The following is a 108,237-nucleotide window of genomic DNA, read 5'->3' on the forward strand; positions in this document are numbered from 1 at the left end:
CAAATTTCAAATCATTGGCGCGACCTCTAAACCTTCATCAATCTTTACCAATTTTTGCACAGGTTCATATTTTGGGGCTATGAATCGAACTGGAGGGTGGCCCATCAGAAATTCATCACTTTTTTCAGAATGAAGCACCCTAATGCACATCAGTCTGATCGTGAAAACATTTTTTTTCTTCTATTCGAATGTTATATTGGAAGGATTTTACGCAGGCTTGATGAAAATTATGATTTAATGCTAATTTTCACGAATTTTATATGCAGTCTGTCAACATTATCATCATCATGCAGTGGCGACATCTGCGTCGAGCTTTTACGGCAATCTCCCAATACTCTTGCATTGAATTGTAATCAGCTCTTGGAAGTTAAAGATGTTTTGAAGATGCAGAGCTACATTTCCAATTTCTTGCTGCATTTGATGCCAAACTATTTCTTGATAGAAATGTTTATAAGTATCAATAACTTTTCAAAAAACCTAGATTATGGTAAAAACTTACTGTTCGCTTTCCGGCTTGCTTGAAGCTGCAACCTGAGTGACTCCGATGATGAGGAAACATTATTCTGCATCTCGATGTTTGATTCGGTATTTAAGGCAGTTAACAACAGTGCAATATAAATATTCAAGTATAAGTATATAAGTATATTTAAGTATTCAAGGCAGTTAACAACAGTGCAATGTAAGTCTTCTGCTGCTATTTATCACTTTCAAAACAAATGATGATAAATATCTAGTTGAAGATTTCAAAAAGTCTTAAACGAACCTTAAACTCGAATTATTGTCAAGAAATAAATAAGACCTTTTGCAAAAATCCACTAGAAATGAAAGAAAGAGAGCAAGAGAATTTCTCAGAGTAACTATTTTTTAAATACCTTGGGAATCTCCTCCCAGACACCTGAGAAGATAACTCAGGGTGTGGGGATGGGAGAAGTAGCGCTCCCGACCTTCTAAACCTTACCCTGTGCTCTTGGCCCTTGACCTACGCGCATATGAGTATTAAGCGCAAACCCAGAACTTGATAACTTAAAAAAATATAACTCAGATACGAAAAAGTTAATAAATACATCGCTGATAAATACAGCTGATTTTTAAATAGCGTGAACGAAATATCGAACCTTCCTCTTGATGGAGCCCATCAGCGCCCGCACAGGGGAAATGGACACGGAATCAGCACATTTCTTCCATTTTGCCCGCATTTGCTGGATGTCCTTGACTGCCCCGCCGCTTCGTCGAAGTCGCTGCTTTGAAATTGCCCAGTATGTTTCGATTGGTCGAAATTCCGGGCAATTCGAAGGATTCATTAGTTTGGAGACAAAATCGATCTTGTTGACATACCACTCCAGAACCACCTTGAAGTAGTGGCAGTTGGCCAAATCGGGCCCAAAGATGACTTTGTCCCCATGCTTGTGGATCAACGGCAATACACGCTTTTTCAGGCATTCTTCTATGTAAACTTGGGATGTCGTCGTCTAGGATGTGACGAATGGTTCCGTTTTCAGGTCACAACTGCAAATCGCTTGCCAAATCATGGCCTTCTTCGCGAACTTGTCATCCGTCAAAGTGCAGCCCTTGTGTTTCGTCAAAACAAGAGCCTTGCACGCTTTTTGGCCACGGAATTCTGCTTCATGTGCCGGTTCGGAAGTTTACTGGCTTTGTACGACTTGTATACTTTTAGAGATGAACTAGCCTAAGGCTAAAAATCTCTTTAATAAAGCTTAAAAAAAACTTGTATCCTTCCCTGGCAATGATATTCCGCTTCGTTTGAAAGTTTTTTTTCCTTGATTTGTTTTCCATCGATCTTGTTTACCGTGATGGGCACCAATGCTACCGACGCCAGGGAGGCAGCTCCCACACCTGGACCCTACCTATCGACCCATCAACTCATGAACCGGTGACAAACGGCTTTACTCCCCTTCCGAAGGAAGGCGTGATCATAGATGTTATGCCTCAGAACATCTCGGCGGCGCCGACTGGGATTGAACCCAGGCCTGCTGGAGAGAGAGGCAATTACGCTTACCACTAAATCACCTGTGCCACTACCGTTTGAAAGTTGGCGTTAAACCTTCTGGCCACTTTTCGGATCGACAGACCGGGGTTGGTTTAACGCACCTCAACACCTTGCTGCGCAGCTGACGATCCCTAGTTCTAGTTTTTTCGTAGGTCCACTGATTCCTTTCCACACTCAGGGTTTCCTTGTAGGTTTTGAGCACTCGACAAACTGTTGTTTCGGCATCTTCAGCACTTTAGCCAGGTTTGAACCGAACCACTCCGGATTTTCAAGGTGTTTGTGCACAATACTTTTTCTTCTTTCGAGTTCCATATGACGTTATTTCTAAACGCGATCGACTACTTTGATCAAACTAGCACTCTATAGAAGTGTAAACAAACCACTGACAAAGATTTTTGACTGTGACTCATTGCAGCCCCGACGAATTCGATGATCCTTATTTTCTCTGTTTTACCACGCTAATGTTTTTCGAATGTAACCAACAGCTGCTCCAGCTGATCCAGATAGCTGTTTTTACATCAAATATTTTCTTAGTTGCGAATGCAAAACAAATATCAATTTCCACAAAAAAATACACTCGGTTTGATCTCCTACCTACTGTAACGCACAGATTCCGTGAATTTTCCTACTATAAGTTACATGATCTGCAAATTAAATACTGCAGGTACGGGAGCAAACCTACTATTCAATATTATCTCATGGGTGAACATTGGTTAACTGAGGGCATTCAATGTTTTACGATCAGATTCAGAAACAAAAATCGACATAGGAAATCAGAATGCTCTATGGTTTGGCTATAGCATTTTTCAGGTTTGTCAATTTTCATTAAGATGATGCGCGAAATCGATACATAATGATTAGTTCTTCGATCCACAACAAATGTGATGGCGTCTTTTGGGGCTTTTCCTAAAGTAGCGTCCACCGTCGCGCGAGGTCACTCTGAGCTTGTAGTGCATTGCAAGAGCTGCAGCATTGCCAATATATGAACGCTACCGACTTGAACACACAAAGGAACTGAAGAGTAACGATGAGTTGGATGTTTTTTCAAACCATCAAAAAGTGGTCTATTCATTGGTGTAGTATAAATGTTTTGAAATGTTGCCTACCTCCATCAGTTTGGATGTGGAATCTGTGTGGTGCTGTAATAGATATTAGAAGCCAATCGCGGGTACAATGAAGGTAAGATGCTCGTTTTCTCTGGTTGTAACCATTTCTTATGTAGTATCCCTGTGCTTCCCTTTAGTTGATACCGCTCGTTGTGTTGTTGATCGTTGAAGTCTCCTGTAGGCCATACATGTCGTCAAACGATCATCACTATTTAAAATCTCTAGAGAAAAACGTTGAAGATCACGACTACGATTGGGGAGTGCCGGAAACGCCGCCACAGCTAGACCAAATAGACGTGCGACTGAGTCTGGCCTCAACTAATGAACCACCAAAGACGAATGAGCACGCATCGAACAGCCAAAAATCCGTGCGATTTCATGGTGCTGGAAGGTGATCTACTATAATTGAGTGTACATTTTAATTGTTAGTTTGTTTAAGCGACCTAAATAGGAAATCGATAGTATTATTGACAACTAATGAGTAGATCATTCTTGGCCGATGACTCACGTGCCTTCGACCGCCTTCGTACTTGACGTCGTCACGTGTTTGTGTGTGAGTTTGCGTGTGTCCTGACCTTAAACTCGGTCGGTTCCGCCTTAAAAGTAGGTCCGGTCGTCGTTGGTTTGGTTGTTGATCTGCCTATATAGTTTGCCTTGCTGGATTGATTTGTCTAGACATGGGACTTGTAACAACATTCGTTTGGAACGGATTTAACGATCCTGCAGAAAAAAGTGACACATAAAATAGCTAAAACAACAAGTGGCTCCGTATGCAAATTTCCTCTTGCAGACAAATGGTGCTGTTCGAATGCATGTCGGCGCCCGTTTCTTAGCTGTTTTCGCCACTGGAAGCTGGTAAAAGGTAGGAAGGAAGGAAAGTGAAGTAAAAAATATAGATATACCACCGACTGAAGACCGGTTGATAAACGACTGAAACTGATCGTTTGCAACGTGATTCGCCATTCCGGTTGGTAATGATGATGTTTGCGATTTTCGGTGCTGACCTTAAACTATTATAGGGTCGATGGTCCAGTTATTACTATACGTTCCTATTATTGTGTGTATTGAATTTATATCTGTAATTTTAACCAGCTTGATTTCGTTTGCAAACCTGGTTAAAATGTTTATATGTAATTATCTTGAAGATAACTCGTCCAGCTCAAACCTTTGCAGCCGTAAGAGGTGAAAATCCCTTATGCCATAGTTAAAACGATTCTATAAAATTCACCCGAATTCCATTCGCTCGAATAAACCATTTACCCGAATAGACCAATGAACCATTTCACAATAATCTAATGCGGATCTACCCCATTTGGCATAATGCTGATTGGCTTAATTACTATTTGGCTTAACTGCCGTTAGGCATAATCGGGAAAATGTCGAAACTTTTTGCCGTTATGGATTGTAACTGGATTAAATTTTGAAATTTTTGGGCAATCTGATACTTTTGAGCAAACTGACAGCGGTAAATCTGATGGAGGTATGATAGATCAAAACAGCTTACTTTTTCACAGTGACATCGCAGTGCTGAATGCTAGAAAGAGTAGTCTGTTAATATCATCCTCTTTTCATCGCATTGATGTGTGTTATGGCGAAATTCTTGATTGTTGTTCCCGTGGAAAATACCCTTTAAATCATTATTTTTCATTCTTTTGATCATCAGCTGGTTTTTCCGTATTTATGCAAAACGGCCATTCCCATGTAACATCGACATTATGCTGAATGGGGGAGTCGAAATAGCGTCATTTCAGAAAAAATGTATAAAATTTGGTTCTTTAGGGGTATTTTGGGGTATTCGCATATTTGTAATCTGCTTTTTTTTATATTATAGTCACTTTATCCACAAACGAAGTGACAGATGGAACGGCTCAAAAACTTTGGTGACGAAACTGCTATTGCAATTTTTCAGTGTACCACATGGCAACACTACTACTGGATTGTACTAGCATTTTCACCAAATGTACTAAAATGTTTTGGTTCTATCCAAGGGCGTAGCCAGGTTTCGAGCTAGGGAGGGGCGAAAAAAAATTCTTTGGAAAATTTGGCCGAATGCCATATCACCGAACGCCATTTCACCGAAAGCCTTTGTGTTGCTGAGTTTAAGGGGAGGCAGTTGCCCCCACCCCCTCTGGCTACGCCTATGGTTTTATCTCTTTCACTTTACACTGAAAAACATTTTCACTTAGTTCCTATTAGGAACGCACATAGTATTTTTCCAAAAACAAAAACAATGATTTTTACCTGAATATCACATGGCATTAGAAATTCTATATGAGAAATCACATAGATTTCATTGGACACATAACGTTCATGTGATTTAGTGGTGCAATTTCCAATTATGGGATCACATGAAAGTTATGTAAAATTCACATGGATATTTTCCACTGGTTATGTGATTTATTTTATGAGTGTACTCAAAACTGAAATGCATAAAAAATGACAAAATGATACACTATTTGCACACTGTCAAAGATCATTGCACACAAAATCAACTTTGTTCAAATCAAAACAAAAATACTAGCCCATCTGGTGGCTGATGGTATAAGCTTGCCCCTAGTGTCCCTCGGTGGTTCTTGTTATATGGGGGGAGCTGTCAATTTGTGAGTTATGTGTCAATAAATGAAGTGATTATTTTGCTTTAATACTCGATTTAAAATTCGAGATGAAAGCTTATGGGATCGAACAAATATTATTGTGCTCAGCAAACAAAACTCTTTCAGACGATGTGTGATAACCACAGTGCTGGAAAGTTTATTTTGAAAAAATGTTCTTCATAGAATCATTTTGGGAAAGAAAATAAAAGCTCTCGAACGAGATTAGGTGTTATGCTTTATGTATGAAGATATTTAGGTTGAATGTAGGAGTAACCCATTCGTTATTATTGGTGGAAGTATGCATTTAGGATGCATTTAATACACATTTTTATGGTTTTTACTTTCTGTAACTCTTGTTTCACGTTACTCAAAACAGAAATTCAAATTTCAACGGCTGCTTAGGTGTTACCAATACAAAAGTTCACGAGTCATAGTTCACGATCTTTTGCATCACAGATTGCGCATTGACCAATGCACGGAATGAAGTGCCGTGTTTACTAAAAATAATCACATGACGTAATGCTCACGTAACTTTAGAAAAGAACCTATACACTATTATAAACAACTTGTTCAGCCCTTCTCACGCGAACCGAAGAACGCCCCCGCAAACCAAGAGCACTATCGGGAAAGATAGAGTTTACCCTACCCGATGGTGTTGTTGGTTTGCGTGGGCGTACTTTGGTTCGTGCGAAAAAAGCTTAACAAGATGTTTATAAATGTTGATAGGTCATTTTCTAAAGTTACGCAAGCATTACGTCATGTGTTCATTTTTAGTAAGCACGGCACCGCTCAAACATCAATTTTTATACGTGAGTTCATTCTGTGTAATTGGCAATAGACAAGTGCACGGGTGAACTTTTGTTTATCTACTGTAAAAAAAATTGACACAACAGCGGGACCCTGTTTACTAAAAATGAACACATGAATAATACTCGCGTAGAATTTGAAACGGGTCTATCAACTTTTGTACACAAAACCTGTTAAACCCTTTTCGCGCAAAACAAATACGCCCACGCAAACTAACAAATTCTCCCCTTCCCGATAGTACTCTTGGTTTGTGTGGGCGTATTTCGGTTATCGTGAAAAGGACCTAGCAAGTTGTTTACGAAAGTTGATAGGGCCTGTACAAATGTTATGCGAGCATTATTCATGTGTTCATTTTTAGTGGGCCCAGTTGTTGTGTTATTTTTTTTTCAGTTGATGAACTAAAGTTTACCCGTGCACTAGTATATACGATGCTGCACGTTGCCGTCACGAATGAACACGATGAACCCGCATTCTTCAGTTTAACATCCAGCGGTGATTTGTTTATCTTTGCCTGTTAGTCTATTCAAATGGTTTGGAGTTTTTAAATGAAATGGATCAAAGATATGTTTTCCAACTGTTTTCTTTTTAAAAATATTCTTCTCTAAAAAAAACATTTAATAAGAAATTTCATCCAAACCACAAACCACTGACAGATGTCAAAAAAGTGAGGTTAACCCGACGGTTTAGCTCTCTATAGACGAATGAACGGATGGCTTTGAATTCACTTACTCGAGAAAAAGTGACACAAGTAGCAGGCAATGGACGAGTGCACCGATGAATTTGAGTTCATGAACTGAAAAAAATTGAGTGGAGAGTGGGGCTATGTTTACTAAAAATGAACTCCAGTCGAATTTCAATCCTTTCATGAACTCAAATCCATCTGTGCAGTCATCTATAGGGAGCTGCATCGTCAGGTTAACCTCACTTTTTTTACATCTGGCAGAGGTTTATTTACAGGGACTTAGAATTTAAATTTAATAATGAGCTGTGCAAAATTAGCTGGAATCGGAAAAAAGGAGTACTGAACAGTTTTCTTAGAATATATTCGAAAACTAATGAGCAGGATTGTTATTGGTAAGCTCTCCGCTTATGCGAAAGCGCTACGTCTAAATTTGCGGTGATTATTACTGATTGCATCTGAAACTGGACTGCTCCAAAAATGCAAAAGGTGTGATTAATGTGCACGTTTCTATCAAATCTGTATGGTTTCTTCCGAGCACTTATTGCTTGCATCATAAGGAATAAGTGCACCGAATACACTAACGCGATTAGACGGAAACTTGTACTTTAATAACCTTTTTTAAAAAGTTAAAACGTACTTTTAAGTTCAGTTTGGTGTGAAATGCGCAATAACTGTTTCTGAATAACTACCTATAACTTGCACGCCAATTTCAGTTTGAAATACGGATGTATTCAGTGTCGATTATTCATCATTTGATACATGGTCGGATTTTAGCTTCCTCCGATAACGAAATATCATTTCTGTTTTCTTCTGATACGTGGGGTTCGCTGTTCGTAATCGTATGTGTATCCTGATCAGTGCTGATAAAAATCATTTCTTCTACACTCAAATAAGCTGAAAATGAAGGCAAACCAACTACCTGCATGAATTTGAATTTCGGCATGAAAACATGCTCTTGATCAAGGCAACCGCTGAGTTTCGAAGTCAACATTTGTTTTTGTTCATTCAAAGATGCGTATTCATTATCGCCTGTGCTGTTGTCATATCAATATTCATAATCATCTTGAAGGGGATGATTTTGAGTTTCAAATGCGAAATGATTATTTTCAGAGTTGGTTGGAAATGCTAACATGAAGCTTTAGTGTGATGATTTATTAGCTAGAGAATGATCTTTAGAAGAGGGTGGATAGTTCCGTTAGAGTACGGCAGTATGAAAATTGAATAGAAGTTGAAAATGATCGAAGGGCCATTAATGCGACAGTTTTTCAAGATAGACGCACATTTCTGAAAATCGTTAACTTCGCTTATGAAGTAACATAAAAACACTTTGAATGATTATTTTCGTTTTACACAAATATACCGTTGTGGAACGTGTTATGTTGCTTTTTCAGTCAGATCGAAGGAAGAATATTGCCTTTTGCAGAATTGATGTTTAAGGTTTTAACCTCTGCGATCGATAATATTCAAAATAATCGTTTATGGCAAAATTAATTTGATTTTTTTGCTTTTGAGGATCATTTTCGATTTTGACAATTTTGAGTTCGAAACTCAAGCGTTGATGAATATTAACAAACGTGTATTCGTCGATAGATAATGAACTAGAAGCGATAGTCAGTGCGTGTGAGGGTAAATGAGAAAAACAGACACTGATCCTGATACTCACCGTCGTTTTGCGTCGACATGGATTCATCGATGGTCTTGAACGATCCAGCCTGCTCCGATCTGCAAGATCTCGGTTTTGTATGATGTGATAAACGGGAATGGATCAATGAAAATGCTGAGGTTTAGACAGAACTGTGCTGTGGCTACCACAGTATTTTACATTTGATCGTCCATATACAGTAGCGCCAAAAGCATGCTGTAGTGGGTGCAAAACGTGACCATCTAAAAAGATCAATTGTCACTATCGTTGGACTGTAACGATGATAAATCATCGCTATAGCTAGACACAAACCGTTTCGAAGCTGAGGAACTCGACCCAAACTAAGCGAATCACAGTCGCAGTTGCTGCACGATACAGGTAGTTCTAATGAAGTTACCGACTCCATACACTCAAAAAATTCCACACGTTTGATCGCTTGTTTTTTGAAATGCACAATCCTATTTACCTTAAGTGTATTTCACCATAGTTCAATGTGTTGTACACGTTCATTTATAGTGTTTTAAACTTTGAAATGTTGAAAATCTTTCACTATCTATTCAAGTGTATTGCACATTGAATCACACTACTGTCCAAAACAGATGGATTTAAAGTGTTTTGCATTTCAATGCGATGTGAATTGCTTGCTCAGAATGGTAAACATCGAAAACAAGACTTGTTACTTTATCCTATCAACCCGCCTTATATATGAGAACAACCGTGGAACAGTGAGATCGAATGAAGACTCCGGCAGCAGCACACCCCAACAGTCTATGATCGAATCCCAAATCAGACCCATTAAAAAGATATGTGAAAGCTCTGGCCTCTGGCAGTTTTGTTTATAAATTTGTCGATTCATTTTTAAAGTCGGTAAAGTAGAAGTCGATAAAGTAGAATATTGTAGAATATTGAACTATGATGTGCAAAGCTATTGATGTCACCAAATGAGGCACATAGAATCCAAGTGTGTCACAATTCAAATCCATATTGTTCAGCCATGATTCATAGCATAAGATTCACAAATCCCTAGTAGCACGCTTGTCACAAATCAATCGTAGAAACTTATATACGACTTATTTCAGTCATAAACAAGTTGCTGTAACTTATTGTGATGAAAGTGTGCTAGTCGGGATGAAATGGATGTGTTTCATAATAAGCGCAAAATTAAGTGTGAGACACATGATGATGACGTGTGGAATTTTTTGAGTGTATTCTGGATATCTGTCGGTCTTGCAGGCTTTCCTTAAAGTAAATGGGGATCAAGATATCTTACCAGAATGGAAGCAGATTTTTTGAACCAACATTTTTTTTTCTTCTGTTCGGGACCAAACACTACTGCGACCAGTAAATTGATCTATTGTAGTATATCCCGTGTCCTTAGTTTAGTGCATGTCGTATTACTCCATCACTATTGAGAAATGATGAAGTATTTGATTTTTTTACAGTTGCCACTCTTGCATTTATCGCAAGGATCCGACTCTAATTGAAAGGTCCCGCTATTTATACCCTTCAGAGTGTTGAAACACCCTCCAAAGGCGCGTCCCTTTGTCAGTCAAAATTGGATTCCTTAGCAACAAAATTAAGGTATGACACCGATAATGACCATGCATCAGAACCCTAGTCTTAACCACTTCAAACTAGGGAACAACAAATAGAAGATTAGGAATCACATAGATGAAGACAACTAACTCATTTTTTCCCTTGTTTCAAGATCATCCTCGGTAGACAAGGCCGAGTCTTGTCACTATCAACAAGGCATAAAAAGTAATAAGGACTAAGATGTGTTCCTTGGATTACTGAAAAATCCTGTTCCCCTAGTTTGGAGTAGTCAGGACTAGGAATCGGTGGTAGATCTTACATCCCGTAACGTACCACGAAAAGGTGATCTACCCACGTTACGGGGAGAACCAACATAGTCGGATAACACATTTTTTAGTCATTTTCGTTTAAAAACTTGAATCTACTTGAATCGCGATTAATCGACTTACAGGCAAAGGTAAACAAACCACCACTAGATGTGAAACTGATGAACACGGATTCATCGCGTTCTTTCGTGACGTTAGCGTAAAGCATCCTGTGTGTGTGTGTTTAGTGGTCATGATTAGTAAACATTGGCCTCAGCTTGTGTCACTTTGGTAGTCAATTCCCTTGTGTTTGACGTATACACACTATCGCCATCTGTTTAGCGTATTGCCCATCTTGCTGTCCATGACAGTGTACACAACAGATGGCGGTAGTGATTTTGTGACGATTTCAATGTGTTGAAAAATGGTCAATGTGTTATGTCTGCTTGTCTGCTTACTTTCTAAAACAAAAATCTCAGACACTGTTGCGACATCGATCATGAAACTAGAACTCCCTTTTTTTCTGCGCTGCAGTAAACATGGAGTTCCTGTTACATTGTTGCATGTTGTGTTAGAGCTGATATTTGTGCTCTTGAAATTTCGAGATGTAAATATGATTAATCGTAAATAAGGTTTCCGCGCTCTCTCTCTCGTTGGTGAGTAAAAGCGGGAGTAATGTCATTTTCTCTCAATCTGAAAAAAGAAAGTTCGTTCGAGAAATAACGCTTTGCGTAATTCACATAGCAAAGTTCCCTAGCGAAAACATCTCGCTTGTGATGATATTTCCAACACTGGATAACCGATACATAATTAATTATAAAGAACCCATTTGAACGCTCTGTAATCTATTTGGTTCAAGATAGTAAGCCGTACAATAAATCTAGCTAAAGCCTAAGTAACATTGACATTAAAGACTAAAAAGAAATCTTTTTTAGATAGGGGAAGACGGGATAATACGGTCAAGATAAGCTTAATGTTAATTTTAACCAAAACTGTTTAAAATTTCCTCGATAAATTTAGTGAATACTGATCTTTGAAGTACTTTCCTTAATTTAATTGATTTTCAGGAAATTCCCTTTTAATTTGATCATGTTTTATCACAAACAAAAAAAAAAGACTAAATAATGGAAGTTAAAAATCCTGGGGGGTAAGGTTGGCCACCCCAAGGGGTAAGACGGCAACATCGAATATCACATGATCCTGGCCATATAAAAGGTTACTGTCCTCGGCAAAAAAAAAATGCACGGTAGGTCGAGGCGGATTGGTTAGAAAACAGTAGTACAGAATCTATCATTATGTTAAATTACTATGCGGCGCTAGTATACAAGTCAATTCCCTGTATAAATTATATCTTGAGATTTACTATTTAGAAAGTTCTTCAGTAGATGATAAGGATTTCAAGCAATAGGGAAAATGGCTCTAATGTTGGCCTTTGGATCTAAGATTGGGCCCATTGCTAAAAATTTGCTATTTATCAATTTTATCTAAATAAACACGTCATTGGGACAGTACTAATGGATATGTTTGGTCACCATTGAAATTTAGTCGATTGCTGAATTTATGTATTGGCCAAAATTAGGGGCATTTAGGCCGACGTTACATCCATTTCTCCTAGCTTATAAATACAGGAAGTTCACATGTACTATAGCGTCGCAGAGATATTTAATTTCAAATTAACCTGTGCACCATCACCATTTGGAATGCCTTGACCATATTACTTATAATGCCGGTGACAGAAGGTTCTTAGAAATCCAGAACCTAGTTTTATGCATTTACTGCTATTACGGATGTTCCGTATTTACATATTACGAATTCATACTGATGACATATCTACAAATGTTTTCTAAATAAGCGTTATGTAGGGAAAATGGATGTACTGTCGGCCTAAATGCCCCTAATTTGAGCCTATACATAAATTCAGCAATCGACTACATTTTCAATAGCGACCAAAAATATCCATTAGTACCGTTCCAATGACACGTTCATCTATATAAAGGGCGAACACGAAATTATTGCGACACCGAAAATGTCATGCCAATTTTCTTATAATGTTTAGAATCAAACCAAAATTTTAGGGTAGTTTTATACATATATTTACTTCAAAAATCAAAAGAAAAGTTAATCGATGGAGCCTTGAGTGTAAAATTGAACGCCAATTTTCGCTTGATGCCCTCCATCAAAGTCTTTACAGTGTCATCCGGTACCAGTTTCTCAGTTTTTTTTTTCATTTTCTTAACATGTCCTTCTCGTCTTTGACTGTCTTGTTGCTCTTCCGAAGTTCCCGCTTCATTATTGCCCAGTACTACTCCACCGGGCGCAGCTCCGGACAGTTTGGCGGATTCATGTCCTTTGGAACAAAATGGACAGAATTGGCCTCATACCACTCCAGGACACTTTTAGAATAGTGGCATGATGCCAAATCTGGCCAAAATAGCGGAGCTTCGTCGTGCTGCTGCAAGAACGGCAAAAGGTGCTTCTCGAGGCACTCAGATTTGTAGATCTCGCCATTTACTGTGCCCTTTGTCACGAAAGGCTCACTCCTCAGTCCGCAAGAGCAGATGGCCTGCCAAATGAGATATTTGGAGGCGAACTTCGACATTTTCTTCTTCTTAAATTTGTCGTCCACATCGAACTTGCTCTTGCCGGTGAAAAACTCCAACCCCGGAATTTGCTTAAAATCGGCTTTTATAGTCGTTTCGTCGTCCATCACACAGCAGCCATATTTTGTCAGCATCTTCTCGTAGAGCTTCCGTGCCCGAGTTTTAGCCGTCGATTGTTGCCACTCATCGCGGTTTGGGAAGTTCTGTACCTTGTATGTATGTAGTCCAGCTCTCTTCTTTGCATTCTGGACGTAGCTCTGCGACATGCCGATCTTTTTAGCCAAATCACGGCTTGAGACGTTGGGATTTGCTTTAATCATCCGCTTCACCTTTCCCTCCGTCTTTTTGTTCTCCGGTCCCGGTTTTCTTCCAGCTCCTTTGCCGTGGTCCAACGTCAACCGCTCCTGGAACCGCTTCAACACTCTGGAGACGGTTGAATGGTGAATGTTCAACATTTTTCCCAACTGCCGGTGCGACAGGTCAGGAAATTCCAGGTGTTTGGAAAGAATTTGTTCTCTCAACTTGCGTTGGTTCACCTCGATTTTCGTTGAATCGAAAAACACGACTTCGAGTTTGACAGCATGTACACAATACACATCAATGAGAAAGTGTGCAAAATTTGGTTGATTTTTACCTAATGGTAAAAAAGTTATGCCCTGTTGAATGTGTCGCAATAATTTCGTGTTCGCCCTTTAAAATTGATAAATAGCAGATTTTTAGCGATGAGCCCAATCTTAGATCCATATGCCAACATTAGAGCCATTTCCCCTACTTCAGAAACAAAATATTGCTATTTACTGCACTCAGTTTCAATACGTCAAAGTTAAGTACGTTTGATTGAGTTGAATTTCACCTCTTTCATGATTTGATTAATATGAAAAGTGACGCTCGTAACTGTCAGTCTCAGAGTAACGAAATATACATGGATTTTGTGTTACCAGTCCAGCATACAGATTTACGAGTTGATATGATTCAGAGTCCATATTTAATTCTGTCCAACAGGCAAAAGCGGGGACTCTGATCTAAAAATGCAACATTGTAAGGCATGTTGCGTTAGTTGAACAAACTAAGTCGCGGATAGTGCAAGATTTATCCTTCTTCGACACCAAACGACAAGATTTGAACGCACCGTCACTCGATCTAATAAATCGTATAAGGAATAATTACACGCGCCGTTGCCAGAATGCGCCGCAGGATTAGTCAGATAAATTTTCCATCGCGAGATCACGTGAAGGGGGGGGGGGGAGGGGGTTGAACTCGTCTGATGATACAGGACAATCTCCTCCAATCAGTGCGTCGTCGTTAAGTAGAACCTACAGAACCGACATTTGTGCGCTGCATTAAACTATTCGTTACAGATCAACCACGCATCTGCGTAAGTAGGGAATGACCGTCGAGCGCGTAGTTAGTTAGATGCCATGATGCGATCGACTTGGACTTGACGTGTTTGTGTCATGGAAATTACTGCCTTTGGGTGCATTAGATCGCAAGAAAACTGAAAAACTGATCCGATCGTCTATCCGGGCAGTATCACCAATGCGTGGGTATTGGGACACACTATACGATTGTCGGTTAAGTTCAAAGAGAATACGGTGGAACTGCCTAGAGTCATGCTTGGCAAGGTGTATCACATATTGGTAAGAATTAGATTAAATTTTAAACTATGAGATATAACGCTATCTTGGTTGATATTCCGTTTATTTTCCGAACATTATTTCTACGGTACGAAATTAATGCCACTATGATTCAAGACACCTTGTAACATAACTAATGCTTCAACTGTGCAGTCACTCAGTAATGCTATTTACCCGCAGTGGCCACTCCTAATGATCGACAACAGTCTGATCATTTTGTTCTGAATAAAAAAAAAAGCATGAGCATTAATGCCTCTTAAATGGCAATAACAGGTTGCACTCGATCTACTTGATTAAGCGCCGGCCGTTCCTCCATTCCCAAACAAACCGCTTGGAGGTCACGGATCGTGAGATATGTTTTTTTTTTGTCTCTGCATCCCAAGCAGAAATTCGGTGCCTGTCTGGTGCGACATGTGCGACACTACGGTTACGCCGTGCCACTAAGCGACGGAGACAGATCTTGACCGTGATCTGTGACATGTCTGGCGAAAATTTTTGTACTACATGAGCCCAACAACCAGCCAGCGCCCTCCTTTGGGCCCCATTCAAGGGCGTCACACATTTCAGTCCCCGGAATCGTGATGAGGGAATTCGAAGTTTATGATTTATTTACACAGGCTGCCTGTCGATTAATGAACATCATTGAAAACATTAGCTTTGATTCCAAGCGTGACGTGACGTGGATGGTTTCGGAACTTGCAGAAACTGTTGAGGCCCGCGGGGTGACTCGCAATCGCGCTCAGATCGGGAGGCGGTTGGGAGCAATGTTTTTGATTGATGGCTCTATGGTGATCGACGGTGATCGTGATTTCGCGGGTGGTATATGCTTTATTGAGCGACACACGCGTCGATTAAATTCGACACTAATCAGTGCGGGTGGAATTCCGAGGCCGTTGGTGGCTGTGGGACTCGCGTGTGCACCGCGAGTTTGGTCGCATTTACTGTCAGTATCAATAAAAGACTGGACATTTCGGAACGGCAATGAGTCACGATCTTTGGCTTCGAGGGTATTGTGCGCCTGTTGGGACAGGTGGTTCCTGCGTTCCTAGTATTCATTACCGTCAATGGAGAATAGAGGCGGACAGTTGCTTTGTTGCGTTACATTCTAGAATGGGGCCTTAAGATTTTTAGTTCAATGTGTTTTGTGAAGCTCTGTGGTTAAGAGTGGTCACATTATATGTTAGGCTCCACCCGTTGACATTATTATTAAATTTGAAGTTTGGTGAGAAATAAAGCTAGTATTTACTGCGTCCTTTCCGTCACCCAGTTCTGTTTCAGTTTTTTTTTTTTTTTAAATTAGTTATCAGAGATGCGCGAAAAAGCTCACACTAGCTAATCAATCTACGAAAAATCTTCTTTCATTTCTCGCATCTACTTGCATCGTGCATCATCTTTTTTCAGGAAGTCTTCAAAATCGTCATCAATCTTCTTTCTATCGACTCAGCGTGCGCGCAGCTAACCAAAGCTAAAAAAAATCTTTCCTGCATCGTAGATAGAGTCATCCCCCTCGCTTCAAACTGGTATTGAATCTAGCAACAACAATTGCAAATAGGAACTTTTCATTTAACCGTTGTCATTTTCAATGTTTGTGATAGAAGCAATGAGCTTATGGCGATCTTACATGAAAATTATCTGTCTTGAGTAATTCAAACTAGTTTTATTCAATCCCAGCTGTTCTTATTGAAAAACACAACAAGTTCAAATGAAATTATCACGCTCCTCTGTAAATCTTTGATATGTGCAATAAAAGTAAATGGTGGTGGATTGAAAATAATGGCAATTTATTACTTTTGACTCCCTCGGAATGGTAGCCATGTACACATAAACGACAATAATAATCTTTTGATTCAAGGAGCCCTAACTGCTTCTCACCGTTCTGAATGAGAGTATGGATTTGACAAATCTGTACAAATTTGATAAAAATCATCAAAAAATCTACTTGTTTCTTTTTCAAAATTTTATATTGCATAACAGCGATAAAATAAACGTGGTATGGACATCTCTGAATTACAAGCTAGAAAACGATTGCTTTATAAATATTTAGATTGGCAATTTTTATTCACATCCATTTTGGAAAGGAATATCATGATAAGGTTGGAATGGTCGAACATTGGTCAACTAAAATTTGGTGCGTTTTCTTAATCGTGCACTTAAAAAACTTGAATTGCCATTTACTATTCAGTTGTCAAAATGGCGTCGAAGCAAGAGGAACAGCTAATCAAATTTTTGCTTGCACTTAATCAAAATCCTACGCAATTTTTCCTATGCAGACCGAAACCAGTAGAAGAGCCGCCAGCGTTTTCTAGCGTAATCCTAACCTTTCCATCTGATATGTCGGAAAGAAGCTGGGAATATCGCACACAACAGCGATTTACATTCATTTGTCTCTAACTTTTTTCATCGACAAAATTTCGTAAAGTAATGTATGAAACTTTTGAAACTTGAACCCACTATTGTTTTTGAGTGAATTTAAATTACATACACCGAAAAACAATAACATGTTCTGCTCTCTCTAGTTCATCATGCATAAGAGATACAGATTTGAGTTACTGACAAAATTTGTAGTTGATTATACGACCTACAAAAGCTTCATACATAATTTTACGGAATTCTGTTGATAAAAAAAGTTAGAGGCAAATGAATGTCAATGAATGTACGAAATGAATGCAAATGATTTTACAGGCCTGCAACAGCGCAAAGAGCCAAGAAACGAACCGGACTGTAAACATACAAGGTTACAGTGACACCCAATCGAGATGATAAGCAAAACACCACGGCCAAAGCAAGAGCACTTTAGTTGTACACGACATTGTTAACCAAGTTTGATTGCATCATAATGAACGATGAAATATACGTGTAGGTAGATTTCAAGCAGCTCCAAGGTCAAGAATTTTACACTGCTTCCGGAAAAGGACAGATTCAAGATAAGTTTAACCAGAGAAAGTTGTCAAAGTTCCCGAAAAAAATACTTGGTTTGGTAGACGATTAGCACATGTGGGCTGACAAGTGAAATTTTCGTGACTGTTAACTCAGACAATAATGTAAAGAAATGTTCGAGTGGTAGTAAACGTAAGTAAATTCAAGTAGTTAATTCTCAAGAAAACTCAGAAAAATTGAGAAACAGTTCAAAGGAAATTGGCATTCAGCATCAAATAAGGTTGATACAACAGTGATACAAAATCTGATGGATGATATGAAACGTATAGCAATTGGAAAGTCGGAAGCCTAATACAATAATATTCCTGTGTTTTGTGGCAGTTGAACTTAAAACAGAAATACAGTTTGATCATTTATATTATAACATAATCAGTGTGCACTTAATCAAGATTGACCAATTTTTGACCGTTCCACCCTTTATTTCAAAAATCTGAGACTTTTAAGAATATATAAAATTTAGGACTTCATAAAATTATCTTAATTGTGGGACATAATAATTTGACAATTTGTAGCGATTTTGAATCCTAATATGTATAGGGAAAATGGCTCTAATGTTGGCCTATGGATCTAAGACTGGGCCCGTCGCTAAAAATCTTCTATTTATCAATTTATCTTTTTGATCCGTTTTCTCTAACATGAGATTCCTACACAGAAAAAAATTTTGAATTTTAACTATCGCGTAAAATCCCCCTTCTTTTAATTTTGAGCTATAATTAGCATAAACAACGAAATCGTTTACAAGCTTGCATACAATATTGCTAGTTTATGCGATATTGCGCTTAAATTTACACGAAATATCGCGTAAATTTATGCCAAATCTAGCGTTAATTTTATGTGCGCTATATCTCGCAGAAATTTACATGAATTTTTCGAACGGTGTAGAAGACGTTTGTGGAACCAAAGAGCTTTAAATGTGAACAGTCCCCTACAATTAAAGAACATTTGATTACTGTACAGTCAGTCTAGCGTGTTCATCATATGGAAGTGTTCCATATTTGTCGAAGAATTTATGTTGTTGTTGACTGTATATATTATGAAATAAAAGCTGAACACAATGAAACTGTTTATTCTCAAGACTACTAAACATTTAACAGACTAATCATAGTTTACCGAACCACCGAATCTATATATAACAATAATTTTAAAATAATGAGAGAGAGAAGGATTAGTATTTTCCATTTAATTCCACTACTTTATTTGCTTATCCTTGACAGATACGCGTATTTCGTCTACAATGTGCAGACTTCTTCAGTGTCTTGTACTAATACTCGACTAGTCGTACTTGTACTAATCCTTCTCTCTCTCATTATAGACGCATTTCGCGCCAAATCGAATCGAAGCTGGCAGCACCCTCTCAGATTTCAATAAAATTTTTTGGATGTGTAGACTTTGACTAAATAAGCACTTTTGCATACTCAGTTTTTCCAAAATTTATCTAGACTAACATTTGAGAAGGGCCAAACTTTTTCTGCCGATTTTTTTCAAAAAAATATTATGGCAAAATGACAACTCCAACAAAAATATGTTGTATGGATGACTTTTAGGAAATGACCAAATTATCGAAAAAAAATACAGAAAAAAAATTTCATTTGAGACCTACACTAAAAAAAATCGATTTAAAAAATTTAAAGTCGATTTAAAAAAGGCCATGTTTGAATTGGATGAAACTTTGCCTCAAGATAGGTAATTATGTTTACTACCATCCGTCCATACATCGCGAGATGGGCATTTTTAAGGAAAAAAAGTTTTCTTACGAAAACTTTTTCATGTCTGAACTGATTTTTTTTGTTTGCCATTTTCACACAAAACTAAACCATTGAAGCTCAAAATCATCTCAGAATCCAATGAAGCTCAATTTGCGATTCAATTTTGTCTAATAAGCACTTAAGTTCACTTTGATTAATCGAGAATTCCATATGAAAAGGGCTCATCATGCATTCTCGCCAAATCGTATTTGGAATTGGCAGCACCCTCTCAGAGTTCAATAAAACTATTTGGACATGTAGACCTTGTCAAAAAATATCATTCCCTTATTCTGTTGTCTACTACTGATGCAAAATTTGATAATATGTGAGAGAAAAAAGACAAGATTTCTCATGTATCATTTATTTATATATTTTCAATGTTTTAAACCTATTTTCATACATGCTATTTTTCCCTTTTTCCAATCAAGTTAAATATTTTTGGTTCATGTTCTGAATTATATATGAATTGATAATGATCAACAGTTTAAGAATTATGTCACAAGATGCAATGATAGAAAAAATGCTTTGTAATATTTCTACTTGAACAACTGATTGCTTTTTCCGTGCTTGCGAAAAGTGTGCTTCCAATGAACATATTGAAGAGGAACTTACTTTGCTATTAGAATCAAATGACAAACAAGATGTTGTGTTTCAACAGTGGCTGAATACTGATCGTTGTAATTTGGAAACGATTATCAAGCCTGTTGATGAATTTGTTCCGTATCTCATTGATATAATTAACAAACTTATATCTCATGACTTTATTTACAAACAACAGTCATATTTTCTGAGAAATAAAAAAGAATCATTAAAAGAAGGCGAAATTCTAGCAATTTGTGATTTTTCTGCAAATTATTCATTTATTATCAAAACGCTGCTCAAGGATATCACTGGAATAATTCTCAAGCAACAATACATCCATTTGAAGTTTATTATAAGAAAGACAATAAACTTGAAAATGTTAGCTTCATTATCATATCAGAAGTAATGACTCTCGATACAGTTGTAGTTCAGTTGTTCATCTCAAAAACGATAGATTTTATTAAACAATCGATAGATTTTTCTACAATTACTTTTATGTCAGATGGGGCAGCATCACAATACAAAAATAAAAAAAAACTTTGCTAGTCTGTGTAGATTTCAGTCAAAGCATGGATTAGAAGCAGAATGGCATTTTTTTTGCAACGTCTCATGGAAAAGGTCCCTGTGATGCCATTGGTGGCACTCTCAAGCGAATGGCAAAGAGAGCTAGTCTTGCTCGAGATTATGGAAACACCATAACAACTCCACGAGAATGATATAACTGGGCAGTTGAACAAACAGATAAAAATATCACAAAACTACGTTTCGAGTACATATCCACTGAACAGTACATCGAAATGTCAGAAGAACTCGAAGAACTGTATAAGAGCACAAAGACAATATCTGGCACACAGAAATTCCACAGTTTTGTGCCTATAACTGGTGACAAAGTAGCGGCAAAAAGGTATTCTAATTCAGAAGATGAACCAAAAATATTTAACTTGATTGGAAAAAGGGAAAATAGCATGTATGAAAATAGGTTTAAAACATTGAAAATATATAAATAAATGATATATGAAAAACCTTGTCTTTTTTCTCTCACATATTATCAAATTTTGCATCAGTAGTAGACAACAGAATAAGGGAATGATATTTTTTTTGACAAGGTCTACATGTCCAAATAGTTTTATTGAACTCTGAGAGGGTGCTGCCAATTCCAAATACGATTTGGCGAGAAATGCATCATGTGCTCTTTTCATATGAAATTCTCGATTAATCAAAGTGAACTTAAGTGCTGATTAGACAAAATTGAATCGCAAATTGAGCTTCATTGGATTCTGAGATGATTTTGAGCTTCACTGGTTTAGTTTTGTGTGAAAATGGCAAATAAAAAAAAAAAAAGTTCAGACATGAAAAAGTTCGCGTATCTGTCAAGGATAAGCAAATAAAGTAGTGGAATTAAATGGAAAATACTAATCCTTCTCTCTCTCATTATATGAAAAAGTTTTTGTAAGAAAACCTTCTTTTCCTTAAAAGTGACCATCTCGTGATGTATGGACGGTTGATAGTTAACATAATTACCTATCTTGAGGCAAAGATTCATCAAAATCAAACATGGCCATTTCTTTAAATCGACTTTAAATTTTTAAAATCGTTTTTTTTTCAGTGTAGGTCTCAAATGAAATTTTTTCTGTATTTTTTTTCGATAACTTGGACAATTTCCTAAAAGTCATCCATACAACATATTTTTGTAGGAGTTGTCATTTTTCCATAATATTTTTTTGAAAAAAATCGGCAGAAAAAGTTTGGCCCTTCTCAAATGTTAGTCCAGATAAATTTTGGAAAAACTAAGTATGCAAAGTGGCATATTTAGTCAAGGTTCACACATCCAAAAAGTTTCATTGAAATCTGAGTGGGTGCTGCCAGCTCCGAATACGATTTGGCGCGAAATGCGTCTATACAGGCATTCCACTAAGATGCCCACATTCATCAGAATTTTAAAATAACAATATGGTTTTTTAAACGATAAAATGAAACCTGGAAAATGGAGAATTTTTGTAAGGTTATCGTTCAGCTCTTTATCCCATTTAGTGAGCATGTCCCCAATATCGCCACATATTTTATAATCTGTGACGTAAAATCATTGTAACTTTCCACTAGAAGCTAGTTCAAGCCTCTAAGTGAACATCCATTAAGTAAGTCACGCTCTGGGGGGGTTACAAATGTGTAACAAGCAATGCATTAGGTAGTGGAATAAAGTGACGAATGGGAAGGGGGAGTACATTTTCTCTAATTTTTGCGAGGAGTACTTAATGCATGCTTTCCAACTCAATGGTTCCAACACTATTGGTTAATAGATTTTCTATAAACGAAACCTGTAGGACCATATTGTCCACATGGGAATGTTCAAAGTAAGCGTCTGTAAGAAAAATATCTGGTGAATTGAATGTTATGATAGTCAATTTTAATAACCTTTCTAAAGTTTGTTCTGAACCGATTTTCGATTTGAACTTGTCTAACTTGGCGACCTTTATGAGCTTCAAGTAGAAGGGCATCGTATGGGGGGAAATCCATGGGAATGTTGTTCATTTCTGCGGTCCATAATGCTACGGAAGCTATGAGATTTGGCTCTCCGGATGCCACAAGTTCCGATGCCAGCTCCCACCAGCTTAAATGTCCGTAGTCATTATCACAGAGTGAAAACCTCGGTGAAAACCTGAAGGGGACGTGTCTACATCCCTGACTGCTAGTCTAAGCCAGTCGGCAGTTGTTGGGGTGGGCACCAAAGGCCTGTTTTGCTCCTGGGTCTCCGGCCGTTGGCGAGGTAGGGAGAGTTTTCGGAATTATGAGAAGCATTACAAAAAGGGTTAATTTATGCTTTAATTGAATGGTGAGTGAATTTGATATCCTTATGAATTCTGTTGATCTCATCTAAAATTTGTGGAAGGGCTTCCCGTTTAACTACGCTGAAGATATCGTCAACAAACCTCCACCAACGGTTTGGTAATAGTCCTTCTCCTTCAGGATTGTCTCCAAGTTGGCCATGAAAAGTTCACACAAGAAGGAGGATAGGGGGTTTCTCATTGGGGCTCCTTTCGTCTGCTTGTAGAAGTTACCTCGGAAAGAGAAGTAGTTCTCTTCCATACAAAGGCGGGTCAGTTTAAGGTACGTCCGAACCTTGTTTCTCCATGCTGCATCCTCTCGTTGTGTTAATAACCAGTCCTCCAAATGGTTGATCGCTTCCTTGACCGGTACGCTGGGAAAAAGAGCTGTGACGTCGAAAGATACCATAATCTCGTCCTCGTTGATGTCTCCTGAAGATTGTAGTTGCTGGGTGAACTCCTGGGTGTTACTAACTGCTTTACTCTGGAACTGATTCGGCATACTCTGGAACTCTTGGACTAGCCACTTCGCTAGTTTGTGGGTGGGGGAACCAACTGCAGACACGATCTCTCGCATTTCATTTCCTGGTTTGTGGAGTTTGGGAAGACCTTTGATCCTGGGTAGAATGGGATTGGGTTCCCGTATACGACCTGCTCCATCTCCTAATATCGATTTGCACTCCTTCAGTGCTTTCTCCACGCGTTTCACTATGTTCTGTAAGGGGTCTACTCGAAGCTGTCTATACGGTCCGTTGTTAATCTTCGTTGTCATTTGATTATCGTAATCGTCCTTGTCCATGATAACGACCGCGTTTCCCTTGTCTGCCTTTACGTAGTATACTGCTTTACTTTTTAGCTCCTTTACAATCCGAATTTCTTTTTCGTTGGCGCGTCCGTCCTGTCCGTCCTTGATTATGTTCGATGTGATAGTCCTAACCGTATTCTGTGATGTTGTTGGAAGCGTCTTGGTAATCGCTGTTTCTACGTCAATGATGATCTGCTCCACGTCTGGCTTGGTTGTAACCGCGTATCCTAGCCCCTTGTTGAGGTGTGTCAATTGTTCTTCCGTGAATGCGGTCGTCGATCGGTTGACAACCAACCCATCAATGGAGTGAACCCTCGGCGTCGTGATGATGGTTGATGAATTGATGTCAGATCTTCTGTCACGTCCAATTTTGCCGCAACACACTGCTCTGCATCCACAATCTTTCAAAATGGGCCTCCGGTCAGATAACCTTTTTTCCCGGCGCTCTATTTTTTCCGAGGTTCGCTTTGTTGGTGGCCTTGGCCTCGGTGCGGCTGCTACGGCTGGCTGTGGTTGTATATCGTCTGTAATCGCAGTCGGTAGATCCGGATCAATCTTATCTTCCGAGTCGGAACTACCATAGGTCAGCAGTAAATCCAGGGCACCTCTTCCGGACATTTTAATTCTTCCAAATTGAATTCCTTTTCAATATCACTGAATCTAACGAGCTTTGGAGAAAATCTGTCAACGTGACCGTGAATGTTGATACTACTTCAAACACAGTAACCTGGTTTTTACGCCAAGCTATGCGAATAAACCTTCAGCAGAACGTATGTTTGTTCGCATAACCTGGCGTATGCGTTTTTGAGATGAAAAAATTAAGCAATAAATCATAAAAGCCCAGCGGCCCACTTCTGACCGTTAATCTTTACCAAATGGACAGATTATTTGAATGAAATTGTTACAAAATATTGCTTTTCGGCTGCATACAACAAAAACGCGTTTTCCCAACAGTGATGCTGTTGGTGGTAACGTCGACTATAAGATTAGGGGCAGTTGGGGTGAGCACCAAAGGCCTGTTGTGCTCCTGGGTCTCAGGGTGTTGGCGAGGTAGGGAGAGTTTTCGGAATTATGAGAAGCATTACAAAAAGGGTTAATTTAGGCTTTAATTGAATGGTTTTATTGATCCAATGGCGGGCGGAAGGTGAAACACTTGCGCTGCTGCAATAGATAAACCAGCTATGTCAAGCTGCCAATCCTCGTGGCTATCGGCGGCTGTAGTGCTAACTGATCCCAGATCCTGAGAGACCACGGACGTTAGCTGTCCCAGAGGTTACAATATCGGTCTCCGAAAGGCACAGTATCACTGCCTTATAGCGAAGACTACAAATCAAGAAGACTGGCAAGTCTGCCAAAAATCAGGAGACAGTAACGGCAACGCCTCTTCTGAGCAAAAGTGGAACCTGTGTATGATGGTGTGTGTTAATTCACGAGTGCATTCACACACAGGTAGAAATAAATAGCTGTCAATTGTTGGTTTTGTTATGATTGTCGTAAAAAGTGAAACGTTTCTTTCTTTGCTATATGCTGACAACGAATAAAATTCCAGCTGACATTGAACAGATGCGTAAGTAAATTTGTGTTGAAAATCCACTTTTCCCAAGCTATTTAGTTATGCATTTATGGGCATACGTATGGTGCATTAGTAAAATGCATGCCCGGCTTTGGCACAGTACTAGCTGACCATTTCTATGTCACGGACCAATCCGACACTGTTGTTATCATTCTCTGGAAGGAGTCGGTCGATTTCAAGAATTGTTAAAGCATACAGCATATCCGGTGGTTTCATGTGAGAACAACATCTGAAATGGAAATATATTCTTTATAAATACGTACCGTTTGAGATTGTGGTCCTTCAACCTTTCATTTTAATTTTCTCCAATATTAGATCCTGCTACATCTTCCGTTGGATCGCGGTATAGGTTCCGGATCTTTCTTCTTTTTGAATCCTTGAATTTTAAGCAGCTTCCCAATGACGGTAGTTCACTCAATGGTGGTGGAAGCTGCCAATTCCTTATAATTGATTGCTTACAACAGGCAAAATAAACAATATTTCGGTTCCTCATTCACAAGTAAAAATTACTTTCACTAGATATCGATCCGAGTTTCAATCCTCTACTTGATCCACCATGACAAGTTTGTCGGTTTGGAGTTGGAAAACCACTGACTTGCTGGGATTAGGATTCAAATTGCCGTGAAATTATGTAGAGCAAGTTTGCAAATGCTCATTACAGCTAAAATTATATAAATATTTATATAATTTTTTTCGGATTTATGAACTTATGAGATATTTTAATGACAATTGTTAATTACAAGATGCAAGAAGAAAAGGTAAAGTGTGTGTATGACACATAAAACCTGTCAATTTAGCTTTCAGAGGGTCACAATAGCGATTAGCTGTAACGATGAGCAACGCGATGAGCGAGCAATCAGCGATCATAAAATCGCTAGTTGTGACCTTCTGAAACCAAAATTGACAGATTATATGTCTACCACAAATTTTTCCACCTCTTCTTGATTCTTACAACTTAAAAATATTATTTTAGTATCTCATAGCTTCATAATTACGAAAGATAGCATTTTAGCTGTAATGAGCAATTACAAGCCTGATGTAGAGCAAAACAAACAACAACAACGAGTACCGTGTTATGATTATTCGTTTTGGTGACATAAGGTCACACACACAGTCACTGTTTATGAGCAGACTAACTAACACTTGTGCTTCAAAGTTCCACATTTGATTGACAGAGGCGCTGTTATCAGTGACGTTTGACATTTGTATGGGAGAAAGAAACAGTTGCCAGTCTTCTTGATTTGTAGTCTTCGCTTATAGGCTCTTCACACACTACCTTCCAAAAATGCACTCTAACAACGTGCCTCACGTCTCTGAATCCCATCCAAATTTCACCAGATCCACTCTGTTCCACAGCTCCAGATTCACTGACCTTCTCTCCCCTTCATCATAGCTCATCCACCACCCTTTCGTTATGCGTTTTGCTATCTACTACAAATTAATCGTTAATTTTCTGAGCATACCGAACACTGTTTCTTTTCCTATCGTCCTATATGCAACAAAAAACTGTTACCGTTCCGTAATAATATAATAAATGTTAAATGTACGCAAACAAAAGAAATTTGTTTATAGGCTATAGCAACCGAGCAAACAAACCATCGCTAGATATTTCTTAAGTATTTATATATATTCCCGGAGGTATATCGATAGAAATTCCATTTTTCACACTACAGAAACATATTTTTAGACTAAAATTAAATGGATAGTTCAAGATGGCAAATTTTTTGTAAAATTTGTCCAATAAGTAGATTTTCAAGCAGGTGGCAAAATTGCCCCATTTTCCCCTATATGAAACTGGGAAAAATATGTTGGACATCCGCGAAAACCGGAAATTTGATTTCTTGAATTCAGTCGATACCCTGAAATTGGTACCAAGCCTGCGTTAACGGATGGTTAGCCAATTTAATTTATCGGAGTCCTCAAACATTTGCTCTAAAATTACATCATCTCTCTCTCATAAATGCATAAATAAATGCAGCTTCTTAACCAAGGAATCAAAAATATCTTCAAATGACAAAATGACAAGCGATCAATGAATCGAATGATAACGCTATGTCAGAAGTGGAAAGCAATAATGATATAATCTTCTTCCTTTTGACGTAGAACTACGTCTTTGATTTCTATGTGGCGGTACACTTTGTGAAAAGCAAAAATGGAACATGTAACAAATTAAGAAAGATTTTGAACGTTCATAACTCAGCTGCCCCTGGTCCAATTTCAATAATTTTATCACCAATCGATCAGAAATATGGCTACGCATTGATATCAATAAATTTTCAACAAGAAACTATTGAAAAACTGGTAAATGTCCAGCATTGTCCAAAAGCGTCGAATTAACTAACAAATCCACCAATTACCTACATGCATATGCTGTTTCCCCAGCACAGTCGTCAGAGAGTAGTAAGTAGACGAAACAAGTCGAAGTGGCATTCGCCTCCGATCCTCGGGCGCGTGCGAATAGGTGGGATGGAATTGCGTAATGTTTTGCACACTCATCGCCATATTCAGAACCAAACGCAAATTCTTCAAGATAACCACCATCCGTCGTCTGGCTCGCCGTGGCGGTGTCTGACGTATCTTCTGTCTGATTTACGAGGTGTGCTGAAGGTGTTCCTGGAAAATGAGGTCCGTGATGCTGTCACCTACACTAAACACGCCAAGCGTAAGTGGCCATGGATGTCCTCTTCAATAAAACGGCCCTTTTCAGGGCCATCAAGCTTACATCAGTAAAGTGTTGGAATAGTAGCCCCCAACGACCACACAAAATGCTCTCCAGAGTTGTAATCATGTACCTAACGAAACTTGGAAGCAGGGGTGCAATTGATTTTGATTGATTCTCTTAATCAACTTTCTCTTTGAAAAAAAAAAATACTACAAATTTGGTAAGCCCACAATTCAAAAACGGAAAGAGTTGAGATAATAGATAATTGATCAATTAAAAGAACTAAATGCTCTTCACATTTATTCCGTCCACTAGCGGTCCTACGTCAAGCTTCCGTTCGTGCCCCTAGGCACAGACCCTTCTACTTTTTTATCATGACAAGCAGCCCGTGCGACACAGCTCACTCGGGGCGACAAAAGGAAACGAGCAAATTGTTGGCAAGCTGCTGCACGAAATAAAACCAAAGATGATACACGTGTGTTCATAGGAATTTTTTTATTATGTCCGATCAAGCTATGTCCTCAACCTTGTATATTGCAACAAAGCAGGCAAGCAATATAATATTATCCTTCTACCACTCCGATCGAGCTATGTTATAGAGCGAGTTTGTCATGGTAGTCGTAGCAACCGTTTTGTCTGTTTCGTTGGTTGCTTTATGTGTTTGGGTTCGCTGTTCTTAAGGTTCAATTTACTTTGATGCATTTTTTAAAAAATGCTCACCCCTCACCATCCCTCTCCAAAGGGGGAGTTTGGTAAAGAGAGATGAAAAAACCGATTTGTACCTTCCTTAAAAGTTGTCCTAGCTCGCTATTCTAATATCTATATGCAATCTTCACACTGCCGTACTCTAACGGAACTATCAACTCTATGCTTTCATCTACTCCATCTATCGTATAAAAATTACCACTACAGTCTGTTATTTGAAATTAGCATCTTCAACTATGTAAATCGTTGACTTCACGTAGAAGTAATACTAAAACATATAGTCAAAATATATGAGCATTTTGTGTATGGAAATTCCAACCAAATCTCCTATAGGGTAGAGAACGACTTCGGCATAAGTGCCCATTTTGGGCCTATCTAGCAGAAAACATCAAATAAATCCATGATTTCGTCTTTAACTGGTAAATTATGCGTTTGGTACGATACTTTAGTTCGAATGCTACCGAACGAAGTCAATAAAAACGCGTGTTATGAAAGTTTGCCCCCAATATTCTCAAACACAAATGAAGTGCTCTGACCGAATCAATCTTTATCTTCATCCGATAGGCCGAAGTAAATTCATTGGCGTTTCAATGCGTTAGGCCGAGTTTAGAATCCGTAGGCTGAGTTTGGCGTCAAGAAGCAGTGTTAGACTTTTAACATTATCTCAAAAATTTATTTTTCTTTATAATAATATAATGGAAAGGTTAATACACTGAAGTCTTTTTTACGCGGTTTTTTTTACACGGTTTTTTTTACACGGTTTTTTTTTACACGGTTAGTGCCGCTGAGTCGCAATTTACGCGGTACGTTTTTAACGATTTCTCGACAACGGTACAACCTATCGACTTGATTCCAATCACATTATCCGTTTCAAGCTATAGGTAATCGAATGGCATACTGAAAAAAAAATCACAATTTTTGGTGTCAATACAGAAATTTTTAAAATATGTCTATATGAACCATAGCATGCTATAATTACGAATGGCATCGACATCCGATTTATAAAAAATATTTAAGCATGTGAAAAATCAAAATTTCGGTAGTTTTTTTTACGCGGCACGTTTCCCCCGCGTAAAAAGCAACTCCAGTGTACATCTGAAAGCCATCAGTAATAAGAACATTCCGTTTGGCGCTAAACTACGCTAGATTCGCATTTTCAAGCTTATTGCTTAGCGCATATTAGCTTATTGCGTGCTCTCAACTTAGTGTTCTAAATGCACTTCCACAGTTATTAATTGAGAGCTTTCGATACCAATACCAATGCATGAATTTGTATATTGTGTGGCAAGCACAATGATATCCTATGCCCAGGGAAGTCGAGAAAATTTCCAACCCGAAAGATTCCCTCGACCGGATCGGGAATCGAACCCGCCTTTACTGACTAGGCTATGAGGCCCCTGCGTTGCATGAGCTGTCTGTATTTTATTGCAATATACGAGCAGAATGCACATAATTAATTAATATCTCCTTAATACTAAATTGAATCACGATGATGTTCTTTCATAAAGTTTAAGCTTCCTTTTTCAGAAATTCTGAGCTTAATCGAGTTTGCTGAACCAGTTCTATGCACGAAAGAGTGAAGGAATTTTATTTCTCCATACATTTCAACCAATATCCCTTTATAAATTTTAAATCAAAAGCGCCAGCTCGTGTTACATCCGAATGAACTGATGTTTTCAGAGAGTGGTTTTCTCACCTAATGTTACAAATCTAGGGGTTGGCCCGTTGAAAAAAAAGATAAATAATTTCCCCCATATAAATGTGGGTCAATCTATTGAGGACACTGTGATAACCACCATGAAGTAACATGCATGCCATGAAATAGTCAGGGATTATTTGTTTCAAAATGCGAATTGACTACATTTCATCTAAATACGCAGATAATACTCGTCTACTTAATTTATCACATTAACACATAGTAACAGGTTAATAAATAAATCGGCAGCCTATAAGATTTAGCCACCTAATTACAGCGTAAAGGTAAGTTAAAAATCAGATCCGGTAGGGCCGTTTCCGATTATCGTCAACCCTTTCCGTATTGCACTAGGAAGAAGCAAAGCAATCACTCGCTTACGAGTAATTCTTGGCATAGATGGGTACCCTTCGCTGCTGGTGATTCATCATCGTTTGTATCATTTTCTCCGATGCAGTCATCTGGGCATCAGGGGAACTGGGAAACAGTACCGGACCGGTTCGTGACTGTCGTTTGCCGAGAGTAGTCGGTGGTTGGAAATAACTGGAATAGTCCGGTCGTGGAGGACCTCCACGGGCCTTGAATTGGTAAACTTTTGGAGTGGTGAAATGTTTCAATCCTGGTGTGGTGAACGGCTTCAACAGGTTTTTCTTGGGACTGTTCGATTGGCGAATGCCACTCTGCTTGACCTTCTGTAGAGTTACAGGATGGGCAACTTGATTATTGTATTGAGCGAATGGTTGGTAGAGAACCTCCTTATTATAATATGGACCCAGTTCTTTCTCTCCAAGATGGGAAAAGTCAACCGAGGAGGAGATGGGTTTCAGTTTCGAAAGGTCGGGTGCTTGGACTTCTTCGATCCGGATCGTTGGTTTGAAGCTATCTTTGGTAAAGTCAAACTCCTTGGAGAAGAATTCCTCCTTCTCACCGCCGAAGGACGGGCGGTAACCTTTGTGTTCGTGAGCAAAGTTAACGTGTGGTTTCAGTTCCAGTAGCGTTGGTGTAGGCCGTTTCTTTTCACTAAGCTCGGCAATATCCTGCTCGTGGTGAGGAACGTCCGAGCTCAGAATGATGTGATCCTGATTTTTGCTGAAGTGATTGATCTTCGATTGCGAATGATGCTCATCGTACCGAAAATGATCATGTTCGTCATGGATGGGATGGGCATTGGGGCCATGGGTTTTGACTACCTGTAACGAGTGGATTTGATTATATGAACGGATAATGAATAATATTAGAGCTGTTTTGCAAACCGCATTGAATCCTGATTTCGAGTCGGCCGTATAGTCCACCTCGCGGATTGATCCGTCGGGCTCTACCACGCTGTAGTGACCTTTCACGATGCCATCGTCACGGGTTTCCCACTGGGATTTCACGTCACCGCTGTGCAGATCCTTCACACCGTAGCTGAATGAGTACGATGGATGTGCCTGAGGAAAGAAATAGTATCAAAGTGAGTTCAATGTGACTCGATGTAATTTTTAACTAATCTATCCCATTTTAGAATATTTTCATTTAAGCTTTTCGTCAAGAACAAACTTCGCACGATGTGGCTGTCCAAACATAATTTATAGCACCTCCAGAGCGCCGACATCACTCGAATGATTGACAATCGACACACATTCATTACACGCTGCTGCCGCCGCCATGCCGCCGGTGCATTTCACAGAGCTGTCTCGCATTCTGAAGTGCGCCACGCGGACTCGGCCAGCTGTAGATGGAGCTACAAGGGTCAATAATTAAATCTGATGAAAAACAAAACTTTTCATCCGGTTACCTGCCAGCATCAGGCAACTTTGTTGTGCCAATTAAATTGCTGTTTGTTCCTACATACCTACTATCAACTCTCTGTCACACACTTCATTTACCATCCTATGCTCTGCTGCTCCCGCTTTGATCAATATTGCCCGAAAGCGGTATGTGCTTAATAAGAAATTTATGATAATTTTTATAATGGCTGAAATATGCTAAAATCAATGTTAATAAAAATTTTATACCTTATTAGCATGCACAGCCCGGGCACTGGGTCAGTCGATCAGGTGCAAGAGCATTCCGCCTCCTCCCTTTAATGCGTGCAGGGCTGACGGGGACGGTTCAATGCTCAGGCTGACCACCCGGGTTCAACGTAATCTGTGGTGGGGTGCAGCCGCGCAGTGGGTACTTATACGCACCGACATTGATTGGTTGGAGGCTTATATTTCTCCATCGTGGTTGCGCATAATTTGAATTGACGTTGAGTGAAGCCGGCCATAATTAAGTGCAAAACGAATCTGGCGCAGAACGCTGCTGGAGGTTGGCTTAGATTTTAGAATTTAGTTCGCATTGGATAGAACCCTCCTTAGAATGTAACCATTTACTCACCACCGTGCAGTCCACTGAGGGCAGAATGTAAATAGTACACCGAATGTCAATCCTTAGGTCGTTCCCGCAGGAAGATTACAGTTCTGGTTATACAAGTTTTTATCACAAAAATTGGTATTTCCATGAGTGTTTTGGTATGGAACGATTTAATATTATTACCATCAATGCTTACAATGGCACAGTGATACAAGAGTCGTATTCAGGAGGATATAATTGACAGCGAAAAAACATTAGATTTAGGTAAATACTTAGTGTCTTCGGAAAAGTTATAGGATTTATTTTAGCCAATCTGTGGATGTAGTTTTTTTTTGTTATCCTGTTACATTTGAAAGATCGTATTTTCAATCATCTTCGGCGAGAAATGTGCAAATTACTTTTTTGTTTAACTCATTCAATTATCTTTTGGAATATTTTGTCTAACTTAAATCATCTATAACTATTCAACACAAGTTATAAAGGTGCATACACAGCAAAAAATAAATTTTAATATTACATCCAAGAGGATGCACTTTAATCATGTCGAAAATCTAATATAATTTTTATGGCCACAAAAATAAACAAATGCAGTAAAAGCAGCATAATGACAGTACATGCACTGTTATTATGATAATTCTGTCCTTTTTGGCAAGTAACGTTACACCATATTTTCGATACGATTGAAGTGCATCCGCTTTGATGTGATATCAAAATTAATTTTTTACTGTGTAGAACAATCCAATAATGGAAAATCAATGCATAAATCGATAATTAAAAAAAAGTTTTCAGGGCACATCCTATGTTATTTATTAAAAAATAACATAGAAGATGAACCATGCGAGATAAAAAGCTAATATCTTCAGCAAAAGTGCTTCAACTAACTGCAACAACTCTTCTTTAAAATAGGATTGATTTGGTTTGATTGATTGGTTCATTGATTTCTATTGGTTCATGTTCTATTTTTTATAAGTTACAAAGGATGAGTTCTGATTTTTTTTATTGATTAGCATTTGATACATTGATTTCTTGCAAATTGTTTATTCAAGGCCTTATTAGAACCTCTGATGGCACCCAGATTTGCTGAACCAATCAAGTTGCTTCCTCTTATTGTTGGAAAGTAAAAAAAATAAGAAAAGTGTAAATAATTCAAATATCTCAAAAAGTAGATCTTCACATTATATATTTTTTGAAAGAAGCTCATGAAAAATGTAAACTTTTTGAAATATTGGAAACCATGGACACTTGCAAATTGACTAAAATCGATGAACAAGAATTTTTGGTAAAATGTTTGAACTGTTTGCTAGTACGCTTTTTAAGTAATTTTTACAGACGAAACAATATTTTAAACGTTATAAATCTTTATCAGTGTAAACAATTACAACAAAAAAGGTTGTTAACAAGAAGTTTAAAATTATACCCATAAGTTGATATTCTACAATTTCTTTCAAATTTCAAGCGTTCCTATAAAATACTCCAAAAGTTTTCATTAATCATAAGATTTATTTTAAAAATAAATTGTAAATATTGAAGAGACACATTTAGAGATTTAAGTTTTTAAATATTACCGGGTACATTTTTTTCCAGAAAGACAATACTTTTCTAAACAATTTTATCTCGGACGTCATTTTGATCAGAAGTGACATTTTCGTGCTACAATTTACTAAAAATGACAAAGACGTCATTTTGAAAAAAAAAAAAAAATGCAAGATTCAAAATGGCTGATTTTTTTTAGCAAAATTGATAACGATTGCCCATAACACACAATTATGCAAAGTTTGATGTGATTCGAAGAAGGTTGAGTCAATATTTTAATTTTTTTTATCGTCTTTGGCCTAGAACTCTAAAACACTTATCGAAAAAATATCAAGCATAAGAAATTTTTGAAGATGAATATTTTTTTAAAACTAATTTGACATATTGATGATGAATGTATCATACATTTAAGCGTGGGCATGCAATAATCATTTTAATTATTAAAAAAAATTCGTATAAATTGTAGTAAAATCTGAAACATCGGTATTCTGAGGAACCTTATGTGTACATCGGTATCAAGTTCAAAAATCGGTACAAATACCGATAAATCGGTATATCTGGCAACGCTGCTTGGTTATTTCGTATTTTTCATGTTTCAAATCGTAGTATGAAAATATTGCGTCTAATCTAAATGATATCTCAGGCTTTTATACTTGAATAAATATATCTTAAAATATCCTTGTTCAATATTCATGATTGCAAAAAAGAGCTTCCCAAACAACTATTTTTGTTTTATTGAAGCTTTATAGCAGTTGATATAACCAAATTATAAAACCTTCACTGATGACCACATTGTTGTAACAACCTTCTGTTAACCGCTATAAAATTGGCCCAGTTTTAATGCTATAATTAAAACTTGATACGCGAACTACCTTAGGAGCATAGGTTTTCAGTCAGTTTTATCACACTCTACACGTGGTTGTTCAAAATTAAAGCATAAATCCTCCTCCTGTTCAGAAAGTTTGAACAGCCTTTCCATGACTACCAAAACACTATTTTACAACCGCATAAATCGCTTCTGAAGAAGTTGATAGAACATGATACGCATTTTGACAACCTTGAAGGTTTTAAGTTGGGTTTATGAATACTAAAATATAGGGATATTTCTATTTTGTCTACATTAGCACTATACATCAAATAATCATTAAAAGATTACCTATTCAGTAGATAACTGTTACTACTGTTGAAAAATAACCAGTCACATGTTATTTAATTATGCACAGAAAAAATGTTGAATAATGAAAGTGCATTATCGCCTATCAATTTAAGTGAAAAGACTGTACTCGAAAAAATGCTATAGACAAAAATGATCAATCTAAAATTAATTTTAGGTAGGATATTTTTTAAACCCTCAGGGAATAAATATACACATATTAGCTATGTTTTTACAAAGTTGGTTTATTCAACCTTCTCTCCTAGGCTAAATGCTCGCACCTTGAACTTAACGCTACCCATCAAATCCTGTGCAACACTTGCGCCATCACAACCAAAACAAAGTGTCACCTTCCTGGGACCGGAGAAAGGACAGCAGACGCTTCTGGAGGCATTTTTCTTGGCCGTTGATGGTGGCGGTCGTTATATACGGCTCTTGAATTTGTTGTACCCACAGATCGGCTGCCACACTAAGTACTTTTTGGCAAATTTGTCGACCTTCTCGCGGTACAGCTTCCTGTCGCGGGATTTGGCCATAGTATTCTGCTTATGGTTTCGGTTAGGCGCCTTCCTTACCTTGAAGACAAGAAGTTTGGCTCGCTTCATTGTCTGCTGGAAGATCCAGACGGAAGAATTGACCTTCTTCGCCACGTTCCGAATCGAAAGGTTCGGATTGCGCTTGAAGTAATCCCTCACCTTCCTTGCGTTCACGGGATCAGTCGTCTTCGCTTTTCTTCCGCTGGGTTGTCTGGGTCTCCTTGAACGATTTTATCACACGGGACACGGTCGAATTGTCGTTTCCAAACTGTTTCGTGATCCACCTGCGGGACTGGGCTGAATTTTCCACGACCATCTCGATAACCACTTGACAGATTGTGACGATATTTTTCACATGTAAACATTCCACTCTAAACTAGTTTTACTCAAAATTTCACAATTTTTTTCCCCATGCAATGAAAGTTATACACAAAAGAAAGTGTTGCCTTTTTTTCGAGTACAATCTTTATTTGTTCATATTGTGTGCAAGTTTCGTTATTTTTTCGTTATTACTTGCCGCTCCTTAAAAATGCGTCAGTGTACTCTCCTAAATTGGAATTCTAAAGCATAGCATAAAATTAATAGTTAAATCTTAGCATTTCCTAGTCCAACATGAAAGCGTTAAGTTATATCTTAGCTTATAGCTAGCTTGCTGGTTTTATTTGATACAACGAAACAAAACAATACAAAAAGCATGGCAACCTATCAAAAATTCAACATTTCAACCGATCCTGTAATCAAGATGTAACGGTAAAGAATGTATGAAGGGTTCGTGGATCTTTCGGAAGTGTATTGTAAAGTATAGTAGTGCATTTATTATCTGTGAATCTACGGCCTCTGACGGCCTCTGATAAGAATGATGGTTGTAATGAGGCTTTAATGAATGTTTAAGAGTGCTTCAAGTTATATATCGGTCATGAAATAGTATACCGTAAAACATAATTGTATGTTCAAAGTGTTTTTATGTTTTTTTTGCCTTTGGTTTATTTTCCGTCGATCTTGTTTTCCGTGCTGAGCACCAATGCTACCGACGCCAGGAAGACAGCTCCCACAACTGGACCCTACCTTTCGACCCATCAACTCATGAACCGGGGACCAACGGCTTTACTTCCCTTCCGAAGGAAGGCGTGATCAGAGATGTTATGCCTCAGAACATCCCGGCGGCGCCGACTGGGATTGAACCCAGACCTGTTGGGGTGAGAGGTAATCACGCTTACCACTACACCACCGGCGCCGCTGAGTGTTTTTATGTTACTTCATACGCAAAGTTTGCAATTTTCAGAGTTGGTTGGAAAAGCTATCTAATATGAAGCCCACGTTGCCGAAAGCATTTCCATTCGATGGTGTGTTATAATGCAATTCTTCTTTATTCAACTATTGTGTTGCTCCTCTCGTCATGACCAACGTAGTCATCTCAGATAGAAAGCAGTAGGGTGGTTGCTGCGTGCTGTACCATCATCAACATTGTTGACGGCTACTTCCGCCTTGAGTTGTTACATTCAAAGTATTTTTTATGTTACTTCATACGCGAAGTTTGCGGTTTTCAGAGTTGGTTGGAAATGCTATCTAACGGTATGCCATAAAACATAATTGTATGTTTTGTTTTTGGTTTTATACTTCACATCAGAGTTGCGACCTATCACAATCACCGTCATCAAACAGCTGATGGTAGTAACGCTTTGTACATTCCTATCAATGTGCTCGTCGAAGCTCTTTCCATGACCATCCATCAAGTTGACGAAAGAAGTAAAAGCAACTGGTGAATGTCGTCTTCTGTTCTGATCCAGCACCGATCTGGTCATTCCTGACAATCACGATACTCATCTGTGCTCGTTTTGAAGCAGTTGCTGCTTTGCTTGTTTATGTGAGTGTGTTGGTGAGTGAGCCCAACAGCTTCCGTTTAATGTTGCCTGCTGTGTTTGTAACTCACACACTCGAGCCTGCCGAGACGAACTTGGAATGCGAAGGCATTGTTTTCATTTTCTTCTTTCGTTTAGCTTTTTTTCATGATCGTACTACAGAAGTCTTCACTGTTTTCGTTGTGCTTTTCATCATCGGCAGCGAGTGTAACGTTTTGCTTGTGAGCAGCGACCATTACTGGTGATTGTCGTTTGCCATGGCTCTAACTCTCACTGCGTGACAAAACGATCTGTCAGCGATAGTCGGTTGATGCGAAGACGAGTGTCACGTGAGTGTCATGATATTTTGCATCACTGCTTCACATATAAGTAGTAATACAGAACCACCTCACAGCTACCGTTAAAACTATGAAGTCTTAGTTTTTATTTAGCAGTCATTAAATAGTTTTATAGAGGACTTGACAGCCTGATTTTATGACAACCACAATAAACCATAATAAAACACATGTTGCAAGGAATGCTATGATAAAACAATGATAAAGCATTTAGATTGTTATTGGGTTATAATTTGAAATATTTAAATCCTTGGCCACTTAAACATTAACAAGAATCGTAAGTCAAAATTTTGAACTTTATTTCTATGCAATATTTATGCACATTGTACATTATACACATTAATGCGACACATACTACTATTTGCACATTTATACGATTTCTACGATTTTTAAAAAAATTAGTGTCCAAGGTTTTCGATACTTCAAAATTTTACATTTTTCACAAGCTGTATTAGAAAAAAAAAATTAAATGTTGAACATGGATATTTTGCGTTTTTAAAGTTTTTAACACTTTTTTGGATGAAGAGCTTTGAGTGTGTTGGATTATTTCCTTTAAATTCCGCTATAATTGCTTATTTTTTGACAGATACGCGTATTTCGTCAACTACTTGCAGGATTCATCAGTGCCAAGTACTCAACACCACTTGGCACTGATGAAGTCTACAAGTAGTAGACGAAATACGAGTATCTGTCAAAAGATAAGCAATTATAACGGAATTTAAAGGAAATAAACTAACACACTTGTTGGTAAAATTTGAAGGTAAGTACTAAATAAACTGCAAGGTAGATATGACTAGAATTTCAAGAGATTTATTAGGTGAATTCCAATTCCAATCAATTGTATGTTCGAAAGAGGATGCCAAGGTACTTTTTAGTAGAATGCCTGTAGAGTTCTGAAGAGAACTCAATAAAAATATTATGAATGATTCCAAATCAATTCCAATGAGTATTATTCTAAATAAATGCAGAGAAGAATTTGAAAGTAATAAAATGGACTACTGCAAAAGAATTCGGTGGAGTATTTTGAAATTTGTATGGAATCAATAGGAAGGGTCCAAAAGAATCCTGTGAAAATGTAATGGAATTCGTGACTAGAAATCAAAAGTAATCCAAGGAATAATTTTATTGAAGTTTTTGGAGAGTAGTATGATTTTCAAACGAATTTTAAGGAGAATTATGAGGGAATTTCATGGTAATTCTGCGAGAGTTATTAGAAATTCTAAGCTAATTGTAGAGTGAATTTCAAGAGTTATTTGAAGCGTATTTCTAAATGTAATGTATACCAGAAGAAGTTCCAAAAAGTACTGTCAGGAAATACCAATATGATTCTAGTGAAATTCTTGAAATAAAATCTGTGTTAAGATTTTTAGCATGAGCATGAGCATTAGACTGATGCAAAATTTGAAATTTTCGCTCCACAGTGCTCAAACGGTTCCAAATTGGGCCCTGATTAGCCTCCCAAAACTTGAACTCATTTAGTGAGAAACTGACTTGGCACAAACCATTTGAAGTTTATATGGGAATTACTATGGAGAAACCATAATTTCGGTACATATATATCTCAAAATTCACCAGTTCACTCAAATAAATAGCTGAGCTGGTTGAAAATTTTCTCAGCTATAACTTTGTTGAAGATCACTTTTCGATCAAATATAAGGAACAAATATTATCAAGGATTCAAATCACTGATGTCTTATGATTATGCTCAATCAACTGTTCAGCAGGCAACATTGGTGTTTATGGGGCGTGGAGCGAAAATTTCAAATTTTGCATCAGTCTAATGAGCATGGATGATCGCCCTCGGTTGCTGCTCTGTTATTGCCAGATTAACTGTAATTACACAGATAACCAATAGACGATGCTTGGGACTAGCATTCATCCTCAATTTATAAAAACTGGTGATCTCAAACTTAGTAATTCCTGCACCGGCCGCGCCCGAACACAGGTCAATAAAGAAATGGGTAGGAATGTGTTGTCGTGACACTCGCTTTGATGAAAGCCAAGAACACCTCTGCTCTTCCACGAGGAATCAGTGGGATATTGGGTAATAGGTTTGGGTTTGCAGCAGGGTTCCTTTTGGTAAACGATATGCTGAATTGATATCCTAACGATCCTATAACGCGAAGGAGCTTGGGATTAAATCCATGGTCTTCTTATCAGTAACCACAAGCTCCTTTTATTCCAAAGTATTCACACTATAAAATAAAGTGATTAACAAATGTGGAGGAGCTTGAGATTAATATCATGCTGTTTTACTCAGTAAGCAAAAATGGTCACACTAAGACCACCAAGCCCCTCATATCACATCATACAAGCTACGATCGCGATGCTATTGCAACCATTCAATCTCGGCCCCGAAGGTTACGTTTATGACGATGTTTAGTTGCACAAAACACACGATAATCAAGCGATGTTACTATAATTCTCCTTAATATGATAGACCTTGGGATTTATTCAAACTTAAACTCGACGCCGGTGCCCTTTAGACAAGAATAAACCTCTACAACCGATGATCTATTGAACCTGGAGATGAAACAAGCTACGAAAAAGCGCTTATGCCTTCATATAATTATACTTTGACGTGACGCTCGTTGTTTCCATTTGGTTCTTACAATTCACATTTTTGGGTTACCATGCCCCTTACTTCACAAAGTAAACTACGACTCTCTGTGTTAAGAATTTTAGATGTACACAGCAAAAAAATAATTTTAATATCACATCAATTTGGATGCACTTCAATCGTGTCGAATATATGGTATAATATTACTTGTCAAAAAGGACAAAATTATCATTAATACAGTGCATGAGCTGACATTCCGCTGCTTTTACTGCATTTGTTTATTTTTTTGGCACACCATATTTTCGACACGATTGAAGTGCATCAACTTTGATGTGATATTAAAATTAATTTTTTGCTGTGAAGGCAAATTTCAAGATCCTCAGGCAACTTTAAAATATGCATAAGACACAGAAAAAAAAACCAATAATTTTAAGATCCCTAGACTTTAAACTATATTTTGCCATGATGATATATTCATTTTTTCTCTGGAACTAAAATATTCGATATATTGGACTTTACAATATTTCTAAATAAATCAAATATATGAAACAAAGGATTAATGCATTTCAAAATCTTTGACTTTTATAAATTTTTGAAACTTTAGGACATTGATTTTTTTTTAGGTCCGAGTTATAAAACAATTTTCTTTATTTTGAACTGAGCATCTATTTAAAAATGCAGACTATTTTTTTTTTCCTAAAATTCGAGGACAATGAAATTATCATTCAAAGGAATGTTTTTTTATTTTTTTATTTTGACTACACTACGCGTTCAAAATTTCCATTTGAAAAAGCTGACTCAGCTCCTACCCAACTATTCAACATCGTAGCACCTATGGGGGCCTTGATGAGTCACTGGCCTCCCGTTTATTTAGTGGATGTTACATTAACAATATCCTTTCTTTCCCCGTCACGGAGAATATGGGCGTGGCTGGCAATACTAATTGTTATGCTTGTCCTGCTCTGAACTTTGATTGGAGAGCTATTCACTCCCAAATAGTTTTCCTTAAGCAATCAGAGTAAGGACTTTAATGGGGGACACCTGTTGAGATCTCTAAAAAACGATATTTTTTTGTGATTTTTTAAAGTTATGTTATTAAGCAACTGAAAGGCTTATTTTTTAAATTTCGTAGCACAAAATAATGGAGTTGGTCGGAAATGCTACCTAATATCAACATGAAGCTTTATAGTGAGATACTTTATTAGGTAGAGAAAGTTCTGAAGAGGGTAGGTTGATAGTTCTGCTAGAGTACGGCAGTGTGAAAATTGAATAGAAGTTGAAAATTAGCGAAAGCCATTAATACGACAGCACTAGTCAAACGCATACTCCTTTACCTAACTCATACATGAATGGATTAGTAGGCTTGAAGTATTTCTTCAAGTCTACAGGCAAAAGAGTGCACATTTGACTTGCTCATATACTTTCTGTGGCTATGGTATAGTTCTAGCGACGTTTCATCTCTACCTAAATAATATTTTTTCCGCTGTTGGCAAAACCACATTTTTTTACCTTGCGAGACTGATCAATTTTGCTGATTCTTCTGTCCACGATGTAAGCATGAATTATCTAAAATCTTATATAAGATTTTTCGTATATTCCAACTTTTCGAGTTTTTACGCGCATGTAGGTAGCGTTAGCACTTTTTTTTTCGAACACCACCATTTTGGTAAAGTTGCGAATGTCGTAAAAATCTTATGTAAAATTTTAGATTTTTTAATGATGAGCTCAAAATATTAATTATTTCGTATTACCGATGTTTCAGTGCTGACAATGCTTTCCCGCAAGCGTCAAAAACATCGCCTTCATCTGTGTGGTTGCAGGGCTACCAGCAGCGGAATAATTAATATTCTGGGTTGGAAAATAAAACCTAAAGTGATTGTTGTACGAAATGGACGATTATGACGTAGTAGCTCTCTACCCTATACCATAAATTTCTTTCAGTGAATTAGGGTAGTATTTAAAAAGATATCCGGGAATACCAGATTGAATCTAAAGATTGTTCTTAAAGAAGTCTGCCAAGAGCTTTAAGAACGATTTGAAGCTAAATCCTTGTGAAAATTTAAAATAAATCTGGAAAACTTACTTTTTGATAGTTTCCTAATTTAGAACATTTAGAACAACTAATTTGATGAAAAATAATTAAGTCTTTTAAAATATGTTACGAATAGAATAATAAAGCGCGTGGATTCCAAAATCCACGGTAAAACTAAATCTTAAAAATACTTTAGTCAAGGCCCACGTTGCATCCGTTAGTGATGCGTTGCAGAGAATCTGACCGTTAGACAATAGATTTGGATATCCTTTTGTAGCTTTGTATCTACTAACGTATGAAATGTTCGTGGTGGTCCTTAGTTCAAACTTAATATCTAAAAATGGCAAACCATTCGTATAATTACCGATATTCGGACATTCCCATTAGGCGCATAAATACCACTTTGAAAGCAGCACAGTGCGACAGCCCCTTTCAAGAGTCCTTCATCCTTTCGCTTTTTGAAAGGTCCATTGCTGTTGCATATTGGCGTTCCAATGGCCCCAGCTTTCGGTGACAGACCAAATCGCGACCAAACAATCCTACGTTGTCCTCATAATTCGCTCCAATTAGCAAATGCAAACGTGCGTGTGTGTGCCCCTGCGCCTGGTGAAACCAAATAATGAACTCAAGTGTCAACGTCTAATTAAATACCTTGTAATGTCATTATTAATTTATTGCGATCGCTATCGAATCATGTCGCGATCGCGCTGTCGCAGCCGCTGCTGTTGGTGCTGCTGCTGCTGCTGCTTTGTGCTTCTGTTTTCTTCTTCTTCGTCTTCTTTCTTCCAGCTTCATTCATGCTAGCCCACAGTCGGATAGCAGGGAAATCAGGGGGAGCCATCGATCGGTTCGCATATGCGTAGCTTGTATAACCCATTCATACTTTTACTATCGTTCGGTTGGTTTTGTTTGCCCACTACCACCGGTTCGAAACTTGATCGGCCGGAGCGAAAATCCACTGTAGGTGATAGAAAATCCCACATTGTAATAAAACGTTTTTTCCTCGCTCAATGCTATCACAAAGTGCACTTTTCTGTTGATCTTGACTTTGTCTACTATGCTCACTTTGAGGTGAGTTGCATTCGGATTGAGCAGCTTTTTTTTCAATTTGAATCTTTTACTGCCTGATTATTATAAATCTTTGGACGTACGGTCGCATGCATCAATTAAAATTAGCACCTTTCGTACAAATGCGTACATGCAGATCACATATATATCGCCCGGAGGAGGTATTTCGATGGCTGGCGCCAGTCTCGTTGTACAAATCGAATGAAATCAAGATCTAAGATTACTTTCTATAGGAGTTATTTTTTTGCGTTAGCCGGTCGGTTTAAGTTTTACACAGTTGTTTATTTTGGCATTGATCGGTGTGATTGATAAATGGAGTCGTAAACTGTTCAAGATCATTTGATTCTATTTTTCAAGAAATAGTGCTATCCATGACTGAATAGGAGTATAAGCAAACAAACCATCTCACCTTGGGATTTATCCTAATTTGTTCCTTCGAATACGCATTGTTCAAGGAAATACACGTACCTACTGGTAATGGAACAACTCACTTCTGAGCTTGATCATCGAGTGACTTCATTTCAACCTTTTTCCCCAGGTTCAATTGGGGATTAATTTCATGGTCAAAAACCGGGTCGCTATAAAAATGAAATCGTTTAATCCTGCTCAAAGGAAAACAACCGAATGTCTGTCGACTCGGTTGCACTTGAAGTTGGTGACATTTAGCACCCGTTCGTCCGCCACCTTCATCGCAACACGAAACGATGAGGAGTGTTTGATGCAAAAACAACACCGACAGATTGCATTCTCCGGTTGTACGGGTATTTAGATGGAAAAGTAGGTATTCGAAATGAGTAGCATGATCGAAGATCATCGTCCAGCCTGCGTGAACTTGCCGGAACGCAAAATCTAATAAAATAAACACTTTATAAACGTCAGCCGGTGATGGCCATAGGTGCCATAAATTGCAAAAATCAAGTGAATGGAGCGAAAAAAAAAATCAATTTATCGACCATTACATACACGCCCACTTTTTTGTCGCTTATACCTTTATTGTGAGACGCTTAAAGTATGAGAAACGAAACGGTAGAATGTTGATCAGAATCCGGCTAGCTAAGCCGTAGATCATGCATGACTGTGGCGGCCTGTAGAGTTTTCCGTGAAAAGTAGATGCTTTTTTGCAAGCATTAAATGTTGGGTGGGTGTTGGGTTGTGCAGTGAATTAGCATTGGACCAACGCTGACGAGGCTATCGAAACAAAGAACTATTGAATTCTGAAAAAAGGGCAGCCCTAAGTACAGAGAGGTACCGTTGTTTGCGGATGAAGTTTTAACCAGAATTACTTTTTTCTGGATTCTTTGATACAGTACTGGACAAAAGTATAGAACTTCGTCATTTTTTTTCTCTCAGAAAAAGTTTAATGAGCTGTAACTTTTCAAGATGTGCATAGCATTTTGGCTGCAGTGCAAGGTGCTCCACTATTCTAAGTTTATCGGTATTATTATTGGCTTGATAGGATGAGTCGAATCTGCTGAATTTTTTGCACATTTGTAGTAAATATTGTGGTGTTTAAAATGCCTTAAATTTGACTTAAATCTGTTCTGAAAAAAAAAACAAGTTATAGCCGTTGAATTTTTTTTTATAGTCAAGAAAAAAAGGCATTTTTTTTTTTTATTTTGGCCCCTTTTTTCCATTTTTCTGCCATCAGTTTTGTTGTCACTGTTTAAGAAATATCTATATTTTGGTTTATCCAAGTTCATCCAATGCGCCCCTTCATCTAACAAAGGAAACGCAAGTTCTGTTCCCTTGATAGCACATGTTCCCCTTCCGATTGAAGAAATGCAGCGACTTGGAAATCTCATTGTTATACGTCCATGTACATTCCCCGTACACCTATCAGCATATCGAGGCCCAAGGCAGCTGGAAATTTCTCCAGTACTACACGCTTTACATCACCGTATATCCCTAGCACCAATGCTAGATCGCTATCCGGGGCTTTTGGTGCTAGGTTGTACACTCTCATGTATTGAACGGAGCCCCTCGCAGGCGACATACGTACCTCGACATAATGGAAAATTAATAGTTCGTGGTTGTGCAATAAGCAATGAAGCATCGATTCCTCTGATTTGAACTTATCTATGTTCAATGTTGTCCCGCTATACGCTATGTAGCGATCATCTGAGTAGGATCCACGGTCAGCGCTTTCACACAGGTTTTTAACAGGTTTATTTACAACGACATCTCGAGTTGTTTGATTCCAACGAGGCAACGACAGAAGGAAACGAACTTCACACAATGAGCAAGCACTCCAACAATACTGCCCATAAAAGCATAATTGTTTCATCTTTGCTTGATTTCCTATTCATATGGGACAGTTATGCTTTATGGGCAGAATAGCCGATAACGAATAACAGGCTATCGAGTGATCCGAACCGAAAAAACACACAGCTACCTGTGTCTACAGCTAAGATAGCACTGATGGATTGCTCTTTGGAGCATAGTTCATTACTTTTTAATGTAGAAAGCTGACTTAAGTTCAATCGAATTTTCAGTAAATCCATCTTAAACTAGATTTATTCATATTTTCGCACCGAAGAGCCACACTCCGTATTTTCACTGAAGGTGCACCAATGTGCGCTCTCAGGTGAAAACACGGAGTATGGCTAGTAGTACTAGTATTATTCGATCTGTTTTTAAAATAGATTCACTGAAAATTCGATTGGACTTAATGTTTACTTTCTAATTAAAAAGTAATGGAATAAGCTCCAAAAAGCGATCCATAACTGCAATTTACCGTAGTTCATTATATTATTCGTATCAATTTTTTTCACTTTTTTGCTTATTACAGCGCCACTAGTGGACGATTTCGGAAACTTTTGACGTCTATTTGTTGACAACAACAATAACAATAACAGTATATTTTTTCAGTTCATGAAACGCTCTTGTTTTGAAGACAGTCCCCATGCAAGAAGAGCGTAGAAAAAAAATCGTGCACAGTCACCTGGAAAATCCATCGTGGTCCGCGTCCAAGCTGGCTAAAGTGTTGAATTTTCCTAGAAACACCGTATGAAGCGTGCCCAAAACGTACAGGGAAACCATGACGACGAATCGGAAGCCTCAAAGTAAACGCCGGAGTGGAACTGTCAACCGTCAGCTCCATGGAAAGCTCGTGAGGTCCATCAGAAGCAACCCAGGTATGTTCGAACGCAATTTGAGTAAAAAGTATGATGCCGCCCATAGCACAGTGCAGTGATTTTCTACCGCGAAGGCTTACAGGCATACCACGCCAGTAGGCAACCAAATTGGTTACTCAAGCAGAATACCGTAGCTAGAACCCGTGTTCAAAAGCTGTATGACAACCTGCATACCAAGTCTGGTTGCTGCATACATATGGATGATGAAACCCATGAAAAGGCCGTCTTCGGACAGCTTCCAGGACCAAAATTTGACAAGGTGAAGGCTGGAGGAGGCTGGAGGTCCATGGCAGATTTAAATTTGTTATTGCGGATAAATTCACACGCAAATTCTTGGTCTGGCAGGGAATTTGCAGCTACGGCCAGAAGACAAAGGTTTTCGTGACTGAGAAAATGATGAACTCGGAGGTTTACAAAACCAAATGTCTCCAGATTTGATTCATTCAGTCACATGATGGTTCGGTGAAATTTTTGCCGGATCTTGCTAGTTGTCACTATAGCTGGTAAGTATAACAATAGTACAATGGAAACGGAGTTCAGTTTGTTCCTAAAACCCTCAATTTTTACAATTGTCCCCAGTTCAGGCATATTAAAACCTACTGGAAAATTATGAAGAGGAAACTGAAGGTAAGAAGTACAATCATCATAAAGGCAGCTCAGATGAAAAAATAGGTGGGATACAATCGCCAAAAGAGTGGACGAGACCGTTGTGCGCCGCTTGATGGGTCGTATTAAGAATTCCTTCGAAACCATGACGAATAATTCATTTCACTTGAGTGAAAACCGTTTTCAAATCCGTTAATTCAAATCCAAAATAGACCCAAATGAAGTTGTTCCATTACTAGTGGGCCATGCTTTAAGTCATGAATTCGAAAGAACTAGTGGTCCAGATTATCGTGAGTTTTTGATCACGAATATCGAAACGGGTTTTTTGCGTGTTCACCTTGAAAAAATTATCGCCGTTCCCGTGTCCGTGATCGAACAGTATTAGATTATTTGTTTCCATTAAATACATTTCCATAAATTTGCCATAGATACTTCCCCTATATGGGAAAACCATCCACGGTGCGTTTGTGAAAATAATATTCAAACCGAAAAATCGATATCCATTAAGACCTACGATTAGGAATGGGAAAGCAATAAAAACCTGTGTTAGGCCATTTTACTCAAATGGGTACATTTTAAACTGTTTTTCCCTATATTGCACATTTTGAAATCACCTTCTTGAAATTTGTATTCCTATATTTCGATTCTAAAAAATCAAGAAATTGTCATCCAGACCCTGCCCGACAAGAAAATTATTTTGCAATTGAATTTCGTCCGGATATTTAACGGAATTCCGGATATCTGGCCAATAACCATTGGTAGCAGCAAACACATGAGTAATGTTTCGTTTAAATCGGAAACACTCATGTCCAACCGGTTTGCGTTTTAGGCTGGAAATGCTCATAAGTCTTCGATTAGTGGCTTAATTATACGGATTTGTTATTTTTTTCCCTTAATTTGTTTTCCGTCGATCTTGTTTTCCGATCTGAGTACCAAAACTACTAATGCCAGGGAGGCAGCTCCCACACCTAGACCCTACCTATCGACCCCCCATGAACCGGGGACCAACGGCGTCACTTAGCTTCCGAAGGAATGCGTGATCAGAGATTTCATGCCTCAGAAAATCCCGACGGCGCTGACTGGGATTGAACCCAAGCCTTTTGGAGTGAGAGGTAACCAATTACCGCTAAACCACCGGAGCCACTTTTTTTTTCTTTTGCAGTGGATCAAAAAAAAAAAGACGGTTATCACTTCAAGGCTTTAATTGAGTGTTTTTTTTTTATTATGAAATTTGGGTTCAGTGCCACAGAATTCACTCATTATGCGTTGTTCGAAATTCCCATAAATTATATTTATGGCTGCCTTACCTTGAGATAGGAACCGATGTGCGGTGGTGCCACAACTGATAAATTATTATCTAAATGGTCCCTGATCAAGGCGAGCTTAAACAATCGCCCAGAATGCAGTACCTTGCCGTAAACTGAGTAAGTGACTGCGTATGCATTGCTTGTTACAGATCTCAAAAGAGCATCACGTACATGGATGGCCCATAATCATCAAACTGTTGACCTCATCACATGGATGCTGAGTTTACAACAAAATAATGTCTGCTCCAACCAAGCATGGAAAATCCATTCACTCGCGCGAGCAGAGCAGAAACAAAATAGCCATCCTCAAACAGATTGCCGAGCGAGTAGGGGTTATTCCGAGAGTCGAAGTGACTTTTGTCACTAGTGAAGAGAGAAAAGTCACGTCTCTGTGCAAATCAAATGGAGAGTCACGTCACAACGACGTGACTTTTCTCACTTTACTAGTGACAAAACTCACTTCGACTCTCGGAATAACCCCCAGTGTAAATTATTCCAACCAAGTGACTCTGCGTGTAGACTCGGAACTGATAGCAGTAGAAGGATTGAAGGGCTGAAAGGCAGCCGAACAATTTCTCTACCGAGGGAGAACCCGATTGAATGTGTAAGAACCGAAAGCTAACGATTTAAATCTAGACCAACAATTGAAATAGGTGGAACAACCAAACGTAAACAATAGCTTTATTCACAAATTTCTGGAGAATCAAAATACACCCATGCAAATTAACAAGAACATTCGATAAAGGAAGTTTGCTCTATCAGATGGTGGTGTTAGATTGCGTGGATGTGTTTTGATTCTCGAGAAATTTGCGATTAAAGCCATTGTTTACGTTTGGTTGTTCCGCCTATTTCAATTGTTGGTCTAGAAATAGCCGAGAAAGATATTTTGACTCAGTTGAATTGGCCTCCGCAATTTTACAATATTTGCGTGACCATAAGTGAGGAATATTCACACTACAAAATCATCCATGTTACGCTCAGCTGTCCGTTTTACCGAATTCTACGTTCATCGAAGAAAATATAAGCAAAGGGATGCATCGATTAGGTTGGGACCGAAGAGAGTACCAGAGCTGAGCCAACAAGTTGAGTACGTTTTTTCGGGACCTTCTGATCTTAGAGTTTCCTAATAACAAATATGTTAAACGAACTGTATCCCGGATGGATAAACTATCCCACAAATGGTTTGGATGATACCCCGAACACGTCATTAAGCTCTCTTTTATGGTTATTTTTATTAGGGTTACCTCTATGCTAGTACTATACACACTTAGAAATACCTAATCTTACACGTGACGGAATCCATCTTTGACATAAAGGATGAGACGTAAACAAACATGTCATGTAAAATTAAGTGCTCCGAGACTGAAAAGTTCGAAAGTACGTTTGATTGAGCAGAATTTCGCGTCTATTATGACTCAATTTTATGTCAAAATTGACGCTCGTATATGTCACTCTCAGAGCACCTAAACTTACATCAGTTTTGCTAAGAGTGTAGAGATAGCTCTAAGACCAGAAGATCCCGAAGAAACGTGCTCAACTTTTTGGCTCAGCTCTGGTACTCTCTTCGGTCCCAAGCTAATCGATGCACCCCTCGAAAAATAGGAAAATCCACGAACCCATCATTTTATCTGTCAAACTTTCATAGCTAATCAAAACAAACATAGTGTAGTACTAAAATTTCGACTAGAATGGGGTACGTTAATCGTTTGCTTGGGACCAATAGGCTAGTTAAGTAGTGAGCTAACGGTGGTTTGAACCGGTTACTAGTATTGCATTATTTATGGAGTTTTTGAAGCCCCTTCTCATTCGCGTAGCGGAGGTGCACCAGTTACTTAAAATTTGCTCCAGTTGTGGTATAAACCAGTCATGGCCTATATGATTCGAAGATGAACTAGCCCGTGGCTAAAAATCTCCTTAATAAAGTATTAAAAAAAAAATGTGATTAATATGGGTAGGGTCAAAAACTGGTACCATTGCGTATATTTGATTGTAAAATAACTGGTGCATATGCTCACTTATCCTAAGGCATTTTGCTATTGGTGTCTAACTCTTTGGGACGATCCATAAATGACATAGCGTGGAGGATGCGGGTTTTCAGAAGTTGTGACCGGCCATGTATTAACTATTGAAAAATACGCTACGAAGGGGGAGGGGGGATCCAAAATTGGTCAAACATATGCTACGTCATTTATGAATGGTAACAAATTTAACTATTTTTTGTAATATCATCGGTAATTTTCAACCTGATGTTTTTATCTTTTTGAAAAGGAACACAGGTTGAACCCGAAAAATAAGGTTGAACACAATTAAAATGCTGCCATTAAGGCATTTTTTGAGTAATTTTTTTTCAATATTTCACTAAATCAAGCTAAGAGTGTATAGAATCACAGTAGGTATTGGTTGTTGGGATAAATTCAGTTTTTTACATCATGGCTTCACCGGAGCAAGCACATCGCAACCAGAAACGTTGAATACAGACACGCATAGACTGAAGCAAGAAGAACCAAATGAACCGTCAAACGCTGAACCAAACGAGCAAAGTAAATAAACATTACTGTTCGCTCAATTCACCAGTATTTTTCTCAATGATGAGAAAAGTGTTGAATTATTTTCACGAAATATTTGATATCTGTTATTTATTTATTTATTTATTTATTGTTGATTCAATTAAATACACTATTTGTCAGTGAGAAAAAACAATATTGAATTGTGATGTTTTATTAAGTTTTATGGTAATACAAATGATTGCGCTGTAACCAAAACAGTAAAATATTACAAAATTTATACTGTCATGGAGCGACTGTAATCTCTCGTCTTTGCTTTATTTTTGCAAAATGTTGCACGCACTTCATTTTTATTCAGTTCCGGTCGAACGTTCAAATTTTCTCAACAGCATTGCAGCACTTTATAAAATTCATTTGAAGCCCCTCAAAGAAACATGGTTGCCAGTGACATTGCCATAAATTTTCTTTGCGCGTGTCTTTTAACGTCTCTGACCGCGATACGATCATGTTAGTTTGAAAAGAAAATCCCGGTCTATCCGCTTCTTGCAGTTTTTGATCAAATTCCTGGGCAGGAATTTTATACCTCGGTTAACTGGAAGAGTGCCCCGGAAATTCTTCCGGGCTTTCAATTGGCATGGCATGTACAATCAAAAAGAAGTCAAAATTCCCCAAAAGTATCTTGTCTGGCATGTAATCTGCAGTTGTGGGCTGAAAAGCGAAACTTTCGTTATTTCTGGGACCATATGAACCAACAAATTTACCTGGAGGAGTGCATACGGTAAAGACTACTGCCGTTTATGGAGCAGCATGAGGTGTATTGCCTATTCTGGCCGGAGTTGGCAAGCTGTCACTACTCAAATTCCACCAAACAGTGATACAGCAAAAATGGCTGTAACTCCCAAGGAGATGAATCCAGTCAATACTCCGGAACTAAGGTCAATTGAGGAATAATGGTCAATTATAAAGCACATAGTGAAGAAAAAGGGTGGAACTGCAATCCACTATAGTCAAGTGGGCTCGTGCAAAAGACGATGGGCCGTGTACGAAGAAAAGTTCGAGCAATGGTCTATGATAAGAAGGAAGACTGAAAAAATGGTCTTACAACAAGCATAATACCTAGTATGAAAAATTAAATGCATTTTTCAACCTCAACAAGATTTTCGTTTCCGGATTTTTTCGTGATCACCACTTTTTTATTGTTCATTTGGTCTTGTTCACATGGTGGTTGGTACGATTAATAATTTATTGTTTAGATTTTCAATTTTTGTCGAGTCGCTTATAGCAAAGTAAAACTTTGATTGAAATTTCTTTGCATATTTTTTTTTCTAAAAGATAATAATAATATCTAGTAGAATGCTATATAGTCAGATTTTAAGTTGCACTACCGAAAGTGTACTGGCTCTTGGAAAATTATATTAAAATATAAAAAGCTGGATCATCTCACTGCGTCCTAGCAAGAAGTACGGTCGACTTGTTTCGCGCTCCGTTGTTTTGGAAGTTTTCTCGGTATTCGCTTGATATAAATTATCAGTTTTTTTTCTCACTAAGTGACTCCTGGCATAGTTCCCGGTAAATTGATAAAAAAGTGAGTTTTTTTTAGTAGAATGTGTCATTTTCGGAAAGATTAATCCGTGCTATTGGAAATTCGCAAACAAATTTGGGCATCATCATTGCGTGGTCACGCATACGCGCTCACGCATACCCACTCACGTTTCATCATCAGCGAGTGTGAGCACCCCTTTCTACATCTACATCGTTCATCAATCATCGTGCGCCTGTGTACGCTGAGTACCGAGCCTCGACCAAGTGCACCACAACGAAGGTCATCCACGCAGCGCGTCCCTTCCAGCCATCTGTGTAAACGCCTCAGAAGACGACATGGATGACCATTCATCTCAGAAAAATGATGATGTCGTCCCTGGTTCGTCGTCTCAGTCTGTCAATGGGCAGGCTGAGAAAAGCTCCAGATTTCGGCCCTACCCGAATGACTCGACTGGCCCATGGGTTGTCTATTTTCAGCCCAAAAACAAACCCTTGAATGTTGTTCAAATATCTGATGATCTGACAAAGCGATTCTCTGCCGTGACCGAAATAACGAAGGTTAGGCACAACAAACTTCGTGTGACCGTCAGTAACCTGAAACAGGCCAATGAAATTGCTGTTTCCCAGTTTTTCACACTGGAATATAGGGTGTACATTCCAGCTTCTGATGTGGAGATCGAAGGCGTGGTCACTGAGGCGAGCCTGAACCCCGAGATACTGGAGAAGCAAGCGGTTGGCCGATTCAAGAACCCCTTGCTTCCTCCGGTAAAGATACTGGCCGTTCATAGAATGAAGTCAGTATCGCTCAGCGAGGGTAAAAAGAGTTTTACCCCCACAGACTCGTTTCGGGTGACCTTTTCTGGATCTGCCCTTCCTCAATACATCGAGCTGGGAAAACTTCGTCTTCCTGTGCAGTTGTTTGTACCTCGGGTCATGAACTGCCAGAATTGTAAGCGGTTGGGACATACGGCCTCCCACTGCGGCAACAAGGCACGCTGCTCCACATGCGGGGAGAAGCATGAGGATGGCGCCTGCGCAGCTACTGCACCAAAATGCGTGTACTGCGACGGAACTCCTCCTCATGCTCTCTCGTCGTGCCCGCCGTACAAACAGCTCGGGGACAAAATGAAACGCTCCCTTAAGGAACGTTCCAGGCGGTCTTTTGCAGAAATGCTTAAGACAGCCACGCCATCGAACAATGACAAAAATCCCTTTTCTCTTTTGTCAGATGACGAGACTGACTCTGACTTGGCTGAGGAGGGAACTTCTTTCAGTTTTCCGGAAGGTTCTGCACGGAAACGAAAGCGCATCCGTTCGCGGATTGTTGCAAATAAAGGACCCCAAATCAGCTTGCCCAAATCAAGGAGTGGTGGAAAAAAGGAGACTTCTACTCCTCCTGGATTCCGCAGAACTAACTATACCCAAGATTTTCCACCTCTTCCGGGGACATCCAAAACCCCTGATGCCCTAATTTTAAGAACAGAAACCCCTTCTTCATCTGGGTTGTTCTCATTTGATGACATTGTGGACGGTATTCTCAAATACCTCAACATTTCTGATCCTCTGAAAAGCATTGTCCTCACATTGCTTCCCACTGTGAAATCCTTCTTGAAGCAACTGACTTCAAAATGACCCCTTCTTGCAGCTATCATCTCCTTCGATGGATAATTTTCAAAACGAGGTCGGGGATTTGATCACTGTTCTACAGTGGAATTGTCGAAGTCTTATTCCGAAATTAGATTCGTTCAAGTATTTAGTCCATAACAATAATTGCGATGCATTTGCCCTCTGTGAAACATGGCTCTCTTCAGAAATTGATCTCCCTTTTTTTGATTTTAACATTATTCGATTGGATCGTGAGGATTCACGTGGAGGAGGGGTACTTTTGGGGATCAAAAAGTGCCATTCCTTCTATAGAGTGAATCTTCCCGAATTCCCCGGTATTGAAGTTGTCGCATGTCAGGCTACCATTAAAGGTAAGAGCCTTTGTATTGCTTCTGTATATATTGCTCCTAGAGTCTCTGTTAATCTCAAACAACTTTTCGACATATGTGCGGTACTTCCCGCTCCATGGTTGATCATGGGAGATTTTAACTCCCACGGTACAGGCTGGGGGGAGCTGTACGATGATAACCGTTCTACTTTGATTTATGATCTCTGCGACAACTTCAACATGACAATACTTAACAATGGAGAAGTAACACGTTTGGCTGGTCCATCCTCGAATGGTAGCAGATTAGACCTCACCTTTTGCACTAATTCACTATCGTTAGATTGCACTTGGCATGTTATCCAGGATCCGCACGGTAGTGATCATCTGCCGATCAAAATTTCGATTGCCAGTGGGTTCAACTCGTCAGAATCCGTTAACGTCGCGTATGATCTAACCCGTAACATTGATTGGACTAAGTTCCAATCCGCGATAGACGATACAGTATCGTCAGTGGAAGAGCTTCCGCCGTTGGAGGAATATAATTTCCTCTCTAATCTCATCGTCGACAGCGCACTTCAAGCTCAAAAACGACCGGTGCCGCGATCGTCTATTCGTAAGAAAACACCATCTGGCTCTGGTGGGATCAACAATGCACGGAGGTTTACCGTAAAAAGTCCGACGCGTTTAAACTTTTTTCGACGCATACACATCTCTTGAACGCGAACTTAAGAGCTTCATTAAGGTGAAAAAACGGTTACTGGCGGCAGTTTGTAGACGGATTGTCGCGCGAAACGTCTATGAATACGCTTTGGAGTACGGCGCGTATGCGTAACCGGTCTACTAACAACGAAAGCGAGGAATGCTCGGATCGATGGATTCTTAAATTCGCGCGAAAAGTGTTTCCGGATTCCGTGCCGTCGCAGTTGATTCCTCGCGAAACCGAGAATTCGGTAGCCGAAATCAGCCAGCCTTTTTCAATGCTGGAGCTCTCACTCGCGCTCCTTTCGTGTGGCAATTCTGCCTCGGGATCTGATAGAATCAAGTTCAACTTGCTGAAAAACCTCCCAGACGTCGCTAAGAGGCGCATGTTGAACTTGCAGAACAATCAGTTCTTGGAGCTCAATATTGTTCCCGACGATTGGAGACGAGTGAGGGTGATAGCTATTAAAAAGCCTGATAAACCCGCGTCGGATCACAATTCGTATCGGCCCATCGCGATGCTGTCGTGCATTCGGAAATTGATGGAGAAAATGATCCTTTTTCGCCTCTACAAATGGGTTGAGACGAACCACCTTCTTTCAGATACTCAATTTGGTTTCCGTTGGGGCAAGGGAACGAACGACTGTCTCACGTTGCTTTCCTCGGAAATTCAGTTGGCTTTTGCTAAGAAAGAGCAAATGGCTTCTGTGTTCTTGGATATCAAGGGGGCTTTTGATTCAGTATCCGTTGAAGTTCTTTCAGAGAAACTTTACGCTTGTGGATTGTCTCCATTAATGAATAATTTTTTGTACAATTTGCTGTCAGAAAAACATATGAGCTTTTCTCATGGAAACTCTACAGCTTTTCAATTTAGCTGCATGGGTACCCCCAAGGCTCATGTTTAAGCCCCCTTTTGTACAATTTCTACGTTAGAGAAATTGACAATTGTCTTAGTGATAATTGCACGTTGAGACAACTTGCAGATGACGGCGTAGTGTCTATCGCAGGGCCAAAAGAGGTTGACCTGCAAGGACCCTTACAGGATAAATTGGACAATTTGTCTACTTGGGCTATTCAGCTAGGTATCGAATTCTCCACGGAGAAAACTGAGTTGGTCGTTTTTTCTAGGAAGCATAACCCAGCACAACCGAAGCTTAAACTTTTTGGTAAACCGATCACTCATTCCATGTCTTTTAAATATCTCGGGGTCTGCTTCGATTCCAAATGCACCTGGAGATCCCACATTGAGTATCTGAGACGAAAATGCCAACTAAGGATCAATTTCCTTCGATCAATTACCGGAAAGTGGTGGGGAGCCCATCCGCAAGATCTTCTAACGTTGTACCGGACAACGATTTTATCGGTTTTAGAGTACGGTAGTTTTTGCTTCCAGTCGGCAGCTAAAACGCATATCATCAAACTGGAACGGATCCAGTATCGTTGTCATCGTATCGCGTTAATATGCATGCGCTCGTCTCATACTATGAGTCTCGAAGTGCTGGCGGGCATGTTGCCACTATCCGTCCGTTTTTCAGAGTTATCTCTGAGGCTTCTCACCCGTTGCGAAGTAATGAACCCACTGGTGATCGAAAACTTTGAGAAGCTTCTGGAGCTAAATCCTCAAACATGTTTTATGACTTCGTACTACCTATATTTAACACAGGATGTCAGCCCTTCAAGAAATATTCCCAATCATGTAGTCTTCTCCGATTTCGGCAATTCATTGAATTTTGAGTTATCTATGACGTAGGAAATCCACGGAATTCCAGAGCATCATCGTCCTATGATTGCTCATTATACTCTGTAAAGTTTGGCCATTTTGATTCTGTAAGAACATTTTACACAGATGGATCTCTAATAGAGGAGTCCGCTGGTTTTGGTGTATTTAATGAATTTCATAGCGCCTCTCGAAAACTTGAAGCTCCTTGTTCTGTGTATGTGGCTGAACTGGCAGCAATTCACTACACTTTGGAAACTATTGCTTCACTTCTTCCACACCACTACTTTATTTTTACGGATAGTCTCAGTTCTGTCGAGGCTATCCGTTCTATTAGGCCGGTAAAGGACTTCTCGTATTTTCTCTTGAAAATACGAAAGCTGCTTAGTGCTTTACCCGTGCACTCTTTCATCATCACCTTCGCGTGGGTCCTTTCGCATTGCTCAATTTTGGGCAATGAGAAGGCGGATTCACTTGCGAAGGTGGGCGCTATGGAAGGCGACATTTATGATCGACAAATCGCCTATAGTGAATTTTTCTCTATTTATCGTCAGCAGTCGCTCGTTAGCTGGCAACATCAATGGAGTGAAGGGAGCTTGGGACGATGGCTACATTCAATTATCTCTAAGGTGTCGAAGTTTGCATGGTTCAAAGGGTTGGACTTGGGTCGAGACTTCATACGCGTGATGTCTCGTCTTATGTCCAATCACTATTGTCTAAACGCTCACTTGTTCCGTGTGCTGTTGGGAGACAGCAATCTCTGTGAATGTGGACAAGGTTACCAGGACGCTGATCACATCCTTTGGTCTTGTGCGGAGTATCGTGGAGTCAGATCACATTTTCATGATTCCCTTCGGGCTCGAGGTAGACAACCTAATGTTCCAGTTCGGGATATTTTGGCTAGACGCGATCTGGAGTTTATGAAACTCATATATGTTTACTTTAAGGATATTAACCTTAGATTGTAAGTTTGATTAACCTTGTGTTTAGTTTGTATTTTGTACGTGTGGGGTTTTTTTCAATGTTTGTTTTCAAGATGAATGGAAATAATTTCATGCTTTAGGATTAATTAAATAGTTGTATCGTAAACCACATTTCAAACCTCCTTCTTCCCTTTCCCATCCAAAAAATTGTAAATCTCCACTAACCTCGAGACAACCGCGAGCGCTCGGTCCAGTTTCTTTAACTTTAAATTGTGTTGGAGTGTTCGACTGTGAGGTTTTACAATAAACAGTTTCGGCTTGGCAGTCTGGCAATCACTCAATCAGAACAAATTAATTTTGTAATTTGTCCCTACGTTTCGGCTCTGATTAGGGTCTTCTTCAGGGGAAAAATTGTTGGATTTGTTACAAAATTAATTTGTTCTGATTGAGTGATTGCCAGACTGCCAAGCCGAAACTGTTTATTTTTTAACTTTAAATATAAGACAGTAATAATGTTTAACGGAAAGGATAACTCGCTCTGTAAAGTTTATTCGATTGAGCCTAGACAAGTAAAGTAATAACAAAAAAAAAAAAAATAAAAAGCTGGATTTTATGGTGCAATTTTCAGGTATTTGTCAGGTGACGTGACCAACATATTAATGAAAAGTTGTGGAAATAAACTTTTCAAGGGCATAAACACACTAGAAAACGGATAAATAGAATCCGAGATACTTCATTTTGAAATAGTGTCGAGCTCATTGTCAGTTTTGTGCTAGAAGAGTTGATTGTATCTCTATGGCGAACCGCAAAATGTAAGATTATATTACATAATTGCATGAGAAGTATGCTGAATTTACAATATTCCGCGAAAAACTGCCATTATATTTGTTGTATAAAAAATATGCAGTGGATGTAATAATTCCAACCTTACATTGGATGTAAGAGAAATTTGTTATACGTGTAGGAGTGATTATATCTCGCTACGGATAGATCACTTGTACCTTAAACTGTAATGCTACTATCTTGTTTCTTCTACTATTTTCCGCATGAACCCCCCAAGTTACACCACACCGGTTATGTGAATCCCATGCGGCAGTTGATCTACGAGTGTTGATAACGAAATGACCCTCTCCACACAGTTGAATTGCGTAACGTGTGGTGGCCCTACTTACGTATTCCGGTGCATATGCATACAGTGCATCCTTGACGGCTTTCACCACCGGGGGTCCCAGTATCGATAGGTATGCGAGAAATAGTGCCTGTAAGCAAAAAAAAAAAAAACGATTGAAAACATGACGTTGATTTGTCCGGTACCTACAATCAAAATAGCAATAAAAGCGTGTGGCTACCATCGCGAGCCGGATGCGCGTCTATCGCTTGATTCGATGTGTTTCTGTTTCTGCTCTACAAAAGTGACAATCAGTCGCTATTTTCCTAATGAAAAAGTGTAATTATCCTACAGACTTGGTAATGAATGTGATTTCTCATAACGACTTGCTAATAACCGATTCGATCTCTGATTATGCCATTAGAACTGTCGCAATTGGCATGTTTGTTGTATGTACCAGGTAGCTAAGACTTGTAATTACCGCCATTGGTTCGCCAAAATGGCTTTGAGTTGTGCCGCTCTAAAGTGCTGATGGCCGCCCAGACGAGTTGATTCTTGATTTAGAAGGGCCGAAAAAAGGCATTTAGATTAAACTAATTAAGTTAGACGCTACTGCAGTCTGCAAGTGTGTGCCTGGAGCGTGATTTATGTGGACATGTCCGTGAGAAATGGCCCTGAATGGGAAATGACAAGCTGCGGGCCCGGATTCTAAAGTTGGGAGTGGGACCGCATGCTTCAAAATTAGCCCTGCAGGAATTTTATTGATGATTTATTGGCACTCGAGACGCCACGATCCAATTAAATTAAATCCAAACTTACGCACGCATGCCGATGACGACTATGACGACTATAGCTACGGTGGTGTCTCAGAGTCCGTGCGAACGATCATGTTCATATATTTATTAATTTACTTCTAAAAATGCCACGCTCGGCACTTTTTCTTCTAATCGACAGCCAAAGTACGGGTACCCAATAGGCACCCATTGCATTGTATCGTAGAATGCACATTTGTGGCCTTCTCGTGTGCAGCTAGGGGGCAATCAAAATTTATTGACAGTTTGATAAACGCAATAAAAGCGCAACCGTAGGAGCCCCATGAGCGATTGGGGCCAGTCCAAAAATGGTCGTCCGTTGGAGGTGGGAATGTCCACTGATTGGCTGCACGATTTGGACAGAACGGGGAGTTCACACATAGTATTACACCAGTATGAGAACATGCGAACAGTAGATGGAGGGAACATGGCCGTGCGTAGGGAGATTTGAAAAATCCACGAGGAGAGTTGTGAGCGTTTTCCCAGCGGAATCATATCTTGAGGATTTTTAAAGAATTACATTAGTTTTCTGTGGGTTATTACAAAAGAGAGTAGTTCCAGGACAAATAGCAAAACAAAAAATTAAATTTTAACTTGACCTTCTCCGATTTGCACGAAATTTTGCATTTTTATTTGTTATGGGCAATTATTCACATTTGTGCTAAAATTCAGCCATTTTAAATCATGCATTTTTCCAAAACTTTCCAGAAAAAAATATACACGGTATTTTTTTTAATTTCAAGATAAAAAATAAAACAATAAATAGCGATTAAATTTCCTTGTCAATAGCTTATGAAAAATGCATTTATTTTCTTTATTAGAGAGACTTTCAGCCGTGGGCTGGTTCGTTGTTGGAAAAAATGCTATCTTTTGAAGTATAAAAAGACAATTGACACCGTCTTCAACCAAATGTTGCACAGACTGAACTCTTGACACTAGACAACGGACAACACACAACACCCAGTAGACCAGTAGGGAAAATTACGGTGCACGAAAAGTTCCACCGGCTGGAGCGGGAAGCGAACCCTCACTTCATGGCACTCACAATACGCCTGAACGACGGGTTACGGTAAACCTAGATACCCTTGTTATATAAGATTTTAGCACATTTTTTGAATTTTTCTGAGCATTACAAAAAAAATCCGTGTTTATTTTTACTAGATAGGGGAAATGGCTCTAATGTTGGCCTATGGACCTAAGATTGGGCCCATCGCTTAAAATCTGCTATCTATCAATTTTATCTAGATGAACGCGTTATTGGTACGGTAGTAATGGATATTTTTGGAGGCTATTGAAATTTTTAGTCGATTGCTGAAATTATGTATGGGCCTAAATTAGGGGCACTTAGGCCGATATTAGATCCCTTAGCCCTATAATTAATTTTTCGATTTAAAGAATTTTTGAAAAAAAAAAATAAGATTCAAAATGGTAAAATTTTAGCACAAATGTGAATAATTGTGCCTGTAATAAAAAAAAAATATGCACAGTTTCATGCAAACCGGAAAAGGACGAGTCCAACCGAATTGTGATTTGGCGTGGAACTGCGCAGGAATTACAACGACAGTTATTAATTGAAATAAACACGGTTTTTTGGAGAGAACTTTTTAAGTTGAATGGAGAAATTTTCAAAGAAATACTATAAAGAATCCAAATTTCTCAAAACAACCCTGTATAAATTGTGGGTTTGAATTCACAATGTATGAATTCGCACCATTGCACACATTGAACCATTGCACAATGGGGAAAAATGGACGGAAAAATACATTTAATTGTATATCACTGAAATTCGCTGGATCAAAAATATAGTTCTTATCATTTCTGTAGGTAAACAACTAGCGGGATCGAATGGAAATGGTTTCATCCTGGGGAGAATACAGGAAGTTTGTGTTTTTTGCTTTTTCATCCTAAAAAAAAAATTCCCTTGAGAATAAAAAAGCAAAAAACTCACACTTCCTGTATTCTCCCCAGGATGAAACCATTTCCATTCGATCCCGCAAGTTGTTTACCAACAGAAATGATATGAATCATATTTTTTTTTCAGCGAGTTTCGGAAATACTACAAAATAAAATGTAGTTTTTCGTTCATTTTTCCCCATTGTGCATTGGTTGGATTTGGTGAGTTTGTTCCAGTTGAAGAACGTGTTTTTACAGTTGTTATCATTGTTCTTGATTTCTTGATTTTATGGAGTGTGATTGGGATTGATGATAAAGGTCCTGACTAGGAAATAGTGAAAATTATATTCATATTATCGTGCAGCTTTAGATTTGACAGCACAATGTTTGTAACACGGATGTTACAGAACTGCCATTAGACCTTTTGGTTTAAGTTATTTCAAAAAATGATGCTTTGGAAGTTGAGTTTTGGAAGCGTTGGGAGAAATCTTCCATTTGTGTAAATAAGAAGAGAAAATATATAAACTTTTCTGCAGTCTGCTGTAAAAAACACGAAGACTTCTTCCTTTGGCAGAAATGCCTGTGTCATTAGCAAACAAAGATTTGTGGCAACCCTGAGGCAAAACAGTTCGAAGTAAAAATTTTATGCAAAATAGGCTCAAGAACACTACCCTGAGGAACTCCTGCTCTAACTGGTAGTAGTTCAGATTTGGAATTTTGATAAATCACCTGCAGAGTTCTGTCAGTTAAATAATTATGTACTTATTTCAGAATTTAGAGTCAAAAATTAAACTATTTCAATTAAGCAATCAAACCTTCACGCCAAACACTGTCGAATGCTTTTTTAAGTATAGAAGGGCAACTTCAATTGAGCAGCCCTCATATTTGTTTGAACGATTTAAATTGTGCAACTCTTAAGGGTCGATGAGTAGTTGAATGCCTATGGCGAAATCCAAACTGCTCATCTGCAAAAATTGAGTTCGTATTGATGTGAAGCATCATTCTATTTAAAATCATCTTTTCAAAAAGTTTACTTATTGAAGGAAGCAAACTTATTGGACGGAAGCTAGAAGCTTCAGCTGGATTTTTATCCGGCTTCGAAATCGGAACAACTTTTGAATTTTTCTATTTATCAGGAAAGTATGCCAAATGGAAACATCTGTTAAATAATTTTACCAAGAAAGACAAGGTACTCTCTGGGAGATTTTTGATGAGGGTTTCAAAAATTTCATCATCACCTGGAGCTTTCATATTTTGAAACTTTTTAGTTATAGACCTTACTTCGTCCAAATCAGTCCCCCAGGAATCATCAAAAATATTTTCCCGAGAGAAAATATTCAGATAATCCCGTGCAACCTGATTCTCAATAGGACTAGTTAGACCCAAACTGAAATTATGGGAACTCTCGAATTGCTTGGCAAGTTTCTGAGCTTTTTCCAAATTTTTGATCAAAATTTTACCACCTTCTTTAAGCGCTGGAATAGGCTTTTAATGTTTCTTTTTTCAAATTTTTTGTGAGTTTCCAAAAGGGTTTAGAACTCGGGTCTAATTCGAAACATCATTTTCAAAAGTTTTGTTCCTCAGGGCAGAGAATCGCTTTTAATTTGTTTTTTAAAATCCCGCCAAATAACTTTCATGGCAGGATTACGTGTTTTTTGATATTATCTCCTACGGACATTTTTAAGACGGATCAAGAGCTGAAGGGCCCTTCATTAGCTCAGTTGGTAAAGGCGCAGCTACAAAGCAAGATCATGCTGGAGGTGGCTGGGTTCAATTCCCGGTCCGGTCTAGGAATTTTTCGGGTTGGAAAATTTATCGACTTCCCTGGGTATAGAGTAAGATTGTACTTGCCACACAATTATACTGTTGCAAAAATGGTACAGGCATCGGAAGCGCTCAATTAATAACTGTAGAAGTGCACCTAGAACACTTAGTTGAGAGCACGCAATAAGCTAATATGCGATGTGCAATAAGCTTGAAATGCGAAGAAGAAGAAGAAGAAGAGTCGAAGATCGTCGCCTATTATAATTGAATCGAATTTAACCTCGCATTTTGGTACTGAGGCAGCTCTTGCTTCAACTATAGAAGTAGTCAGAGATTCAAGAACATAATTAGCATCATGTTTGGTTTGCAAAGGAACATTTGGATCGAAGTTATGTTCCATAATATGTTCGATATTGCTCCCATCCAGCTGTTGGGATTGGACATTATTTCTTGGAATATTTCAAAAGTTACTACAAGGTGATCAGAATCGAAGTCAGTATGGGTAACTAGTTGGCTTCAAAGTTGAAATGAAGTTAAAACCAAATCAATAGTTGAGGGATTTCTTGCTGAAGAGAAGGATTTTGGGCTGCTTGTTCATTGAAAACAATCATCAAACATAATATTACTATTGGGATTGCTTTCAGCATTATTCCATGAGCGGTGTTTTGCATTAAAATCACCAATAATGAAGAATTTAGACCTATGCTTAGTTTCTGAAGGTCACCTTTGAGATAATTCTTTTGCTGGCCTACGCATTGAAATGGCAAATAGGGTGCTATAAACGTAAGTTATTGATTCTAACAATTCACTTTTTTCAAGCTTCGTTCAGGCTAGATTAATTAAATTTAATTATTTAAGTTTATTTTCTGCTCTTCGTTGATTATAATCACTTTTTTCAGCCTTCGTTCAGGTTAACTTTATTGATTAAAATTTATTTTCAGCCCTTCGATGATGGAAAATCTTTGGATTTATGTTCTTATTTTCGTTCGAGCCGTGTTTTCTATACAAAAAAGAAAAATAGAAAGTTTAATCGCGTTTATCTCCTTATATACGGCAAATGATGGGGGATTGAAATCTTTAATCCCGTTTTTCTCCCTAATTAAACTCTAAATTGCGATTTAGTCGAGTCGGTGAAGGGTAGAAGTTTTGCGCCTGAGTTTTCGAAATCTTAGTCCAGTATTTTTTATAGTGAAATAAGGATGCGATAATGTTTTTTTATGATGATTGATTTTAAATTTATGAAACATTAAGAGGCTGGCTAATTACGGATCATTTTGATGAGATCTTTCAAGTTATTGGTTTGAATTTAAATCAATCTTTACCAAATAACGCAAAAAAAAAACAATAATTGAGGAGCTCAGCTAGCTTGATGGCGTCTGTGTGGTCTCTGCCAGGACCGAAATCTAGTTACATTAAGTTGAACGGGAACTTGGTCGTAGTTTTTTTTTGTGATAAAAGGAGCTTGGTGGCCTAGTGGCGACCAATTTTGCTAATTGAGCAGAAAATTATGGGTAAATCATGGAACGTTAGATGGTGTTGTAGAGTAGACCAAAGAACATGATAGATAGGGTTTTGTTGGAGCACAACGTCCATATTGCCCTGTTCAAGAGGAGAATACCGAATGCACTTCTATTGTGACCAAAAATTGCAGGTGGTATGTTATGAAAGCAACGGAAAATAAGAAGGGAGGATTAGCAGCTCTTTTAAGGATGGCAGCCGGGGTAATAATTGGTAGCATCGAAAGGAATTTTTTTTCCTTTATTTAATTTTTTGTTGATCTTGTTTTCCGTACTGAGTACCAAAGCTACCGACGCCAGGGAGGCAGCTCCCACACCTGGACCCTACCTATCGACCCATCAACGCATAGACCAGGTACTAACGGCTTTACTTCCCAGCAGTAGGGAGTGTGACCGCTCGTAGACAATGTACTATTTTCATTGTGCATGTTCCTAACAAGGGTTTATCTAAAATCTTTACTGAACTACAGGGAAGAGTCCTTTTGAAATGTTAACATCTGATTAAGGTTCTTGTCTGCGGGGACTTCAATTTTCAGTTGGGTAAAGTAAAGTGTGCGCATCCTCCAATTTATTTACCTGTGAAATTTGTGGGTCATGGCAAAGCAAACGAAACTGGAATTCAGCTTAAACTATTCATGCGTACTCACAAGTTGGTTGCAAGAAACACCATGGCGCATCCATCATTGCTTTAAGCATGGATTTATTATTATTATTATTATTATTATAGTCCATCTGACTTGATAGTCTCAATGAAACACATAAATATAAATTTAGTCACTCATTAAAAATTAAAAATTGGCCGACAGCAAACGATGACGAAACCTGAAGGCATTGATGTCAAAGTCAAATAGGTCATTTAGGTGTTTAATTGATGAATCATGGCGACAAAGGAACTGTTTGCAGCATAGTTGGTTGCATGTACTACTTCATGTAGCAAGGTTCTCGGACGGAGTGTTCGGGCAGGAGCATACAGATTAATTTTGGCCAGTAACTCAGGAACATCATATTCTGCGAGCAAAACGTTAGCAACGAAGACGACCTGCGATATGTTTCGTCGCTTAGCAAGAGTATCTAAACCCAGTAAACGACAGCGGTCAGCATACGGTGGTAAATTCAGCGGGTCACTCCATGGAAGATAGCGCAATGCGTATCTGACGAATTTGCGTTGAACAGCTTCGAATCGTCCACTCCATACTGCTTGGTAGGGATTCCAGACAACACACGCGAATTCTAGTAGTGAGCGTACCAATGAACAATAAAGGACTTTAAAACACAGAGGATCACGAAATTCCTTAGATATCTTGAACATGAATCCAAGCTGACGATTAGCTTTGTCGATCGTGGTTGAGAAGTGGCGAGTGTATGTGAACTTTTCATCCAACATGACACCGAGGTCTTTAACGTGATCGACACGTAGAACTGCAGTTTTAGCAACGTTATAATCAAACAAAACGGCAGTCCTAGTTCGAATCTAATTACGCAGCACTTTGACACGCACCGGACCATAAAATTACGTTCACACCAATCATTAAAGATTTCAAGAAGGCTTTGTAGTTCTAAACAGTCGGCATAGCCTCGAACGACTAGATAAATCTTCAAGTCATCGGCAAATAACAATTTACCTCCACGTAGTAGAATAAACGTTACATCGTTCACAAATAAAGAGAAGAGCAGTGGTCCTAAAGTGCTACCCTGTGGAACTCCTGATCTGTTCGAGAAACAGTACGATGAGTAGTTTCCAATGCATACAGTAACTTCACGTTGCACGAGGTACGATATAAGCCAGCTGCAGAAGGAAACAGAACATCCAATTTTTTCAAGCTTTACTAGCAGAACGTCGTGCACAACTCTATCAAACGCAGCTTTAAGATCAGTGTAGATGGCATCCACTTGAAGTTTCTTGCATACATTTTCCATACAGAACGACGTAAAGCTGACGAGATTAGTTTCCACGGAGCGGCCAGGAAAGAAACCATGTTGACATGTACTTATGTAATGCTTGCAGGAAGCAAACAATCTCTCATTTATCAGCGACTCAAACAACTTAGATTCAACCCCAAGCGAGGTAATCCCACGGTAGTTTTCCAAATTGCGTTTGTCTCCTTTCTTGAAAACAGGGAACATAGTAGAGCGTTTCCATTGTGCGGGAAATTTCTGTTGACGAAGTGACAGGTTGAAGAGCAAGGACAACGGAGCAGCTAAGATATCGGAGCATTTTTTTTTAGGACAGCAGAAATAACACTCGGACCTGGTGAAAATGATGATTTGGTTTTAGGTACTCATCACAGAGAGAACCATTTGTACATCTACGGCAAAAACATCCATGTTTACGACGTCGGTTGGCACATCACGGATGGTTCGCTTAATTTCTGCTTGCGAAGGGGAGTCATTCGAGAAGACTCTTAAGAAGTGCCTAGCAAATAGGCTGCATTTGTCCTCAGTTGTCAATGTTACGTCATTGCCGAGAAACACTTTTGACGGCAGCCCAGTTTCCTTCCTCTTCGTATTCACCAACGACCGGAATCCCTTGGGGTGGCACTGCAGATTATGTTGAGTACGAATTACATACCTCTTGTAAAGAAGGTGTTGTAGTGGCGATAATCATTGCTGGCAATTGAAAAAATTCGCTTGGTAAGGGTACATCGTCAATGAGTGAGAGCACGGAGAGCTCTAGATCGCACTCGTTTCAGGTTGCGGAGAGTAGCGTTAGACCAAGGTGGTTTTCTTGGAGGTACGCACTTCGGTACTGAAGCACAAACACAGTCGTGCAAAAGGCTATTATAGCGAGCGGCTGCTGTTGATCCGTTGATCCAGTTTGTAGAAGGAAAATCGTCACAAATTGACCACGTTCTGAACACTACATCCTCAAAGATTTTCGTAAAGAAATTGAGAGGACATTTATTAAAGGAATTTCAGAGCGATCTCAAATTGATTACTTGACAAAGTCAAGGTTGCAAAGACTCATTTCAGCTAAAACAATGTTTTTCTAAATTATGAAATAATTAGATGCCATGATCAAATTTTGAATTGGTAGGATACAAGAAGAGGTTGCAAAGAATGTGTTTGACATATTAAACCTGTTTATTTCACTTCATGAGAGTCACAATCAGCGATTTTTCACAAACTCACTCACTCACTCACTCACTCACTCACTCACTCACTCACTCACTCAGCGATCAGCAAATCGCTGATTGTGACTCATAGAAAGCAAAATTTACAGGTTTTATGTTTCCAACGCATACTTTGTAACCTCTTCTTGTAAGTTACAAGTAAAACATGCCATCATACCATCTTTTGGTTTTATTATTCCGAAAAACATTATTCTAGCTGTAATGAGTCTTTGCAACCTTGGACAAAGTATCTACGTTACAAAGAGATGCTCTTACGAAATTTTCGAACGGATGGGATGTGAAGCTCTGCAATATTATCTCTTTAAGTTAAAGTACCAAGAGTAACTGGCCAAGGTGTATATAAACATGGACATGGGAGCATGGGAGTATTTCGTGGAGAAATTGAAAACAGCAGCAAACTTGTCAATTCACACTCTGGCGAAAACTCTAAACCCTCCTTAGTGCAGGCTAGCGATAGCCCAATTGAACAAAGTATATTTTGAAAAAAAAGCGAACATGAACTAAATATTTTTTTCGAAACACAGCGTTTCTATAAAAATATATATGATGAACAGGAGCGGAAGTAGGAATTCATTTTTTAGCATGTCATGTATAGAAACAGTCATAAAAGGTTGTAAGAACGGGAAATCAGTAGGTGCGGATGGTATACAAAGTGAAGTATGCGGATGACGGCACCTTGGAAGGGTTTAAGAACTTCCTGAAAAGAGTGTGGGTAGAAAATAGCATACCAGAAGGTTGAAGGAAGGCTACTGTGATCCCTATTCCTAAAAGCAAAAAATCGATACAAGCGAAAGATTTCCGAAAGATCGTTTTGGCTAGTGTAGGATATAAAATTTACGCAAGCTTGATTTTAGGAACTCTTATTCAAAACACGTCTCCTATAGGAACCCACCAAGCAGGTTTCCTGAACCAACGTTCAACTATGAATCACATATTTACTGCACGACGTATTCTAGAGGAAAAATGTTATGCGGGTCATGACCTGATAGTGATGGATTTGGATATTGAGAAGACCTTTGACAACATTAGCCTTTCTGCACTTCCAGATATTCTGTTGGTTAAAGGTGCATGCGAAGGAATTGCAAATAGAGTGATGAACACCCACTTACGAAGGATTTTGTACTGTTTATTACATGATTAAACTTTTCCTTTGGAACCAGCATTTTAGTGGGATGGGGAGTCTGCAAAAGTTATAGCCAGCAGTGTTTTAGGTATAAACATGTAACTACTAAAGAAAATGGGTCTAATGTGGGTCTATGGATATTAGAATAGTACGTCATCTGAACAATATACATGGATATGTATGGTTACTAGTGAAAAATTGTCAAAAATTGCTTTCCTTCGAAAAGTATGTACGGGCTCACTATTAGGAACACTTAAGCCAAGATTGGGGACATCATCTCTATATAGGAATTGCAGATGATCTAGCCTACGGCTTAAAATCTCATAAAGAATTAAAAAAAAAAAAACGATACGAGGTTACTATCGAGGTAGAGTCTAAAATTGGCCAAACATTTGTTCAGCGATGCAAGTATGTTATTCCTTTTCAGAACGGGAATCAAACCAGCATCCACTGATTTACAAGCGCTGATCATTCTTGAATTATGTTTAACTTAAGGGCTGAACAGAGATTTTTAGAGAGTGTTATAACCATATAAAACTAGCCTATTCCTTTAAGATACGACATGCCGGTACAGGTATACTTCGATGTAACGTAATGGTCACTTGTGGGCTCCATTGCTGATTTCTTGCTAATAATCATTAATAATCATCAAGCAAATTAAGGGGAAGCTCACCGCTCCGAAAAAAATAATTACGTGTTGATTTTTCTAAAAATATTGGAAAAAGATATCAAAATTCTAAGAAAATCACATATTTTTTAATTTTTCAAAGAAAATTCACGTGCAAAAACATTTTTTATAAGTCATTATGGCATAAAGTTGGACTCAAAAAACCACAAAACATCAACTTTTCGGTTTTTCTGAGAGTCCAATTTTTTTTCATGATGGGATAGAAAATAAATTTTTGTATGTAATTTTTGACAAAAATCTAAGGAAGAAACTGATTTTCTTGGATTTTTGATAATTTTTCCCAATATTTTTAGAAAAATAAAAACGTACCGAAAATATTTTTTTATTTTTGGGCCGGTGAGCTTCCTCTTAATAACACCATCGGTGATATAAGCAAATCCTCCATCTATTGGTCATGCCGATTTGTATGATAGAATTTTTGTGAGACATCAACGATGGAATTAAAAAGTGACAGTTACGTTATATCGAGATATACCTGTATTACCAGGTTCAGGGAAACTTTCGGGTTGGAAATTTTCTCGAATTATTGCTTGCCACACAACATAGCATAGCTGTGGCAGTGCTTCTAGAACACTAAGTTGAGCGTAGAAAAAAGCTCGCGTAAAGAGTGTCAAATGCCAGGTAGAAGATGAACTCAATTTAACCTGAATTCAAAGTCACATAAAAGTTAAAGTTTAACACTCCACTAAGACGTAGTCCTACGTCAAAAATCACTCCTTTCAAAACTTTTGCGAAATTCCACATCATCTACTGTAACGGACCATTGATGTTTCCGATACGTCAGCCATCTCCTGTCAATAAAGTTATCAACATCGACCAACACACCTCCAAAGCAAAGCAAGACATCTACCAACCCATGGAAGCAACGTGCGTGAAATGATCATTCATTGAGCAAACGCATTGTAAGAGATCTGCTACATTGCATTTTAATAGCTATATCCCGACATGAAAACCAGTCGGTGGCTGACGCATCCACCTCCCAAGGCATTGTATAACAAGTGCGAAGAACAGGTTAGGAAAACGAACGGGACTCCCAAGCACTGACTGGCAGCCTGCACTGCGAATAATGCCAATTTGTGCGATTAACATTTCAATAACAGCACGTTTGCATCACAGCCGGTTGTCGATTTGCCGAGTGATGCACATTTTTAATGCAATGTACTGCAACGCCGTACCTACTACATGCAGCCTGGTGCCGTATGATGATGATTGATCGTATCGGATTGTAGGTAGTAGGTACCCACGAGAATGGTTGTTGTAGGAAGTGATGCGGCTTTCACTTTCGTATGGTAGGTACCTGTTTGGCAAATTAGCATTCCGGGTGAGGTAGGTCTTCCGAGATTGCGTGATTATTGATGAAATTTAAATGCAGCAGATGTTGGTAAACTGATGCTCATTCTTGGGATGGTAATGAATTTCATCACGTTTATTTTTTTACGAAGCAAAATAAAAATATAACCAGAGACAACATTTATGACAGCTATAAATATATGTTGTTATTCGTTTTGCATCCGGTATGTAATAAATGTGCGACGTAATTCAGCTCACCGGGACGGGATCGTTTAAATAGCCTACAGCCAAGCACTGTAAACTACTTGTATTTACTGGTTAAGTGGGAGTGCAGATTAAAGATTATTGGTCTAAAAATCTTATCACTTCCAAACAAGGAAAGGTGCACCGATGATAACACTGCTTAAGTTATTCACCAAGGATTTAAATGACAAAGTGGTACCATTAAGTTAATGGAAATCCGTGCACTAACCACAGCTACTCTAAGTAGTCATATTGCCGAGCATAGTTGAAGTTTAGTTTTTGAAAGGCTGTGGTTGAAATGTCATAATCAGGGTTCCCACAACTTGAGTTATTTAGGGAAAGTGATTATTTAAAAATTTTTCCATTTCAATTTCTCAGATATTCAAAGCGTGGCGTGCCGTTGGACATAGTTTGATCCACACAACTTCATAACTTAGATGTTATTTGTTTCAGATCAGATTGATCGGTTTTCTTAAAAATTGTATCACTGCACGCACAATGGTCCAGAATGCAGATTTAGGTGGAATGATATGTTTTGAGCCTGAAATTGAAACTTTAGATTAAAAGTCTCTTCTACAAAATTGTTCCTTATAGTTAGGCCCTCATTTTTATGACAATGAATTCTAGGTTGGTTCCTATTATCATTAAAATCAAAAATCTAACTTTTTTGTTTGAATAAATTAAGGTATTCATTCTTCAGCAAAGTTATAGCTGAGCTAATATCAAGCAACTTTGTGGATAATTTTTTTTAAATCTCTTAAATTGGCCGATTTAGAGCTATTTTCTTGAATTGAGTTAGGGTGGCTCTTAAAAAAACATTTGTTTTGCTCTAGTTTTCTTATTTCGAATTTCTCAGCAAAGGTGTCTTCAAATAACTTTTAGATCTTAAAAAGGCACAAATTTTTGCTGCACAAAGCTTGTCAATATCTTTCGCCGATCAAGAGTTATTGACGTTTTTATACTGAGTTGGTTGGAAATACTAACATGAAGCTTTAGTGTGATAATTTATTAGCTAGAGAATGATCTTTTATAAGAGAGTAGGTGGATATTTCCGTTAGAGTACGGCAGTATGAAAATTGAATAGAAGTTGAAAATGAGCAAAGGGCCATTAATGCGACAGTTTTTAAAGATAGACGCACATCTTTTGCCTAACCCGTACGATGTACTCGGAGACTTGAAGACTTGGAGACATACTTTAAGTCTCCGCGTACATCGTACGGGTTAGGCAAAATTTAATTTTTTTCCAGGAACACCCTAAATTACTCTAAAATGAGAACGTTAAGAGATAGAAAAAAAATTTCTTTGACAAAGTTGCTTGCAATTAACTTAGCTACAACTTTTTCAAACAACACATGTTTTTATTTTGTAAAACAAAAAAGTTAGTTTTCAAAATTCCCTAATTTGAGGACCACCCTGATGTTTGCAAACACCAAAAGAAGGGAATTTTTAAGAACAAAAACTTCTTTGAAGACACTAGATGTACAAATATTGAAACAAATGTACTAGCACATTTTATTTAAATTTGTCATTCAGTGGTCCTACGAAATCAATATTTTGCAATAACTTTTTTAGTTTAAACTTATAATGAAAGTCATCTTCTAAAGACTTTTAAAACTCTTTAAGACAAATGTTTTATGGCTGCATTTGTTGCCTGTATCTCTTTTAATAAAAAAGATATACCCAAATATAGCAAAAAATATGATTATTTTCAAATTGATTTTATACGAGTTTAAAAAATAACGTGTCTTCATTTTTTATATTATTGAGAATAACATGCGCCGTTTCAAATGCCGTAAAAAAACTTTTTTTTGTTTGCCCCAACCAGAGATATTAACATTTGAACAGTGCATATTTTTAGTATAAAAACGTCAACAAGTCTTGATCGGCGAAAGATATTGACAAGCTTTGTGCAGCAAAAATTTGCGTCTTTTTAAGATCTAAAAGTTATTTCAAGACACCTTTGCTGACAAATTCGAAATAAGAAAACTAGAGCATAACAACTGTTTTTTTTTAAGAGCCACCCTAACTCAATTCAAGAAAATAGCTCTAAATCGACCAATTTAAGAGATACAATAAAAAATATCTGCAACAAAGATGCTTGAAATTAGCTCAGCTATAACTTTGCTGAAGGATGTATACCTTAATTTATACAAACAAAAAAGTTAGATTTTTTATTTTAATGATAATAGGAACCACCCTAGAATTCATTGTCATAAAAATGAGAGCCAAACTATAAAGAACAACTTTGTAGAAGAGACATTTAGTCTAAAGTTTCAATTTCAGGCTCAAAACATATCATTCCACCTAAATCTGCATTCTGGACCACTGTGCACTGAAGATGCAAGAAATAATAATCATTAGAACAGAGCTTCTACCGAGGAACTCAGTATTTACGAGAAGTAAACAAAATACGTGAACATACATACGGACAAGCAATAATTTTTGAATTATCAAACGATTTATTTAATGTACTCTTAAAGCTTGCTTAAAGAGAATTGATATAGTACACGGCCGTTCAATCTCATTCAGAGTGTATGAGTGTATGTGTCGAAGTGTAAGCAGCCGAATGAAGCTCACGTGCCAATGAATGGTCAGTAGGGTGTTTCATTTTGAAAAAAGTGATGAATTTTTGATAGGCCACCCTCCAGTTCGATTCATAGCCCCAAAATATGAACCTGTGCAAAAAATGGTAAAGATTGATGAAGGTTTAGAGGTCGCGCCAATGATTTGGATTTTGTATGGAGATTTTGGTGAATTAGTATGGGAAATTATTGATTTTCGTTTACATTTCTCTAACTTTGGTTGTAGTTGTCCAAACGTTGAAAAAAAAAATATGTGGTTGTCATGACAATGATCAACAAGCCTGTTGTTGTTGCGATGAAATTGGCGTTGTTGCCTTGTACATATTCATCTGTCAATTTACCCTATTTTGCCATTTTTTCACATTTTTATAATTCTTGATACGCTGCAAAACTGAGCGTAGCAACTGTAGGCTTTTTGTTTATTGCCATAGCAATAACATACTAAATTTTTTCGACATTTGGACAAGTAGAAGCAAAGTTATAGCGATATAAGCGATTTTTTAAATTCTTCCATAGTAATTCCCATACAAATTTCAAATCATTGGCGCGACCTCTAAACCTTCATCAATCTTTACCAATTTTTGCACAGGTTCATATTTTGGGGCTATGAATCGAACTGGAGGGTGGCCCATCAGAAATTCATCACTTTTTTCAGAATGAAGCACCCTAATGGTCAGTTTCCCGCGAGATGAAAGAACGTTGATCATGTACCGCATAGTTACAAGATGGACAGTGATCGTTTGGTGCTTGGCTGTCACTCTCATGGACTATTTATGGTTCGATGAGTCTGTTGGCTTTCAATGGCTCACGAACGTAATTGTTTGTTGTTCAGTTATTTCGAAGGTGCAATCATTTTCGGCACCCCTAATAATCGGTCTAATGACGATAATTGATGGTTTCTTATAACAGTTCATTTCAGGCGCTCAGCAAAGAGGCATTCTTGTTCTCGCCTTCAAATTTGCGAGGACTCGTTCAAATGACATATGTTCAATAATTACATGTTTATTAAAAACGCATGATGTTTTCAATTGCCTCCATCACAGAGTCAAACTTGCGGCTTGCATAAGGAATCGGTAGGTAACTGCAAATTTTTCATACGTGACTGAAACACCTAATCAGTTGCTGAGAAACCTAAACGGCAGCCCAACCGATGGAAAAGAGGAAAAACAGTTGGAAAATATTAGATAATCGATTGCATTTGCATGAAATTATAGACTTACACCGGGGCGATGGAATGCAAAAGTAAGTGTGCGTGGAATGATTTTTTTTTCTGGGAATTTTTTAATCGCTCAGCATGCAGATTTTTTTTATCTTTTGAACCCAAGCAGACTAAGAGGTGGACTATGTGTGGATCGGTTTCTAAGCGCTGATAATTACTATGATTGAAAGTGTTACTGCTTGAGGGATAAGTGAATAATTTTTATGACTTGACGAATTGCTGCCTGGTGCGCGACTGGTTTGAAAATATCGCACATACATGCCAAATCGTTTGAGAGGATGCCTTCGGGGGTGTTTTTAAATTGAGAAATATTATCTGAAATGGTTACCGAATTGGTATTGCTGGATAATTAATTTATCGTTAGTTTTTAGTATCTTTCAATTTTTTATGCTTCAGGATGTTTTCGTCACCAAAATATACGTAAGCATGACATTGTAATTTTTTTTGTTTATCTTCAAAGTTTAAACGGTACCGGTAATCATATGTATGCTATTTTTCTGCATTTGGCTTCGCATCACTCCAGGACAACATTTGAATAGTGGCACGAAGCTAGATCCAGCCAGAAGATCGTAGGGCTCTCGTGTTGCTTCAACAGAGGAAGCAGACACTTCTGTAGACACTCCTTGAAGTAGATCTCCCCGTTTACAGTCCCGGTAGTCACGAACAGCGCATTCCGTTTTTCACATGAGCAGATCGCTTGCCAAATCCCGGGACGGGACTTGACAATCCAGCTTCTGACTCTTCTTAATATTTTTGCTGAATGCCCATCGAAAATTAGTGCATGGTGTTTGACAGGGTTGACCAATGATGCCAGCATTGTTGAATGATTTTTCTATTTTAATTTTAATTTGGTTCAGAGTTTCTACCGCAGTTTAGCACCTTGCTTAACATAACACAATAAAAACAACAATAAACAAACAAGAATATCTATCGCTTAAACCACGCCGTGGACCTTATTTTCCAACTTCCTCTCGCAAATATAAACAATTAACAACGCCATTGACGTCACCATTGATTCCGGAATCACTGCCAGTCAGATTGATGTGATCCCTCTGTCCTTTTTATTCTACGATTGCTACTTTCAAATCGACCAATCAGCAACTGGCTCAGATTTGACAGCAAATTGGCTCGAAATCGCTACCCGTTTGTCAAGTCCCGTCCCAGGGCAAATCATGTATTTTTTGGCAAACTTTGAATGTTCCTCCGGAACATCAAACTTGTGCTGGGCGGTGAAGAACAGTAGCCCCGGAAGCTGCCGGAAGTCCGCCTTGATGTAAGTCTCATCATGCATGATGAGACAATGAGGTTTCGTCAGCATCTGGGTGTACAGTTTCTGGGCCCGTGACTTTCCCACCGTATTTTGCCGTTCGTCACGATTTGAAGCCGTCTGCACTTTGTACGTATGCAGTCCCTCCCGGTCCTTGGCTCTCTGAACGAAAGACTTGGACAGATACAACTTTTTGGCCACATCCCTGACCGAAGCATTGGGATTCCGCTTAAACGCTTTCACGACACGCTTGTGATCCTGATCACTAATAGAACATCCATTCTGACCGCATTTCTCCTTCCGTTTGATGCTCAGAGTTCTGTAGTAACGTTTAATTACACGTTGACTGCAGATTCCGAGTTGTTTTCCGATGTTCCGATGAGAGAGTTGAGGATTTTTTGGTGGTTGCGCAAAATCAATTCGCGACGTTGCTTATCGGGAGTCGCCATTTTTTTTTCAAATTTCGAAAAACTGACAGTTATAAAAATTCAGTGTAAACAATACACTCTAAACTACTTCTACTAAAATTTTCAAGAGAAAATACCCAATGGGTAATTTTCTACAGGGTTTTTTCCGTGATGCAATTTGATGTGGGGCACCCTTTAATTAAATTTTAGCTGCAAGCTTGGGTGTAACAGTTAATTATCAACTTCCTGATCAAATCATAATTGTAATATCTTTGCTTATGAGTGGTAATTATATCATTTCTTATAACTCAATGCAATAAACATCAAATAAATGCAGTTATTAGCCAGTAAGAGGTACAAAGGGACCATGCTTGGAAAATCCGTTAAATATTAGGACTCAAAAAGTGCTGGAACTGAAGCCGGGTCAGCTATGGTTAATTTTGTTAATTTTGTTAAGGTAAAGAGAAAGAGAAATTTAAATGAAAGTATGCTAGGTTAAAAATATATATATGTAGTATGTTTGGAATATACTGATATCAAAAATTCATGCAATCGTTATGACCATTTTTAAAAGTGAATAACTATTCCGAAAAACCCTGTATGTGTTTGACATATGAAGCCTGTCAATTTTACAAGTAAAAAAATGTTTTTAGTAATTTCAAGTAAAGATTCCAAAATATTTTAAGAAACCTAAATATCTCAAAATGTTCATGTCCGATTTTGGAAAATAGCTCACAAAATATTTGAACATTTTGTTCAGTCCTTTTTTATTGTACTACAAAAAGATTTGTTATTTGATTTTGTAAGTTTTCAAGTGTTCATGGTTTGAAACATTCCAAAATTTTTCTTTCTTCATAAGATTTTTTGTTGTTTAATAATCGGGTAAGAACATTTTGAATATTTGGGACTTCAACATGTTTTATAATTTTGACTGAAAACGACTACAAACAGATTTTTATTTATTTTTACCAGAATGACACAATTTTTTCTCAACAATGCAGTCTCAGACGTCTTTTTGTTCTGAAATGCCGTTTTCGTGATACATTTTTTTGCAAAAAATCACAGACATCATTTTGAATTGTTTGCCCATAACAAACAACTACAAAAAGTTGGAAGAAGAAGAAGGAAAAACACTATGGAGATACCATTGTCAATAATTTTAGTACTAGCGGATCACATCGCTACCATCGCTCGGAGGGCATTGAACATAAGTGTATAGGTTTATACTTTTTTATTTTTATTTTTTCGTCAATCAATCAAATCGTAGACTACATATTAACATTAGGACTTATATTTATATTTATATTTTAAATTTTGTTGAGGGCATATTTAGGTCAATCATTTCACGATGATGATTATAAACAATCATCATCTGATTAACCGGCCCAAATTTAGCGTAATTGGTCCGATGGAGATCTACTGCGAACAAGTGTCAATATCGTAATTGTCAGGAAGGTGCATACAAATTTAATCTTGATAATAGATCAGCTGAGTCAATGCGTTGCGAAATGATATTGTTTGAATGCTGACCAACAAGCAACGTGCTTCATTCGGCGGGAGAGGAAAAGCCGTCCAACCTAACTTACGTAGGGCATATAATAAAAACTACTTTTGGATTGACTCTATTCGTTCTTCATGATTTTTCATATAAGGTGACCAAATAACGCTAAAATATTCTAAAATTGACCTCATATAAGCAACGTAAGGTGATTTGATTGTATAAGGATCTTTGAAGTGGAGAGCGAAGCGTTTTATGAAATTAAATAATATTGCAATACAATTATACATAGAGTAGGCAATATATTATATTGCCTACTCTATGTATAATTGTGTTGCAATGGTTCACAAATGTCAATTTGTTACACCTAAATCTCATATATTTTCACATTTTTAACATTTTCATTTCCTAATGTAACACGAAGATTTTGTTTGTTCAATTTTCTACTGTACGATATAAGATTAAATTTTTTAATATTAAGTTTCAATGAACTTTTACTACAACATCTGTAAAAAACATGTATTTAATTCTGAAACACATTCATATCGTTATCGCTTCCAATTTCTAAAAATAGCTTGACGTCATCAACGTATATAAGTACTCTGATATTTTTTAAAATAAAGGAGACGTCCTTAATGTACAAAATATAAAGAAGGGGACCTAGGTGCGAGCCCTGGGGAACCCCTGACGTGGCATGAATTGGCTTAGATGTTTTCTCGTTGAATCTTACTATTTGTTGGCTTAATCCAGGTGAGGAGCTTGATTTCAATCCCCATTTTTTCTTATTTAAAAATCAGCATTGGGATAGAAATTCTGTCGAACGCTTTGCCGAAGTCCGTATAAAGAGCTTCTACTTGGTTACCTCTGTCCATTGCATTTAATACGAAGTCCACAAATTCCAAAATGCTTGTGGTGGTTAAACGGCCTTTAAAAAAGCCGTGTTGTGCACTAGTTATTATTTTTTTTTTATTTGGCCAAAACGTTTTTATTTATAATTGATTCGAAGAGTTTTGAGATGCACGAAATGATAGCAATCCCACGATAATTTTGAATACAGTTTTCCCCCGAAGAACGCGTTAACCACTGAGTTCTACCCACCGCATTGTCTAGGTGGATTTTCAACCAAGCGCTCTGATTTTCTACGAGTGACTAGTTCTCCATTGGCACTACTCACATGCAAAAAATCCCGCCGAGAAAAAGCGGTGGGTAACGCGTTCTTTGGGGGATAGCTGTATTAGATTTTTTACCAGAATTATATATGGGTATTAAATAGGATTTTTTTTCCAATCCTTCGGGAATACACCGAATTCAAGTGACATAAACAGCCAGAATAAAGGGGTTGTGAGTTCAGTTGCTTCTTCTTCTTCGCATTTCAAGCTTATGGCATATCGCATATTAGCTTATTGCGTGCTCTCAACTTATTGTTCTAGATGCACTTCCACAGTTATTAATTGAGAGCTTTCGATACCTGTACCATTTTTGCATTGGTATAATTGTGTGGCAAGTCCAATCATACTTCTATGCCCAGGGAAGTCGAGAAATTTTCCAACCCGAAAAATTCCTAGACCGCACCGGGAATTGAACCCAGCCACCTCCAGCATGGTCTTGCTTTGTAGCTGCGCCTTTACCGACTGAGCTAAGGGAGGCCCCGAGTTCAGTTGCTAAGTTTTTCATAAAAATAGGTGGGATTTCATCTGGTCCTGAACCTTTAGTGGCGTCCAAATCTCTTAGGCCATTCCAAATATATATGGTATGGTATCAGAGGGATTGCCTACAACATAATTGAAAGTTATCTTAAAAATCGAAAACAGTTTGTGTGCATAAATGGTGTCAGAAGCGCCTTTAAACCTGTTTCAACAGGGGTTCCACAGGGAAGTAATATTGGTCCTTTGTTATTTCTAGTTTACATAAATGATCTGGGCAATTTGACATTAAACGGTACTCCTAGATTATTTGCAGATAACACTGCAATATTTTACCCGAGTATTAATCCTCACTTAATCATTGATAGTATTAATCATGATTTGCACCAGTCGAAGATTTATTTTTCTAGTAATCTCTTGTCCCTCAATCTCCAAAAAACAAAATACATGATTTTTAGATCTTCAAGAAAAATATTGCCTAATCATTTGGAACCTAAACTTGATCAAACTGCTATTGAAAAAGTGAATTCTTTCAAATATCTGGGTGTTTGCCTGGATTCTACGTTTTCATGGGAAATACATGTAAAACAAATAGAGAAAAAAGTAGCGGCTTTATGTGGTGTTTTGAGAAAGGTTTCTAGCTTTGTTCCGCAACATGTCTTACTTAAGTTTTACTATGCTCACATACATTCTCAATTACAATATATTATCATAGCTTGGGGCCTTGCATGTAAATCAAAATTAGTTAAACTACAATTTTTGCAAAATAGGTGCTTAAAAATGATTTTCAACCTACCTCCGTTATATTCAACTTTTGAACTCTATGCAAGCAGAAATCATAATGTCCTTCCAATTTTAGGTTTATGTGAACTACAGACACTCTTATTGGCACACGATATTATTCATAATGATAGAACACATTCTAATCTTGTAATCAATATTGGCAACCGTTCTCACAGTACCAGGCAAGCCGGAAACTTAACAGTCATTAGAGCTTCCACAAGTCAAGGTCAAAAACGAATATCTTATATAGGTCCATTTAAATATAATGCTTTACCTAGTGAACTAAAACAAATCGTAAATCGAAATCAATTTAAACTCACAGTTAAACACTACCTCAAAGGAAAAATCAATGAATTTCTTATGTAAACTGTATGAACCATTATAAACAGTAGTAGTAGTAAATTAGTTTATTTAACTTGGTGTTTTTAAGGATCCCTTAAAAGGAGAATAACTCCACTGGAAATCCATAGAAATAATTATTTCATATTATTCACTATCTTTTTCTTAGATTTATTTTATTTAATTTGTAGTATATTCAAATTTCTCAGCTCGTTCTATAAAGTTCTTGTTTATTTTGTGTTGCCAATAGAGCTGAGAAAAGTTGCGTCCACTACCAGGGAGCTCACATCGAAAAATTCAAAGTTGAGAAAATGTGCTACGAAAATTTACAGACTTACTTCTGTTAACCCCTTGTAATGATGAAAAATAAAATTGGTCGATTTTATCCAATATTGGACGCATTTCGTGCCAAATCGTATTCGGGATGTGTGGACTTTAACTAAATAAGCCATTTTGCATATACTTAGTTTTTCCAAAATTTATCTAGACGAACCTTTGAAAAGGGTCAAATTTTTTTTGCGGAGTTTTTTCAACAAAAATGTGTTTTGTGGATGACTTTTAGGAAATTGTCCAATTTATCGAAAAAAAAATTCCATTAGAGACCTACAATGAAAAAAATCCATGGTTTTTGATTTGGCGAGAAATCCATGCCCTTTTCATATATGAGCCTTTTCATATGAAATTCTCGATTAATCAAAGTGAACTTAAGTGCTGATTATACAAAATTGAATCACAAATTGAGCTTCATTGGGTTCTGCGATGATTTTGAGCTTCACTGGTTTAGTTTTGTGGGAAAATGGTACGTTAAAAAAATCAGTTCAGACATAAAAAAGTTTTTGTGAGAAAATTTTTTTTCCTTATGTGCCCATCTCGCGATGTATTAACGTATGGTAGTAAACATAATTACCTATCTTGAGGCGAAGTTTCATCCAAATCAAACATAAACATTTTTTAGTCGACTTTAAATTTTAAAAATCGATTTTTTTTCAGTGAAGGTCTCTAATGGAATTTTTTCAGTATTTTTTTCCGAAAATTTGGAAAATTTCCTAAAAGTCAACCATATAACACATTTTTGAAGGAGTTGTCATTTTTCCATTATACTTTTTTGAAAAAAACCGGCAAAAAAGTTTGGCCCTTCTCTAATGTTAGTCAAGATACATTTTGGGAAAACTGAGTATGCAAAAGTGCTTATTTAGTCAAAGTTTACACATCCAGAAAATTTCGTTGAAATCTGAGAGGGTGTTGCCAGCTTCGATTCGATTTGGCGCGAAAGGCGTCATTTACGAATAACAGTTATACGAATTTTAACCGAGTTTTTCAGTAATCAAAAAATCCAGTAAAAAAATACTGACTCCTCTTTAAAAAAAATCTAAGCGTGTACATATTTCATCAGAATTATTACCTTCCTTTTCATCCAATGTTATATTTTATGGAAAGCTGCACGATTTCATTTTAGTTTTGACGTAATTGAAGAAGATTCTTGGACATGATTTATTTTAATTCTCAATTTTTATATTATACTCAGACAAGGCCAAAGAAATCAAAATACCTTAAATTCTCTTCGAGATTATCACGATTTCTATGTTTTCTGTATATTTTGTGAGCTTTTTGTTTACGATTTTTCAAGTTAATGATATGATAATTGAACCAAACTGGAATTTTGCGTCGTTTCCTTTTTAATGGAATTTTCTCGTGAATTACGCCAAACAAAATTTCATAAAAAATACATCCACTGCACATTAAACATTTACCTGATCCTTCAAAATAGTTTTCCAATTTACTAAATTGAATTTATTTCTAATATTATCATAATTAGCATTCTTGTAGTCGAACACATTTTCATACTCACAGTCGTAGGGGTGTTGACTGTCATGAACAAATAAAATGCTTCATTCTTCCATAACGGAGAAATAGATTTACTTACACAGAAATCTTCATGTTTATTCGTTAACAAGAAATCTTGGAAACAATTCTGTTGGTTTTTTTTTTCATGGTTTATTTAATCCTTAAAATGCCATTTTTCAAAAATAAATTGTAATGTTTCGTTTTCACCAATGACTGGGAGAAGAAAGCTCTCGTTATCTGAATCAGGAATAAAATCAGCATTGCGTTGATTGAAATCACCATTAACATGAATTTTGAATTCAGGGGGAGTTTGACATACGATTTCTTCAGCAATTTGAAAGAAGTTTTCATATGAGGACTTTTTTTTCCTCTGTTCGGGACATAACACCACTGCAACCAGTAATTTGATCTATTTTAGTACACCCAGTGTCCTTAGTTTGGTGCATGTCGTATTATTCCAACACTATTGAGAAATGATGAAGTATCCGGTTTTGATACAGTTGTCATTCTTGCCTTCATCGCAAGGAATCGATTCTAATTGAAAGGTCCCGCTATTTATACCCTTCAGAGTGGCGCGCCCCTTTGTCAGTCAAAATTGGATTCCTTAGCAACAAAATTAAACAATGATACCGATAATGACCAATGCATCAGGACCCTACTCTTAACCACTTCAAAGTATGGAACACCGAATAGAAGATTAGGAATCACATAGATGAAGACTAACTAACTATTTTTTATCATTTCCAAAAGCCATGAAACTATAAATCTCCACTAATCTCGAGACGACCGCGAGTACTCGGTTCAAATCCTTTAACTGTAGATTTTAACTTTTGATTTAAGATATTAATAATATATTACACAAATGATAATTTGGCTATGTTAAGTTTATTCGATTGAGCCTGTACAAATTAATTAATTTACAAAAAAAAAAATCCATATGTTTCCTCACTTTTAATGTTCTCAGTGCTCAAAATAACTGAAAATGAGGAGCTTTGTATATTTTTATAAATTTCACTAATTTTTGTAGCGATTAAAATTCTGACGATATAGTGGAAATGGCTCTAATGTTGGCCTATGGTTCTAAGATTGGGCCCATCGCTAAAAATCTGCCATTTCCGGAGTGATTTGAGATTTGGGCGTAATTGCATTTGTAAACAAACACGTCAATCACCGATTTCTCGCGAATAAAAGCTCAATCTCGAAAAGTAATAACACTATGTTTATTAATTTATTTGATAAGGCTCAACCGAATTAACTTTACAGAGCCGAGGATTCTTGGTCACTATACAATACATCTTAAAACTATAGTCAAAAAGTACAACACAAAAAACACTTTATCTTCCGCTATCCAAAAAGTCTCCTCCATCAGAACTGGAGCCGCTTCCAGTGGTTTCATTGTACGGCAGTTACGCCAACGGGGGTCAGAGTGCTTCCATTGCAGCAATGGACGCAAAACGTGGTCAGCACTCACACACTCATCACGAAACGGTTGATTTCCAAAGTCGACGACGCATCGACCGAAAGAACTGCTGATGAAGAACAATGAGGAGGACCACACAATGGTTGCTGCCGAGAAAACAGACGATCGCGTAGCACACATCGAGAGTGGCCTGCTTTTGTCGACAGCCGAGTGAACACTCAAGTAATAACACTATGAGGTAGAGAAATGATTCCTCTATCATTTGGTATAGTTTGTTTGTGAGCTTGAGCTTTTATTCAAGAGAAATCAGTAATTGACGTGTTTGTTCTCAAAAGCAATTACGCCCAAATCTCAAATCACTCCAGATTTATCAATTTTATCTAGATGAACGCGTCATTGGGACGGTACTAATGGATATTTTTGGTCGCTATTGAAAATTTAGTCGACTACTAAATTTCTGTATGGGCCCAAATTAGGGGCATTTAGGCCGACATTACATCCATTTCCCCTACCACAATTTCCGTAGAATGTGCTTCAGATGTAATTTTTGTTTGTTCGTCAGTGCTTAGAATATTTTTAAAAATATCGGATTCATTACCAGTCACATCCGGTTCGTCACAGTCTGGCTCAGGATGACGCACCATCTCCTGCGAAACGTCGTGATCCTCGTCAATTTAATTCTCAGCCGCATCCGGTACGTCACAGCCTACCTCTGAAGAGAGCATCAGGTTAAGCAGAAACACATTTTCTTCCTCTAAAGGGTGCGTCAATTCCGTTGAAAACACGAGTGCCTGTATGAACACGCCTCATACGATGAAGCTGAAGTTGACCGGTTGGTTGGATGTGCTGTTATAGAAGGTGGAAATTCAGCACTCGCCGGGTCCGGGTTCAACATCTCTCCCCTTCGAAACTGAATTGTAGGTCGATAGTTAACCGGCGGTCACGAAAACAGATCTTTCGCTGCCGCAAGAAGTTCTCTGTCAGGCGGAAGCAAGTGATTGTCATTTTTTCTGCTTACTATGTAATTGTAGTTATTGTTGTAGTTGTTATAGTTAAATACAACAAGTTATTAGGCAATGCAATTACAATACTATTAATTGAACTTTTCATGGACCCCCGTTCACATTACAGCCTATATCACGTAATACGGCTGTCTTGCAATGAGCACTCTTACATCTATTTTTCACTGGAAATCCTATGTATGAGTGCTCATTGCAAGACAGCGTGATATAGGCTACACAAGGGTGTATTCGATGAAAATGGAACACCGAAAATCTTCTGTAAATTTTGAACCGTATGAGCAAACAACCTGAAAATTTTAGTAAATAGTTTTCAAAGTGTATTGCTTACATCTGTCATGTTTCATAGTTATTCATACAGTAGTTCCAGTCATGTCGACGAAACAAGAAATTGCCCGTGAAAACATGTTGTGCACTTAAAATCAAAATCTATAGGCGTCCCACCGATGGATCGTTAAAAAGCTTGGAATTGCAAATACAATTGTGTCTGTGTGATAAGAACCGTCAAGGAGCGCCTGAGTGCCCGAAGGAATGAAGGGATTGATTGTTAAAGTGGTCCAATGGACAGGTAAATGGTCAGGAAAGTGGTTTATTTTATTTATTTTATTTTATTTGTTTTTCTTCATCGGACTTAACGTGTCTAAATGAAGCCTGATGGGGAAAAGCCTAGAAAAGCCGTAAAACCCCATATCTTTTCAAAATACAAGAATCACAATAATACAATACATTTACAACGAACATTAATCAAGTCTATAGCATAAAAAAAGTTATCCTCCTATGGCATAGAGTTGTCCGTGAATCAGGTAGAAGTCCTCGTCATGCAGTTGAACCGGAAACAGGTAGCACAATCCTTCACGTGTACATTAAATGGACATCTACTCACCTTCCCAGGAGTCTGCGTTGAATACGGTGACGAAAAGTTTCCGCTGCACAGTTAAAATCGAAGAATTCGTAAAACTCGTTGAAACGCCCAGACATGAACCGTATTGGGTCATGCAAGCTGTAGTTCGCAGCACGAGGTCCAAGATGCAGGAAACTCCTCGACCGAAGAACTCGTTCGGGTGCGTAGAATTCGGATTCAGCCAAGATTCCTGGAGAGTCGATATCACCAATAAGTACTTTCGCTGCGAACACGGCCTGACTAATCGTCCGCCTATGTTCTAGTGTTTCAAGACCCAGGAGTTGACAACGATCTTCGTACGGCGGAAGGTTCACAGGGTCATTCCAAGGAAGGTGACGAAAGGCATACCGAACAATTTTCCTTTGAACAGATTCAATCCTCGCTATCCAAACTGCTTGATACGGGCACCACACTACCGAGCTGATTTCCAAGATCGATCGCACTAGAGAAAAGTATAGAGCTTTTAGACAGGCAGGATCGCGAAACTCGTCAGCGATCTTGAAAATGAACCCGAGTTGCCTCTTAGCTTTCGCAACGATGCCCGAGTAATGAAGCTTGAATGTTAAGGCGCACTCCAGCATGATTCCTAGGTCACGAACATTGTCCACACGTTGCAGAAGTTGGTGATTTATCATATAGTTGAATGCCACTGGTTTCAGCTTGCGATGAAATGAGATAATATTACATTTTTGTACATTCAACGTGAGATAGTTTCTTGGGCATCACTCTTTGAAAGTATTGATTAGGTGCTGGATCTTCACATCATCCGCGTAGAACGATCGGCAACCAGTTGGGAGGATCAGTCCGGCCTCATTCACCGAGTTTTTCAAGTTTTGCTAGCAGTATGGAGTGGTCAACCCGGTCGAATGCAGCCTTAAGATCTGTATATACAACGTCCACCTGCACTCCAGCTTCCATACTCCGAAGACATAAAGAAATGAACGGAGCTAGATTTGTTGAAACTGATCTCTTGGGATAAAAACCGTGTTGGTCAGGAGAAATGTAATTTCTGCAGCTAGAGAATAATGCGTCGTTGATGATGATTCGAAAACTTTAGAGCAGGCACTGAGTGATGTGATCCCTCGGTAATTTTCGACGTTTCTCTTGTCTCCTTTCTTGTAGATCGGGAACATGAATGACGAATTCCAACGCGTAGGGAACTCCCCCTGCTGTAATGAAATATCGAACAGCTTCGAAAGCGGTGTTGTAAGCTCTGAACAGCATCGCTTCAGGATGCTCGAGGGGATCCCGTCAGGGCCAGCAGCATTAGAAAATTTCAGCTTCTTGATGGCGGATTCGACGAGGTCTACTGTAATCGAGGTAATCGAAAAATTGAAAGCATCACTGGGAGTGTCCCTCACCGCTTCAGCAACTTGGGACAACGAAGCCGTAGTGTCATTGAAAATGCTTTTGAAACGTTCTGCCAGAAGATTACATTTCTCAAGGGAAATGCTGGCGATTCTATCACCAGGTGAATTTCGACTGGTAGCCCCTCCTCGTTTCGCTTGGTATTCACGAATGACCAGAACTGCTTTGGGTTAAGCCGTAAATTAGCCTGCACACGCCTTGTGTAGCTCTTGTAAAGAATGCGATATTCGTTGCTCGCTGTTGAAAATAATCGTTTGGTGAATGGGTTACGAGTACGACAGTCTTTACGGAGGGCCTTCGATCTCAGACGCTTCAAATTCCGTAGTTGAGCATTGGACCATGTGGGTTTGGGAGAGGGTCTCCTCAGTGGGACAGAATCAGTTATTGCCCGGCCAACGACCTCAGCGAAGTAGTTGACGGCTTCATCAATAGATGAACACGTGTCGAGGAACTGCCAATCTTCCTGGGCAAGCGAGTGACTCAGCGCGACGAAATCTGCTCTACGAAAGTCGAGCTCATGTAAATCAACAGGGGGGTTATCGTAGCGAACAGGAACAGATAGGTTGATGGAAACTTCCAACGCAGGATGATTGGTGTCCATGCCAATCAAAGGCTCTTAGGCTTCTAGGATAGAACATTACAGTCCTGCAGCTTCGTTCGTCAGAACGAGATCAAGCAGCCGAGAGTTGCTATTCAGTATCGAGTTGATTTGCGTTAAGCCATGCACGTTGAAACCATCAAGGAGAGCACAGCAGGATGCGGGCATGTTCGAGCGAAGAACATCAATGCTAGGAAGATCGTTTGCAGGAACGTTCCATCCCAAGTAACATTACAGGTTTTATCAAGGTTTTATAGCATTCTACAAGTCTAAATCATGGTCTACAGAACCCTCAAAAAACCAAAATTGTTACTTGGGATGAGAGCCCAGACTGATTGTAGTCACCAAATACCAGAGCTAGGTCGTTTTGTTCTAGTCGAGAGAACACGGTACCAATCGAACTGATGTAGTTTGCAATGCTGCTCGAATCAGATTTCCGGTCATAGCGCCAATACTTATTGATCTACGAGGCGTCGTTATTTTGACCCACAGCTGCTTTAGAGAAGTGCAAACTGGACGTTTGGATACCGCAATCAGGTGAAACAGTTCAAGAACCGTCCAAACATGTCAATTTGAGATGTCGCTAAAAAGTTCAAGGTGTCAGTCGGTTTTGTGCAGAAAACCATGAAGCGTGTTGAGTTACATATTTACAAAAAAGCCACAAGCCGGAACGAAAAGCAAAATATCACTGCGAAAACTCACGTCCGGAAACTTTACACAAAGTTGCTCACCAAATCATGTTGCATCGTGATGGATGACGACACTTACGTCAAGGCCGACTTCCGTCAACTTCCTGGGCAAGAATATTTCGTTGCCAAGTCTAAGTTTGATGTTCCGGAGGATGTTTCAAAGTTATTAAAATTCGCAAAGAAGTTCCTGATCTGGCAGGTGATTTGCGGATGTGGTGAAATAACAGCTCCCATCATCACTTCGGGAATAATGAACGGTGCGATTTACATGGAAGAGAGCCTTAAGAAGCGTCTCTTTCCATTCATAAGGAAGTACAAAGGATCAACTCTATTTTGGCCTGAACTAGGATCCTGCTACTATGCTCGAAACGTGTTGGAGTGGTACCGAGCCAACGCAGTAAATTTTGTGCCTAAAGATATGAACCCACCCAATTCACCGGAACTTAGTCCAATTGAAAAATTCTGGGCAATTATGAAGACCGAACTTCGCAAACATCCAAAAACTATTTAAACAGAGCTGGAGTTGAAGAAAATTTGGGTAAAAACAACAAAAACACTGGGAAAATTGGTTTTTACCAAATTTGATGGGTGGAATGAAAAGGAAGATGCGAGCATTCGGGATTGGAGACGAATAAAACAAATTTTGTAAATCATAACTCATTAGTAGTTTTTCATGCCCTGAAAATTTCAAGAAATCCGAAAATCGGTTTAATTTTGGTGAGTAAATATATGTGCCCCTTTTTATCGCATACACCCTTTAGCTAGGTGTGTCACCTAACTGGCTGTGCAGTTAGACAAATCCTCGATTTTTTAGAAATACCGTTAAAAATGGGATAGCGTAATTTTTCTTTGAAGAACGCTCTTTCTGAAGGCTGAGTTAATTTCAACCTTTAAAATAAACTGAATAAGAAGGTTCAGATCTTTCCAACTGAATTTAGGGTTTCTGTATCCAAAATTAATTTTTGGTCTACAAAGCTTGCATGACAAAGTCTACATGACGTTACAACCATTTTTGCCAGTATTTTGAGAGTTTTTGTACTTTAACCGAAAAAAATAAAAACCATTCCTTAATATTATTGCAGATTTCGAAAGTAAATTAAATTTACTTTAATGGTTGATCAAGAGTTTCTGATTTGAGTAGCTTAAAATGTTTTGGTGAGTATCTATTGAGTAGTGTATTTGAGAAGTGCAAAACGCTGCAACATAGTCGCTCACCAAATCATTTGGATTTACTCAAATCACAAGTTCTTGGTTAATTCTAAGAGGAAATTTGTCACAATTTCCAGGTCTGCAATCACACTTGAGGGTTACTCTTAATTTTACAGTTACAGTACAATCACTGCTAAAAATCAGGCGAAAAAGTGGATTCATCCTGGTCAAATGTGTCATTTGCTGTCTAATGTTGATGTTTTGTTAAAATCATCCAATAACTGATAAAAAATCACCTTCTGTATCCGCAAAACAGCAGAAATTGAGGAACACGTAGGTATAGAAAACCTATTTAAAATACTGAATTCATAAGGCAGAAACAATGTATATACACTCAGATAAATATCATAATAAATAAGGTTGGTAAATTACTATATAAGCTGAAGCACTAAGCTTAAAACATGAACGTAAAATTGATTTCAATTCGAAACAAATAACGACTTTAAAAAATCAAAAATTTTGAAATATAACGCTCTTTTACAATATATAAATTTTTAATAGGATTGCTGCTGATCGTTTTTCTCTGCGGTAATTAATATGTGAATGATCTGATTTTATTTCTGTCATTTTGCCGCCACTCATAAAAAGATATAAATTGCATTGTAGGTTAATCGGTTCACATCTAATCAGATTCCCATTAACTGTCCGTTGCCAGCGAGTGCAGTTTCAACTTTTCACCAGTGACTGCAACAATGTGTCAGTGTAACTAGTTCTCTAGGTTCGCCAGAACTTAGATTTTCGCCATCATTAAGTCATTTGATCTTGTCATGTAATTTTAATCCGCTTCGAGGCGTTTGCCTTTTCCTTTCTGCATCGTAGGTACTCAACTGACAAAAAAAAAACTACACTAACGAGTTAGAACAAGTGCTCACACGCTGTGCAGAGCAGGGTTGGTCTCAGATGCGTAGCAAGTCACCGCTCAGTACAAGCCAAATGGAATCGTACATTTAGACACAGACAACCAAGTGCTAAATTTATCACCATAACTGCACCACACCGTCGCGCAAGTTTCTTCATCTTGATTCAGCGTTGCAATAAAAAAAACTGCAGCTTAATCACACATTTTCACATCGGAAGGTGAAACTCATGACTATTTACTGGTACGCAGGTTCATTGAATCCTTTGATTTGAGTTTGATCTGTTTAATTGGACTCACCTTGAGCAACATTTTCTCACAGTTCGGTATGAATTCAAATTTTGCAACACGCTGCTTGAAGCTGATCACTTTCACCAGAGTTCTTCTCTCACAAGTACACACCAGGAGCTAACAGTCCAATGTCACTTTTGTTATCCGTATCGAAAAGGAAAGCACAAGACACTTTTCACCCAAACGGTCCTAAGTTCCACGCGATCCGAAGGTCTCAACACTATTCAAGCGGTGTTCATCTTCATTTCATGCTTATATAGCGAATCCACCCAAGAGCGCGCGCGCGCGCTCCAATCGCCTAAACATGCATAAACCGCCAAGATCAAGATTGCAATTTCCACCAGGGCAACTTGAAAAGCACCGGCATGCCTGGCCCAAGCCCCAAGTGAGTGTCTTTCACACTCTCTTCGATGTTTGAGGTGTCTTCACGTGGTGCGCTAGAGTTCAGCGCCGCCATCAGTTCGTCAAAAGCGTTGGAACTCAGCGTGTTCACCTTGATCTTCGTGTGCTGTTATTGTAGCCTTGCGCTGCACTTTAAGCGATCAACGGCTATTATGCAGCGGCGCATGAACACTCCGACTCCGACGGTAATTTAGCCATCAAAGAGTTACCAGAGCCAGCCATCAGCCAGTGTAATAGATGAAAAGAGAAAGAGAGTGCATGCAGAAGTTCCTCGGAACAAGAAAACCAGCTTTTCCTCCACGGGAGCGGAGGCCCCCGCAGAAGGTAAACGCTAACGGATCTTCTACTTCGCCGTCGGGTGTTATGGAAAAGGAAAGTGAAAAACCGGTCCCAAATTACTGCGCCTGTTCGTACGAGTTGCAGCATGGGAGCGTGTGCCCCGATAGCGTCAAAGAAAAGTCGTATATCGATCAGCGGGATGGATTTCCCTTTCGTTTGAAACGATTTTGTAAGACGTTACACCAGGAGTTGCAAGCCGGTAAAATGTACTTTCATTACCGGGGCTGGATCGAGCGGGTTGTGAGCTTTTATGTTGCTTTCTACATTTGTACATTGTACTGCATATGCTTTGGCAGAGATTTCGATTTAATAGCTCTACAGCTTAGCAGAATGTATTGATTTTTATCCTTCGGTTTGGAAACCTATCTCTAGGGTGAACCGTTCAGAAAGTCGTTCCGCCATTCGCTAGCTCAATTTATATCTGTGCAATGAGACCTGCTATATGAAACATACAAAATTGATCAATTTGAATTGGTTTGCAATTCTTGATTTTTTGGGATCTCCGAGAATGGAAATTGACATGAAAGGAAGAAGATTAGAAGATGAAGGAGAGAATGAAAGTTTATGATGGTAGTTATCCTACAATCGGGCCTAATAGCCTAGTCAGTAAAGGCACGGTATTACCAAGCCGGAGGCGGCGGGTTCGATTCCCGGTAGGGTCGAGGGAATCTTTCGGGTTGGAAATTTTCTCGACTTCCCTGGGCATAGAGTATCATCATTGTGCTTTCCACACAATATACAAATTCATGCATTGGCAATTGGCATCGAAAGCTCCCAATTAATACCTGAGGAAGTGCATTTAGAACACTAAGTTGAGAGCACGCAATAAGCTAATATGCGCTAAGCAATAAGCTTGAAATGCGAATAAGAAGAAGAAGTATCCTACAATCGCTTTGAGCTGATTAAAGGCTGAACAATCCATTTTTAGCTGACGAAGCATATTTTTGCCTGAATAAGCTGTTATTCTGCTTCAAATGTTTGTTGAATAGTTTTGCATATTCCGCACTTTCACGCTAAATGACGAATCGATCTGATGCGACCTTCTTCGATGTGCGTGAAATTTTGCATAATTGTTTGTTATGGTCAATCATTCACATTTCAGACTTAAAAAATCTTCAGAATGGCGTATTGGCCATAATTTTCAACAAATCTAAACTCAAAAAAACGACACATCCCAACGAAGTAACGTCTGAGACAAAGTTTTTTTTTTATAATTACTTTATTTGTACAGGCTCAATCGAGTAAACTTTACAGAGCCATTTTTGTTATACACTGGAGTCGCTTTTTACGCGGTTTTTTACACGGTTTTTTTACGTGGTTTATTTTACGCAGATTTCGGAATTTACGCGGTTTGTTTTACGCGGGACGAATCACCCGCGCAAAAAGCAACTCCAGTGTACATTATATTTAAAGTTAAAGGAACTGGACCGAATACTCGTGCTTGTCTCGAGGATAGTGGAGATTTACAATATTTTGGATGAGAAAAGGGAGTAGGAGGTTTGAAATGTGATTTACGATACAATATTCAATTAATCCTTAAACGCGAACTTTTTTCTATTCATCTTGAAAACAAATATTTAAAAAACCACAGGTACAAAATAAAAACATAACACAAGGTTAATCAAATTTACAATCTAAGGTTAATAGTCTTAAAGTAAACATATATAAGTTTCATAAACTCCAGATCACGCTCTGCCAAAACATCCCGAACTGGAACATTAGGTTGTCTACCTGGAGCCCGAAGGGAATCGTACAACTCAGATCTGACTCCACGATGCTCAGCACAAGACCAAATAATGTGATCGGCGTCTTGGTAACCTTGTCCACATTCACAGAGATTGAGAAAATACGAGGAGTGATTTACCGGTCTCATGGAGCGAATAGCCTCGACAGAACTGAGACTATCCGTAAAAATAAAGTAGTGATCTGGTGAAAGTGAGGCGATGGTTACTAGCGTATAATGTATTGCCGCCAGCTCAACATATACGGAACAAGGAGCTTGAAGCATTCGAGAGGTGCTATGAAATTCGTTAAAAATTCCAAATCCAGCGGACGCCTCTATTAGTGATCCATCTGTGAAGAACGATCTTGCGGAATCAACTTGGCCAAACTTTGCAGTGTATAATGACGGAACAATCATGGAACGATGATTTTCTGGGATTCCGCGAATCTCTTGCGTCATAGATAAATCAAAACTAACTGAATTGCCGAAGTCGGAGAAGCATACACGATGAAGATTATGCTGTGAAGGGCTGACATCCTGTTTTATGTACACGCAGTACATAGTCACGAAACGAGTTTGAGGGTTGAGCTCAAGAAGCTTTTCAAATTTTTCGATTACCAGTGGGTTCATAACTTCACACCGGGTGAGGAACCTGAGAGACAATTCCGAAAACCGATCCGAGAGTGGCAACATGCCCGCCAACACTTCTAGACTCATCGTATGACTCGAGTGCATGCATCCTAACGCAATACGAAGACAACGATACTGGATACATTCCAGTTTGATGATATGTGTTTTTCCCGCCGACTGGAAGCAACAACTACCGTACTCTAAAACCGATAAAACCGTTGTCCGGTACAACGTTAGAAGATCTTGTTCGGAGAAAATTGATCCTTTGTTGGCATTTTCGTCTCAGATACTCAATGTGGGATCTCCAGGTGCATTTAGAATAGAACCAGACCCCAAGATATTTGGTTGTGTGTGCGTGTGTGTATTCCCTCTAACCCTCACTGTCCGGCAGTGGTATTATGGAAGAACTATCTCTACAATGTCGCAATTTTGGTCATTGTAGACAGCTTTAGTCCTGGAGTTAGACGGTGATAGCTCTATTGCAGATCCAGCAACCCATTTCAGAATGTCTGGAGAGTCACGCCCATTCCGAGGTTACTTTCACTTACAATAAGCCCCGCATGTATGTATTACCTCTATCAATTGGATATTAGTATTACACATACACACTTCCAGCTTCAAAATGTTCCTGGCACGTATTTAGTTTATGTTTTTTATTGTAAAAAGTATTTGGACAGGTCTCACCATGTTAATTTGATCCCCCAATCCATGGGTTACGTAGTTCCGAACACAAATTTTCTTGCACTGCCATGCCTGGGAGGATGTTCGCGTCTAGTGCTTTTCCTAGGAACCGTTCGCGGCCATCAGTTACACCCCATCAAGTCTTGAGCGAGGCATTTTTCAGATTAGTCGCAATCTCCGACACCGTCAAGAGACCAACAGCCGAACACTTTTGCATGCGTAAAACTTGCTGATTCACGGCAACGTCTGCCACCGAATCACCACCAAAACTCGCGACGGACACATTATAAGCACTTTCCCGAGCTAATTCACCAATCGGACCGGATTAAAACTCGTCCACGGTGACGAATCTCTCAATAGAACTACGCGCCAAAAGTGTGGCATCCGAACTCGGAGAACCGGGCTCCCGGGAGGAATTTAAACCGACACCAAACAATTGAACTAAAGCTGCGACGTAGATTTTGCAGGTTAAATTCAAGGTCAACCGAAGCACTCAAGGCGGACCTTTTTTTCTTGCTTCTTTCTTTTGTCACTGCATGTTTCTATTTTTCACTTGCTGTATTCTTCTCTTCTTTTAATCTAATTTGGTTTCAAAACTGGACGCCTCAACACAGGAAAAAACACGATGGATCACTAAATGATATCTTTATGAACACTTGAAACTAAATTTCAGCACACAAATTAACAAATTCAAGGCAAAAAAGCTTAATTCGCTGACGAAAAATACACAGCAAAAGAAAAACATGACAGCTTTCAAGCGCGGCCTACTGCGACCCCGGACATAGAATGAGTGATCGGTTTACCCAAAAGTTGAAGCTTCGGTTGTGCAGGGCTAAGCTTCCTAGAAAAACGACCAACTCAGTTTTCTCCGTGGAGAATTCGATACCTAGCTGGAAAGGCCATGTAGACAAATTGTCTAAGGTATCCTCCGAGGGAGGGTCCTTGCAGGTCGACCCCTTTGGGCCCTGTCATAGACACTACGCCGTCATCTGCAAGTTGTCGCAACGTGCAGTTGTCACTTAGACAATTGTCAATTTCTCTGACTTAGAAATTATACAAGAGGGGGCTTAAACATGAGCCCTGGGGGAGACCCATATAGCTGAATCGAGAAGCTGTAGAGTTTCCATGAGAAAAGCTCATATGTTTCTCTGACAGCAAATTTTACCAAAAGTTATTAATTAATGGAGAAACGGCCACAAGCGTGGAGATTTTCTGAAACGACTTCAACCGATACTGAATCTAAAGCCCCCTTAATATCCAAGAATACAGAAGCCATTTGCTCTTTTTTAGCAAAAGCCAACTGAATTTCTGTGGAAAGCAACGCGAGACAGTCGTTCGTTCCCTTACCCCTACGGAAACCAAATTGAATATCTGAGAGTAAGTGGTTCTTTTTGGATTGTTCCCGTGTAGTGGTACATAGGACCAACATGGGTCTATCTGTGCTGTGATGTACTGCCGGGTTCTAATCCAGCGCTTGCTTGCAGATTTCGTTTCCACTCCGTCGAAGTGTGTGGCCGTCCCACCTCCACTTACGTTCTCAAATTTCTGTTGATATCGGTTTATGATGACATCGACGATGGAGCTCAGCATTAGAGATTCAGCTGTGAGGTCACCTGACACGAATTATATACCACAGGCATCGGTTGATGAAAACTTGCAGCTTTTGAGTGTTCTCCGCTGATAATCACCACGTCTCGCTGGCGTAAACTAGCAAAAGCAAACCTACCCGAGCAGGAGAACTAATGAATACCTAACTCTGACCTGATACCAAAATTTGGTATTGACTAGCATGACCAAATATAAATACCAAAGAATAATACCAAAAAATTACATGCAACATGCTTAGGAAATAACAAAATTTGATATTTGGATACCAAAAGAATACCTGTGTGGTATTGTTTTAGTTTTGGTATGTCAGGCTCATCTATACCAACTTAAGGTGATAGTTTATGCTTTTTCGTTGATACTGAATTCACACCCGTTCAAACCACATCCAAATTCGAAATGCACCAATACCAACAAGCATTGCAAATTAGAAAAATGGGAAGTATTGAAATTTTGATTCGTAAACACAATATTATTATAATTATTATAATTATAATAATTCTACTACTGAAATCTTTTTCTTCTTGTTCGCATTTCAAGCTTATTGCTTAGCGCATATTAGTTTATTGCGTGCTCTCAACTTAGTGTTCTAAATACACTTCCTCAGTTATTAATTGAGAGCTTGCGATGCCAATTACCAATGCATGAATGTGGCAAGCACAATGATACTCTATGCCCAGGGAAGTCGAGAAAATTTCCAACCTGAAAGATTCCCTCGACCGGACCGGGAATCGAACCCACCGCCTCCGGCTTGGTAATACCGTACCTTTACTGACTAGGCTATGAGGCCCCTGAAATGACAACTTCAATTCCAAGATTCCAAGTTCATGGTAGTCCTACTAATGCTCAGGGATGTCTTGCCGTAGTTCAGGGAAAGGTCTGCCGAACTTCAGAGAAGTCCTGATGAAGTTCAGGAAAGCCCTGCCGAAAGTCCTGCCGAAGTTCAGGAAACTCCTTCCGAAGTTCAGGGAAGCCTTGCCGAAGTTCAGGGAAGTCTTGCTGAAGTTCAGGGAAGTTCTGCGGAAATTCAGAGAAGTTCTGCGGAAATTCAGAGAAGTTCTGCCGATGTTCAGGGAAGTTTTTTCGAACTTTAGGGTAGTTCTACCAATGTTAAGAGAACTCCTGCCGAAGCTCAGAGAAGTTCTACCGAAGTTCTGGGAAATCCTGCTGAAGTTCAGAGAAGTCCTGCCGAAGTTCAGAGAAGTTCTGCCAAAGTTCAGGAAAGGGCTGCTGAAGTTCAGGGAAGTCTTTTCATTTCAATTCTTGGAAATCAGGGAAGTCCTGATGAAGTTCAGGGAACTCATGCCGAAGTTCAGAGAAAGCCTGCCGAACCTCAGGAAAGTCCTGCCGTAGTTCAAGGAAGGCCTGCCAAAGTTCAGGGAATTCCTGCTGAAGTACAGCGAAGTCCTGCCGAAGTTCTGCCGAAGTTCAGGGAAGTTATGCCGAAGTTCGTGAAATTATCTAATTATCCTTAAAAATACCAAGATATATGAGAATACCTTCATCAAAAGGGCTGAAATTTTCACAGAATATCATGAAATGCTTGTGAAACAACATGTGAAAATTGAGGAACCTTTTGATTTGAAAAATATTTCATTTAGCAATGGCAAAGGTGAGTGATTTCTAAAATAGTTCGATTTATCTCTAAAAATATCCAGATATATCAGAAAACCTCCATCAAATAGGCTGAAACATTAACAGAGTATCCTTCAATTACCTTACACATACACACACTTGAATTTGTGTTTATTATTTCACAAATACAAGCGTTTCCAACACGACTTAGAAATACTCTCAATTTAGAAATATTTTTACTATTAATTTTCAGGGTTGCTTCCACTCACTTGCTATAAAAAAAATATTATTCGGAATTATGCAATCATTAGATGCAATAATGCTATGTTGTACTTATAAGTAACAAGAGGAGGTAGTGAAGTATGTGTTTGATTCATAAAACCTGTTAATTTCGCTTTGAGAGCGTCACAATTAGCGATCTTATGATTCGTGAGCGTTCACTCAGAGTGAGCGCTCACGAGTCGTAAAATCGCTGATTGTGACGCACTGAAAGCAATATTGACAGATTTTATGTGTCAAAAACACTTTTCATGACCTCTGCTTGTAACTTACAAGTACTATACCATGATCTCATAATTCCGAAAAACATTTTTTTATAGCAAGTGAGTGAGCAAGATTAGCCAAGCAAGTTCATAATGGAGTTCTTGCGATAACGCATAGATGACATTGCCGAATAGCATCCGTTTTTAATTATCGATAATTTTTGCAAAATAATTCGAATTGAAATACCAAAAGATATCTTACAATATGCATCAATTATTGCGAATGAAACACGTCAAGCGCGAGCTTGATCCTGCTGACGGTGCTGATGGTTTTTCTTGCTAATTCATTCATGGATCTCCACATCGTGTGGCTTTTTTTTCGCTTCTCTGATTTGTGCGAGGGTTCCAAATCACATTGTTCTTCAACCTGGAGCATGCTTACGCACAGATCCATGCAAAAGCCAGTTGATTGCTTTGGAAAACAAAATCAAATGCTTGGAATTGCGTTACAAAAAAATGGTTTGCATTGAAATAATGCATTTTACAGGTATGTTGTCTTCAAAGGAAATGTTCCTAATAATATTTTGAAACGATCTACGCGAATGAAATATGACCTTTCATACGAAATACTCGTGTAATTGATGAGCAAAGTTAGCGAGCACTATGATTGTGGTCCTTAAAGTGAACTAAGAAAATGGTTTACAGAAAGATAGCAAATTTAGTTTTTTAATTTTGCACGGAAGAGTTTTTTCGATTGAGCGCTGCGTTATTTTGTAAAAAAATCGATGAAGTGAGGTCATTCTAAACCGATCTACTTTCACCTTAAGGTATCGAGATATTCGTTCCTGCTCAGGTAGCCTTTCGTGCACCTAATTGGGTTAGACGAGAATATAATATCAATGAAACTTTTAATATTAAAATTGGGGAACAGAACTTCAAAAATTATTTTTAGTTTGATTGATATAAGAAATTAAATATAAAAAAAATCTATGGGATTGAGTAATATGAGCAAAAGCATAGTCAGTTGTTGCCATAGCTTAAGAATAACAGAAATCAAAGCAAATTATTATCACATTTTACTAATATATTTCATCAAACTATTGGTATGTTGTTGAAATAAATAAATTTAATTATATTTAATAAGCTTATATGTTATCAGATCATAAATAATTCTTAAATTTATTGAATTATTATCTGAATATAGCACACAACTTACCAATAACTTAATAAGATATTGATACTAAAATTTGGTATTATTTTGCTCTGGTTTTACTGTTCCCGAGCAGGAACCGATAGCTAATCGTTAACAAATCAATGTCATAATCCCGAGCAGGAGAAAATAACTAATGAATACCTAATTCTGACCAGATACCAAAATTTGGTATTGACCAGCATGACATAAGAGGTAAAATACCAAAGAATAATACCAAAATTTACATGCAAAATGCTTTGTAAATACCAAAAATTGATATTTGGATACCAAAAGAATACCTGGGTGGTATTGTTTTGGTATTGCATTATCATAATTTGGTATTGGAATGGCATTGTGGGAACATTTTTTTGGTACCTCTTGTGTCAGGCTCATCCATACCAATTTAAGGTATTAAGATATTCGTTCCTGCTCGGGATGTGGTATGATACAAGATTTCTGTATGCTTGTGGTATAAAACCTTTTTTTTTTAAATGTTATTCAGTTATCGAAATATTTTGTAAAATATCAAATGAATACCAAAATAACAAATTGTGATCGCTCAGTTTTCCGACAATAACACCTAGAAGAGTTATTGAATTGGTATTAGAAGACCTTCAAAATAACAAACTATGGTATTCAGGGATCTAAAAAAGGGGCTGTTATCCGTCTGTTATTGTAATACCTAAATTATTTATTAGTTCGTTATTCGTAGAACATTTTTGAGGAATTATTTTTGGTATTTTGCCTCTTATGTCAGCCTCACTAATACAATATTTCGGTTGCTAGTTATGCTATTTTTGTACCTAAATTTGGAATTAATCAGTTAAATTTACTCAGGTATTCTTTTGGTATCCAAATATAAATTTGTGCTATTAACAAAGTATTTTTCATATGTTTTTTTGGTATTATTCTTTGGTATTTTACCTCTTATGTCATGCTGGTCAATAACAAATTTTGTTATCAGATAAGAATTTCGGTGCTTGGAAGTAAGATAAAATATATTATGAATACCTAATTCTGTTCCTGATACCAACATTTGGTGTTGATCAGCCTGGTTGAACAAAAGAGGTTAAATACCAATGAATAATACAAAAAAAAAAAAAATATATGCAAAATACTTTGTAAATAACAAACATTGATCGATGTTTGGATACCAATAGAATACCTGTGTAGTTTTTATTGCATTATTTTGTATTATTTTTTGTTATTTTACCTCATTCCAATCCATACCTTATATCGAGATATTTGTTCCTGCTCAGGTTATGCTGCCTTTTGGGTACCCTCATGGACCAGCTAAATTGAAAAGCACTTGTTATACAAGTCAATTTAATTTTTAAGAGTCCTTTGGATACCTAAAGATACCTTCTGGTCACACTCAGGAATCACTTATTATGAAAATTCAGTGAACTTTTACACTAAGAGACTTTTGGTTTCCTTAAGATGCCTATTGGTCACGGAAAGAAAGCAGCTTATGGAAACCAAAAGTCTCTTGAGGTGAAAATTCACACGATTTCCATAAAAAGTGATTCGTTAGGTCGACCAGAAAGCTGGTTAAGGAAACGAAAACTCGTGAAAATTCATAGGTGTTCTTTGATTTGTGATTCCTGAGCGCAACCAGAAGACAGGTTAAGCAAACCAAAGACTATCCATATCCTTACCGGCTGAGGTAAGGAATATGCCCGTCTTGCAACACATAACAATAAATGAGAATTCAAGAACAAGATCATATTGAGTGACCAAAAACATTATCCATACCCAGGTATGTTCAGGGTCATCCAGGTCATATTGAGTGTTCGGCACCACATTGGCTACATTTCCGGAATTTAACGGAAATGCTATCAAAATCCATCATTCAACACATTAAATCATATTCTTCACTATGAAAAACCCAGACCTACAATGTTATAATTCAAAAATTGTTTGAGATCTCTTCCTGAATGCAAATTTGAGCATTTTCATAGAAACTTTAATTAGTAGCCATGGTCAGATCCTACCTCAGGTAGATAGATTCAGTTTTTTTTCTTAGATCTTAACTAAGCACAACATACATCTACCCTATCGTTTGAAGATCAGCGCTCTGACCCATGATCCATAGTATCGAATTAGTTGACTCAATCAACTATAAATTGTTATACCACCTACCTGCTCACCTACAGTTATCCATCTGGTCTGGCATCACCTCCTGCGAACAATTTTCCGAAGCTACACCTTGTTAGCAGATCAGTTCCATATAAAAAAAACCACTGCAGTACCGCAACATGGCGCGGTTTTACTGGTCAAGATTTTTATCACACGTCAATAATTATCTCAACAACCAACAATGAACCGTGCACTTACTAGGACGGTGCCCTTGGCGGGTGTCCCGCGCATTCGTTGGTGGAATGAAAGTGGAAAACTAGTGAAATGAAAAAAAAAAAAAAAAAAAAAAATAGTTACAGCTTGTTACAGCGAAAGACCCTGGCTTCAAATGGAAATGTGATTCAATGTGATCATTTTCCTCACTGCTCTGCTGATACTGGAATGGGTGGACGAAGGCTACATACTGGAGGTGCTGCTGATGATGATGAAGTCGAGAACTGGTTTTTCCATCTTGCATGCAGCCAAAACGCCATGAAACCGGGTTCAATGATTTAAGGGCAGTGATGTGAAATAATTCACGCAATTAGATAAGAAGTTACTACGGCGGAGCAGAGTTTCTATTTTTGTGCGCAAAATGTACCGTTCACTCTGAGTGAGTCATACGGGGAGTTGAGATTTGAAAAAAAAGAAGAGAAAAGTAAGAAAAACATCTATCAATGTGTCAATTAGGCAAAGCAAATCGGACAGGGTATTTCAATGGAAACGGATTTGGAGACAATCTTATGCTAATTTATGAGACATTGCATTAAGAGTCACGCGATTGCCAACAACGGACGACCAGCTTACGAGTTACGTAAACTACTTGTTTATTTTATGCCATGGATTGTAACTTTCTTGTTCACGCAACGGAAACGCAAACATGCTGCGATGGGAACAGATCCGTTTGAGATGAATTAAGGATTTTGCGTTGCATGTATTTTATGTTTGTGCTTTAACACTAGGAACTCTGGTAAAATTTATGCCATTTTCTATCGCATTATTTTACAAGACATTCGCATTCGTATTGAGTAAGTTGCACTAATTTGTAGGTGGTAGAGTATTGCCACCTCCGTTCGTTACTGTAGGCCTCTTAGCCTACAATCGAGAACTGTCCTGACCACGTCCTTATATTGATTCTGCTGGGGATGGAAAGGATTGTTAGTAGGATACTTACTTAACACTCCGAATACGGTGGGTAAAAAACTTTACGCCGACTACGAAGCCTTCGAAAAACGTGTAACGGCAAATTTGCAATGGCACAACTTAGCCATTTCTTAATGAATTTAAAAAATGGTGGTACCTTTAGAATTCCTAGGGTTTCTAAATGATTTTGATTGCAAAAAACTTGAAAATAGAGTCGTCTACTTTTTTAAAAAGCGAAAAGAGTTGTTACACGTTTTTTTGAAAGGTGTGTTTGTAGGGTTTTGCAAGTGGCGCAAGATCTGTAATTTAGATTAATGGGCACAAATGTTCACAATTAGCCAGAATACAGTCATGGTTCCTATATATGGATCCTGGAGACAACCGAACGGTCCTCGAAAAATGCGGAACATCCGTAAAAATGGTCAATCCATGATCCTGATCCTAGAGCTCTGCGGTTTTTTTAAAAACATTAGGAACTGTGATATAAACAAATATTTGGGGTCGTGACATAAACATGTACCTGGATGGCAATGGGACCGTCCTCCGGAAGATCCGGAACATCCGTAAAAGTGGACAATCCATGAATCTGATCCTAGAGCTCTGTGTTTTTTTTAACATTAGGATCTGTGATATAAGAATGAATTTGGGTCATGGACCCAGATGGCCATGGGACCATCCTTCGGAAGATCCGGAACATCCGTAAAAGTAGTAAATCCACGATCTTGATCCTAGAGCTCCACTTTTTTTTTAAAACAATAGGAACTGTGATAATAGAAAGAATTTGGGCTTGTGACATAAACATGAACCTGAATGTCCATAGGACCGTCCTCCGGAAGATCCGGAACATCCGTAAAAGTGGACAATCCATGAATCTGATCCTAGAGCTCTGTGTTTTTTTTTAACATTAGGATCTGTGATATAAGAATGAATTTGGGTCATGGACCCAGATGGCCATGGGACCGTCCTCCGGAAGATCCGGAACATCCGTAAAAGTAGTAAATCCACGATCTTGATCCTAGAGCTCCACGTTTTTTTTATAAACATTATTAACTGTGATAATAGAAAGAATTTGGGGTTGTGACATAAAAATGAACCTGAACGTCCATAGGACCATCCTCCGGAAGATCCGGAACATCCGTGAGAGTGGTAAAGCAATGAAAATGATCCTAGAGCTCCGCAGTTTTTGAAAAAAAAAACACTAAGAGCTGAGATGATAGAATGAATTTAGGGTCGTGACATAAACATGGACCTTGATGGGTATGGGATCGTCCTCCGAAAGATCCGGAACATCCGTGAAAGTGGAAAATTCACGAAACTGATCCGAGAGCTCCGTGGTTTTCGTGAAAACGTTAGGAACTGCGATATTAGAATGAATTTGGGATCGTGACATAAACATGGACCCAGATGGCTATCGGACCGTCCTCCGCAAGATCCGAAAATTCCGTAAAAGTGGTCATTGTATGAAACTGACCCTAGAGCTCCGGGGTTTTTTCGAAATCACTTGGAACTGTCATATATAAATTAATTTGCGGTCGTGACATAAACATGTACCTAGAAGGCCATGGGACCATCCTCCGCAAGATGTAGAACATCTTTAAAAATGGTCAACCCTCGAAACTGATCCTAGAGTTCTACAGTTTTTTCGAAAGCATGTGGAACTGCGATATAAGAAAGAATTCGGGGTCATGACATAAACACGTACCGGAGACGAACCAGCCCAGGGCTGAAAGTCTCCTTAATAAAGATAAAAAAAACACGGACCTGGATGGCCATAGGACCGTCCTCCGGAAGATACGGAACATCCGTTAAAGTGATCCAGAGGTTTCTTATATCACAGTGTTTAAAAAAGAACTGCAGAGCTCTAGGATCAGTTTCACAGTATGATAAATTTACGGATGTTCCGGATCTTTTCGAGGACAGTCTCATGGCCATCCGGATACATGTTTATGTCTCAACCCTAAATTCTATCTTAAATCGCAGCCAAGAGATTTCGAAAAAAAAACTACGGTTTTTTCACAGTTTCATCGATGATCCACTTTTACGGATGATCAGGATCTTCTGGAGGACGTTCCAATGGCCAACCAGGTTCATTTTTACGGATCTTACGGAGGACTGTCCCATGGTCATTCGGTTCCATGTTTATGTTAAGACTCCAAATTCATTCTAATATCACAGTTCCACGGTTTTTCGTTCTTGGATCAATTTTATGGCTTGCAATCGGGCTAAGGCCTTGTTGTCCTCTGCTGTCCGAAGAAGTCGTCTCCACTCTACTCGATCCATGGCCAGACTTTGCCAGCCTCGTAGTCTGCGAAGGGTCCGCAGGTCACTTTCTACTTGGTCGATCCACCTTGCCCGCTGCGCGCCTCTTCGTCTTGTTCCTGTTGGGACGCTTTCGAGAACCATTTTCACTGCGTCGTTGTGCGACATTCTTACGACATGCCCAGCCTACCGTAGTCGCCCAATTTTTGCAATGTGAACGATGGATGGTTCTCCCAACAGCTGGTGCTATTCTTGGTTCATTCGCTTCCTCCACGTTCCGTCATCCAAGGGCGCGTTTGTCCTCCACGAGCATAGTCACGGTCTCGTGGCAGTAGACGACCACCGGTCTAATCAGCGTCTTTTAGATAGTCAACTTCGTGGCGAATTTTATTCGACCGGAGCGTCCTCCGGAGTCCAAAGTAGGCACGATTCCCTGGCATAATGCGTCTTTGAAATTCTCTGCTGGTATCATTTTCGACGGTCACCAGTGAGCCCAAATACACGAACTCATCGACCACCTCGATTTCGTCACCGTCAATCTGAACTCGGGGTGGGAGGATAACATTGTCTTCCCTAGAACCTCTTCCTTTCATGTATTTTGTATTTAATGCGTTGATGGCAAGTCCAATCCACCTAGCTTCAGCCTTCAGTCTGATGTACGTTTCCGCCTTCGTCTCAAAGTTCCGTGCCATGGTCGATGTCATCGGTGAAGCCAAGAAACTGTCTTGATACTCGTGTCTATCCCAACTCTTCTGATCACACCTGAACCTGCCGAATCGCGAATATGAACCCATGAATTCCTGCTAGTATTGCCCAAGAAATCTCTTGAAAATGGTGACAGGCGGCGGCGTATAATTTGGGAGAGTACCTTGTAAGCGGCGCTCAGCAGTGTGATCGCGCGGTAGTTGCAGCAATCCAACCTGTCACCCTTTTTGTAGATTGGGCATACAACACCTTGCTTCACTCCTCCGGTAATATCCCCTCCTCCCAAATCTTGGCAATTACCCAGTGCAGTGCTCTAGCCAGTGCTTCACCACCGTATTTTAATAGCTCACTTGGCTGTTGACCTACACCAGTTGCTTTGTTGTTCTTCAGTCGACCGATCTCCTCCTCAACTTCTTGAAGATCAGGGGCATATAGCCTGTCGTCTCCTGCACGTGCTCCAAGGTCTGTTGTCGTGCCACCTTCGTTTTCTGCTGCATCACCGTTGAGGTGCTCGTCATAGTAATGCTTCCACCTCTCAATTTTATGGAGTGATCATTTTACGGATGTTGTTGATCTTCCGGACGACGGTCCCATGGCTATCTAGGTACATGTTTAAGTCACGATCACAAATTCATTCTTATATCACAGTTCCTAATGTTTTTGGAAAAAAAAAAACTGCGGAGCTCTAGGATCAGTTTCATTGATTAACCTCTTTTACGGATATTCTGGACTTACCAGAGGATGGCCCCATGGCCATTTGGGTCCATGTTTATGTCATGACCCCAAAATATTTCTTATCTCGCAGTTCCACATGCTTTCGAAAAAAACCGTAGAAATCTAGGATCAGTTTCGAGGGTTAACCATTTTTAAAGATGTTCTAGATCTTGCGGAGGACGGTCCCATGGCCTTCTGGGTACATGTTTATGTCACGACTGCAAATTAATTTATATATGACAGTTCCAAGTGCTTTCGAAAAAAAAAACCGTGGAGCTCTAAGATCAATTCCATACATTGACCACTTATACGGATTTTTCGGATCTTCCGGAGGACGTTCCGATGGCCATCTGGGTCCATGTTTATGTCACGATCCCAAAATCATTCTAATATCACAGTTCTTAACGTTTTCAGGAAAACCACGGAGCTCTCAGATCAGTTTCGAGAATTTTCCACTTTCACGTATGTTCCGGATCTTCCAGAAGACGGTCTCATGGCCATCAAGGTCCATGTTTAGGTCACGACCCCAAATTTATTCTATCATCTCAGTTCTTAGTGTTTTTTTTTTTCAAAAACTGCGGAATTTTTCGGATCTTCCGGAGGACGTTCCGATGGTCATCTGGGTCCATGTTTATGTCACGATCCCTAAGTCATTCTAATATCACAGTTCCAGACGTTTTCAAGAAAACCACGGAGCTCTAGGATCAGTTTCGTTAATTTTCCACTTTCACGAATGTTCCGGATCTTTCGGAGGACGGTCCCATGGACATACAGGTTCATGTTTATGTCACAAGCCTAAATTCTTTCTATCATCACAGTTCTTAATGTTTTCAAGAAAACCACGGAGCTCTAGGATCAGGATCGTGGATTTACCACTTTACGGATGTTCCGGATCTTCCGGAGGACGGTTCTATGGACATTCAGGTTCATGTTTATGTCACAAGCCCAAA

General features: G+C 38.6%; 1 protein-coding gene and 1 long non-coding RNA gene across 2 annotated transcripts; one reads left to right on the top strand and one right to left on the bottom strand.

Moving 5' to 3' along the window:
* The first annotated feature begins 3,130 nt into the window (after positions 1-3,130).
* Positions 3,131-3,598, top strand: LOC135700556 (uncharacterized). Its single transcript, XR_010517585.1, has 2 exons — positions 3,131-3,187; positions 3,252-3,598. It is a non-coding gene; the product is annotated as an uncharacterized LOC135700556 (long non-coding RNA).
* Positions 3,599-30,628: 27,030 nt separating this feature from the next.
* Positions 30,629-91,785, bottom strand: Cpr76Bc (Cuticular protein 76Bc). The gene is made up of 4 exons (XM_065227141.1): positions 91,729-91,785; positions 59,389-59,475; positions 31,692-31,868; positions 30,629-31,628 (listed from the first exon to the last, which is right to left on the bottom strand). The coding sequence occupies exons 1-4, from the start codon at positions 91,738-91,740 to the stop codon at positions 30,816-30,818; spliced, it is 1,089 nt and encodes a 362-aa protein (XP_065083213.1). The 5' UTR covers positions 91,741-91,785; the 3' UTR covers positions 30,629-30,815.
* Positions 91,786-108,237: the final 16,452 nt, after the last annotated feature.

Source organism: Ochlerotatus camptorhynchus, unplaced genomic scaffold, assembly GCF_037179485.1.
Source record: "Ochlerotatus camptorhynchus isolate MF236.1 unplaced genomic scaffold, CSIRO-AGI_Acam_v1.1 ptg000002l, whole genome shotgun sequence".
In the NCBI taxonomy this organism is placed as follows: Eukaryota; Metazoa; Arthropoda; class Insecta; order Diptera; family Culicidae; genus Ochlerotatus; species Ochlerotatus camptorhynchus.

What these genes read in the sequence shown, in the direction of transcription:
- Cpr76Bc (XM_065227141.1), bottom strand. An exon ending in ATGCATATGCACCGGAATAC is followed by an intron (nt 31,869 to 59,388) that starts GTAAGTAGGGCC and finishes TTCTTTCCTCAG; the next exon opens with GCACATCCATCGTACTCATT. An exon ending in CGAAATCAGGATTCAATGCG is followed by an intron (nt 31,629 to 31,691) that starts GTTTGCAAAACA and finishes CACTCGTTACAG; the next exon opens with GTAGTCAAAACCCATGGCCC.